The sequence below is a fragment of the Eleutherodactylus coqui genome, chromosome 10 (genome assembly GCF_035609145.1).
Source record: "Eleutherodactylus coqui strain aEleCoq1 chromosome 10, aEleCoq1.hap1, whole genome shotgun sequence".
Classification (NCBI taxonomy): Eukaryota; Metazoa; Chordata; class Amphibia; order Anura; family Eleutherodactylidae; genus Eleutherodactylus; species Eleutherodactylus coqui.
In genome coordinates, this window is record NC_089846.1 from 84,931,078 (window position 1) to 85,075,256 (window position 144,179).

The following is a 144,179-nucleotide window of genomic DNA, read 5'->3' on the forward strand; positions in this document are numbered from 1 at the left end:
AGGCCAAACAGCATCACTAGATATTTGAAGTGTCCATATCTTCTTCTGAAAGCTGTCTTCCATTCATATCCGTGGCGGATCCGTACCAGATTATATGCTCCTCTGAGGTCCAGTTTAGTAAAGCCCTTGCCTCCCTGAAGCCTCTCCAGTAGTTCTGAGATTAACGGGAGAGGATAGCGATTCTTAATAGTACTCTTGTTTAGTTCCCAGTAATCGATGCATGGTAAACGGGTAGAATCTAGAGATGAGCGAACGTACTCGTCCGAGCTTGATATTCGTGCGAATATTAGGGTGTTCGGGATGCTCGTTACTCGTAACGAGCACCACGCGGTGTTCCGGTTACTTTCAGTTTCCTCTCTGAGACGTTAGCGCGCTTTTCTGGCCAATTGAAAGACAGGGAAGGCATTACAACTTCCCCCTGTGACGTTCAAGCCCTATACCACCCCCCTGCTGTGAGTGGCTGGGGAGATCTGATGTCACCCGAGTATAAAAATCGGCCCCTCCCGCGGCTCGCCACACATGCGTTGTGACTTAGCTGAGGGAAAGTACTATCGTGCTGGAGCTGCTGTAGGGAGAGCGTTAGGAGTTAGTGTAGGCTTCAAGAACCCCAACGGCCCTTCTTAGGGCCACATCTACTAGTGTGCAGTACTGTGTTAGCACAGTATTTTTTTTTTTCCCAAAATTGGATCTGCAGAGCATTGCGCCCTGCAATAGGGACAGAAGTGGGGGTTAGGCAGGGAGAGTGTTAGGAGTTAGTGTAGGCTTCAAGAACCCCAACGGTCCTTTCTAGGGCCACATCTATCCGTGTGCAGTACTGTCCAGGCTGCTGTTAGCAGTGTTGCATATTTTTTTTTTTTCTCAAAACCGGCTGTGCAGAGCATTGCACCCGGCATTAATACTACAGGGATAGAATTGTGTAGGCAGGGCCAGAAGACATACATTATTCATTGAATACACGCAGTGTGGGTGTTCCTTGTAAAAAGCAGGGAAAAAATTCTATTTGGCCTGCCTGTGTCAGTCCTAAGGGCTCTGGGTACGTGTGTGCTGCGTGGAGAACGTAAAAAAATCAGACGCAACCAGCTACGGTTGAGTGCAGCCTTGCGCCAATTTCTTTCCTGCCTGGGAAATCAAATCACTGGTAATACAGCATGCTGAGGGGTAGGGGTAGGCCTAGAGGACGTGGACGCGGCCGAGGACGTGGAGGGCCAAGTGAGGGTGTGGGCACAGGCCGAGCCAGTGCGGTGGCCAGGGGTAGAGGCAGGGCCAGACCGAATAATCCACCAACTGTTTCCCAAAGCGCCCCCTCGCGCCATGCCACCCTGCACAGGTCAAGGTGCTCTACGGTGTGGCAGTTTTTCACAGAGACGCCTGACGACCGACGAACAGTGGTGTGCAACCTTTGTCGCGCCAAGATCAGCTGGGGAGGCACCACCAACAGCATGCGCAGGCATATGATGGCCAAGCACCCCACAAGGTGGGACGATGCCCGTTCACCGCCTCCGGTTTGCACCACTGCCTCTCCCCCTGTGCCCCAACCTGCCACTGAGATCCAACCCCCCTCTGAGGACACAGGCACTACCGTCTCCTGGCCTGCACCCACACCCTCACCTCCGCTGTCCTCGGCCCCATCCAGCAATGTCTCTCAGCGCAGCGTCCAGACGTCGCTAGTGCCACAGTTTGAGCGCAAGCGCAAGTACGACGCCACGCACCCGCACGCTCAAGCGTTAAACGTGCACATTGCAAAATTGATCAGCCTAGAGATGCTGCCGTATAGGCTTGTGGAAACGGAGGCTTTCAAAAGCATGATGGCGGCGGCTGCCCCGCGCTACTCGGTTCCCAGTCGCCACTACTTTTCCCGATGTGCCGTCCCAGCCCTGCACGACCACGTCTCCCGCAATATTGTACGCGCCCTCACCAACGCGGTTACTCCCAAGGTCCACTTAACAACGGACACGTGGACAAGCACAGGCGGGCAGGGCCACTATATCTCCCTGACGGCACATTGGGTGAATTTAGTGGAGGCTGGGACAGAGTCAGAGCCTGGGACCGCTCACGTCCTACCCACCCCCAGAATTGCGGGCCACAGCTCGGTGGTGGTATCTGCGGCGGTGTATGCTTCCTCCACTAAAGCACCTTCCTCCTCCTCCTCCTCCAACGCAACCTCTGTCTCGCAATCAAGATGTGTCAGCAGCACGTCGCCAGCAGTCGGTGTCATGCGGCGTGGCAGCACAGCGGTGGGCAAGCGTCAGCAGGCCGTGCTGAAACTACTCAGCTTAGGAGAGAAGAGGCACACGGCCCACGAACTGCTGCAGGGTCTGACAGAGCAGACCGACCACTGGCTTGCGCCGCTGAGCCTCCAACCGGGCATGGTCGTGTGTGACAACGGCCGTAAGCTGGTGGCGGCTCTGCAGCTCGGCAGCCTCACGCACGTGCCATGCCTGGCCCATGTGTTTAATTTGGTGGTTCAGCGCTTTCTGAAAAGCTACCCCCACTTGTCATACCTGCTCGGAAAGGTGCGCCAGCTCTGCGCACATTTCCGCAAATCCCACACGCACACTGCCACCCTGCGGACACTGCAACATAGGTTTCATCTGCCAGTGCACCGACTGCTGTGCGACGTGCCCACACAGTGGAACTCTACGCTCCACATGTTGGCCAGACTCTATGAGCAGCGTAGAGCTATAGTGGAATACCAACTCCAACTTGCGCGGCGCAGTGGGAGTCAGCCTCCTCAATTATTTACAGAAGAGTGGCCCTGGTTGGCAGCCATCTGCCAGGTCCTTGGAAAATTTGAGGAGTCTACCCAGGTGGTGAGCGGCGATGCTGCAATCATTAGCGTCACCATTCCTCTGCTATGCATCTTGAGAAGTTCCCTGCAAAGCATAAAGGCAGGCGCTTTGCGCTCGGAAACAGAGCCGGGGGAAGACAGTATGTCGCTGGATAGTCAGAGCACCCGCCTGTCTATATCTCAGCGCGTTGAGGAGGAGGAGGAGGAGGAGCATGAGGAGGATGAGGAGGAGGGGGAAGAGACAGCTTGGCCCACTGGTGAGGGTACACATGCTGCTGGGCTGTCATCCTTTCAGCGTGTATGGCCTGAGGAGGAGGAAGAGGAGGAGGATCCTGAAAGTGATCTTCCTAGTGAAGACAGCCATGTGTTGCGTACAGGTACCCTGGCACACATGGCTGACTTCATGTTAGGATGCCTTTCTCGTGACCCTCGCGTTACACGCATTCTGGCCACTACGGATTACTGGGTGTACACACTGCTCGATCCACGGTATAAGGAGAGCCTTTGCACTCTCATTCCCGAAGAGGAAAGGGGTTCGAGAATGATGCTATACCACAGGGCGCTGGTGGACAAACTGATGGTAAACTTCCCATCCGACAGCGCTAGTGGCCGAAGGCGCAGTTCCGAGGGCCAGGTAGCAGGGGAGGCGCAGAGATCAGGCAGCATGTACAGCGCAGGCAGGGGAACATTCTCCAAGGCCTTTGCCAGCTTTATGGCTCCCCAGCAAGACTGTGTCACCGCTCCCCAGTCAAGGCTGAGTCGGCGGGAGCACTGTAAAAGGATGGTGAGGGAGTACGTAGCCGATCGCACGACCGTCCTCCGTGATGCCTCTGCCCCCTACAACTACTGGGTGTCGAAGCTGGACACGTGGCCTGAACTCGCGCTGTATGCCCTGGAGGTGCTTGCTTGTCCTGCGGCTAGCGTCTTGTCAGAGAGTGTGTTTAGTGTGGCTGGGGGAATCATCACGGATAAGCGTACCCACCTGTCAAACGACAGTGCCGACAGGCTTACACTCATCAAGATGAACAAAGCCTGGATTTCCCCAGACTTCTCTTCTCCACCAGCGGACAGCAGCGATACGTAAGCAATACGTAGGCTGCACCCGCAGATGGAAGCTACGTTCTCTATCACCATCCAAAACGGGGACATTTCTGCTTCATCAATCTGTGTCCAATATTCCTCCTCCTGCTCCTCCTCCTGAAACCTCACGTAATCACGCTGAACGGGCAATTTTTCTTAGGGCCACAAGGCTCACTCATCTAATTTTTCTAAACAATTTTTATATGTTTCAATGCTCTTAAAAGCGTTGAAACTTTAACTTGAACCAATTTTTCGTTAAACTGGGCTGCCTCCAGGCCTAGTTACCACTTAAGCCACATTAACCAAAGCGATTAATGGGTTTCACCTGCCCTCTTGGTTGGCCATGGCCAATTTTTTTGATGTACATTAGTACTGTTGATTCAGCAATTTTTGTGGGCCCTCGCCTACAGTGTAATCAAATGAATTGTTAGCCCACCTGCATTACAGCTGACGTTACATCCGCTGTGTTGGGCAATACAATGGGATATTTTTGTGTACCGCTGGTGGGTTCCAGGGAGCCACCCATGCTGTAGGTGCACACGGAGTTTAACCTACATCTGTCCACTTGTAAAGAACCCCAGTCTGACTGGGGCATGCAGTGTGGGCCGAAGCCCACCTGTATTAAGCACAACATTACTACCTCAGCTGTGTTGGGCAATGCAATGGGATATTTCTATGTACCGCCGGTGGCTTCCTGGCACCCACCCATGCTGTGGGTCCACAGGGAATTATAAATGCATCTGTTTCCACTTGTAAAGAACCCCAGTCTGACTGGGGCATGCAGTGTGGGCCGAAGCCCACCTGCATTAAACATGACATTACTACCTCAGCTGTGATGGGCACTGCAATGGGATATTTTTATGTACCGCCGGTGGGTTCCAGGGAGCCACCCATGCTGTCGGTCCACAGGGACTTCACAATAGGGAGTTGTACCTGCCTGTGTCTATGAATTAAAAACCGCGGTCTGACTGGGGCATGCAGACACCTTGACAGAATGAATAGTGTGTGGCACATAGGTTCCCCATTGCTATGCCCACGTGTGCAGCTCCTGATGGCGGTGGCACAGGATTATACTTCTCATTGCTTCTGTACAGCATTGTGGGCTATCGCCCCGCCCCTTTTAAAGAGGGTCGCTGCCTAGCCGTGCCAACCCTCTGCAGTGTGTGCCTGCGGTTCCTCCTCATGGCAGACGCACTTCTAAATAGACATGAGTGTGGCGTGGCATGAGGGCAGCTGAAGGCTGCGCAGGGACACTTTGGTGTGCGCTGTGGGGGGGAGGGGGGGCGGTTGGGCAGCATGTAAGCCAGGAGAAGTGGCAGTGGAGTGTCATGCAGGCAGTGATTGTGCTTTGTTGGAGGTAGTGTGGTGCTTAGCTAAGGTATGCATTGCTAATGAGGGCTTTTCAGAAGTAAAAGTTTTTGGGAGGGGGGGGGCCACTCTTGCCGCTATTGTGGCTTAATAGTGGGACCTGTGAACTTGAGATGCAGCCCAACATGTAGCCCCTCGCCTGCCCTATCCGTTTCTGTGTCGTTCCCATCACTTTCTTGAATTGCCCAGATTTTCACACATGAAAACCTTAGCGAGCATCGGCGAAATACAAAAATGCTCGGGTCGCCCATTGACTTCAATGGGGTTCGTTACTCGAAACGAACCCTCGAGCATCGCGATAATTTCGTCCCGAGTAACGAGCACCCGAGCATTTTGGTGCTCGCTCATCTCTAGTAGAATCCTTTTTTTCAATGAAGAAAATGGATGCTCCTGCCAGGAAGGAAAGACCCCGGCTGGAGCCCTTTTTAAATTTTCATCCAAATGTTCCTGAAGGTCCTTTAACTCTGGTTCTGAGAGGTTGTAGATATGCCCACATGGAATAGAAGATCCAGGGAACAGCTCAATAGGACAGCCATATGGCTGGTGAGGTGGCAGCTGGTCAACTTTCTTCATGCTGCAAACGTCCCTTAACATCTGGTAGTGAACTGGTAATTTCTCAAAGTTCTGTTGACAATCCTCGAGGTCTTGCACAGGTTTAAAGGTGGATGGTGCCCTTTGCTAGTTCTTTACAGTATTCTGAAGGGAAAGCCATGGTCTTGTTTTCCAGTCATAGAATCATAGAATGGTAGAATTGGAAGGGACTTCCAGGGTCATCTGGTCCAACCCCCTGCTCAGTGCAGTATTCACTAAATCATCCCAGATAGATATTTGTCTAGCCTTTGTCTGAACACTTCCATTGAAGGAGAACTCAACACCTCCCATTGTAACCTATTCCACTCATTGATCTCCCCTCACTGTCAGAAAGTTTTTTTTCTAATATCTAATTTGTGTCTCCTCCGTTTCAGTTTCATCTCATTGCTTCTAGTCTTTCCTTGAGCAGATGAGAATAGGGCTGATCCCTCTGCACTGTGACAGCCCTTCAGATATTTGTAGACAGTTATTAAGTCTCCTCTCAGCCTTCTCTTCTGCAAGCTAAACATTCCCAGATCCTTTAACCGTTCATCATAGGACATGATTTGCAGACCTCTCACCATCTGGGTAACTCTTCTCTGAACTTGCTCCAGTTTGTCTATGACTTTTTTTTAAAGTGGGGTGCCCAGAACTGGACACAGTATTCCAGATGAGGTCTGACTAAGGAAGAGTAGAGGGGGATAATTACCTCACATGATCTAGACTCTGTGTCTCTTAATACATCCCAGAATTGTGTTTGCCTTTTTGACTGCTGCACCACATTGTTGACTCATGTTCAGTCTATGATCTATTAGTATACCCAAGTCTTTTTCACATGTGCTGCAGCTTAGCCCAATTCTTCCCACATATTGTATATGCATTTTTCTTTTTTTTCCCCAGATGTAGGATTTTGCATTTCTCCATCCACTGTTCAAGCTTTCCTAGATCTTTTTGAATACTTTCTCTCTCTTCCCTAGTGTTAGCTATCCCTCCTAGCTTTGTGTCCTCGGCAAATTTGATCAGTTTCCTATCAATTCCTTCATCCAGATCATTCATAAAACTGTTGAACAACACTGAGCCCAGGATAGAGCCTTGTAGTATCCCACTTGATGCATTCTTCCATTTGGATGTGCAGCCATTTATAACCTCTCTTTCAGTTCGATCATTCAGCCAGCTGTGAATCCACCAACAGTTGCCTTGTCAATCACATATTTGGTCATTTTTTCAATAAGTATGGTATGAGATACTTCAACAAAGGCTTTACTAAAGTCAAGATATACTATATCCACCGTATTTCCCTGATCAACCCAGTCATAGAAGAAAATTAGATTAGTCTGGCATGACTTGTTTGTTACAAACCCATGCTGGCTTTGGTTAATTACTCCATTTTTATCCAAGTTCTTGCATACAAGTTGTTTAATAATTTGCTCCTGAATCCAGCATCGCTGAACACTGCGTCTAATGATTACCTGTTAAAATCTCTATTGGAAGGACAAAATAGTGGAGCGAGTGAAGGGTTTTTACTCTGTCTTGAACTAACGGAGCAACGGTGTGTTTGGTCTCATGACAACTGGATTGGTCGTGGTCTTGACGTTGGCTAGAGTGAGAGTCCTTTGGAATTTGTTTGAACAGTTTAGGGCATAATGTCCTGAGATTCCACAATAAAAGCACAGATTTTTAGCTTGACGCCTTTATTTTTAGTGATGGAGAGAGGTTTGCGGACGATGTCAACCTGCATCGGTTCAGATGCAGCTTCAGTCCTTGGTTTGGAACTCAGCGAAGATTGACTGAAGAAGTAAAGGGTGTTGGTGCCCAAACCCCGCAGTCTCTCTTTTTGCTGCTCAGAAAGTCCCTGGTCAATCCGGATACATAGCTGAATGAAGTCTTCCAGGTTATCAGGGGTCTCCACTCTGACAAGTTCAACCTTTACCCACTCAGATAGTTCCCTGTGGCTAGATTCCATGTAGTATCATTCGCTCAGCAACGAAATATGCTCTGCAATGGAACGTTCCCTTGTGGTAGGTTATGTAACCTGCCTTTGGCCATGGCACAGCAGTTTGCATCAATAAAGATTTGGCCCATAGCAGTCATGAAGGCATTGAGACTATCAAGGAGATCACTGTTGCTCTCTATGTACAGTGAGGCCCTTGCGAGCGCCTCATCAGTGAGGAAGTTAATGATGAAAAACACTGTCTTCCTGTCGCTGTTAAACAAGGTGGGCTACAACTGGAAGTAAATCCGGCCTTGATTAAGGAAACCCAGGTATGGGCGATGATTTTCAGCAAATTTCACTGGCAGCAGCATGTGGACATCTGACACTGAATTGTGCATCTCCAAAAGTTGCCTCTGTAACCCCTCGATCTCTCGTTGCATACTAGCAGCCTTTTCCTGGTAGGAGGCACTTAATTCCTGGAGCTCCGTAATCTGTTTCCTCAGAGTAGCTACTAGGGAATCCATGTTTTAGGTATGAGTATTTTGTAATGTCTCACCAGCACTGGATAAGAACCACAGGTGTAGTAGCCAAGTGGGACTGGAGAGTAGTCAGGAGGAAGCCGGGAGTCATTATCGGGTAGTCACGTTTGCAGTAGATGAACAAGGTTAGAAGGTGATGCTTGATCAAAGCAAAGAGCACGATAATCTCGCATTGAGGAAGTGGCAAGGCCAGGCTTTTATAAGAAGTCCAATAAAAACAGAAGCGGGGTCAGGACAAGGAGGCAGGAACTGGGTTAACAGGAACATAGAAACAAGGCTAGGGTTTGTAGGGAAATTTGTGCAAAGGCTTGGATGGCTCAACAGCCACTGGTATGGGAACAGGAGATCCTGGGTTTGAGTCACGATACCTTCTGACCATGATACCTGCCTCCTCCTTTTGTAATGCGAAACAAAACCTTCTGTTGCTGATTCCTGACTCTTACCTGACTACTCTCCACCTGAGGCTCCAACCCAGTACATTGAACTGCTACACTCCCATCCTTTAACTTTCCTACCTGTCTTCTCTTATGTTCCTCCTTCCCTCCTGTGCTCAGAATAAATTAGATAGAATTAAAGCTCCATGAAGCACTTTCTCATGATTTTGTGATCCCCCCACATCCTTTCTCCCTTTCTCCTTTGCCTTCTCTCATTTTTTCCTCTAAATATGAACAAAAATGTTCTCACAGCTAGCAGAGATCTTGAAAACAGTGATGAATTGTAAGACAAAGTATAGTATAAATGTATTACCTATTATTAGGGATGAGTGAGTATACTCGCTAAGGCACTACTCGCTCGAGTAATGTGCCTTAGCCGAGTATCTCCCCGCTCGTCCCGAAAGATTCGGGTGCCGCCGCGGGGCGGGGAGCTGCGGGGGAGAGCAGGGAGGAACGGAGGGGAGATCTCTCTCTCCCTCTCTCCCGCCCGCTCTGCCCCGCTCCCCGCCGCAACTCACCTGTCAGCTGCGGCGGCCCCCGAATCTTTATGGACGAGCGGGGAGATACTCAGCTAAGGCACATTACTCGGACGAGTAGTGCCTTAGCGAGTATACTCGCTCATCTCTACTTATTATATATCGACTTTAGTGGTTATGCACTTTGGATAAAACCATTTTTGGTAAAAGGTTTCCAAGAAAATAATCTGCTGTTCCTCTGTTGATCAACTGTAATCTGTGCAGTAATCAGGCAGCAGGTGTTCAGTTCCTCTGCAGCACCCCCACAGGGAAAATGAAGTACTGCAATTATTGGGATGTGTGTGTAACACATGGATATGTTGTGTACTCTTGAACAAAAAGGATGCTTGTTGTCCCTTTGTAACACTGGTTAATAGATAGGGGTCCTGAATGGGAGAGCCCACCCACCTTTTCCCTAGAATTCTTTATTGGTTTATTTGGAAATTGGGTTTCTACTAGAGATGAGCGAGCACCAAAATGCTCGGGTGCTCGTTACTCGGGACGAACTTTTCGCGATGCTCGAGGGTTCGTTCCGAGTAACGAACCCCATTGAAGTCAATGGGCGACCCGAGCATTTTTGTATATCGCCGATGCTCGCTAAGGTTTTAATTTGTGAAAATCTGGGCAATTCAAGAAAGTGATGGGAACGACACAGAAACGGATAGGGCAGGCGAGGGGCTACAAGTTGGGCTGCATCTCAAGTTCCCAGGTCCCACTATTAAGCCACAATAGCGGCAAGAGTGCCCCCCCCCCCAACAACTTTGACTTCTGAAAAGCCCTCCTTAGCAATGCATACCTTAGCTAAGCACCACACTACCTCCAACAAAGCACAATCAATGCCTGCATGACACTCCGCTGCCACTTCTCCTGGGTTACATACTGCCCAACCCCCCCCTATGACCCAGTGTCCACAGCGCACACCAAACTGTCCCTGCCCAGCCTTCAGCTGCCCTCATGCCACGCCACCCTCATGTCTATTTATAAGTGCGTCTGCCAGAGGAAAAGCAGGCACACACTGCAGAGGGTTGGCACGGCTAGGCAGCGACCCTCTTTAAAAGGGGCGGGGCGATAGTCCACAATGCTGTACAGAAGCAATGAGAAATCCAATCCTGTGCCACCGCCATCTGGAGCTGCACACGTGGGCATAGCAATGGGGAACCTATGTGCCACACACTATTCATTCTGTCAAGGTGTATGCATGCCCCAGTCAGACCGCGTTTTTTTATAAATAGTCACAGGCAGGTACAACTCCGCAATGGGAATTCCGTGTGCACCCACAGCATGGGTGGCTCCCTGGAACCCACCGGCTGTACATAAAGGTATCCCATTGCAGTGCCCATCACAGCTGAGGTAACGTCCGATTAAATGCAGGTGGGCTTCGACCCACACTGCATGCCCCAACCTGACCGGGGTTTTTAATTCATAGACACAGGCAGGTACAACTCCCTATTGTGAAGTCCCTGTGGACCGACAGCATGGGTGGGTGCCAGGAAGCCACCGGCGGTACATAAATATATAACATTGCATTGCCCAACACAGCTGAGGTAATGTCGTGCTTAATGCAGGTGGGCTTCGTCCCACACTGCATGCCCCAGTCAGACTGGGGTTCTTTAGAAGTGGACACATGCAGTTACAACTCCCTGTGGACCCACGGCATTGGTGGCTCCCTGAAACCCACCGGCGGTACATAAATATATCCCATTGCAGTGCCCAACACAGCTGAGGTAATGTCGTGCTTAATGCAGGTGGGCTTCGGCCCACACTGCATGCCCCAGTCAGACTGGGGTTCTTTAGAAGTGGACACATGCAGTTACAACTCCCTGTGGACCGACAGCATGGGTGGGTGCCAGGAAGCCACCGGCGGTACATAAATATATCCCATTGCAGTGCCCAACACAGCTGAGGTAATGTTGTGCTTAATGCAGGTGGGCTTCGGCCCACACTGCATGCCCCCGTCAGACTGGGGTTCTTTAGAAGTGGACACATGCAGTTACAACTCCGTGTGGACCCACGGCATGGGTGGCTCCCTGGAACCCACCGGCGGTACATAAATTTATCCCATTGCAGTGCCCAACACAGCTGATGTAACGTCAGCTGTAATGCAGGTGGGCTAAAAATTCATTTGATTACACTGTAGGCGAGGGCCCCCAAAAATTGGTGTACCAACAGTACTAATGTACCTGAGAAAAATTGCCCATGCCCAACCAAGAGGGCAGGTGAAATCCATTAATCGCTTTGGTTATTTAATGTGGCTTAATTGGTAACTAGGCCTGGAGGCAGCCCAGTTAAAATAAAAATTGGTTGAGGTGAAAGTTTCAACGCTTTAAAGAGGATTGAAACGTATAAAAATTGTTTACACAAATTATATGACTGAGCCTTGTGGGCCTAAGAAAAATTGCCCGTTCGGCGTGATTATGTGAGGTTTCAAGAGGAGGAGCAGGAGGATGAATATAATACACAGATTGATGAAGCAAAAAGGTCCCCGTTTTTGATGGTGATAGAGAACGATGCTTCCATCCGCGGGTGCAGCCTACATATTACTTAGGTATCGCTTCTGTCCGCTGGTGAAGAAGAGAAGTCTGGGGAAATCCAGGCTTTGTTCATCTTGATGAGTGTAAGCCTGTCGGCACTGTCGGTTGACAGGTGGGTACGCTTATCCGTGATGATTCCCCCAGCCACACTAAACACACTATCTGACAAGACGCTAGCCGCAGGACAAGCAAGCACCTCCAGGGCATACAGGCCACGTGTCCAGCTTCGACACCCAGTAGTTGTAGGGGGAAGAGGCGTCACGGAGGACGGTCGTGCGATCGGCTACGTACTCCCTCACCATCCTTTTACAGTGCTCCCGCCAACTCAGCCTTGACTGGGGAGCGGTGACACAGTCTTGATGGGGAGCCATAAAGCTGGCAAAGGCCTTGGAGAATGTTCCCCTGCCTGCGCTGTACATGCTGCCTGATCTCTGCGCCTCCCCTGCTACCTGGCCCTCGGAACTGCGCCTTCTGCCACTAGCGCTGTCGGATGGGAAGTTTACCATCAGTTTGTCCACCAGCGCCCTGTGGTATAGCATCATTCTCGAACCCCTTTCCTCTTCGGGAATGAGAGTGGAAAGGTTCTCCTTATACCGTGGGTCGAGCAGTGTGTACACCCAGTAATCCGTAGTGGCCAGAATGCGTGTAACGCGAGGGTCACGAGAAAGGCATCCTAACATGAAGTCAGCCATGTGTGCCAGGGTACCTGTACGCAACACATGGCTGTCCTCACTAGGAAGATCACTTTCAGGATCCTCCTCCTCCTCCTCCTCCTCCTCCTCCTCCTCCTCCTCCTCCTCCTCCTCCTCCTCCTCTGGCCATACACGCTGAAAGGATGACAGGCAAGCAGCATGTGTACCCTCAGCAGTGGGCCAAGCTGTCTCTTCCCCCTCCTCCTCATGCTCCTCCCCCTCCTCCTCCTCCTCTGGCCATACACGCTGAAAGGATGACAGGCAAGCAGCATGTGTACCCTCAGCAGTGGGCCAAGCTGTCTCTTCCCCCTCCTCCTCATGCTCCTCCCCCTCCTCCTCCTCCTCAACGCGCTGAGATATAGACATGAGGGTGCTCTGACTATCCAGCGACATACTGTCTTCCCCCGCCTCCATTTCCGAGTGCAAAGCGTCTGCCTTTATGCTTTGCAGGGAACTTCTTAAGAGGCATAGCAGAGGAATAGTGACGCTAATGATTGCAGCATCCCCGCTCAGCATCTGGGTAGACTCCTCAAAGCTTCCAAGGACCTGGCAGATAGCTGCCAACCAGGCCCACTCTTCTGTAAAGAATTGAGGAGGCTGACTCCCACTACGCCGCCCATGTTGGAGTTGGTATTCCGCAATAGCTCTACGCTTCTCATAGAGTCTGGCCAACATGTGGAGCGTAGAGTTCCACTGTGTGGGCACGTCGCACAGCAATCGGTGCACTGGCAGATGAAACCGATGTTGCAGGGTCCGCAGGGTGGCAGCGTCCATCTTGGAGTTGCGGAAATGTGCGCTGACCCGGCGCACCTTTCCGAGCAGGTATGACAAGTGTGGGTAGCTTTTCAGAAAGCGCTGAACCACCAAATTAAACACATGGGCCAGGCATGGCACGTGCGTGAGGCTGCCGAGCTGCAGAGCCGCCACCAGGTTACGGCCGTTGTCACACGCGACCATGCTCGGTTGGAGGCTCAGCGGCGCAAGCCAGCGGTCGGTCTGCTCTGTCAGACCCTGCAGCAGTTCGTGGGCGGTGTGCCTCTTCTCTCCTAAGTTGAGTAGTTTCAGCACAGCCTGCTGACGCTTGCCCACCGCTGTGCTGCCATGCCGCGCGACACCGACTGCTGGCGACGTGCTGCTGCAGACACATCTTGATTGCGAGACAGAGGTTGCGTAGGAGGAGGAGGACGGTGGTTTAGTGGAGGAAGCATACACCGCCGCAGATACCACCACCGAGCTGGGGCACGGAATTCGGGGGGTGGGTAGGACGTGAGCGGTCAGGGAGATATAGTGGCCCTGCCCGCCTGTGCTTGTCCACGTGTCTGTTGTTAAGTGGACCTTGGCAGTAACCTTATTGGTGAGGGCGCGTACAATGTTGCGGGAGACGTGGTCGTGCAGGGCTGGGACGGCACATCGGGAAAAGTAGTGGCGACTGGGAACCGAGTAGCGCGGGGCCGCTGCCGCCATCATGCTTTTGAAAGCCTCCATTTCCACAAGCCTATACGGCAGCATCTCCAGGCTGATAAATTTGGCAATGTGCACGTTTAACGCTTGAGCGTGCAGGTGCGTGGCGGCGTACTTGCGCTCACGCTCAAACAGTGGCGCTAGCGACGTCTGGACGCTGCGCTGAGAGACATTGCTGGATGGGGCCGAGGACGGCGGAGGTGAGGGTGTGGGTGCAGGCCAGGAGACGGTAGTGCCTGTGTCCTTAGAGGGGGGTTGGATCTCAGTGGCAGGTTGGGGCACAGGGGGAGAGGCAGTGGTGCAAACCGGAGGCGGTGAACGGCCTTCGTCCCACCTTGTGGGGGGCTTGGCCATCATATGCCTGCGCATGCTGGTGGTGGTGGCTCCCCAGCTGATCTTGGCGCGACAAAGGTTGCACACCACTGTTCGTCGGTCGTCAGGCGTCTCTGTGAAAAACGGCCACACCGTTGAGCACCTTGACCTCTGCTGGTTGGCATGGCGCGAGGGGGCGCTTTGGGAAACAGTTGGTGGATTATTCGGTCTGGCCCTGCCTCTACCCCTGGCCACCGCACTGGCTCGACCTGTGCCCACACCCTGACTTGGGCCTCCACGTCCTCGCCCGCGTCCACGTCCTCTAGGCCTACCCCTACCCCTCAGCATGCTGTATGACCAGTAGTGCAGAAACAGAACGCTGTAATTAAATGTGCCGCTTATTGGCCTGTGGTTGGAGGCTGACTTCGCTTACGGAACGCCAGGAAATAATTTGTAGGACTACTACACCCAGCAGAGACCCAGAACACTGAGGACAGTCACAGGCAGCCCAAATAGATTTTTTTCCCCAAATGTTTTTGCAAAGGCCCACTGCCTATATTCAATCAATATGTCTTCTGTCCCTGCCTAACCACCACTTCTGGCCCTGGAGTATTTCAAAGAACTGCAGAGTGTTGCACTGTGGACTGCAATACAGCGGTGATTTAACAGCCCAGACAGAGCCAGGAAATAATTTTGCGCATGCCTGCTGTAACACTTAGCTGGCTGCGTATGAATTTGGAGGACTACTACACCCAGCAGAGACCCAGAACACTGAGGACAGTCACAGGCAGCCTAAATAGATTTTTTTCCCCAAATGTTTTTGCAAAGACCCACTGCCTATATTCAATCAATATGTCTTCTGTCCCTGCCTAACCACCACTTCTGGCCCTGGAGTATTACTGCAGGGCGCAATGCTCTGCACGGCCGATATACCAAAAAAAAAAAAAAGTGCAACACTGCAAAAAGCAGCCTCCACAGTACTGCACACGGTTAGATGTGGCCCTAAGAAGGACCATTGGGGTTCTTGAAGCCTAAAATACTCCTAACACTCTCCCTATAGCAGCTCCACCAAGACAGCACTTTCCCTCCTCTATGTCAGAACAAATCTGTGGCGAGCCGCGGGAGGGGCCGATTTATATACTCGGGTGACACCTGATCTCGCCAGCCACTCACTGCAGGGGGGTGGTATAGGGCTTGAACGTCGCAGGGGGAAGTTGTAATGCCTTCCCTGTCTTTCTATTGGCCAGAAAAGCGCGCTAATGTCTCAGAGATGAAAGTGAAAGTAACCCGAACATCGCGTGGTGCTCGTCACGAGTAACGAGCATCCCGAACACGCTAATACTCGAACGAGTATCAAGCTCGGACGAGTACGTTCGCTCATCTCTAGTTTCTACCTTTGGTGCCTTTTGTCATATAATTTACAAAAGATCGAAAGCCCTTTCACGTTATGGAGAGATACCCAAATAGTACTAAGCCAGTGGGCGTCCTTACTAAATGACCCCCATTGATGAATTGGTAGGTAAGGGGAAGGTTGTAGTAAGTTAGAGCACACTGTTGTAGCCCAAAGTAAAACTTGCACCTATGATGTAAGACTAGTGACTTCATGAGGTGTCTGATGAGATGTTGCAGATTTTTAGATTTTCTGGATGATTAGACATAAAATCATCTTCTAAGGTTGCTGTTAATACATCACACATCTTGTAGTTATCCCACAACCCCCACCCCAAATGGACCCTATGTCATATCAGTCTGCTTTTTTAATCAGAGTACCATCCCACTGCTTCCTACTTTCTTTCATAGCTCTTTGTGCGAATGTGTCAGTTTTCACTGTCGTTCTGGCATTTCATTCATGAATCAGGAAACCCAGGATCAACGGTGCTTTAGTATGAACTCTACAGTCCATTGAATTATAAAATCACACATTAAAAGAACGCAGTGGAATGACCTGAGGAGGAATTAGCACCACAAAGTCTGTGCTTCTCATCAGCAAGTGATGCAGCTGCAGAGCCTCCTGGAGGCGTCCTTATAGTAGCAGTGAATACTCATCTCTTCGCTGACCTCGATTCCTGAGAAGCTTTCATACATCCAGATGTTGTGTATTAAGAACTACCTGAAAAAGATCAACTTCTACAAATCTGCTGCAGGAAGAGGCAGCGATGTCTGGAATTCATATTAGAGCCGAGCGGTCCTCCAGGTTCACAAGACACTTGAGCTCAACAAGAGGCGCTGCAGGATTTATATGCATTGGAAATGTGTCAATGGGTGGAGAGGCAGAAGTCAGAGGGTGGCCCGGGATTTGGGAACACGACCTTTCACTTGACGCCCCTAAATCTCCGCCATCATATCAGACCACCGGAGAACGCATATATATAAAAGCCATACTGTGTGATTCATTCTCTAAAAAGTATCTCCCCCTGAAAAGTATGTGTGTGGAAGTATCTGCTTCACTCCAAAAACTATGTATGCCACTGATAGGTATGCGCCCCCAAATACTATGTGCACCTCCTTCCCTGAAAGTTTTGTGCCCTCCACTAATAATATGAGCACCTCCCTGAAAAGAGTGTTTCCTCCTGAAAAGTAGGAGTACCCCAACCCCAAAAAGGGTGCACACATTCCAAAACATATACAAACGTATTTGTGCGCCCCTCTAAAAATTCTGTGCACCCTCAAAGCCCATATGAACTCCACAGAGCGGGGTCTTCTGCTGAGGATCATGTCTGCTTGGATTTGAATGCTAATTAGCCATGGATTTAGCAGGATTGCTGCACACGTCGCTCTCTGCAGTGTAATACGAAGTAATTCTGCAGCAAATTTAACTCCAAATTTTGGGGTGTATTTGTTTGCAGCCAAAAGTTACGCCACATGGGAATCCACCCTTCGGGGGTCATTATTGATTTTTTTTCACAGCACGCCTATTCATACATTGTGCTGTTTATACACCTAGACACAAATCTACACCAGCCATGAGCCAGTTTCTGCTAAATTATACTTAAATCTCCAAATAAGCCACGCCCACTTTTTAGAAAAGTAAAGAGAGCTGGTTTAACCTTTTAGTGACGGCTAATACGCCTTTTTTTCTGACCTCACTAATGGGCTGTTAATTAGCAAATTCATCTTTTATGGTGGTCGCTTAGTTGACTACTGACAGTCCAGCTCCAGCTTTAACAGCCAGATGCAGAAAACCACTCAGATCCTGGCACTTTAACCCCTTACATGCCACTATCAATAGCAACTGCAGCATGTCAGCAGTTGATAGAGGGAGGGGCTCCTTCTGTCACCCGTTGGCACGTCACAGTATGATTGCAAGGCACCAATGGTATTAGTGTACCTTGATGCCACTAGGAAGCTAGGGGTTTGACAGGAATACACCCCTCTCACACACTTAGCTCCCTATTGGCTGCCTTCCTGAAGGTCTTTAAGCATCATCAGGATAGGGATCTAACTGTCCCATTCCCACTGTGATGGCCTGTGCGACTGTGAGCTGTGAGTATACTCACGGGTGTGCAGTGATGTGTGGTTGTCGGCAATCCGCTAACCCCTCTACTGGAAGTCACCCGTGCACGCATTTGTGCTGATCAGATAAGAAAGTTATTGTGTCCTGTTTATAGAATAGTGAACGCTGTAAAAACAAAACCCAAAAACAATGGCGGAATTTCTGGATGTTTTTTTTTTTCATCTTCCCCTGAAAAATCTACTAAAAGTTCTACAACACATTACTTGTCACCCGGAGTGCGGCCATTAAAAAGTACAACTTAACCTCGGGGTTACATTCAAGAAGACATTTTTCTTTCACCATATGGAGGGAGAATATTTATATGGACCAATAACGTCCTCATAGACATGTTTTTAATAATCAGGATTTGCTTTAGAAGCCGACCGCTTAATTCTCGACTAGCGGGACCTCCAGACGCCATGGAATGAATGCAGGATACAAAGAAGATGGCGGCTAGAAAGACTTTAATTCTGTTCTAATGGAGCAAATTTTTTCTGTTTTGTGCAATTTTTTTCTAGGCCTTTCATCCTGAAAGAAAGTGATGAGCGACCAAGAGCAGCAGGAAAATAAGGCACCTTTCACCCAGGACCGAATTAGTATGCGCGGACATTTCTGCGTCACAATGTTATCCCTATGGGGCTTGAAGCAGACTTTACACCGTCAGGGCGGATTCAGATGAGAATAGGCGCAATTGCGCTTGCCGGTACAGAGCTTAGTTGCGTCTGAACGGGGGTAATATCTTCCTCTTTGGCGGTTTTTCAAACTACGCGCCAGAAAGCAGGAGTTTGAAAAAAATCACAAAAAGATAAGTACCGTCCAGTCTTCCCCACACGTAGTATTCACTACCTTGCTCTGATTTAGGGTGGCATCACGCTGGCACAAGCACAGAAAAGCACGCCATAGCACGAGTGTGAAGGACGCACTAAAACAGAGCATGCCACTTTTGTTTTATTTGTGAGCTCAAAAGCGAAAGTGAGAATGAAACACGCCGGTGTGAGACCACCCTTAAATGGTGGGATCGTGCGGTACTTCTCGCATCCTGTTGCAGGCCTGTTTGTGCGTAAATACGCAGGAAAATAAAACACGCTCTTTTTTTTTTTGCGCTCTCAAAAAAGAACTGAAAATAAACCCATGGAAATCAAAAACTTACGCAAATAGGTTAGTCTGAAGTGGCCCTTCAGTACTCTAGGGGAGCATTCACATAGCTACATTATTACACACGCTCGGTGACTTCAGGTTTCGTGAGAGCCGCTGAGAACAGCGCAGTAACGGAATTCCTTAATGGAAACAAAAGAAACCATTCCCTCCTATTGTCGATTAGATGCCTCTCTGGTGTCCGTTTTACAAGGTTTCCGCTTATTTCCACTTTGTTTGGCGTACAGAATACTGCAGTCTACTACATCAGGCTCATTTCACTTCTGCGCTTCCATTAACATCTTCCTAGTTCGTTATAGGATGCACTTCTACATACATACATGTTCAGCGGCACACAAGAACATATATATATATAAAATCCAACGACACAGGGGGCAGTTCGGCGGCAGCAGTCCGCAAGGCAGTCTCCTCTCTCAGCAGCCAGCGGAACTCACTGACCCTGAGTTACATCCTGTATTGTACTTCAGAGCTGCACTCACTATTCTGCTGGTGGAGTCACTGTGTACATACATTATTATCCTGTACTGATCCTGAGTTATATCCTGTATTATACTATAGAGCTGCACTCACTATTCTGCTGGTGGAGTCACAGTGTACATACATTACTTATCCTGTACTGATCCTGAGTTACATCTTGTATTATTCTCCAGAGCTGCGCTCACTATTCTGCTGGTGGAGTCACTGTGTACATACATTACTTATCTTGTACTGATCCTGAGTTACATCCCGTATTATACTGCAGAGCTGCACTCACTATTCTGCTGGTGGAGTCACTGTGTACATACATTACTTATCCTGTACTGATCCTGAGTTACATCCTGTATTATACTCCAGAGCTGCACTCACTATTCTGCTGGTGGAGTTACTGTATACATACATTACTTATCCTGTACTGCTCCTCAGTTATATCCTGTATTATACTGCAGAGCTGCACTCACTGTTCTGCTGGTGGAGTCACTGTGTACACACATTATTTATTCTGTACTGATGCTGAGATACATCCCGTATTATACTCCGGAGCTGCACTCACTATTCTGCTACCTGAACTTGTGGCAGCCCAAGCAGAATTCTCTGTGAATGTTCTTGGTATTTTGGGTTCTATAGAGGATAATAAACACTAGTCATATCCTTACTACAGAAACACATGCATGACCTGGTCATGTGACTTTTGACCTGGCCGCGCAGCGTATGGACGATGGAAGTTATATTATTGTGACATTTAGAAGATACACTATTCTGCTCGGAGATGCGCCGGGCTATTGGGCTCCCCAGCGGCGCGGCCTTGTGTAAACGTTTAATTAAATTCGGCAAACACTTGAAATCATTTTACGTTTTGGCGTGCAAAATGCAACAGAAGACGCGTCCTGCCAGATGCAACAGATTGCTGAAAGTTCGCTGTCTCACCTTTGTGCCTACATTATCGCCTCCGTTCAAGCAGAACACAGCCAGCAAAAAATACAGAAGGTTTACGTGAAGTGCAGATTATAATTTACTTTTCTGGAATTCTTGAGTTTCCCTCGTGCTTTTATAATGAGGATTTAGTCATTTTAACCACTTAACAACTGCCCATACAGACAGAGGGGTCTCCCTGACAGAGGGAGCTCCCTTCCTTTGTTACCTTTGTACATGCCACAATATGTAAATGGTTAAAGAGGGGGGATTGGAGATTTCTCCGGTCCCCTCTGTTTGAGCAAAGATTATCTAAATACCTGCTCCCCCTGACACAGGAAACCCTGTAGCTGAGCTTCATAAGCTTTAAAATACACTGTTATACTGAAGTATAGCAGTGTTTTATAAGGATGATAAAAGATGGTGATATTTAAGTCCCCTAGTGGGCAAAAATAAAAGTGTAAAAAAAGTAAAAATAAAAACATCAAAACCCCTACTTTCCTCTTTTACCATGTAAAAAAATCCACACATCTGGTATTCCCATGTTTGTAATGATCCAGAGAAAAAAAACAATCCAAAAAATACAAAAAACATGGCGAAAATAGCTAATTCTGTCTATCTCACCTATTAAAAAACTGAATAGAAAGCGACCAAAATGTCATATTGATCAACAACTCATCACAAAGTACATACTCTTCTTTATCTACTCAGCCCCAATCAGACAAACCATCCGCAAATCCGGCCTCCAATACAACCTCTATGCTGGAAACACCCAGTTACACACCTCTTCCTGCAACATCTCTGCACCTTTCCTCCAAAATATCACTGACTGTCTGCTGTCTCTAAAGGCCTATTTACACTGGACGAATGTCAGGCAAACGATGCCCAACACTCGTCCCCGCAGAAATATTGCTCCCATGCTGTCAGTACTGAACAACCGCTGTGTAAGTGAATGGAGAGGGGCAGGGGGAAGTGAGGAGTGAAATCTCCTCCAGCCGTCCTGCTCCCCTGCTGGCCGCTCTGTGAGCGAGCCAGCCATACTAGCTCTCATGCAACAGCACAGGAGCGTGGACACACAGGGACGAGTGTCGGGCATCATTTGCCTGACATTCATCCAGTGTAAATCTGCCTTAATAGTATGTTCCTTTTTCTCAAACTTTACCTCTCAAAAACTAACCTCCTTGTCTTTCCGCCCTCCACCAGCCGACATCCCCCCAACATCTCTATATCAGTACTGGGCACCACCATAATCCCCAGACAGCATGCGCGCTGCCTTGGGGCTACACTGGATTCGGACATTCCCTTTACCCCCACATCCAATCACTGGCCCTAACATGTCAGCTGCACCTCAGAAATATCGCTAAAAACTGTCTGTTTCTCACCATGGACGCGCTAAAGACACTCGTTGTCACCATCATCCATTCCCAACTCAACAACTGTGACCCGCTATTAATGAAAGCCAAAGTCAATGAAAGCCATCCAACCTGCGGCCTTTCCGCAATGGACATAAGCAGAAGTTAGAAAAAAAAATCTGTACTGCCCATGCCCGCCCGCGAGCTATGTGGACCATCCGCAGTACAGAAGGAAAGGCAAAACTACAGGGTCGCATTTCGTTGCCAGCTCCGCATGCGGAATCTGACCAGTTTGTATGTAGGCGGTCTAAATGACATAATCTACGCCTGTTTCATTCATAAGGACAGTAGAATGCCTCATTCATAGAGATGAGCGAGCACCAAAATGCTTGGGTGCTCGTTACTCGAGTCGAACTTTCAGTGATGCTCGAGAGTTCGTTTCGAGTAACGAACCCCATTGAAGTCAATGGGCGACTCGAGCATTTTTGTATATCGCCGATGCTCGCTAAGGTTTTCATTTGTGAAAACCTGGGAAATTCAAGAAAGTGATGGGAACGACACAGAAACAGATAGGGCAGGCGAGGGGCTACATGTTGGGCTGCATCTCAAGTTCCCAGGTCCCACTATTAAGCCACAATAGTGGCAAGAGTGAGACCCCCCCCCCCCCCCACTGTCAGCATAAAGATCGTTCTCCTCTTCCACAGCTGTAACAGCTGTGGCAGAGAAGAACGATGTTAGCCCATTGAATTCAATGGAGCCGGCAATACAGCTGGCTCCATTGAAAGCAATGGGCTGCCGGCGATCGCGGGATAAATTGTCGGGAAGGGGTTAAATATATAAGCCGTTCCCTGCAATTCATCCAGAAATGTGTAAAAATAAAAAATATATATATACTCACCTGGTCCCGGCAGACAGAGTTCAGCGCGGCCAGCGGCAGTCCTCCTGAACTGCTCTGAACAGCTGTGAGTAGTATTCAGCAGCCGGGGATTTAAAATCCCCGCCTGCTGAATGAGCTGCCTCTAATTGGTCACAGCCTGACCAATCAGAGGCAGATTCCACTCACGCACCCATTCATGAATTTATGAATGGGTGTGTGACTGCTGCCTCTCATCTGATTGGTCCCGCTGAGCCAATCAGAGGCAGCAGTCACACACCCATTCATAAATTCATGAATGGGTGTGTGAGTGGAATCTGCCTCTGATTGGTCAGGCTGTGACCAATTAGAGGCAGCTCATTCAGCAGGCGGGGATTTTAAATCCCCGGCTGCTGAATACTACTCACAGCTGTTCAGAGCAGTTCAGGAGGACTGCCGCTGGCCGCGCTGAACTCCGTCTGCCGGGACCAGGTGAGTATATATATATATATATATATTTTTTTTTTTTACACATTTCTGGATGAATTGCAGGGAAGGGCTTATATATTTAACCCCTTCCCGACAATTCATCCCGCGATCGCCGGCAGCCCATTGCTTTTAATGGAGCCGGCTGTATTCCCAGCTCCATTGAATTCAATGGGCTAACATCGTTCTGCCGGGACAAGGTGAGTATATATATAATTTTTTTTTTTTTACACATTTCTGGATGAATTGCAGGGAAGGGCTTATATATTTAAGCCCTTCCCGACAATTCATCCCGCGCTCGCTGGCAGCCCATTGCTTTCAATGGAGCTGGCTGCATTGCCGGCTCCATTGAATTCAATGGTCAGTGCTCGTTTAATCGAGACGAGTACCGCGTGGTGCTCGTCTCGAGTAACGAGCATCTCGAGCACCCTAATACTCGAACGAGCATCAAGCTCGGACGAGTATGCTCGCTCATCTCTACTCATTCATTGTTTTCCTGAGCAGTAGGGGCCTTGAGATAAACACTGTTCTAAACGCAGAGGATCTATAGAGTCTCCTGTAATGAAACACACTTGTGTATGGGGGCTTGAAAATTTTTACCAAAAAGTGATTGACCCCTTTAACTCCAATTGTTGCACATAGAAGGGATGGGGTCCAAAAGGAACAGTCTAAATTGACCTAACATTATGGTGCTGGGTGTTGGGAAAGGATATGTTGTTTATCTCCCTCTCCACTTTCGATGGACCACTCTTCACCTCTTTCGTAATCCTTCTGAAGATGGTCGTAGTACAATAGCAAAGGATAAGAAGCAACCAGCATAAAGGATTTGTGCTGCTTACAGATGGAGCAAACTTTAACTTGACACTTAAAATGTTAAATAAATTGTGGCATAGAACGTTTACTTGCCCATTAAATAGCTTTCCAATGGCTTTTGTTGTGTAAAAATAACTTGTTGCAGCCAGTTACCAGCGTTGGGATAAATTTTGTTACAACTGTGCAAGACACAGTACATAAAAAATACAAATGTATCCATAAATTCAAAAATGGAACTTTGTGTGTTATTTTGAAACTGTCCGCACATCTCTATAGTGTGCTCGGTGTTTATCCACCCCTCAGCATACACTTGTGCTATAAAATCGTGACGTTTCCTGCCCTGAAGAAAATTACACCCCTAGTTAAAAAAAGGGGGAAAAAGTCTGGAATGGCAGATCATTAAGTCACTGAAATACAATTCCCCTCCTGGTACGGGACCAGCCAGCTCAGTCGGAATTTCACAATAGCAGCTACTGCGTTCCCATTTATCCCTGCCTCGTGCACTGTCTTAATAGGAAATATGAAGAAGGAGGATAATCTGGAGGAGAGCGGGCTGCAAAGTGTACGTTTATCCGAGGTTTAGCTATCTTGTTGTCACCTTATTTACAATTTATTGTTTGTTTATTTTTATATTTCAGAATGATTTCCTGATTTGATACAATAACTTCCTTTGTGTAATATTATTTTATGCACATCTGGATAAAAAGTAGTTTTTGTATTTTTAAATTTTTTTTTTTTAGGGAGAAATATTAAAACCGAAGAAGAGGAATTTCAAGAAATATGCAGTTCTGGCGATATCTGTGTGCTTACTCATGGTTCTATCACTTCTTATGCTGCTGTTTTTGGTGAAGGATTTGTGGAAACAGGTGCCAGAAAAGGTAGGAGATGATTTGTGGTGACTCAAAATAGGAATATGCTTTTTTTTAGGGGAACAGAAAATGTTTATTTATGATGATTATTATTATTTTATGATTTTTATTACCTTTGTATTGTTGGCTTAACATTACTATTCAAATGAAACATTTTAAAGGGGTTGTCCTACTTCTAGGTATTGATGACTTACCCTCAGGATAGGTCATCAATAGCAGATCAGTGGGAGTCCATCATCTGGAATTCCCAGTGGTCAGTAAGCCGTTTTGCTGCAGGTAGCAGATAGCTCCGCACAGTGAGCAGTGGCTGGGTTAGTACTGCAGGCAAAGGATGCCTACCCATCCTTAGTTTATTCACGCTGGCCGATGATTCCCATAGCATTGCTATGGAAAGCGCCGGTACCTGTCCACAAGTGGAGAATCATTGCGAGCATGCTGCGAATTGCCCCGATTCTCCGCGGTCAGCCTATCTATTAGATAGGGCTGACCGGCAGAGATTCGTGTGCGGCTCCTGCTCCTGGGCAGCGGCTTCTGTGTCAGACCTTCCCTGCGGGATACCGCATCGCCTGTGGACAGCCGGCCTTACGTTTTCACTGTGAAATTCGCAGCGTTTTTTTCTCCAGGTGTCTATGGGACTTGTTAAGGTTAAAATCGCAGTGCGGCAACATCGCAATTAAACGCAAAATCGCGATTTTAACATTAACAAGTCCCATAGACACCTGGAGAAAAAAAATGCTGCAAATTTCGGAGTGAAAAAGAACCGTAGTGGGTAGGCACCCTTAGTCCTACTCAAGTAAATGAGACTCAGCTGTATCAACCCGGCCACTGTGCTACATCAACCCTACTACATCATCTCCTGTGGTGTAAGGACTGACTAACTGACAGAGGGGTGTTTTCCCTGGCCAGTCAATCAGCCATAATGGAAGTGCATTTATTCAGGTCCACCTCTACATGGGTGGTGGTTATTGTCTTGCTGAGGTGTGTTTGGTGAAGCAGCAAACTTCTTTACCTGTAGCTATTAAGACTATGTTATATACATTGTTCTTCCCCTTTCCCCCATTTAGGGACAGACTTGACCCCCTAGGTCCCTGATATGGGGCCGTCCTTATTGCTTCTAGGCAGGTCCGCCACAGCAAAGTTAGTTAGGGATAACCTTCCTATTCCTATATTTCTGTTACCGCTATGTGCCTTATCTTGTTTTCTCATGTTTACTGGTACAATGTATGTCAGGATTAGTCCTTATTACATCTTGGCCTGATGTGTTGGTGTTATCCATGAGGGGCCCCATACTTGCGCCTAGAACAAATGTAACAACACCATTCTATGGCCAAAAAAGGAGTTCTGGAAAACCTCTTAAAAATTAATAATCCTGTACACTACAGTTGAAGCAATCATTAGCATGACTGGCGCATCGTGATACCTGGATTTACTGCATTGTAGTACATTGTAATTACCAGAACATGTTATGTTTGCTACATCTGTAGTTGGTAAAATCACCAACATGATAAATGTACTTCGGGTTATATTTATGTAGTATGGTGCTCATAGAAGTTTATGAGGCTTAGCAATGATGGATGTTTTTTTCTGTTAGACCATGTAAGAAAAAAGTGGCATGTTGGAACAGATGACATTACTGAGGCGCCATATGGCTGCACATGGGGTGCCAGCAGCTCTGTAGTGAGGAGCCACAGGGAGTCCGTGTGCCGCTCTACAGGTTCCCTGGATACCAAAGAGCTGTATGGTGGCAGCACGGAGATAATAATTAATGATCCAACGGATTCCATAATCGGTAATCACAATAGTTCCGTGCATGGTGCTAAATACAACTGATGGGCATCTGCACCACTGGTCAGCCGGACACATATCAGTCATACAGTAACATTTGTGTGGTATGAGTTTAGTTACTGCATGCTACTCGTTGTCCTCTTGTCTTCTTATGTGGCCGGTTCACCACCATTTGCCCCTTCTCAGATACCAGCATGCAGGGGTACAACTGCTGCACCCCCAGAGTGTGCATACAACACACAGATGAATGAGCGTGTTTTCTCATCTTGCATTCTCCTCCTGAAATATTTCAGCAATTAAATATTTAAAAATTCTCCAAATGTCTAATAAACTGAAGAGAAATTTAAGCCTAAAACGAATGTTCCAGTAAAAACGACTCCATAAAGTTTTATGGCGCCGCGTGCTCACTCCCCGAAATATCTGCTCGGTTCCTCTCAGCCCCAAAGTTCTGCAGGCGGTTCAGATTACCTCCAGCGTGATCAATGCATTTTCCAGACTTTTCCATGTGTCCAGCCAGGAGCTCGTGGAAAATAAAATGTGAAGCGCCTCGTAAGACTAATGAGCAGTATACCTGTACTCAGTGCTATAGCCAATGTATACCCAGTGATGTACCTAATGCTGTACTCAGTTCTATACCCAGTGATGTAACCAGTGCTGTACCTAGTGCTATACCCAATGATGTACCCAGTGCTATACCCAGTGACGTACCCAGTGCTGTACCCAGTGCTATACTCAATGCTGTACTCAGTTGTATACCTAATGTTGTATCCACTACTATACCTAGTGATGTACCCAATGCTGTACTCAGTTCTATACCCAGTGCTGTACCTAGTTCTGTACCCAATGCTATACCCAGTGACGTACCCAGTGCTATACCCAATGATGTACCCAGTAATGTACCCAGTGATGTACCCAATGCCATACTCAGTTCTATACCCAGTGCTGTACCCAGTGACGTAACCAGTGCTATACCCAGTGACATACCCAGTGACGTAGCCAGTAATGTACCCAGTGCTGTACCCAGTGATATACCAAGTGACATACCCAGTGACGTAGCCAGTAATGTACCCAGTGCTGTACCCAGTGATATACCCAGTGCTATAGCCAATGCTGTACCCAGTGCTATACCCAGTGATATACCCAGTGACGTAGCCAGTAATGTACCCAGTGCTGTACCCAGTGATATACCCAGTGCTATATCCAATGCTGTACCCAGTGCTATATCTAATGCTGTGCCCAGTGACATACCCAGTGCTCTACCCAATGCTGTACCCAGTGCTGTACCCAATGCTGTACCCAATGCTGTACCCAGTGACGTACCGAGTACTATACCCAATGCTGTACTCAGTGCTATACCCAATGCTGTACTCAGTGCTATACCCAGTACTATACCCAATGCTCTACCCAGTGATGTACTTATTTTTATACCCAATGTTGTAGCCAGTGCTGTACCCAATGCTGTACCAGTGATGTACCCAGTGACATACCCAATGCTGTACCCAATGCTGTACCCAGTGCTATACCCAATGCCGTACTCAGTGCTATACCCAATGAGGTACCCAGTGCTGTACTTAGTGCTATACCCAATGCTGTGCTCAGTTGTACACCCAATGTTGTACCCAGTGCTATACCCAGTGCTGTACCCAGTTGCATACCCAATGTTGTATCCAGTGCTATACCCAATGCTTTACCCAGTGCTGCATCCAGTTCTGTACTGAGTGCTATACTTAATGCTGTACTCATTTGTATACCCAATGTTGTACCCAGTGCTGTACTCAGTTGTATACCCAATGTTGTACCCAGTGCTGTACTCAGTTGTATACCCAATGTTGTACCCAGTGCTGTACTCAGTTGTATACCCAATGTTGTACCCAGTGCTGTACTCAGTTGTATACCCAATGTTGTACCCAGTGCTGTACTCAGTTGTATACCCAATGTTGTACCCAGTGCAGGGCTTGTAGGTTTAGTAATAGGAAATAGTTATTCTTAGAATCATCTTTTATATTAAATAGGAGGTCACATTTTGTTTTTTAAATCACCCATGCTGCAGCTAACCACTAGGGAGCGCTCAGGAGCTTACTGCTTCATTATGGACTTTAAAAGGGGTTTTCCAGGGAGAATACTATTGATAAGGTATCCTCAGCATAGATCATCAATAGTTGATCTGCTTGGGTCCGTCGCTCATCACCCCCACCGATCAGCTGTCAGCGCCACCATAATACAGAGGTCGGATCTTTATCAGCGTTTTCAAACACAGGTTACTGCATTCATCAGCGTTTTTCAATGCACGCCATCATTCTGATGGATGGTGAGGTCCATTAAAAAGCGTGAAAGCACGCCAAAATAGAGCAGTGCTTGATAATCACGGCATTAGAAGACGCCGCATTCTAGAGTATATCTGCTTAGTCACATTGAAATCAATGGGAGCGTTGTACGGCGATTAGCATGGTGTTCAGAACGCAGGGGGGTAATCGTGGTAAAAAGTACATGTGTGAGAACGGCCTTACAGTAGATCTGTCCTTTAATTAACCCCTGAATGGAAACCACTGGGCAACACTGAGGAGTTGCTTTAATAACAATTACACAATATTCTTAGGCCACTTTCAGATGAAATATGTCCGTAATGTGGATCTGAATCCGGAATGTGTTACAATACGCTCGCCATAATGTGATTTTTAGGAGTGCTTGGTCTTCTACATAGTTGCTAGGAGCATCTCCTCTTCCTTCCAGCCCTGCAGGATTTTTGATCGCTCCGTCAGCAGTAACAGAAAGTCCCAGTAATAACACTATGAAAGCAGAGGTGTAACTTGAAGCTCCTGGGCCCCAATGTAAAACCTGTAACAGGGCCTCCAACTATAATGCTTTATTAATAGTACTGGGCTCCCTATATGGAGAGGAGAGGCCTTATGGGCCCCCTAAGGCTTCTGGGACCGGGTGCAACCGCATCCCCTACATCTCCTTTAGTTACGCCCCTGTATGATAGGCATTTGCTACAAGAGATTGTATCTTCTAATATACTCTGCATATTCTTCAGATATGTAGGTTCTCCTCTCATCAAACCAAACATAGCAATGACCTTTCCAAAACGCACAGATAGCACATAGTGATGGCATCATACCATATTACAAACTCAGCTTTACTACATCTTCATCTAATAGCACTGACAATTTGGAGATTTGAGCTACCTAGATGAGGTGCGTTGATACTTCAGTTCCCTTCCATCACCTTCAGTGCAAGGTATGCATCCTCTATAGCTACCCCCCTCCCCCCCAAATAGGACCAAGTGTACCTGTCTGCACAGCTTGTGCCATCCAGGGTGTAGGCAGGGACACACTGGCACCGTGAAATGTGGTGTGTGCCAGGGAGAGCGAAGGGCCTGAGAACATTTGTGGGTTTGTCCTGGCTGCCAAGTATTTCTCAGCTCAGTCCCAGTCAGTCTCTTGATTCTGCATTCAATACAAATATTTGAGGGCTGAAGTTTCGGGGTCGGCAGAAGCTTCATTCTATAGAAACCAATGTGTCTAGACGGCTGGAAGGAGCTAATGGCCTCTGTTCGAGCTTGGGTGAAGAACTGACAATTCATGGTTTCAGGATAGGCAGAATTAAAGGGATCATGCAGGATTAGCAAGAAAGGTCTATAAAAAAAGTAAGGGTTTATCACAAACGATTTTTCTGTCCAATTTACGGACTGAAACAGTCGGTATGATATCGGATGGAAAAAAGCTAATTATTTGAAATGGATATATTCACACTTGCAATTTTTTAATTGGGCAAAAGTCCCCAGAAAAAAAATAAATAAATAACACATCCAATTTGGTGTAAATTTTGGACAAAAATGTCTGACAGTGCGAGTAACAGGAGGAGGTAAGTATAAAAATACCTCCCCGGGCTCCCATTAACCTGCGCTATGAGCACAATAACTTAGATATTATGGTGCTTGGAGTTGGTGATGGGTTCCCTTTAAATATCAGGTTGATGTTTGCTACAACTGTACCCTATGTAACCTTGAGCTCATGGAGTCCCCCGGTCTCGCGGTCTATGTATAAGAGCTTCTTCAGATGGGTGCATGCACAAATACCCTCGCCGCTGTTGAGCGTATTTACGCATGAACCTGTCAAAGGTTGTTTTGTTTTTTTAATGTTCAAACTTCACGCTATTGCGTGTGAAAAAAAACCTGAAAAATAGTTTTTATAAATGCGAGAAAACAGGGCAGGACCCATGTGTGAGAAAGATAGAGCAAGGCCTGTGTTTTCTCAACCGTAGTAATATGGGGCAAGAATTGCGCTAGTGAAATCAATGGGTTCAGCTCATCACGTTTTACGCAAAACGTTAAGAAAACAAGGCCATCTGAAGAAGCCCTCCCTGGGCTGCTGGTCGTTCTCCTGCACCGCCGCCATCTCCTCTTCCTCCTTTGTATCCAGGTTTTGAAACCTCTGAAGTGTTTTGTAAACAGTGACTGAGGAGTGCAGACCGATACATTGTATCTTGTGCATGCAGGGCTCGGCACAGGCTGTGTGCAGCCTACAGCTGGAATCTATTAGCTTCTTGGATGGTTTTCATTACGTTGGACATCCTGAGCAGCTCGTACCGGCGAAGAAATGTCGCGGTTGTGTCAGTGATGGAGCCGTCCTCACCGACCCCGCTGAGAGCTGCGCTGCGTTAGCTCTGCTTCATTAGGGTCTGGCAGGTGTACAGTGCAGGCTCACTGAAAGCAAAGCTGCATTACAGAATCTGAGGCACTGAGGAAAGGAAAAATTATTCACGGAAATTGCTGGAAATTAAAAAAAAGATTTGTCAAACATTTTAAGTGCACGCCGAGCTGTAAAAAAGCGCTGAATACATTATAAGCCATAGGCCTTATTCACAGGGCGTATTTGTCATCAGTATTTTGTGAGCCCAAACCAGGAGTGGAGAGAAAGTATAAGGGCTTATTCAGACGATCGTATATCGGCCGGGTCTTCACGGCCGGACGATATACGGTGTCTCTCTATGTACGGGGAGGAGGCTGGAAGTGCAGTGCTCTGAGCTCCCGCCCCCTCTCCGCCCCTCGCCACTATTTGCAATAGGAGGGGGAGGGGCTAAGTTTAGGCACTTAGCTCTGCCCCCGTCCCGCCCCCTCCCATTGCAAATAGTGGCGATGGGCGGAGAGGGGGCAGGAGCTCAGAGCACTGCTCCCGGATCTTTTAGCCTCCTCCCCCTGCAGAGAGAGATGCCGTATATCGTCCAGCCATGAAAACCCAGCCGATATACAGTTGTCTGAATAGGCTCTAAGGGAAAGATTTGCACGTCTTGCGTAATTTGGACCTGTTTCTGGTTTTGGCTCACAAAATACTGATGTGCAAATACGCCGCGTGAATAAGGCCTCAGGCCGGCTTCACACGGGCGAGAAAATCACGCGAGGGTTGTCTGTTGCGCAACGCACAAATCTTGCACAAATATGAACCCTATTCTTTTGAATAGGGTCATACACATGAGCGATTTTTTTGTGGTGCCATTGCGGCATGTTCTATCTTTCTGCATCCTCTCACATCGCACTGCCCATTGTTTTCAATGGAGGAGGTGGCAGCATTGCACCATGTGCTAGGTGCGCATGATGCGAGGTCTCCCATGGAAAACAATGAGAGAAGCTCTGCAAACTTCCGCTGCGGCTGACAGCTGGTTCCCTGCATCCCTGAAGAAATGCGAGGCTTTTTTCATATGAAAACACCTCGCATCCTCGGGGCTTTCCCATGGATGGCGAGGGCGATATTGGGTCGCGATATCGCCCTCGCCAGTGTGAAGAAGCCTTTTATGACTTGTCATCCACCCTTTCAGGCTCCTGTATAGCAAAACTGCTTACTCAGGGCTCTTATACACTTGCGTTTTTTCGCGTTGCGTTTTTGTTTAAGGCGAGTGTCAATGGGACTTTCTAATGATAAAAACGCATCATAAAGCACAAACCTGTGATGCGTGTTTAACATTAGAAAGTCCCATTGACAGTGGCGTTAAAAAAACGCAGCGTTCATGCAACGTTAAAAAAAACGCAAGTGTGTGGGAGCCCTTATGCAGAGATGAATCCCCCTCCCCAAATTGCTTCCTTGACATATTTGAAACTCAGAGGCCCCACAGAGCATCTCACCCAGCTTGACAAAACTTAGGAAATGCAAATCTAGCTAAGTCCTTAAAAATGGCTTCATAATTTGTTATTCAGAAGTCTGGAAAAGCTGTGTGCTCACCACCATGGCCATGTCGGTGGAACAGTCATGGGTTTTGGGGCTGTCCCACTTTCCCAGGAGGACATCCTGCGAGGGAGATCAGGAATGGACTAAAGCAGTGTTCCCCAACTCCAGTCCTCAGGGACCGCCAACAGATCATATTTTCAGGATTTCCTCAGTGTTGCACAGGTGATGTAATTGTTGTCAGTGCCTCAGACATTACCACAGGTGTTCTTACTATAGGATATCCTGAAAACATGACCTGTTGGTGGTCCCTGAGGACTGGAGTTGGGGACCCCTGGACTAAAGTAAAGAGCAACCGGCACTCCGCCTCCCTGCAGCTCCAGTCACACAGTCACTAGCGGGTTGTGTGATCAGCTGCCATCTAGCATGTGATCGCTCTGGCCAAACACAGCTGTGCCAATGCTGATTGGGCTACCTGGAAGTGAGTAAAGGACGAGAGCAACAGAGATTCGCTTAGGCAGGAAAAAAAATCCCAGACTTAACCCCTTAAGGACCAGGGTGTTTCTCTCCTAAAGCATCTCACACTTTCAAAGAATTATATCCATGTGCTGGTTCTAAGGTCCTATTTTTTTGCAGTTTTTTTCTTTTGTGACATATAGGGCTGTTTTTTAATATTTTTCTTCTGCTTTTTTACTTTTTATTTGTGGTAAAATGCTAAAAAAAATTTAATTCATGGTTTATTTTTTTACTTAGGGTATTTACAGAAAAATAAAGTACAGGAAAGTGTTTATCATTTTGTTTAGAATGTTTTGATGTACAATCTTTGTCAAAATAATCCCACCCATAGAAGGAGTTCTTTAGCAGCAAAACTCAGCATGCAGTTACACTGTAGTGGCCCAGAACAATAGGGGCCCTCCATAACTGTATGCATGCATTTGTCTATGTAATGTCAGCGTCTTCTGTGTTGCATGAATGATGTGTATTGCACTGAAAGAGTTAACTGTCTGGTATGAGAGCTGACTTTCTGGAAAATGTATCTGTTTGTTTGTCATGTGACCTTGTGATATATATGTGCTTGCAAGGTGCATGAGAGGGAGTTCTGAGTTCCATTCTGGGCTTGAAAGAGAGAGGAGTTCTGCAAAAGCACCATGCAGGCACCTTCAGCCTGTGTGGCCCAGAATGGAAGAGACCAAAAGGAGTCCACAGCCTGCCCTGGGCCTGCTGTACCCAGGAGACATGAAAGTACCCCTTCAATGCTAAGAGAATGAGGAGCCTCCATGCAGCGCACCCTTTTTCCAAATGTAAGTGTTGACCGGTAGAGAGTGTAAGAGAAGAGAGAGTGTTGCCGGGACCAGGGCCCAAAGATAACAGGACTGTGGTTTCTCCTGTTCACCCGTGAATCCTCCCTGTCACACCACTTTGAAGTTTGCACTGTGTTTTCCTACTGGCATGTATTATTAAGTTGTGCCAAGTAAACGAGCTTCACCGGCCGTTCCCGGTTTGGCTCAGAAAGTTAACTCCCTGTGTATGGACTCTTTATTACCAAAAACTAAAATCACCACAGTGGAAGGTATCAGCACCTCCTAACAGTCTGGTCAGACACTCCTCTCTACTGGTGGGCTGTCGAGGGTCCTGAGCACAGTTGCCTTGTGTGCCCTCACACATCCACTGGTCCCAACACCTTCTAACAGTCTGGTCTGAACGGCCCGGTGGGGAACAATTGATCAACACAACCGTTCAGCTTCTCACATCCCAATAATGCGTCCCCTCTGGTAATGGGGTGACATCTCTTCTCTGCATCGTAGAGGCATCTAGTGGTCAAAAAGCTCTACACAAGCGGAAGAAGAGGTCACTACACACGAGGAGCCTCTGAAAGCCTTTTATAGGCCATGGGGGGAACCACTTTTAGGACTTCCGGTGACAAGACCGTTCATCTAATCACCACAACTCTTATTACATATCTGCCTGAGATGGAACGGCAGGACGAGCTTTACAGTTAAATGAAAACGTTATCTAGGGGCCGGAGTATTTTTTACAATGAGTGTGCTTACAGAATTGCCCCTCTAACAGAAGATATCACACAGCTTCCTTGGAGTCTAGAGGGGTGAGTAGCAATGATTCTCAGCAGGGGTGTGTGTATGTGTATATGTGTGTATATATATATATATATATATATATATATATATATCTCTGAGGGCACTGGCGCCCAAGAGCCTTCTCCATATAGGGAGCCCAGTACTATGAATAAAGCATTATAGCTGGGGGCCCTGTTGCAGGTTTTGCATTGGGGCCCAGGAGCTGTAAGTTACACCTCTGGCTGAGGGTGATGATTTGGCGACAGTTTTTGTCATTTGGTTTCCATATTTTGGCATTGGGATTACAGTAGTCCTCATTCTCCTGGACTGTGTGTAGGTGTCGGACGAGGTGATTCACTGTGTTGGTTTTTTTGGTGTCGATAATTCATTTGGATACTTTTGTCTTGGATCAGTCAACTTGTTTATTTTGTGTTTTCTTTTCTTTTTTCATGTGATGAATACAGAAAGCGCCGGGCAATATTTTAATTTAGTTTTAGCTTTTTTTCTGATTTTCATCATCACTCTTATCTTATGTTATATGGTACCTGCATACATCCATTAGCTGATACCAATACAGCAGCTGGGCTTGTTACAATGTGATGTAGAGTAGGAGCTCCCTGCTACATGCACTGAAGAGACGAGTGCCCCATCCTACAAGGCCCCGCCCCCTCCAGTGATGTGGCTAGTATGTCATCAGCCCAGATTGTGTCCATTGGGAAGCATGCACTCTTCCTTTTGACCGGGGTCATGATAAAGAAGTTGGGGCCCATCAGACTAATTTGGAAAAGACTGGTGTCGGCTTTTTCCCTGTGGGGGAATACGGGAAAGGCCCTGTTAGGGGAGAGGGGGTTGTGGAGGAGCATGCTCCATTTGTTATTCCCTTGATTTCTTATTTAGTGGTCATTTAAGATTACTGTTTTTGTTCCTTTTGCATGTAAATGTATACAATTTTGTGATCAAGAGATTACTTGTCTGGAAAGGTCCTGAAGGTTCTGGAGCACTACATAAAGTAATTTTATGCAGAGTGCACCAAAATAAAATTAGTAGACCTCATCTGGAATACTGTGTCCAGTTCTGGGCGCCCCACTTTAAAAAAGACATAGACAAACTGGAGCAAATTCAGAGAAGAGTTACCAAGATGGTGAGTGGTCTGCAAATCATGTCCTATGAAAAACGGTTAAAGGATCTGGGAATGTTTAGCTTGTCGAAGAGAAGGGCGAGAGGAGGCTTAATAGCTGTCTACAAATATCTGAAGGGCTGTCACAGTGCAGAGAGATCAGCCGTATTCTCATCTGCACAAGGAAAGACTAGAAGCAATGGGATGAAACTGAAAGGGAGGAGACACAGATTAGATATTAAACAGTGAGGGTGATCAATGAGTGGAACAGGTTGCCACGGGAGGTAGGGAGTTCTCTTTCAATAGAAGTCTTCAGAGGCTGAACAGACATCTTTCTGGGATGATTTCGTGAATCCTGCACTGAGCAGAGGGTTGGACCCAATGACCCTGGAGGTCGCTTTCAACTCTAACTCTATGATTCTAGGATTCCATGAGAAGGGAGGAATGGCTGCCGGTGTGGATTCTGTACCAGGACCCCTGGCATGGCATTGCATGCTGAAGAGAGAGGCAGGAATGGCTGCCAGCTGGGTTCTGTACCATATCCTCTGGCACGACTTACATGCTGAAGCCAGTATCCGACCTAAAACTTCAGTGAAAGAGTGTCTATCTATCTGGAAATCCCCATGAAGGTGAGAAGGTATTGTGGAGAAGACAAACATCTACCGCAAACGCATGCTCAACGACTGCCAAAAACGAGAGACAGTAGAGGGTTGGCCACGGACTCTAGTTGTTGTAAGTCTCATGTATCATGTCTGTTTGCTTGACTTACAAGGAATGGTTGTTGTTGACTGACCTGTCGATCACTGATACGTAATCCTTTGGAAATCGGAGATCGATATTATTGTATCTTGTCACCACCAGGAAGCAGGGGGTTTGACAAGGCTTGGATGCAGGAATGCCGCTGTCGCACCCCTAGCTCCCGATTGGCTGTATAGCAGAAGGTCCTAGCAGCGTCTGTATGGATTTTTGGCTGCCCTGCAGGGTTCAGGTAATTTTTCCTGTTAGGCTTACATTATTAGATGTATATACATACTTCCATTGAAGCCTGTATAGCTAATAATGTAAGCCTACCAGGAAAAGTAACCCTAACCCTGGAGGGCAGCCCAAAATCAATAAAGACGCTGCTGTGACAGGGGAGCGTTGATGCAGCAGAGCTCAGCTACTCCCCTTCACAGAAGCCTCCCAGTGGTGCATTCCCTTCTCAGCCCCCACCTGTGTATGGCAGCCGCAGCACCCGGGAAAACTGACAGTGGGGCTGCTAAAGAGATCGCTGGTGGGAGAGGACAGCCACCGGGAGCGGGGCCACTACAGGGGAGACGAGGAGATTGACAGCAGGGACCGGAAGTGGGAGAGGACAGTAGGCAGCAGTGCGCCCAGTAAAGAGGAGAGTGACAGCGGGAGCAGAGGTGGGAGAGGACAGCTGCCGGGAGCAGGGTTAGTAAAGAGGAAATGGGACCCTGGTGTCTGCTACTGCTCCCCTGCCTCCTCTACCTGCTGCACCTGTCAGCACCAGTGCTGATTCCCGGTCCAAATTCTCTTCCCTGACACCCAGCCGAGAACTTTCTCAGTGACTGCCAGGACCTGCGAGGCTAAGGAACAGGAGGCAGCCACTGGCCAATCAGGAACAGAGGGCATCACCACCCTGTCAATCTTGTCTCCACCACTATTTCCTGGTGGTGACAAGATACAATAATACCTTGGAGATCCCCAAAAATCCTCACATGTGGTGCTACAAAGTCGCATGGCTTTGTAGCGCCACATGCGACCTTGTAGCACTACAGAATCGTGCTATCACCACAAGAAGACGCAGCGATATCGCATGGACTAGCCATGCGATATCGCTGCGACTTTCTCGCGGTGATGACGTGTTGCCCGTGTAAAGGAGGACTTAGTTTTGAAATCAAATAACAGTAGAATATTTATTTATTTGTTTCTTTATTTTTCTTTTGTGTTCTTTCTTTGCCCTTAGCTCCTTCCAACAACCTTCTTTCTATTTTATCGAATGTTCATCTCATACATGAAAACCAATTTATTCATGCAGGTGAGCAATTTTTAGCCGTGTAAAAACATTGCGACGGAATTAATAGGACATCGGCGACCGAAAATGGCGACTGATTTTATGTGCAACCAGAAGTGATAGGTCTTGCTCTATCTTTTGCCAAGATACTCAGAAGGCTCCCATAGACTTCTGTGGGAGCTATAAAAAAAAGGGGGGGGGGGAGTTTAGCTGCATCCAACATGGGGAAAAGACAGCTGGCTTTATTCACCTATTATAAGTCATCCCGAGGATTTTTGCGCTGCAGCGTATATTTTTGCCAATACACTGCAGCCGCCCATGGGAATGGATGATAAAATGCGTCTGAAGCTTGGCAGTGTTGCCACTGTTGGCACTATTCTTTATTCACATGATTTTTGGCTACTATGTGGCCAGCGTGAAAACACAACACTTGTGTGAAAAAGGCCTCATATTTGTAAGAACCTCCCCCCATTTGTGTTTTGGTCATAATCTTTTGTAAAGTATGTCCCCCACTGTCACTAAGGAAGGGGTGTTTAGCTCCACAACGTCTTATTTCTGCTGCATAATAGTAAACCACAGATGTTGCGCTAATACTTCCTTGTGTTCGTGCTTCTCTAAAGAGTTGTGCCTTACACCCAATTTTTAACTGCTAACTGGCTTAATTAGACAAACTGATATCTCTGAAGGAGGACTTGGGTTACACTGGAATGCTTAAAGGGGTTGTCCCGCGCCGAAACAGGTTTTTTTTTTTTTTCAATAGGCCCCCCGTTCGGCGCGAGACAAACACAAGGGATGGGTTAAAAAAAAAAAACTGTTTAGTACTTACCCGAATCCCCGCTCTGCGGCGACTTCTTTCTTACCTTAGCAAGATGACCACCGGGATCTTCACCCACGATGCACCGTGGGTCTTCTCCGATGGTGCACCGTGGGCTCTGTGCGGTCCATTGCCGATTCCAGCCTCCTGATTGGCTGGAATCGGCACACGTGACGGGGCGGAGCTAGGAGGACCAGCTCTCCGGCACGAGCGGGCCCATTCACCAGGGAGAAGACCGGACTGCGCAAGCGCGTTTAATCGGGCGCCTAGACGCTGAAATTAGACGGCACCATGGCGACGGGGACGCCAGCAACGGAACAGGTAAGTGAATAACTTCTGTATGGCTCATAATTAATGCACAATGTACATTACAAAGTGCATTAATATGGCCATACAGAAGTGCTGAACCCCACTTTCTTTCGCGGGACAACCCCTTTAAGAGTTTTCAAAAAAATTTTCAGCAGTGTGTTTTATGTATCTTTCCAACTGTACCAGCTTTGTAACTGACTATGTAACCTTGTGAATGAAGATATAGAAGGTGTTCATAGAGCAGATCTGTAACCTCCGCAGGCCCAGCTCCAACATTTGCAAACCTTCCCATCTCCTAAAGTGGATCTATTGACTTTGCATTTCTCACCAGTTAAGAACATTAAATGTGATTCTTACGTTATTCCTAAATTTACTTTCCCCTCTGAAGCTTTCTGGTAATTATGCAGTAATTCTTGCTAAAGGTGCACAGTTTTACCATTGAAACGCTCTTCTGGCTCCTTGTCTTTGTCCCGTAATTGCAGCTCACCTCCACCGTGCTGATTGTAAAGATATAATGGCTTTTCCGCCAAGTCTATATCAGCTATCTGCATGGACCACGAGGTCAGCGACAAGGTCAGCTATAATACAATGTCTGCTGCGCGGGAACAGCCTTCAAAGGAGATCTGATATGAATGGAAGCGGCTCAGAAATGCAAAGTGATTACCGGATAATTTCAGTAAGAGCTCGAGAAGAGGAATTAAATCACACACAAGTCGTCTCTGAGCCGCCATGACGGGTAATTTCTAGACGGTCGCCAATCAGTAGGAAGAAGTCATTTTAACATCCGAGTGGTCTTCAGGACAGATGCGGGCTCAGTCGTCTATAGTGCCATATCTGGCCATTACAGAGAATATTTGGATTCAGGACATTGAAATGTCTATTTTGCTTTTCAACAACTTTTTCCCCGTGGGTAACGTACAGTGAAATCAATTAACAAAGGGACTTTAAGTATTTTTTTTTACACTTTTGATGTTTTTTAGTATGTTAGTTTTAGCTTTCTCTTTTTATTCTAGCTTTCTCTTTTTATTCTATCTACAGTTGCAAGAACAAGTAAGTGAACTTTTTGGAATTACCTGGATTTCTGCATTGGTTACTAATAAAATGGTTGGATTGTTATCTAAGGAACAATTATAGACCAACACAGTCAGGGATGGAATTCTGCTGTAGGATGCAGCTAAATCACAACAATGAGGGGGTTCAAAGAAGGGCAACTAAATTAATAAATGGAATGAGAGGACTGGAATACCCAGAGAGGCTATCACAATAAGGATTATTCACCCTGGAAAAAGGACGGCTAAGGGGTGATCAAATAACTATGTATAAGTACATGAGGGGACAATACAAGGATCTCTCCCATGATCTGTTTATACCCAGGACTGCGTCGGTAACAAGAAAGCATCCACTACGTCTAGAAGAAAGCGGGTTTCATCACCAACACAGAAAGGGGTTCTTTACTGTAAGAGCAGTGAGATTGTGGCACTCTCTGCTTGAGGATGTGGTGATGGCAAAATCCATAGAGGAGTTTAAGAGGGACTAGATGACTTTCTAGAGCGCTACGATATTACAGGATATAGACATTAGGTGACCAGGGGGGTTGTTGATCCGGGTCTTACGGTCAGGTAGGAACTATCAAAGGTTGATCTAGGAATTATTCTGACTGCCATTAGGGAGTCGGGAAGGATTTTTTCCCCCAAATGGGCTAATTGGCTTCTGCCTCTTAGGGTTTTTTTCTTTCTCTGGATCAACAAGGGGGTTGAAACAGGCTGAACTAGATGGATATTGTCTTCATTCAGCCTAACATACTGTTACTATGTGACCTATCTTTGGTGCACAATGCGCAGGAGTTTCTATAAACTCCTATGGGAGCAGGATATCATGGGGGGCGGAAGTGGGAGGTTAAACATTCTGATTGTTTAGTTTAAACTTCTAAACAACAGGAATGTGAGATGAAGGGAGATAAGGGGGAGGGAGTGTGCCAGAAGCACATTTTAAATGTCCCGCTTTAAGCTTCTGTTAGTCACCACCTTCATCGCCCCGGGGCTTCCCCTCTTCCGAGCAGGGACTAGTAAGAGTTTTTAATGGGATATTTAAAACTTGCTGTGCAGCTGTGCCCGAACTCTGAACAGCAGCAGAGAATGAACAATTCCCCAAATCAGGAAGAGAAGGAATTTCCCTGCAGGGGAGAATGAGGGAATCCCAGTAGCAGGGAGAGAGAGGGGGTAGGGCTAAAAGGCTTCCCCCGGAGTGGGGGAGAGAGGGCATGGTTAGATGGAACCACCTTCTAGCCCCGTCCTGTTTCTCCTTGCTATAAGGGAATGCATGGGAGATCCCTTCTAGCCTTGCCCCTCTCTAGCCCCACGCTCTCTCCTTGCTATGGGGGAATCCCTCAGGGATCCCCTCTAGCACCACTGTCTCGCTCCCTGCTGTGGGGGAATCCCTCGCAGATCCCCTCTAGCCCTGCTCTCTCTCTCTCTTTCCTTGCAATGTGGGAATCCCTTGGGGATCCCCCCTAGCCCCACTCTCTCTCTCCTCCAGGAGCAGCAGTGCTTTTTTTAGGCAACATGCTGCTCCCGATCATTTGAATGCACAATTTTCATGCTAATTAAGCTCGGGACTTCTGCACAGAAAAATTGCCCATTCACACGATTTGTTGCACTGCTAGCCGCAAAACTTCTGCGTGATTTGCATGCTCCTTTCACATCTGTGCTGGGGATTCCACTCTCCTGCTCCATTAAGGGAGCAGGAAAGGGAAATTGTCTGCAGCTGAGTGGCTCTGTCTGTGGATGGAACAGAACAGCGCTGGGTGGAGCCCATTGATTATAATGGATTCCGCCCACTTTCCAGCCAGCTGCCCAGCTTTTGGACAAATAAAAATGTGCAAGCAGCAGTTTTTTTCCTGTATTTTCTGCGGGATCTGCAATGTTCCAATGTAGATGTGAAACCGGCCAAATCCCACTAAGGCTGGCGACACACGGATGTATTTTGGCTGTATTTATGCATCCGCAATACAGCTGACTGTCCTGGTCTTACCACCAGTCTCCTAATCTAAAGTCCGAGCACAATAGTAATCCATGATGTTCAGAGTTTGGGTCCAGAGACCTGCGGTCAGGCCGGGACGCTTGTCCATATTACGGACACATAAATGTAGCCAGTAAACACTCGTGTAAAATACAGTGGATGCAACCTGCGACAAATCTGCACCAAAACCCGCATTATTTAGGTGTGAATTCGGCACTTGCTGTATATTTGTGGGGATTTTCCACTGTGGAAAGCCTGCAGCAAAGGCAGCTTGTGTGACGGCACCCTACCATTAGCTGCATGCAGCAAAATCCCCTCTGCTACATCTACATGCTGTCATCCATTAGTCTATCCTCATTTCCCTCGCACGGCCATATCTGTCTAAGGAAAGTTTCACCCTGACAATTAATTACAAGCACTCAGGGAATTAATATTTCCAGGCCAGGACTGCTGTGCAGAGATAGACGATGTGGCATCGTCCCCGTCACTCCGGAGCGCTGGCATTATGTACTTAACAAAGGCGCGCGTGGTTAGCGGGGCGTCTCGGAGCGCAGAGCCTGATAAGGAGATTGTTAGACAAGAACATGCATCTGATTTCTCTCCTTCAGCCATCACCCGAGGCTCCCAACAAGCTGTTTTTATTTGTCAAATTAATTCATAATCTCGTTCTAATTAAGGCATATTGCAAAATCAAAACCTGTTTAGAGACTGTAATTACATTAGGAGGCGCGAGCCGGGCCGGGGGAGATGTGCAAACTCCCAAATCATCCCGGGTACACGCTGCCTATGCTGCAGAGGATGGATGAGGGGGGTATTAGCAATCAAGGAGGACAGATGTGCGACTACTTGATGACTGTCAATCATCCGGTTAGGAAGGGAAGACACCTGCTGTACGGCGCTTACCGCCATGACAGCTTTAGGACTCCTGCACACGGGTGTATATGCGCGTGTAAAATATATCCACACAATATGCAGGGAACCCATTAAGTTCAATGAATTTTGTGTGTATTTCAGTTGCACAAAAAAAACAAAACGCAGCATGATCTATTTTTCTGCACAATTGCGCACCAAAGATCCCCATAGAAGTCAATAGGTGGTGCAAGAAGATGCATAATACACTGACAAAACAGGGAAAACAGGACAAAAACTGAGAGCCAGGATGAGATTTCATCGCCACTCAATTAGAGAGGAAAAATGGAATTACCTGAGGTAAAACATTTTTGTGGTCACAGACATGGCACAGAGCAGATAAGAGTTATCATACTGAAGGGCGACTTCAAGTCACAGCGTCACAGAAGAATTTGGCAGTATAAATTTATGGCCATATTTGATACCCTCAAGAATTGAAGGAACCTCTGCCTGTGATTCCTGCATAAGTGGAAAATATGAAAGGTCTGAAGGAGGTCAAGACAGGTGTCCTCTTCCCAACCATTGTCTGTTTTTTTGTTTTTCTCATAAAATTTCAAATATTGATTGTACGAATATTGCCATCCAATAGGTGGTGGTGCAGAGCTAGTATTACCATCTTTCCATGTGCAGTTCAAATAAAGATAAGATACCTCATAAAACTGTCACATTCCTCAGCTCAGTGGACTGATTAAGCATCTATGTCTTTGCTTAGATTGGTGTTAGTTCAGATTTCTTGTGTGAACATTTATTTAGGTCAACACTGGTGTCCCCCTCCCCTCTGCATTTTTATGTTATAATTGCTGATTTTGGGAGGCAGTACAGCTGAGGGGTTGTTACAATTTTATCTAGGGTGTGAGTTCCAGAATTTGCACTCCAGACTGATACATTGTAACTAGCAGGATAGGAGAGATTGTGCTGCTGATGCTTTTACCTTGCAGATACTTGTCTTGACTGGACATGATTGTAGCAAACCCTCAGCTCTGAGAAGTATTAGGTCTGTACAAGGAGTTAGTCCGCGTGTTCATTTCTGCATCACAATGTTATCCCTATGGAGCCTGAATTCTGCACCTGTTTAATTCTGCGCATCTTTAATTCCCTCAGTAAAAAAGCTTTCTGCTGCAGAAATACAGACGTCTTACGGAATTGTTGTTGCAGATTTATAACCTACAGGAGATGGAATTCCACAACTAAAGTCTGCGTAACATGCATTTCACAGTTAAAATGCAACAAGATCCTCACTAAATGACAAAATCCACTTTTGCACTGCGTCCTGCAGACAATTCCGTCCTGTGCGAAAGGTCCCTAAACACGCTCCATTCACTGACAGCAAGCTAGTATCTTGAAAATAAGGCAGAATTGACTCATAAAGTTCATTAGAAAGCTGCATCACATGACACCATTGACCACCGTGGTCTGGGGTCCACTACGGAGTCCTGTCATCTACATTGGGGAGCCGGGCGGGCTGGACTATTCGATTGCCTACCCCGCCCCCAGCCAGCACCTCTCCATTCCCAGCAGTTGGGGAGCAGATGACCCCACGGCTACATTACTCATTGGTTTGTGGTTTCCTTGGGAGAATCTAGCAGGAACATTTTGGGGTTTCATCTTGCAGTCAGTTATTTCTTGCTGATAAATGCTGCGGTAAGTCGGCGAGCAGTCTGCAGACGCTTCGTATATTTAGTAAGCGGCGCCCGCGGCTCCCAGTTTTTTTAATTTAATTTCTCCCATAAATCATTTTGTCGGATCAGATTGTAAAATATGGAGGAGGCAGAACACAGAACGTCCGCAGCTCGCAGGCTACCAGCATAGCAATCACCCAACATAGCGGCCCCTGCGTCACAACATCAGGAAGGAAATGGGAAGACTCTATTAACCCTTTTGGTGCCCCCCCCCCCCCCCACCCCAAGTTCTGGTATCAGTAGGGTAGGAGCCTCACCGCTCTGTTCTGTTCTGCCTGTCACCTCTCCTATGTCAGCGCAGCCCTCCTGAAATAGGAACCTTCTCCCACATCAGCATACTCATCCTGAAATACTCTGAATTAGGGCTTAGTCAGACGGGCGTTTTTTGCCGCGATTTGCGGATCGCATGACGGATGCGCATCCGCAAATCGCGTGACCGGTGCGCGCAAGTCGCCCGCAAATCGCCCGAAAATCTGCTCCTAGCCGCGTTTCATTAGAAACGGGCCGGAGCTGTCCAGCGCATTGCATTCAATGGAGACGGCAATACAGCCGTCTCCATTGAAAGCAATGCGCTGCGGGCGAGCCCGGGATGAATTGTCGGTAAGGGCTTAAATATATAAGCCCTTACCTGCAATTCATCCTAAAATGTGTTAAAATAAAAAAAAATTGCATTCTCACCTTCTGCCGGCAGCTCCGAGCGGCCGTCCTGCAGTGGGTGTGAAGGGGGTGTGAGTCAGACCTGCCCCCTGATTGGCTCAGCGCTGAGCCAATCAGAGGCATGCCTCACTCACACCCATTCATGAATTCATGAATGGATGTGAGTCAGACCTGCCCCTGATTGGCTCAGCGCTGAGAGGCAGCAGTCACTCACCCATTCATGAATTCATGAATGGGTGTGTGAGTGAAACCGGCCTCTGATTGGTAAGGCTGTGACCAATCAGAGGCAGATCATTCAGCAGGCGGGGATTTTAAAGCCCCGCCGTCTGAATAGTGCCGAGAAGCAGTTCAGGAGAACTGACAGCGGCCGCGGCTGGACTCCGGCTGCAGCGGAAAGGTGAGTATACATTTTTTTTTTTATTTGAACACATTTTAGCATGAATTGCAGTGAAGGGTTTATATATTTAACCCCTTCCCGACAATTCACCCCGCGCACGCCGCCAGCCCATTGCTTTCAATGGAGCGGCTGTATTGCCGCTCCATTGAATTCAATGGGCAAACATCGTTCTTCTCTGCCACAGCTGTTACAGCTGTTCTCAATGGGGTCGGCGCTGCTGCCGCCGGCCCCATTGAGCGCATATACAGAAGCGAACAGAAATCGCAGATCACAGATAGGTGCGATCTGCGATTTTTTTTTTGTTCTATAATTTTTCGGACAAGCGCATAAAAAGCGCTCATGTGTCCGATACCATTGCGAAGCAATGGTTTTAAAAAATCGCTGGACGCATGCGCAAATCGCGGCAAAAAACGCCCGTCTGACTGAGCCCTCACTCTGTAACTCACAGCCTGGGACCTCCCATAGATCAGTGCACCACTTCTAAAATACTCTGTGCTGCTGTTAGAGCCTGGTCCCTCTTCTATCAGCACAGCCCACCTGAAACACTCTGTGCTGCGGGGGACATCTCCTCCTCAACTATGTACCATCCAGCCTCCTACAGGTCATCAGACTCCTCAGAAATACTCTGTGCTGCTGGAGGAACCCCTTCCTTCTACTGTGTAAGGGTCATTCACACGAGGGACCTAATCGTCCAAAAATTCTGTGCACAAAAAAAAATCACAGCTAACTGCGCAAAAAAATCGCATGAATGGACGATTTCCTCAATCGAGTCCTGAGCCTCATTAGTGTGAAAATTGCCCTGTCACACGATCTGGAGCTGTGTGTAGCAGAAAAAATGTGCTGCTGTTCGGAATTCCCTCGGTCAGTAGAAACCCTCCTAATGACTTCTAATGTCATAAATAAAGGCACCTGTCTTCTTTTCCGAGCGTTGAATGCAGCTAAACTCCCTCCCCCTCCTATTTTTTATAGCTTCTATAGGAGTCTATGGACACTCCTGCGTTGTGTGCAGTAAAGATAGGTCAGGTCCTATATATCGCTGATGTCCTACTTTTTTAGGTGCGATTTTTTTTTTTTTTTTTTTTTTTTTTTTTTTTTTTAATTTTTTTTTGCGCCTTAAATTCCTTCATCTGAATGTTTCCATAGGAATCCATTGGTTCTAACAGTTGCAATGTTTTTGTGAGGCTAACTTAGCTGCACAAATTCCCTCGTGTGAACGAGCCCTAACTTATAGCTTGTCACCCTCCAGGTCAGCATACTAGTCCTGAAATCCTCTGTGCTGCTGAAGGAATCGTCTCCCTCCTATACTGTGACTAGTGTTAGGAAATTATAGTACTAGTGTTACTGGTGGCGCAATACGCCACACAGCTCTGCTACGTGCATGCCACACACACACACAGCTGTGGTACATGCCATGCGCCTGACAGACACAGCTTTGCTAGATATAACAAAAGCAAATCAGGTTGAGAAGCATCAAGTGGTAAAATTTAGAGATGAGCGAACGTACTCGTCCGAGCTTGATACTCGTTCGAGTATTAGCGTGTTCGAGATGCTCGTTACTCGTAACGAGTACCACGCGATGTTCGGGTTACTTTCACTTTCCTCTCTGAGATGTTAGCGCGCTTTTCTGGCCAATTGAAAGACAGGGAAGGCATTACAACTTCCCCCTGCGACGTTCAAGCCCTATACCACCCCCCTGCAGTGAGTGGCTGGGGAGATCAGGTGTCACCCGAGTATAAAAATCAGCCCCTCCCGCGGCTCGCCTCAGATGCGTTGTGAGATAGCTGAGGGACAGTGGTATCATGTTGGAGCTGCTGTAGGGAGAGTGTTAGGAGTTAGTGTAGGCTTCAAGAACCCCAACGGTCCTTCTTAAGGCCACATCTAACCGTGTGCAGTAGTGTGGAGGCTGCTTTTAGCAGTGTTGCACTTTTTTTTTTTTGGTATATCGGCCGTGCAGAGCATTGCGCCCTGCAGTAATAGTCCAGGGACAGAAGTGTGGAGGCAGGGAGAGTGTTAGGAGTTAGTGTAGGCTTCAAGAACCCCAACGGTCCTTCTTAGGGCCACATCTAACCGTGTGCAGTACTGTGGAGGCTGCTTTTAGCAGTGTTGCACTTTTTTTTTTTTTGGTATATCGGCCGTGCAGAGCATTGCGCCCTGCAGTAATACTCCAGGGATAGAATTGTGTAGGCAGGGCCAGAAGACATATATTATAGATTGAATATACGCAGTGGTCCTTTTGAAAAAAATATTTGGAAAAAATCTATTTGGCCTGCCTGTCACTGTGCTCAGTGTTCTGGGTCCGTGTCTGCTGGGGGTAGTATTTCTCCAAATAAATACGCAGCCAGCTAAGTGTTACAGCAGGCTTGCGCCTAATTATTTCCTGGCGTTCCGTAAGCGAACTCAGCCTCCAACCACAGGCCAATAAGCGGCACATTTAATTACAGTGTTGTGTTTCTGCATTCCTGGTAATACAGCATGCTGAGGGGTAGGGGTAGGCCTAGAGGACATGGGCGCGGCCGAGGACGCGGAGGCCCTAGTCCGGGTGTGGGCACAGGCCGAGCTCCTGATCCAGGTGTATCGCAGCCGACGGCTGCGGGATTAGGAGAGAGGCACGTTTCTGGCGTCCCCACATTCATAGCACATTTAATGGGTCCACGCGGTAGACCTTTATTAGAAAATGAGCAGTGTGAGCAGGTCCTGTCGTGGATGGCAGAAAGTGCTTCCAGCAACCTATCGTCCACCCAGAGTTCTGCGCCGTTCACTGCTGCAACTCAGAATCCTCTGGCTGCTGGTCCTCCTTCCTCCCAGCCTCCTCACTCCATGAAAATGAGACATTCTGAGGAGCGGGCAGACTCCCAGGAACTGTTCTCGGGCCCCTGCTCAGATTGGGCAGCAGTGGTTCCTCTCCCACCAGAGGAGTTTATCGTGACTGATGCCCAACCATTGGAAAGTTCCCGGGGTCCGGGGGATGAGGCTGGGGTCTTCCGGTAACTGTCTCAAGACCTTTCAGTGGGTGAGGAGGCCGATGACGATGAGACACAATTGTCTATCAGTGAGGTAGTAGAAAGGGCATTAAGTCCGAGGGAGGAGCGCACCGAGGATTCTGAGGAAGAGCAGCAGGACAATGAGGTGACTGACCCCACCTGGTTTGCTACGCCTACTGAGGACAGGTCTTCAGAGGGGGAGGCAAGGGCAGCAGCAGGGCAGGTTGCAAGAGGCAGTGCGGTGGCCAGGAGTAGAGGCAGGGCCAGACCGAATAATCCACCAACTGTTTCCCAAAGCGCCCCCTCGCGCCATGCCACCCTGCAGAGGCCGAGGTGCTCAAAGGTCTGGCAGTTTTTCACTGAGAGTGCAGACGACCGACGAACAGTGGTGTGCAACCTTTGTCGCACCAAGATCAGCCGGGGAGCCACCACCACCAGCATGCGCAGACATATGATGGCCAAGCACCCCACAAGGTGGGACGAAGGCCGTTCACCGACTCCGGTTTGCACCGCTGCCTCTCCCCCTATGCCCCAACCTGCCACTGAGATCCAACCCCCTCTGAGGACACAGGCACTACCGTCTCCTGGCCTGCACCCACACCCTCACCTCCGCTGTCCTCGGCCCCATCCAGCAATGTCTGTCAGCGCAGCGTCCAGCCGTCGCTAGCGCAAGTGTTTGAGCGCAAGCGCAAGTACGCCGCCACGCACCCGCACGCTCAAGCGTTAAACGTGCACGTAGCCAAATTTATCAGCCTGGAGATGCTGCCGTATAGGGTTGTGGAAACGGAGTCCTTCAAAAGTATGATGGCGGCGGCGGCCCCGCGCTACTCAGTTCCCAGTCGCCACTACTTTTCCCGATGTGCCGTCCCAGCCCTGCACGACCACATCTCCCGCAACATTGTACGCGCCCTCACCAACGCGGTTACTGCCAAGGTCCACTTAACAACGGACACGTGGACAAGCACAGGCGGGCAGGGCCACTATATCTCCCTGACGGCACATTGGGTGAATTTAGTGGAGGCTGGGACAGAGTCAGAGCCTGGGACCGCTCACGTCCTACCCACCCCCAGAATTGCGGGCCACAGCTCGGTGGTGGTATCTGCGGCAGTGTATGCTTCCTCCACTAAACCACCCTCCTCCTCCTCCTCCAACGCAACCTCTGTCTCGCAATCAAGATGTGTCAGCAGCATCACGTCGGCAGCAGTCGGTGTCGCGCGGCGTGGCAGCACAGCGGTGGGCAAGCGTCAGCAGGCCGTGCTGAAACTACTCAGCTTAGGAGATAGGAGGCACATGGCCCACGAACTGCTGCAGGGTCTGACAGAGCAGACCGACAGCTGGCTTGCGCCGCTGAGCCTCCAACCGGGCATGGTCGTGTGTGACAACGGCCGTAACCTGGTGGCGGCTTTGCAGCTCGGCAGCCTCATGCACGTGCCATGCCTGGCCCACGTCTTTAATTTGGTGGTTCAGCGCTTTCTGAAAAGCTACCCACGCTTGTCAGACCTGCTCGTAAAGGTGCGCCGGCTCTGCGCACATTTCCGCAAGTCCCACACGGACGCTGCCACCCTGCGCACCCTGCAACATCGGTTTAATCTGCCAGTGCACCGACTGCTGTGCGACGTGCCCACACGGTGGAACTCTACGCTCCACATGTTGGCCAGGCTCTATGAGCAGCGCAGAGCTATAGTGGAATACCAACTCCAACATGGGCGGCGCAGTGGGAGTCAGCCTCCTCAATTATTTTCAGAAGAGTGGGCCTGGTTGGCAGACATCTGCCAGGTCCTTCGAAACTTTGAGGAGTCTACCCAGGTGGTGAGCGGCGATGCTGCAATCATTAGCGTCACCATTCCTCTTTTATGCCTCTTGAGAAGTTCCCTGCAAAGCATAAAGGCAGACGCTTTGCACTCGGAAACAGAGGCGGGGGAAGACAGTATGTCGCTGGATAGTCAGAGCACCCTCCTGTCTATATCTCAGCGCGGTGAGGAGGAGGAGGAGGAGGAGGAGGAAGATGAGGAGGAGGGGGAAGACACAGCTTGGCCCACTGGTGAGGGTACACATGCTGCTGGCCTGTCATCCTTTCAGCGTGTATGGCCTGAGGAGGAGGAGGAGGAGGAGGAGGATCCTGAAAGTGATCTTCCTAGTGAGGACAGCCATTTGTTGCGTACAGGTACCCTGGCACACATGGCTGACTTCATGTTAGGATGCCTTTCTCGTGACCCTCGCGTTACACGCATTCTGGCCACTACGGATTACTGGGTGTACACACTGCTCGACCCACGGTATAAGGAGAACCTTTCCACTCTCATACCCGAAGAGGAAAGGGGTTCGAGAGTGTTGCTATACCACAGGACCCTGGCGGACAAACTGATGGTAAAATTCCCATACGACAGCGCTAGTGGCCGAAGGCGCAGTTCCGAGGGCCAGGTAGCAGGGGAGGCGCGGAGATCAGGCAGCATGTACAGCACAGGCAGGCCAACACTCTTTAAGGCCCTTGACAGCTTTATGGCTCCCCAGCAAGACTGTGTCACCGCTCCCCAGTCACGGCTGAGTCGGCGGGAGCACTGTAAAAGGATGGTGAGGGAGTACGTAGCCGATTGCACGACCGTCCTCCGTGACGCCTCTGCCCCCTACAACTACTGGGTGTCGAAGCTGGACACGTGGCCTGAACTCGCGCTGTATGCCCTGGAGGTGATTGCTTGTCCTGCGGCTAGCGTCTTGTCAGAGAGGGTGTTTAGTGCGGCTGGGGAATCATCACAGATAAGCGTACCCGCCTGTCAACCGACAGTGCCGACAGGCTAACACTCATCAAGATGAACAAAGCCTGGATTTCCCCAGACTTCTCTTCTCCACCAGCAGACAGCAGCGATACCTAAGCAATAGGTAGGCTGCACCCGCGGATGGAAGCATCGTTCTGTATCCCCATCAAAAACGGGGACGTTTTCGCTTCATCAATCTGTGTATAATATTCCTCCTCCTCCTCCTGCTCCTCCTCCTGAAACCTCACATAATCACGCCGAACGGGCAATTTTTCTTAGGCCCACAAGGCTCAGTCATATAATTTTTCTAAACAATTTTTATACGTTTCAATGCTCATTAAAGCGTTGATACTTTCACCTCCATCAATTTTTATTTTAACTGTGCTGCCTCCTGGCCTAGTTACCAATTAAGCCACATTAACCAAAGCGATTAATGGTTTTCACCTGCCCTCTTGGTTGGCCATGGCCAATTTTTCTGATGTACATTAGTACTGTTGATACAGCAATTTTTGTGGGCCCTCGCCTACAGTGTAATCAAATGAATTTTTAGCCCACCTGCATTACAGCTGACGTTACATCCGCTGTGTTGGGCAATGCAATGGGATATTTTTATGTACCGCCGGTGGGTTCCAGGGAGCCACCCATGCTGTGGGTCCACAGGGAGTTGTAACTACATGTGTCCACTTCTAAAGAACCCCAGTCTGACTGGGGCATGCAGTGTGGGCCGAAGCCCACCTGCATTAAACATGACATTACTACCTCAGCTGTGTTGGGCAATGCAATGGGATATATTTATGTACCGCCGGTGGCTTCCTGGCACCCACCCATGCTGTGGGTCCACAGGGAGTTGTAAATGCATCTGTTTCCACTTCTAAAGAACCCCAGTCTGACTGGGGCATGCAGTGTGGGCCGAAGCCCACCTGCATTAAACATGACATTACTACCTCAGCTGTGATGGGCAATGCAATGGGATATTTTTATGTACCGCCGGTGGGTTCCAGGGAGCCACCCATGCTGTGGGTGCACACGGAATTCCCATTGCGGAGTTGTACCTGCCTGTGACTATATATAAAAAAACGCGGTCTGACTGGGGCATGCAGACACCTTGACAGAATGAATAGTGTGTGGCACATAGGTTCCCCATTGCTATGCCCACGTGTGCAGCTCCAGATGGAGGTGGCACAGGATTGGATTTCTCATTGCTTCTGTACAGCATTGTGGGCTATCGCCCCGCCCCTTTTAAAGAGGGTCGCTGCCTAGCCGTGCCAACCCTCTGCAGTGTGTGCCTGCTTTTCCTGTGGCAGACGCACTTATAAATAGACATGAGGGTGGCATGGCATGAGGGCAGCTGAAGGCTGGGCAGGGACAGTTTGGTGTGCGCTGTGGACACTGGGTCGTGGGGGGGGGGGATTTGGCAGCATGTAACCCAGGAGAAGTGGCAGCGGAGTGTCATGCAGGCAGTGATTGTGCTTTATTGGAGTTAGTGTGGTGCTTAGCTAAGGTATGCATTGCTAATGAGGGCTTTTCAGATGTTAAAGTTGTTGGGGGGGGCACTTTTGCTGCTATTGTGGCTTAATAGTGGGACCTGGGAACTTGAGATGCAGCCCAACATGTAGCCCCTCGCCTGCCCTATCCGTTTCTGTGTCGTTCCCATCACTTTCTTGAATTGCCCCGATTTTCACAAATGAAAACCTTAGCGAGCATCGGCGATATACAAAAATGCTCGAGTCGCCCATTGACTTCAATGGGGTTCGTTACTCAAAACGAACCCTCGAGCATCGCGAAAAATTCGTCTCGAGTAACGAGCACCCGAGCATTTTGGTGCTCGCTCATCTCTAGTAAAATTCCAACGCATCAATTAAGATGCTTCTTTATTCATCCATAACGATAAAAGGTGAACAAGCCACGTATTGACCCTGTCACAGAAAATTGATAGACATGAATTACTATGCAAGTGGGTGACCGGGCAATGGGGGTCTTTCCATTTGTAATACCACAGCGTGCTTCCATAATAATATGGTGTTGTCTCCCAATCATCCCTGATTTGGGGCATTGTCCCACCTTCTAGAGAGGCAGGAGACGCGTCCAGTAGGGCAACCGGTCACAGAGTAAAATGATAGACTATACTCTTTTGGCTCCTCCCACCACCCGATTCCCTGGTTACTTCACGGTCACATCTTTGTAATTTGTCATTCAAGAGTTTGGAAAAGCTGTGTGCAGACCACCATAACTATGTCACCCAACTGTCCCAAATTCAGTGGAACAGTCCCAGATTTTGGGGGATGTCCCAGGAAGCCGGAGAAATACCCCTTAACCAGAAATAGAGAAAAATAAAAAACAGCCTACACTTACCCCTATTGTTCGCCCCACAACTCTGATCCCACATTCATTTACAGGTAGTATGACCAGGTACCATCAAGCATGTGACTGCTGCGGCCAATACCTGGCGTCAACTGAACCAATGCCAAGGCTAGGGGCTGACTGCAGTGAGTACATGATCATGCTACCTGGAAGGGAGTGGGAGAGCACAGCAGCACGGGGAGCAAAAGGCTTGAATTCAGTCATTATTACCATGCGGGACATGCAGGGGCATTATTAAGGTGGGAAATATTACTCAGTAGGTGCATGCTTAGGCACTATTACTGTGAGAAGTCACTGAGGGGCACTATTACTGTAAGGGGACACAAAGGGTGTGGCTTAGCATAAAAGGGATGTGTACAAATGTAAAAAATCAAGTTGAGAGGTATATCAGTACAGCATACCCATCGTAGTGCCATACAGTGAGCCCATAGTGCTACATGATGCCCAAATAACACTGATGTTAAAGTTTTCAACACTCCTGAGCAATATAAATCAGATGTGACATCACACATATCAGAGGGACAAATAGAGTCCCTGCAGGAGGAAGACTCCACTGAACAGCGCCACATAAGCTTCCTGAATCATGTCTATGTGAATATAATATGGGAGTTTACTGCAGTCAATGGAGAAGTAGATAATGGACATGGGGTCCACCTCCTAGGAATGGTTCATGCCACTACCCCCACCCATCCTGCTACATGCCCTCATGACATATACTGGTGGAAATTAAACGTGCTTCCCCTAGATGGAATTGTAGGAATTTCATGAAACCTGGTAGATCTGTACAGAGTCACCCAGGGTAAATGACAGCAAATGGGAAGGAATCAGACCATTTATTTCTGTTGGGTGCAGGTGTCAGTAAGAAGTGTGCCCACCATGAGCCCTGGTACAGGTATCAGTAAGAAGTGAGCCAACTATGAGTCCCCGTATAGGTGTCAGTAAGAAGTGAGCCAACCATGAGCTCCCATATAGGTGTCAGTAAGAAGTGAGCCAACCATGAGCTCCCATATAGGTGTCAGTAAGAAGTGTGCCCACCATGAGCCCTGGTACAGGTGTCAGTAAGAAGTGAGCCAACCATGAGCTCCTGTATAGGTGACAGTAAGATGTGTGCCCACCATGGGCCCTGGTACAGGTGTGAGTAAGAAGTGAGCCAACCATGAACCCCATATAGGTGTCAGTAAGAAGTGTGCCCACCATGAACACCTACCTATACAATCTTGGATCCTTGCAGGCATTGAATCAATAAGTGTTTTGATATCTTGTTGGGGTCTCTCCAATGCCAGCATAACTTGTACAGTCAGTTGTTGGACAGTTTCTGGTGAGTGGCCATGTGATGTAATGTACCTACCCACGTCATTTCAGACATTGCTCTAATGGTTATAAATCTGGGGACCGCGTGAGCAAATCCATGCTTGAGACACCTTGCAGGGCGTGTCTTGTGATGGCTGCAGTATGTAGATGTACATTATCCTGTTGGAAGATACCATTCTGGATGGTGGCCATGAAGGGTATGACAACAGGGTGTACCACATTGTGCCTTCAACAACCACCATTGCGCTCCACTGAGTAACCGCTCTCTGTGCTGACGTTGCACTATAGCCGGTCCGGCGGGAGATTTCACAATATGACACCCCCATTTCATGCCAATTATCCAACCTCTGGCAAAGTCAGATATTTGGATATGTGGAGTTCATACTCTCAGATTTGGCGCCCCTGGTTACCAACTATGTGTGGACAGTAAAGGATGTTCTTACATAACACACTTTACATCTTATAAACTAAGACAATGTAGCATTTTGCATAGTAAAGGGCCCAATAATTAGCATATTAATATATGGACCTCATCCTAATACTAATTATTACATACTGTTCATACGGAGAGACGTTCACCAAGTATCATATACTTTCTGCAGTTCTGTCTGGGTGTCAAACTTTCACTTTCAAGCAGTGTGGTCATCCCTCTCCCGAGAAGAGAATAAGTATGTGACCCCCCTGACTGGCCTCCTTCTCCTTTGATTGACTTGTGGAGAACGCTGCACAGCTTCCCATCACCATTGGTGGCCCCAGTCAGACCTGGGCCCCATGTTTATGGGCCTCTCCCTCTAACGAGGTCCTATTCCCTCAGCCTATTACCAGGCAGGACATGGTCCACACTCGGCAGGATATCTCGTGCTTCTAATGACCTCGCGAAGCAGCAGAAAACATTTGATTTGTAATATAAAAGTCCTCGGCGGTTTTTATTACCGCAGTCGAAATTGCATTTGAAAATGGCTCCATAAAACAATATTGTCTCCCATTATTATTCCTGTGTTTCTCCCCTTTGTCTCCCCGCAGGTCTACGATGTTGAATACAAATTCTTCAACGACGGACAGAAGACAACAGTCTTGATGGAGATTGATCCACGGAACAAAATTGAAACTTTTCGGATGGAGAACGGTACAGACAACGCGGTGGAGATCCACGACTTTAAACACGTGCGTCCGGCTCATTTTCTTACCATAGATTTTCTCTACCTATAAAGACTTAAATAATTACCTGAGCTGCTTAGAAAAATGTGCCGGCGATGCAAATGGTCTTAAAGTTGACTTTTGCAGACACTTTAACGACATAAGTTACGATTAGATTTCTCATCCCGTTTTCTTGTTTTATTGATGAAGAACAAATTCCGCGTTGATACGGCGCAAAATCTCCAAGCAGCAAATATTTCACCTAACGAGACATAAAGATCTGCCGAAAAATGAGGCGGCGTATAATAATCGCTGTATAATATGTGGCCGTTACCTTATTGATACATTGTGTCGTTTGGTTTGGAAGGGTTCGATAGTAAACGCTTTACAGCAGCTGCGAAGAATTGTAGCAGGGAGTTAACCAGTTGTGCCGCGGGCATTGGCGTACCCAACCTAAAGGGGGACCGCGCCAGGGATAATAGGGGGCCCGGGCAGGAAAGTGACTATAAGGACTTATTAACATGGGCGTGTTTGTGCGCACAATACACAGAAGATAGAATCCATTGTTCTTTTTTGCACCTGCATTTTTTGTGACCTGCTCTATTTTTGTTCGCATTTGTGAACCAAAGATCCCCATGAGAGTCTATAAGGGTGCACAAATGCGCAGATGTGTACATGCAGGTCTGCACAAACACCGACACTTAATCTGGCTTAAAAGCCATTTAAATCAGGGTGGGGTGATTCCACCACCCAAGTCAACGAGAGGCGCCCGCACAAATGCCTGCACACAAAGAAGACTCCTTCACTGTGCAAATGCATTACGCAGGAGCGAGCGCTTTTGTGCAATGCAAGAGAAAGAATCTACACTGAAAAATACAGCGCAGATGCCGCTGTGTGAATATACGAGGATGGCTTCACCCGGCCGAAAACCTCGCACGAGATTTGTGCGTCGCGAGAAAACAATGGGTGACACTCCGAGATCCTCTGCTAAGCTGTCAGCCTCACCAGAGGATTGCTACTTCCCCAAAGTTATGCAAAGTTGTTTTAACTCAAAAGTGCCTCTCATCCTCTGGGAAATTGTATGTTGGCGAGCGCGATATCTAGCAGAGTTTCATTCCTGATATCGCACTCACCTTGTGACATTTGCCTAAGACCCCGTTCACATGGCAATATCCACTACAGAATTTTCTGTAGGAATTGCAGCAAAAAAGCATCTATCTGCCTCAGTTTGTGGCATAGATCTGCGCACGGATGTAGCCTATCAATCAGCGAGATCTGCACGGGAAATTCCTATGCAGAAACACGTGTTTCCACGTAAAATCACAAAGCAGGAACGCACAGAATTTCGGAGACAGATTTTGCCCATTGACAAGGATAAATCCACATGTGGTCCGCACCTAAAACTGGGGCAGAAAGCTGTAGATTTTTTGCATGACGCTAAATATTGTATTTGTGACGAGGCGCATTGTCTTCATGTAAGTATGGCCGACCATTCCTGGAGTATTACCACATCTTCAGCAGCACACTATTGTCAAGAATGTCAGGGTCACCTCCATGTTCATGGTTCTCGTCACTACAACCAATGGACTGAGACCATGCAACGTAAAACATCCCTAGACAATAACGGAACCTCCGCTGTACTTAACTGTTGGCACAACACGCTCTGGCAGAAGGCGTTCCTCTGACTCTTCCACCCCCAGGTACACCCATCTGATGTGAAGATGGAATAGCGTGATTCATCACACCATAGAAAATTCTTCCATTGCTCAACTGTCCAATAACAAAGCTTCTTGCACAACTGTAGACGGGCATATCGCCAGACATTTGTAGGATGAATGGAGGGAAATACCACTTAAAGTGTATCACACGTTAGTATAAAGTATGCCACAGAGTATTCGGTGTCATTGGGGCCAAAGGAGGCTCCGTTGAATATTAACATATGAAAAAAATACCACTTTTGATAGCCGTACAACGGGACAAAACGAAATCATCTATCTCTATGGGATTTCCGTGGTTTTGTTTTCGCTGGCTCTTTACTCAGCCGTGATTCGTTTGGCCGGAAGAATTATAGGACCTGCCTTATCTTCCTTGCATGTAGTGAATACCAGGCAGGGCAGCCACTGACTTCTGGCCTCTTTCTTCCAACTCCTGCACTCCAGCGTGGGCTTTGTACTAAGAAACCTCCCTCATTCAGGCACAGCTATGCTCCGTCCTGCGAGTGTAGTTGTGCCTACAGCTATGTGAATAAGCCCTTAGGCTCGGTTTCCACAGTGTATTTATTTCACATTTTTTTTCAGATTTTTCTTGCAGTTTTGTTGCATTAAAACTACGAGCTTCATATGTAAAAACTGCTATAGAGCTGTAAAGAAAATGAAAACGTCATGTGAGGAAACTGCTAAGTCAGTCCCCTATAGGCCATGTACACACGGTGGTTCCAGGATCCTACACGCAATCTATGTGGAATCCATGCCGATTCTGCATAAAATCTGAATTCCGCATCCAGACGTGTCCTATTAACTTGTATAAGAATCTACATTGTGAGGAAAAAGAAGCAACGCCATTCTTTGATGCGGATTCCACTCTGAAACTGCATCGGGTATTGCACTACCTCATTGAATGGGAAAGGGGAGCGATGGCTGCTCAAAATTTTACGCCGCAGCAGAAACCTGCACTGAAAACATTTCTGCTGTGGATTTCCACTAAAGTCCCCGTTGGAAGATTCAGACGCGGATGTACATGTGAGGCCATAATCTCTTACCATCGCTAATCACTAGCAAGAAGTGAATTTAAAGGGGTTGTCCACGATTTTAAAAAGACATTTCTGCTTACTTCCAAACACAGCGCCACCCTTGTCAGTAGGGATGTTAGTAGTATTGCAGCTCAGCTCCATTGAAGTGAATGGGAGCTGAGCTGCAATACCAGACACAACCCACGGACAAAGGTGGTGCTGTGCCTGATAGAAAGCAGCCATATTTTTCTAACCCCAGGCAATCCCTTTGAGGAGGTTTTCTGTGGTTGTGATATTCATTCTCTATCGTCAGAATTGTTCATCACAATCAGATGAGTGGGGATCTGCTGGTCAGGAATGCTGCGGCCTCCTCTCAGGTCTGTAATGTGACGTTCATCAGTCACATGGTCTGCAAACAGCTTAGCAGCTCAGGCCAATTCATATGAATGGGACTAAGCTGCAATCTAGTGATTAGTGGAATAACTGGTTTGTGTCGGTATCGGGCAATTCCACAAAAATCATTGTGAATCGGGACGGTTGATTCCAAATCCCATTAATGTCAAGGGGAGTAAAAATTAGGTTCACCAATTTGTCTTCCAAGAGGTCCCCAATTCAACCAAAAGACCACCAAATTACATGGGAATAATATCAATACATCTGGGGAACACTGTGCTCCTCACAAAAATTGGTCAAAATAGTGTACAGTGGTGTGGGGGTAATATGTGCCAAGATAGTGCAACACCCCATAGGGACACCACGGACACTTGACAAGCATGGGGAGCTGGGAGGGATAAGTAATGGCTTGTCATGGCGGCCCTTATCAGGGTCCTTTTCCCAGAGGGAGGACACGTAGCCAAAGCCAGAGTGTAACTGCAGGCTACCTTCGACACCCCTAGAATAGGGAATGCCAATAAACAGGATGAGGGGGGGTAGTAGTTGTTGTTGTGGGTGACACCACCATTCCCACACACCGATATATCACACGGCAGAGAATAAAACAATGACACTGGTGTATAGTACCTCGGGTCCCCAGGAACGGTTAGGGCCGGTATAACTTCACTTGAATGAAAACAGTGGTACAAGGCAGTTTAGACTTTTAACTTTACAGTGCAAGTAAAATGGTGGCAGAAGAATATAACTAGTGTACTCTATTCTTCTGCATGCTCCCTGTGCAGAAGATACGTGCGTGCATATGCTGGAATACACTAGTGTGAGAGCGGAATTAGGCCTGCAAATAATTCCTACTGGCCAGACTGGTGACATTGAATGACATCTGAGGCCGCTGACTCCACTTGTGCTATATTAACAAAAAAGCACCACCAGCTAAATAAGCCACATTCCCTGAGAGCCACAATATGTGAGGGCAGAAGGACAGAGTATGGCTTATATCTTTGTGAGCTGCCCCTGTTTGCAAATTAGTAGTTGCCAGACTGGTGACTTTGAACGACATCTGAGGCTGCTGACACGCACTGTGTGTATTTGCTGTTTTCCTGTCTGGTTTTCTGTTTGTTTTATATTATATTATATTCAACTGAAGAAGCCACAATCCCTGGGAGGCACAATATGTGAGAACAGAAGGCCACAGGGTAGGGCTTATATCTTTGTGAGCTGTCCCTGTTTGGTGCAGCATAATTGAATTCCCTAAACCCCACTGCTGGCTGCGTAAGGTCTGCAAATAATTAGCAGTGGTCGGACTGTCGATCTTGAACGTCTGAGGCTGCACTCTGTCTTCTGCAGCAGACATGAGAAATTCGATTTTCCTGAGATTTTCACCAAAAATCCGCTCAGACTAAACTAGTTAGATTTTTCTAAAAACCGGATGATTTTATCTCCTGGCCAAACAAGATGAGCAACACTACTGCAATACCAAGACACCACCATGATGAAATGTACCGCACTGTGCCTGGTATGCAATAAAGGGATGAAAGCGTTCACCCAAATGTCATGGCCACTTCAAGCAGTAGATCGTTGAGAGACTCAATTAGCAGACCCCCACCTGTCCGATGCTGATGTCCTATCCTAAGGTTAGATGATGAGTATCAAAGTCACAGACAACTCTTTTAAGAAGCCCAAATCTGCAGCACGACCATCAACAATCTGACTTAGGACATAAGCATGACATAACTGTTTGGCTGGTTAACCTCTCTAATATGCTGTAATAACCTGAACACTGTAAATGATGAGGAGAGTAGTCCTGGCCTCCCGCTATCTTCAGACTCATTCCAGGTCAGACCATATTTGTGCTCTCATTCAGCGGCTCATTACACTCTTCATTTTGTTTAATACCCACATATTATAGCCGGCTCTGACCCCCAGTGCCAGCCTCTGCGCCATCTGCTCTCAGCAACTATAGCCTTAAACCTGCACCTTAACTGCAGGCGGAGATCTTCATCTCCAATTACACCAAGATTCTTAGATGTGTAAACCAGATAATAAAGTCATTACATTTTATGGGAGCACAAGAGCAAAACCACCTAGAACACAAAGAACACACAGCAAACATAAAGGAAATTATACCACTGGCTCACATATCCAGCCTTGTTTGTAGAGAGCAGTATTATAGTAGTTATATTCTTGTACATAGGGAGCAGTATTATAGTAGTTATATTCTTGTACATAGGAGCAGTATTATAGTAGTTATATTCTTGTACATGGGGGGCAGTATTATAGTAGTTATATTCTTGTACATAGGGAGCAGTATTATAGTAGTTATATTCTTGTACATAGGAGCAGTATTATAGTAGTTATATTCTTGTACATAGGGGCAGTATTATAGTAGTTATATTCTTGTACACAGGAGGCAGTATTATAGTAGTTATATTCTTGTACATAGGAGCAGTATTATAGTAGTTATATTCTTGTACATAGGGGACAGTATTATAGTAGTTATATTCTTGTACATAGGGGGCCGTATTATAGTAGTTATATCCTTGTACATAGGGGAAAGTATTAAAGTAGTTATATTCTTGTACATAGAGAGCAGTATTATAGTAGTTATGGTCTTGTACATAGGGGCAGTAGTATAGTAGTTATATTCTTGTACATAGGGGGCAGTATTATAGTAGTTATATTCTTGTACATAGGAGCAGTATTATAGTAGTTATATTCTTGTACATAGGGGCAGTATTATAGTAGTTATATTCTTGTACATAGAAGCAGTATTATAGTAGTTATATTCTTGTACATAGGGGACAGTATTATAGTAGTTATATTCTTGTACATAGGGGGCCGTATTATAGTAGTTATATCCTTGTACATAGGGGAAAGTATTAAAGTAGTTATATTCTTGTACATAGAGAGCAGTATTATAGTAGTTATGGTCTTGTACATAGGGGCAGTAGTATAGTAGTTATATTCTTGTACATAGGGGGCAGTATTATAGTAGTTATATTCTTGTACATAGGAGGCAGTATTATAGTAGTTATATTATTGTACATAGGGGCAGTATTATAGTAGTTATATTCTTGTACATAGGAGGCAGTATTATAGTAGTTATATACTTGTACATAGGCGGCAGTATTATAGTAGTTATATTCTTGTACATAGGGAGCAGTATTATAGTAGTTATATTCTTGTACATAGGAGCAGTATTATAGTAGTTATATTCTTGTACATAGGAGGCAGTATTATAGTAGTTATATACTTGTACATAGGCGGCAGTATTATAGTAGTTATAGTTTTTTACACAGTTTCACTATTACATTTAATTCTAGAGTTAGTTATTTGTTAATTAATTCTCCAGACTACTTAAGCTAATTGGTAATTACTCTGTTACAGTTTGATTTTCTAAACTACTGTCTTAGAACAAGTGTGGATGTCGTGATTTCTGATTTAACTCTCTGTGACAGATCACACTCACTCCAATATTTTGTACTTTTATGGAGTGGTGAGTGATAGAACAGGATACTTTGCCGAGCAGTCACATTACATCAGCCTCATGCCTGAATGCCTTTTTTTCTATTTTTAGGGATTTACTGGCATCTACTTTGCAGGGCTTGAAAAATGCTTCATCAAGACACAGCGTAAAGAAATCCCGACAGTTGAAGAGACAGAGTTGGAATTAGAGGTACGAGAGCTCGATTTGTGGGTTTTTTCTGTAATATAGACTGCATTGTTATGGATATAGGTGTAAGCATTATTGTGAGGGCTCTATAACAAATCTGGTAATTTGTCCCTAGGCCACTTTCTATGAACACATTTTTTCATAGTGACTGGCCAGTGGCCAAACCAGTAGACAGGAGGACATTGCGATGCTCATTTAGTTAATAAAGAAGTCAGTTCTTACTTCCCAACTCACTTATTGAAGATGAGTTGCCAGTTCCTCACTTCCTCTTCCTTTAACCTTATGCTATAGATGTTGTGTTGGACACTGTTTTTCGGGTCTCCCAGCAGGTCACATTTCTAGCCTTTGCTTAGTATTACACTGGTAATATACGTAATTATTGTTGATGCACTAGGAATTGTTCCATGTGTTCTCTTTGTGATATACAGGAACCTCAAATCATAATCTGTTTAGGACATCTAAGCTGAGAAACGTTTGTAGGATATTGGTAGCTCAAGTCGATGTCCTTTGGCCTCAGTGAAGAGGGCCTCCATCTATTATGTGCCACATGTAATACTAGACCTTTATTAAGTGGTAGAGGGGCCTTTTCGTCTTCTCAAGCACTATAGCCAAGGTGATGCCTCTGCACTACTAGAGTGATGCCCCTGGGGTATCTTCATGAATCATCTACTGTTATAGATCATACATGCTAAGCAATGGTGAGTTGTGCATTCAGACATGTTAGTTGGAGCACATGGGTTGGATCCAGCTGACTGCAGGGTCTGTTCCTCAGAATGACTGAACCATTCCTGGCATCCTCCTGCAAATAAGAAAGATGGAACAACACCTCTGCAGTGCCACCAATTGAAAGGCAACATTCCTGCAAGTCACTGTCAGACTCTTTATATATGTCTTTATGACAATGGCGGGGAAGTGAAAACCAGAATCCATACACAGACAGCTGTTTCAGGCCCTTATTTGCCCCTTATCAGTGTGCAGTAGGTTTCTGGCTTGGCTAGTGAGAAGCCTGTGACGTGGGTCGGCAAGGGTAACATCTCTCCTTAAGGAGAGCACCTAGAAGGTGAGTGAGGAGACTGAAAAGGCCATGCATCCTCCTCTGACCCCTTTTGGTGATGAGTTGTTTTCGTCCACAGGATCACCTTTCACTGGATGTTTTCCTTGATCATACCATTCTCACTATATTCTCCAGACCGCTACATGAGAACCCCTTCTACGGTTGGCTAGTCTAGCACCGATGACCAAACCTTGTTGGAAGTCACTCAGATTGCTGCATTTTCCCATCTAATCTGGATTCACACTGAAATTGATCTGCATAAAACTTGTCATGTGATTTTATGCTCCGGGGTCATGGGGAGAATTTCCATACAGGAAAGCACCAATCATGAGAGCCGGGGGTTCTAATAAAGTGTCCATTTTCTCATTGCTTATACAGTATACTGCCAACATATTCTGCAGTACCATTCACATAAGCTCCTGTTTACAATGGGTCCGATAATCAGATTTCCCTACAGCACACATACAATCATTCCAATTTTAAGAAAACCTACAATAATTTTCCTTTCTGCATGTATTTGGAGTGTGGGAGGAATGGGAGAACCTGGTACGGCCCACAAGAGCACAAGGAGAAGGTGTTATCAGTGCCCCCCCCCCCCCCCCCCAATGAATAGCAGAAAATACATTCAAGGTTTTAGAAATTCTACAAATAGCATAAATAAATAAATTTGGCAAATTTCTCCAAACTAACCATAAACAGAGGAAAAGACTGAAAACCATCCGTCATTGTGTTCCGTGTCAGCATGGGGATCCTCTCACATGTGGGGACAATTACATTTCCTTCGGTTGAATTTACAAGAAACTTTCCATTTCCTGATTATATTTTTTTGTGAAACAAGAAATTGTTTAATTTCTGTAAAACTTCACAGATGAAACAATCACAAACTATAAACTGCGGCCTGGAAATATTCGTATCGTCATCACCATTAACAATGTAGCATTGGAAGGACAGTTATGGGAAAAGGAAAGGTGATCCTTGCATCAATGCCCTTATCACAGCCACAGTCCAGACAGCTTTTCTTTAGCCTCAGTTGTTTCTTGAGACGTCTTTGGATCCATCGCACAACTTTTTATCATTTAAGTAAGCACAGAAAATAAAGAACATCCTTCTTAAAAAGTCGTGTAACTTAGGGCTAATGCACCGACTATATTTTTGTTCCATCTGCTGTCCAAGTCTACAACTAACTAGACTGAGAGCACGTGGACTCTTATCCGTCAGTGTGCCAATTCACATCAGTTTTTCTACATGGACTCATGGATATGTAAAGATTACGCTATTCTGATCCGATTTACAGAGCGGACTCATCCATTCAATTCACTGGAGAGGCAAAAAAATAATGAATGCCATCCACGTACTTTCCATATTTCACAGATCCTTTGCTAAGAAATGCAGCTAAAATGAATTGGTACTTTTTGGGAGGGATATGAAAAATGGAAGTGGAAGGAAGGGAGGGAGGGAAGAAGGAAGGAAGTAAGAGAGTGGAAGGAAGTGAGAGAGGGGGAGGGAGGGAAGAAAGGAGGAATGAAGGCAGGGAAAGAGAAGTATGGAAGGTATATAGAGAGAGAGTGGGAAGAGGAAAAGAGGATGAAGGAAAGGAGGTAGAGAGAGATGAGGAAGGAGAGGATGAAGGAATGGGGAGAGAGGCAGGAAGGAAGAGAGGAAGAAGGAAATGAGAGAGGTGGAGGAAGGAACGAAGAGAGAGAGAGATGGAAAAAAAGTTCATAGGGAAGAAAGGAATGGAAAGAGAAGGAAGGGAGGAAGGAAGGAAGGCAGACTGAGAGAAAAAAGGGAGGGAAGAAGGAAGAGAAGAAGGAAGGGAGGAAGGAAGGAGAAAAGAGTGAAAGGGAATGAGAGAAGAAGAAAGGAAAGGAAGACGGAATAAAAGAAGGTAGAGGGAAGGCGGTAGAGAGGGAAGAAGTATTGTATTTTACAGAAAGTCTTTTGAATAATTCTTCTACTTGATTTCCATTTTTCCCCTCATTTTAGGAAGGTGAAATCACCACCACGATCTATGAGCAGTCCATGTTCTGGGTCGCGTCTGAGAATCCTATAGAGGACAAAGATTTCCTGAAGAGTTCCCGAATACTGGAGCTGTGCCACAATAAGTCCCTCCACTGGATCTTCCCTGCTTTTCCATCAGGTAACACAAGGTGTCTTTTTAAAGGTCTACATCAGCATACAGATCTTCTGTGCAGCTGCTACTTACTATATCTGTTTCTGGGAAAGCTGGGTGATTACCAACATGGCCAGCATTACAGCACTTAAGGGTTTGTCACTGACATGTGTGAATCTCCACTACATCAGAACTTGTATGCCCCCATTCACTACTTCTGCTTTGCTAGTCACACTTCATTTTTTAACATCCGTGTTAGGTGGGTCTGACAACCTGCATGGAACTGTAATGGTGATCTATTAGTTGTCACTCAACTATCCTAAAAACAGATATAATATGATAGAAGTTTTAACACTAAAGGCTCTCTTTCACAAGCGGTTTTTACCACATATTCTACGCACGAGTTTTGTGTAATACGTGATAACGAACTTTACAATACTTTCAAATGTACATCTAATACACAGCGTGCGAAATGCGCAAAAAGATCAAGGCATGCAATATCTTGGCTTGTATTACACGCGTATACACGCCAAGATAGTGTATTGAGAGTGTCGGCATGTAAGCAATATATTACATACCACTACATGGAGATACGCCCGTGGCGCACAGGGAAAGAACTCCTGTGGGACCTAGACCCAAAAAACTCAAAGACTTAGATTGTAGCAAATCCAGCTGCTGTGTGATCAGGACAAGACCAGGACAGGCTTTAGTCTAAGCAGGAATGAAAATGTCTTTATTCACTGACAAGTAGCAGATATATTCAAAAAAAGGAGAAATTAATACATAGAGAGCGAAATTCACAAAGTGTTTTACGCCAGATTCTAGTGTAAAAGAGTCACATAACAGTACACAAGATTTGGAAGAGTAAAAACTTTGCAACTTATTTGTCTGCTGCACAGCTTATGTTGCTCTCCCACAACAGGGCGTGGCTTGAGAGGAGGGGGTGTGGCTGCCTCAGACGGACACATTTATGTATCATTTATACCAGAATTTGGCATAAGTTATACCATAAATAAATGCGAGATCAGCCCTGGCATACATTGTTGTGTTGGGACATGGAGGAGCCGAGATGCAACATGCGTGTATATATATATATATATATATATATATATATATATATTTATTTATTTATATACAGCGGCGTGCACCTCTTCATATATTAGGCACGTCGTGCTAGCCTGGATAATAAGTAGGACTGCTCTCACACATGCTTTTAGAAAACGCCACTCAAAATTGCGGCATTTTACAACGATTTCAAGCTGCGTTTTTGAAGTACTGTACAGTGTTTGAAAGCGCTTTTTAACGTTGACCATCATTGTGATGGGTGATGAGGTGCGTTAAAAAGCGCTAAAACGCACGAAAATAGTACCATGCTAAAAAATCACGGCATTAGAAAGGCCGCGTTCGAGTGCAGGTCTGCAGAACCCCATTGAAATCAATGGCGCCGTTCTAGCGTGGTTAGAGTGGCGTTCAGGATGCTGCGCTAATCGCAGTAAGAAGCGGTGAGTGTGAGAGCCAGCTAAGTAATTCTGGTCTCAACAAACTTCCCTCTAAAGTTTATTATGAAGTTGCAGAACTTTTCAGTATAAAACAATTTACATTTATTTACATAAAAACAATTGTCAATCAAAATTGGCGTCATCCGCAGAAAAAGAGAAGCATTCAGTGGACTACGGGAGACGACTTATTTTTTAATTCACCCCTAAGTCTTAATTTTTTTTACGTGAATGCTGATTACATCCAATATACAGACAGTATGTAAAAACTAGAAATGCTCATTAAAGCTACAGCATCACCTAATAATTCCGTGCATGAAGACGTTATCTGCGCAAAATTACTAATTACACTTAATTATTAAAATCATCAAAGCCGTCTGAATTCTGCTGATGTAGACTTTGTAATTAGGTCTCATTTATGAAGAATTCAACCTATTGTTTACTAAAACCGTTGACTAATTTTATGATGATCACACAGAAGACAGGGACATGTAATTACTTCTATATGATGAGAGATAGCATGCAGCTCAGGACACGTCAGGGCGACCAGCACACCGCCTCCACAGCAGTAGGAGCCTGGAGTAGTCTCTGTTTCTGCGAAAGTTGGGTGCTGGCCTTAAGTTAGATGGCCTTAGGTTTTTCATAGGAAAAAATAATACAGACAATCTCCTTGTATTCTGCTTGTGTAGAAAAGAAGCAAGATAGCAGCCTACACACACCAGAACAGCTGCACTAATAAATACCGAACTGTACCAGAACCAAGCTCATTATATAAATACAATACCAGAACCAACTTTACTACATAGATATAATACCAGAACCAAACCCGTAACATAAATACAGTATAAGAACCACGCTCAGTACATAAATACAGCACAAACCAACCCCAGTACATAGATACAATACCAAAAGTAAGATTAGTACATAAATACAACAAAAAACAACCTCAGATACCAGAACTAAGCACAACGCAGAAACGAGCACCAGAGCCAAACTCAGCACATGGCTGCAATACCAGAACTAAGCTTAATACATAGATAGATTACCAGAAGCAAGCTCAGTACATAGATTCAATACCAGAACCAAGCTAATAACATGAAAACAGTACCAGAACCAAGCTCTTAATATAACTACAGTACCAGAACCAATTTCATTACATAAATACAATACCAGAACCAAGATATGTGCATAAATACAGCACAAACCAACCTAAGTACATAGATACAATACCAGAACTAAGCTCAATACATAAATATAGCACTAGAGCCAAACTCAGTACATGAATAAAATACCAGAACCAAGCTTAGTACACAGATACAATACCAGAACCAAGCTCATGACCTATAGTCTGAGATCCAAGCTCATAATAAATACAGTAGCAGAACTAAGGGCTGACATTGGCACCTTGGACCATCATAGGAGAGCCAGGAGGATGATTCATGTAGCTCCACAAGACGTTGCTGCACAGAGAAAGAAGATTATCTGGGCAAGTGGACCTAAGGGGAGAGATCACCCCCAGTCTACATCCACCTAGTAGAAGGCTGTATGACCCTTTGCAATCTCCAACTACTTAATTCTCACAATGCGTTGGAAGTGTTAGACTACCAATGCACTGTACCTATGAGCTACTCATGTGATCAGCAAAGGCCAATCAGTGAGCAGCGCACAGTGTGCATTAAGCGGTTAGAAAATTGCTGCAGCTGTCTTGGATGGCCAAAAACAGGGCTGAAAAAGGTGGATCAGAGGGGCGGCAGAGAAGAAAAACTGTAGATAAAACATCCCCCACCCCCCAGTCCCAGGACAGAATTTTCTCCCGAAACCAATGCGTTGCTTTACTATTCCCAGGTGACAGCCCTGTGGCGGCTGTAGTAGTAACTATACCGGCGCTCACCCAAGAGACAGCTGCACAGAAATTTTAGGATTCAGGGATTTCTATTTTTGTTGATTCTCGTTACTCAAAAAATTGCTCTTTTGTGTTTTTATGTCTTTTTTTAAACTTTTTTCCAGCTCCTGAATTTCAAGATTTTGATGATGACGAGGACGATGCGTTAGTAGCAGAGCAAAAATTTGTTTTGCCTAAAGGTCAAAGAGGCGAAAAACGGAGTGGCAAACGTCAGTCCAGATCTCTGACGGAAGAGGATCTACCTGTCAACGACTATGTAAGTGCAATAACCACTACGCCATAATACAGTATATATAATGATGAGCAGGGGAGGGCGCAGCGATCTGAGGGAAGGAGTCAGCTACTTATTCCATCACTTATATAACCCACTATACCACTATAGTAGCTGTTATAGTCTAGCGTCCTGGCAGCTGCTATGTTTATGTTTGATGCCAAGTGATGCGGCAGTAAAACAAACTGACAGAAGATGGTTGTTCTGCATAAAAAAACAACTTCTGCACAGTATAAACATGTGTTCACTCTATAGGAAGGCACATCATACTTGAACGTTGCAAACTCAGTGTCCAACAGACGTTACAGGCTCAACTATAACAGTGTCTGTCATTCCTCATGATCACATGGGGTACCATGTACAGTCTGTTAGCTAGCCTGTGTAATAGGGCCAGTGGGGAATGATTGCTGCGCTACAGGCCCACTAGACCAGGTTGAATCAGGCACCCCATGTTGGGGATTACTTGGCTTGCTAGTGTAGAGGAGCCAGTGGCAGGCAGCACCGCACCCTGAGGCTCGCTGAACTGTTTCAGAGTGATAGTGGTTCGGGCTTTACTGCTGTGGCACTGGGGAAAGATAAGAGAACTTCAACAGTTGGCAAACAGCTCAGGTTCGGGCTCAGGCCACACTATGTCCGTTAGTGCCCGGGTCAGTAATAGGGCTCAGCTGCTCAGCTTGCATTGGAAGGTCTGGGAGAAAGTATAATAAGAAGACCGAGACACTATGTTGGCAACTTGCAACTTTTCAACTGGAAGTGGGGCCGATCCTGAAGCTGCGGTCGCTAATGTTGCATGACTGACAGCGGTCTCCTTGTGCAGCAGCCGCAGGGAGAATGGGGAGAGTGACAGCGTTGCCAGCGAGGCAGTACAGCAGGGCCCTGAACAGCGCTGTTTGGAGGCAGCTGACCTCGGCACTCCTGTGCTGTCAGTCTGCCTGCCGCTGTGCTGTAGTGTCACAGTGAAAGCTGGCCGACAGCTGTCACTCCCCCCGGCGCTGTGCGTTGTCCTGTCGGCGCTCCTGCGCTGTCAATATGACCATCGCTGTGTGCTGTAGTGCTGCCAGTCAGTGTCTCTGACGATGCTGCCGGTGGCTCACTTCTCCGTTGCTGTGTACTTCTGCAACCTCCGTTTGCCGTACTGCTCTGTGGCCGGATCAATTGCAGCTGTGTTCCGGGTGTCAGGCCGCACAAAGTCTCAGCCCGCCACGCAGCCTTGCTATAGGGATGGAAAAAAATCAATAGACTACAGTAGACAGACCGTCAGTTAATCAGAAGCTAGGGGCATGACAGGGGGTGTCAACTGCAGCTAAGGCTAGTCAGCCTGTAGCTTCCGGTGGAGACAAGCTACAACAGTACCACTGATAGCTAGTGTAACCCTGTGGTTCCAGCGGGAAGCCTGCCGAGACAGGGGAAGACCACAGGGAAACCAAGATGGATGTTAAATATTAGAAAAAACTTTCTGACAGTGAGGGTGATCAATGAGTGGAACAGGTTGCCACGGGAGGTGGTGAGTTCTCCTTCAATGGAAGTCTTCAGAGGCAGACAGAAATCTGTCTGGGATGATTTAGTGATCCTGCACTGAGCAGGGGGTTGAACCCAATGACCCCGGAGGACCCTTTCAATCCTACCATTCTATTATTCTATGTCACGGGTGGCTCTGCGATCTCTCCCACCAGCGATAGATAGATAGATATGAGATAGATAGATATTAGATAGATATGAGAGATAGATAGACAGATGTTGTTATAATGATAATTGATTTTCATCAGTATAACAATATTTAGCATAAACCCACAACTTGCGGCAGTCTGCTATGTTACGTTATGGCTCCCGCTGTGATACTAAGGACGCCATGAATAAAATGTAAATCTCACATATGTTACGACGCAGTTATGGCTCCGGCTCTACCGCTACTCTGAACTGAGAACCCCTACGAGCCGCGTACAGCTGCGAACAGCAGACGTTTTTGTGAACATCAATGTAAATAATGAATGCCGTCTCCCCTAATAGTCTTATGGAGGAGATCTGACACGCCTTTAGAGTCGGAACATCTAGGGAAAAAATGCTAACAGGACTGATTTGCAACCTGGATAATTAGGGGAACAGTAGCGGTCCGTAAATGGATGAAAAAGGGAGAGCGTGAATAATGAATTGATTTATCCAGACTGTTCGCTGTAAAAGATACATGACAAAGGGAAGAGCCTTTAATGTTGCAATAAGTAACTGTCAGCGCTCACACTTTGATGAGCCCTTTATGTCTTTACTTGATAAAACACAAGATGTTAAAAAGGGAAAGTTATAGATAAAAAAGAGAAATGATAATAAAGTGCTGCGCTCGTCTTTCATTCGCCACTCGGTGCCATACATCAAGCAACAACGGCTCGCGACAGATGGGTCATCAATATTCATCATATATGTGACACATTGAGATACCACTGCTTCTTATATCATATCTATGTCTTGGTGCCAGTTTACTGATTGTCGTCTTGGCAGATGTTTTGAAAGGTAGAATATATGGAGAAACGTCATCTGGCTTCTGAGAGAGACGCCCCCGATTGACTTTGAGTCCAAATCACAGTATTAAAATACGAAATAGCAGCTTAGATCGCCCAATGACTTCTTCATAAACGTCCTAATATCCATGGCCGGCCTTAGCTACATGCAACTTGTGTGGTCGCTCAGGTCATTGACAACAGCTTGTAGGGGAAATACCACGGGGATGTAGGCTGGGGGCGATCTACCACCTTAGGTCTGCCTGGCCAGATGATCTTCCTCTTCCTTGCAGCAGCATCTTGTGGAGCTATATGAATCATCCTCCTCCTGGCTCTGTCTCCTCCTCTCTGATGTTCCAAGGTGCAGCGATTAGTGATGAGCGAACGTACTCGTCCGAGCTTGATGCTCGGGCGAATATTAGGGTGTTCGGGATGCTCGTTACTCTTAACGAGCACCACGCGGTGTTCGGGTTACTTTCACTTTCCTCTGTGAGACGTTAGCGCGCTTTTCTGGCCAATTGAAAGACAGGGAAGGCATTACAACTTCCCCCTGTGACGTTCAAGCCCTATACCACCCCCCTGCTGTGAGTGGCTGGGGAGATCAGATGTCACCCGAGTATAAAAGTCGGCCCCTCCCGCGGCTCGCCTCAGATGCCTTGTGAGTTAGCTGAGGGAAAGTGCTGCTGCTGGTGCTGCTGTAGGGAGAGTGTTAGGAGTGAGTGTAGGCTTCAAGAACCCCAACGGTCCTTCTCAGGGCCACATCTATCCGTGTGCAGTACTGTGGAGGGTGCTGTTAGCAGTGTTGCGCAATTTTTTTTTTTTTCAAAATCGGCTGTCTGCAGAGCATTGCGCCCTGCAGTAATAGTCCAGGGACAGAAGTGGTGGTTAGGCAGGGAGAGTGTTAGGAGTGAGTGTAGGCTTCAAGAACCCCAACGGTCCTTCTTAGGACCACATTTAACCGTGTGCAGTACTGTGCAGGCTGCTGTTAGCAGTGTTGCATCTTTTTTTTTTTTTCAAAATCGGCTGTGCAGAGCATTGCGCCCTGCAGTAATACTACAGGGAAAGAATTGTGTAGGTAGGGCCAGAAGACATATATTATTGATTGAATATAGTCAGTGGGCCTTTTCTTTAAAAAAAAAAAGGGAAAAATTCTATGTGGCCTGCCTCTGTCAGTCCTCAGCGTTCTGGGTACGTGTGTGGTGGGTGGAGATAGTAAAAAAAATCATACGCAGCCAGCTACGTTTAACAGCAGTCTTGCACCAATTTATTTCCTTCCTGCCTGGGGAAAATCACCGCTCTGCTGCACTTCATATAACTGCATTTCTGTGGAACAGATTTCTTATCTGATTGAATATAGTCAGTGGGCCTTTTCTTTAAAAAAAAGGGAAAAATTCTATGTGGCCTGCCTCTGTCAGTCCTCAGCGTTCTGTGTACGTGTGTGGTTGGTGGAGATAGTAAAAAAAATCATACGCAGCCAGCTACGTTTAACAGCAGTCTTGCACCAATTTATTTCCTTCCTGCCTGGGGAAAATCACCGCTCTGCTGCACTTCATATAACTGCATTTCTGTGGAACATATTTCTTATCTGATTGAATATAGTCAGTGGGCCTTTTCTTTAAAAAAAAAGGGAAAAATTCTATTTGTCCTGCAGGCTTGTGCCAATTTATTTCCTGCCTGGGAAATCACTGGTAATACAGCATGCTGAGGGTTAGGGGTAGGCCTAGAGGACGTGGACGTGGCCGAGGACGCGTAGGCCCAAGTGAGGGTGTGGGCACAGGCCGAGCTCCTGATCCAGGTGTATCGAAGCCGACTGCTGCGCGATTAGGAGAGAGGCACGTTTCTGGCGTCCCCACATTCATCGCCCAATTAATGGGTCCACGCGGTAGACCTTTATTAGAAAATGAGCAGTGTGAGCAGGTCCTGTCGTGGATGGCAGAAAGTGCTTCGAGCAAGCTATCATCCACCCACAGTTCTGCGCCGTCCAGTGCTGCAAATCCGAATCCTCTGGCTGCTGCTCCTCCTTCCTCCCAGCCTCCTCACTCCATGAAAATGACACATGCTCAGGAGCGGGAAGACTCCCAGGAACTGTTCTCTGGCCCCTGCTCAGATTGGGCAGCAGTGGTTCCTCTCCCACCAGAGGAGTTTATCGTCACTGATGCCCAACCATTGGAAAGTTCCCGGGGTCCGGGGGATGAGGCTGGGGACTTCCGGCAACTGTCTCAAGACCTTTCAGTGGGTGAGGAGGACGATGACGATGAGACACAGTTGTCTATCGGTGAGGTAGTAGTAAGGGCAGTAAGTCCGAGGGAGGAGCGCACAGAGGATTCGGAGAAAGAGCAGCAGGACAATGAGGTGACTGACCCCACCTGGTTTGCTACGCCTACTGAGGACAGGTCTTCAGAGGGGGAGGCAAGGGCAGCAGCAGGGCAGGTTGCAAGAGGCAATGCGGTGTCCAGGGGTAGAGGCAGGGCCAGACCGAATAATCCACCAACTGTTTCCCAAAGCGCACCCTCGCGCCATGCCACCCTGCAGAGGCCAAGGTGCTCTAAGGTCTGGCAGTTTTTCACAGAGACGCCTGACGACCGACGAACAGTGGTGTGCAACCTTTGTCGCACCAAGATCAGCCGGGGAGCCACCACCACCAGCCTCACCACCACCAGCATGCGCAGACATATGATGGCCAAGCACCCCACAAGGTGGGACGAAGGCCGTTCACCGCCTCCGGTTTGCACCGCTGCCTCTCCCCCTGTGCCCCAACCTGCCACTCAGATCCAACCCCGCTCTGAGGACACAGGCACTACCGTCTCCTGGCTTGCACCCACACCCTCACCTCCGCTGTCCTCGGCCCAATCCAGCAATATCTCGCACCGCACCGTCCAGCCGTCGCTAGCGCAAGTGTTTGAGCGCAAGCGCAAGTACGCCGCCACGCACCCGCACGCTCAAGCGTTAACCGTCCACATAGCCAAATTTATCAGCCTTGAGATGCTGCCGTATAGGGTTGTGGAAACGGAGTCCTTCAAAAGTATGATGGCGGCGGCGGCCCCACGCTACTCAGTTCCCAGTCGCCACTACTTTTCCCGATGTGCCGTCCCAGCCCTGCACGACCACATCTCCCGCAACATTGTACGCGCCCTCACCAACGCGGTTACTGCCAAGGTCCACTTAACAACGGACACGTGGACAAGCACAGGCGGGCAGGGCCACTATATCTCCCTGACGGCACATTGGGTGAATTTAGTGGAGGCTGGGACAGAGTCAGAGCCTGGGACCGCTCACGTCCTATCCACCCCCAGAATTGCGGGCCCCAGCTCGGTGGTGGTATCTGCGGCGGTGTATGCTTCCTCCACTAAACCACCCTCCTCCTCCTCCTCCAACGCAACCTCTGTCTCGCAATCAAGATGTGTCAGCAGCAGCAGCGCGTCGCCAGCAGTCGGTGTCGCGCGTCGTGGCAGCACAGCGGTGGGCAAGCGTCAGCAGGCCGTGCTGAAACTACTCAGCTTAGGAGATAAGAGGCACACGGCCCACGAACTGCTGCAGGGTCTGACAGAGCAGACCGACCGCTGGCTTGCGCCGCTGAGCCTCCAACCGGGCATGGTCGTGTGTGACAACGGCCGTAACCTGGTGGCGGCTCTGCAGCTCGGCAGCCTCACGCACGTGCCATGCCTGGCCCACATCTTTAATTTGGTGGTTCAGCGCTTTCTGAAAAGCTACCTACGCTTGTCAGACCTGCTCGTAAAGGTGCGCCGGCTCTGCGCACATTTCCGCAAGTCCCACACAGACGCTGCCACCCTGCGGACCCTGCAACATCGGTTTAATCTGCCAGTGCACCGACTGCTGTGGGACGTGCCCACACGGTGGAACTCTACGCTCCACATGTTGGCCAGGCTCTATGAGCAGCGTAGAGCTATAGTGGAATACCAACTCCAACATGGGCGGCGCAGTGGGAGTCAGCCTCCTCAATTATTTTCATAAGAGTGGGCCTGGTTGGCAGACATCTGCCAGGTCCTTCGAAACTTTGAGCAGTCTACCCAGGTGGTGAGCGGCGATGCTGCAATCATTAGCGTCACCATTCCTCTGCTATGCATCTTGAGAAGTTCCCTGCAAAGCATAAAGGCAGACGCTTTGCGCTCGGAAACAGAGCCGTGGGAAGACAGTATGTCGCTGGATAGTCAGAGCACCCTCCTGTCTATATCTCAGCGCGTTCAGGAGGAGGATGAGGAGGAGGGGGAAGAGACAGCTTGGCCCACTGCTGACGGTACCCATGCTGCTTGCCTGTCATCCTTTCAGCGTGTATGGCCTGAGGAGGAGGAGGAGGAGGAGGAGGATCCTGAAAGTGATCTTCCTAGTGAAGACAGCCATGTGTTGCGTACAGGTACCCTGGCACACATGGCTGACTTCATGTTAGGATGCCTTTCTCGTGACCCTCGCGTTGCACGCATTCTGGCCACTACGGATTACTGGGTGTACACAATGCTCGACCCACGGTATAAGGAGAACCTTTCCACTCTCATTCCCGAAGAGGAAAGGGGTTAGAGAGTGTTGCTGTACCACAGGACCCTGGCGGACAAGCTGATGGTAAAATTCCCATCCGACAGCGCTAGTGGCAGAAGGCGCACTTCCGAGGGCCAGGTAGCAGGGGAGGTGCGGAGATCGAGCAGCATGTACAGCACAGGCAATACAACAGTCTTTAAAGGGGTTCTGACATGAATAATTTTTTTATGCTTTAGCAGCCATTGTCCCCTGGTGTGCCTAATGGACCCAGGGAACCCAGGGTTTAATGGCTGCTAAAGCATAAAAATATAACACTTACCTTGTCTTCTGTTGTTGTTGACATCGGGGGGTCAGCTCCCGGCAGGCAGTCTTCTTCCTCCAGCAGCCGCGCCGCTCCGGGATCGCGCGCATGCGCAGTAGAGAGGTGCCCTCTGACAGGAGTCAGGACGGGCTGCGTCTCCACTGCGCATGCGCAGCACTCCGGAGTTCAGCCGGACGGACGGGCCGCCCACAGCAAGCACTGCTTGTGACGTGCTTGCTGTGAGCGGTCCGTCCGTTGACCTCGGAAGTGCCTGACGGACGGAGCAGAGCCAGGAAGCGGTCTTTTTGACCGCTCCTGCTCTGCTTTAAAGGCACAGAAGATGATGCCGGCTGGAGGGGACATGCCTGGCGATCGGGCCAGGCCAGGCAAGGTGAGTACAATTTTTTTTTCTTCATGTCAGAACCCCTTTAAGGCCCTGGACAGCTTTATGGCTCCCCAGCAAGACTGTGTCACCGCTCCCCAGTCAAGGCTGAGTCGGCGGGAGCACTGTAAAAGGATGGTGAGGGAGTACGTAGCCGATCGCACGACCGTCCTCCCTGACGCCTCTGCCACCTACAACTACTGGGTGTCGAAGCTGGACACGTGGCCTGAACTCGCGCTGTATGCCCTGGAGGTGCTTGCTTGTCCTGCGGCTAGCGTCTTGTCAGAGAGGGTGTTTAGTGCGGCTGGGGGAATCATCACAGATAAGCGTACCCGCCTGTCAACCGACAGTGCCGACAGGCTTACACTCATCAAGATGAACAAAGCCTGGATTTCCCCAGACTTCTCTTCTCCACCAGCGGACAGCAGCGATACCTAAGCAATACGTAGGCTGCACCCGCGGATGGAAGCATCGTTCTCTCTCACCATCCAAAACGGGGACATTTCTGCTTCATCAATCTGTGTATAATATTCCTCCTCCTCCTCCTCCTCCTCCTCCTCCTGAAACCTGACATAATCACGCCGAACGGGCAATTTTTCTTAGGGCCACAAGGCTCACTCATATAATTTTTCTTTAAAATTTTTATACGTTTCAAAGCTCTTAAAAGCGTTGAAACTTTAACTTGAACCAATTTTTCGTTAAACTGGGCTGCCTCCAGGCCTAGTTACCACTTAAGCCACATTAACCAAAGCGATTAATGGGTTTCACCTGCCCTCTTGGTTGGCCAGGGCCAATTTTTCTGATGTACATTAGTACTGTTGATACAGCAATTTGTGGGCCCTCGCCTACAGTGTAATCAAATTAATTTTTAGCCCACCTGCATTACAGCTGACGTTACATCCGCTGTGTTGGGCAATTCAATGGGATATATTTATGTGTACCGCCGGTGGCTTCCTGGCACCCACCCATGCTGTGGGTCCACAGAGAATTATAAATGCATCTGTTTCCACTTCTAAAAAACCCAGTCAGACTGGGGCATGCAGTGTGGGCCGAAGCCCACCTGCATTAAGCACGACATTACTACCTCAGCTGTGTTGGGCAATGCAATGGGATATTTTTATGTACCGCCGGTGGGTTCCAGGGAGCCACCCATGCTGTAGGTGCACAGGGACTTCACAATAGGGAGTTGTACCTGCCTGTGTCTATGAATTAAAAACCGCGGTCTGACTGGGGCATGCAGAGACACCTTGACAGAATGAATAGTGTGTGGCACATAGGTTCCCCATTGCTATGCCCACGTGTGCAGCTCCTGATGGCGGTGGCACAGGATTATATTTCTCATTGCTTCTGTACAGCATTGTGGGCTATAGCCCCGCCCCTTTTAAAGAGGGTCGCTGCCTAGCCGTGCCAACCCTCTGCAGTGTGTGCCTGCGGACCCTCGTCATGGCAGACGCACTTATAAATAGACATGAGGGTGGTGTGGCATGAGGGCAGCTGAAGGCTGAGCAGGGACACTTTTGTGTGCGCTGTGGACACTGGGTCGTGCGGGGGGGTTGGGCAGCATGTAACCCAGGAGAAGTGGCAGCGGAGTGTCATGCAGGCAGTGATTGTGCTTTGTTGGAGGTAGTGTGGTGCTTAGCTAAGGTATCCATTGCTAATGAGGGCTTTTCAGAAGTAAAAGTTGTTGGGAGGGGGGGGGGCCACTCTTGCCGGTATTGTGGCTTAATAGTGGGACCTGTGAACTTGAGATGCAGCCCAACATGTAGCCCCTCGCCTGCCCTATCCGTTGCTGTGTTGTTCCCATCACTTTCTTGAATTGCCCAGATTTTCACACATGAAAACCTTAGCGAGCATCGGCGAAATACAAAAATGCTCGGGTCGCCCATTGACTTCAATGGGGTTTGTTATTCGAAACGAACCCTCGAGCATCGCGATAATTTCGTCCCGAGTAACGAGCACCCGAGCATTTTGGTGCTCGCTAATCTCTAGCAGCGATCAATGCATCAACACCTTTACAAAACAATTGCTTAGCTCTATTGTAGTTATGTTACATGTTTGGTTCTGGTGCTGTATTTATACTATGAACTTTGTACTGGCACCATATTTATGTTATTAGCTTGGTTCTGGTGCTGTATTTGTGTTATGTTGGTTCTGATACAGTAGTTATTCACTGAGCTGTTCAGATGTGGGTACACTGCAATCTTGCTGCTTTTGTACAAGCAGGTAGAATGCCTTTCAGTGCAAATATATACAGTATATAAGCATTATACCATCTTCCATTTGCATACCAAGTTTCCCACAGCAGCATTGCATAGTCTATAAGCCTCCTTATGCCTTCTCGGTGCTCTCCACAAGGAAAAACAGTATTTCTTCTGACCCACATCACCGACCTCTAACCCAGCCTCTGTTTGAGGACTTCCATTGAAGGAGAACTCCTCACCTCCCGTAATAACCCTTTCCCCCCTTTTAACCCCCTTCACTGTCTAATATCTAAATTGTGTCTCCTCCCTCTCAGTTTCATCCCATTGCTTCTAGTCTTTCCTTGTGCAGATGAGAATAGGGCTGATCCCTCTGCACTGTGACAGCCCTTCAGATATTTGTAGACAGCTATTAAGTCTCCTTTCAGCCTTCTTTTCTGCAAGCTAAACATTCCCAGATCCTTAAACCGTTCTTCATAGGACATGATTTGCAGACCTCTCACCATCTTGGTAATTCTTCTCTGAACTTGCTCCAGTTTGTCTATGCCTTTTTTAAATTGTGGTGCCCAGAACTGGACACAGTATTCCAGATGAGGTTTAAGGAAGAGTAGAGGGCATAATTACCTCACATGATCTAGACTCTATGCTTCTTTTATTACATCCCAGAATTGTGTTTGCCTTTGGCTGCTGCATCACATTGTTGACTCATGTTCAGTCTATGATCTATTAGTATACCCAAGTCTTTTTCACATTTGCTGCTGCTAAGCCCAATTCCTCCCTTTCTGTATGTGCTTTTTTTGATTTTACTTGCCGCAATGTAGGAATTTGCATTTCTCCTTGTTAAATACCATTCTGTTAGTCCCACTGTTCAAGATTGTCCAGATCTTTTTGAATTCTCTTCTCCAGTTTTAACCATCCCTCCTAGCTTTGTGTCTTCGGCAAACTTGATCAGTTTCCCCTCAATTTCCTCCTCCAGATCATTTATAAAAATGTTGAAGAACACTGGGCCTAGGACAGAGCCTTGTGGTACCCCACTTGACACATTCTTCCACTTGAATGTGCAGACATGTATGACCACTCATTGAGTACGATCACTCAGCTAGTTGTGAATCTACCTAACAGTTGTCATTTCAGTCTCATATGTGGTCATTTTTTCCATAAGGATGGTATGATGGTATGAGATACTTTGTCAAATGCTTTACTAAAGTCAAGATAGACTATATCAACTGCATTTTCCTGATCAACTCAGTTAGTGATTCTGTAGTAGAAGATCTTTCTCTGTATAGAAGTCAGGCTCACAGGTCTGTAGTTTCTTGGGTTCACCTTCTTCCCTTTTTCTGAAGATAGGGTCAGCATTTGCCCTATTCCAATCTTCTTGGACTTCTCTTGTTCTTCAGTATCATAGGATGTAATTCTTCTGAACCTAGAGACTTGAATTCATGTAAGTTGTTTAAGTGTTCCCTCACTATCTCTCTGCTTACAGATAGCCTGCATTCTTTTATTCCTCCAATATCACAGGGAAGATCAGCTGATGTAACATCTACTTTCTGAGAGCAAACAGATACAAAATAGGAATTCAAAAGTTCGGCCTTCTCAACATTTTCATCTTGTAAGCATCCAATAGCATTTTTGACTTTTCTTTTGCTTTTGACATACCTCAAAATCTTTTTGTATTGCTTTTGTCCTCTCTTACAACCGTCAATTCATTATTAGCTTTAGCTTTTCTGACACTTGCCCTACAGTTTCTGCAGACCGCATTATATTTTTCTTTAGCTATTCCCCCCCTATTTCCATTTGATAAACATATTTTTCTTCCTTTTTAGCATGTTTGTAAGTTCTGTGTTCATTCTTCCTGGTCTCTTTAAATGCTTCCCATTCTTGCTTCTTTTAGCGATTGTTAACGATTGTGCTTTGAGAATCTAAGTTTGCAATATTTCCCAACCTTCTTGGACATTTCTGTCCTTAAGAACATCCAGCCATTGGATTCTTTTTACCCTATTTCTGAGTTCATTAAAATCTGCCTTTCCAAAATCCAACTTTGAGATCCAATCTTCTCAGGTCTCCCTCCCCTTGTTATCCATCTGGATCTCATTGGCCGCGGAGGGGTAAGTATACTTCACATTATTATTTTAATACAGGGGGTTCTATTGAAGTGTGGGTCTCTGGTAACAACCCCTTCTTAATATTTGCCTTTGTTTTCCAATTGTTGGCTAGTATGTCAAGAACGATAGGTCCTTAAAAACGAAAACCCAGTCTAAAACCTTCCGAAACTCTTGGTTCACCTATGTTTCAAATTTCGTGCAGATTGGTGGAGTCAATTGGCCGTATATAAACAACAGTCAACAGAAATACATTTTTATATATAAAATATACAAAGAAGTCAAAAATGTGTCCATAGCTGTGCAGGCGCAAATGAGCAGATTAGAACTTGATGAACGATGAAATACTACAATCCCCATTGAGTGTTACATTGGTAATTCTATAGATTGAGTATTTATTTAAATAATTATTTAACAAGATACATAGGCATTATTCAACCCACCTGCAACTTATTTCTATGTGGCCACCAGTAACATACAGAGCATCCGCACATTTCCATGAGAAAGTCTGGAAAATGTGAGACAGTTGGAAACCATTATTAAGAAGCGGGAGCCCCGCAGAGAGGCCATTGTATGAGAGCAATGCTTGTCCTCAGTTCTGTTATTCTCCGACATCAGTGGACACTTATACACATATACAGATGTGTCCTCTATTAACACAGCATATCCTGAGATGGAAGAAAACATATGTCTGTTAGATGCCACCCGTCAGCCATTCTTAGCCCAGAACCTCCCAAGTTAAATAGTAAAACAACTGAATGACATTTAAATGATATTTTTTACTGGACTGCACAAGAATGTATCATTTTTGTATCATGAGAAATTGGAGTCTTTAACACCTTTCCTCCGCAGTATGTAAACTGATACCCTGGCTGGGAAGCAGTTCCAACCCCAGAACATGAGCTTATGTACTATGGATGGCACAGACTTAGAAACTGAGCACGTGCCATCCATAGCGGGAGCTGGCTGTCACTGACAAGCTGGCCACCCAACAGAACAGCAGGAATCGATGAGAACACCGAACACCTCTGTTAACCCACTACATGCAGCGATCAATATAGATTGTGGCATGTAAAAGGTTCGCAGTGGGAGGGTATTTGCTCTCTTAAGTAATTGGCCTTCCGCTATGTAATCAAGGAGCCAATGGGTTGCCATGGCAACTGGACACCAGCGCTTGGGTCTACCATTTCCTGTGATTGCTATTATTAGCAATAGTAGCTTACAGTACAGAAGTAATGCAATCTATTATAGCAATCATAAGTTCAGGTCCCCTACATAGTAAATGTAAAAAAAAATATTGAAATAGTTAAAAAAAACACATACTGTAAAGAAATAGTAATAGCAACATTTTAGTGCACTTTCCTCTCTTTGTAGAAAATAAAAAACACATTTGGTATTGTTTCAGTCGTAATGACCTATACAATAAATTGAAAACACACTTATCCTGCACGACAAACGCTGCGAAAGAATTGAGGCAAAATACTTTTTTGTTTATTTCGTCTTCAAAAAAACCCACAAAAGTAAGCCAAAAAGCCATATGTACCCGAAAATGGTATTATAGTGTCACACAAAGGATAAGCCCTTAAAGAGCTCAGTTGATGGACAAATAAAAAAGTTATGGAACTTTGAATGTAGCGATGCAAAAAAAAATAAAATAAAAAATATATATATATTTATATAGTCCAAAAAAGGGGATGCTATTGTGCAAAAGTAGAGAAACTCAAAACTATATACATAATTTTGGTATCATTGTACTCGTACCAACCCACAGAAAAAAAACTATCATGTTATTTATGCTACATGACTAATGCAAATAAAAAAGAACAAAAAACAATGGCAAAATTTATGTGTTTTTCTTCCTGTCCTACAAAAAATTAAGAAAAGTTTTACAATACATTATATGTACCCAAAACTAGGTACCAATAAAAACTACAGTTCATCACACAAAAAACAAGCCCTAATACGGCTATGTTGATGGAAAATAAAAAAAAGTTATGGACTTTGAAAAGTGGAGATGAAAATCCCTAAAACATTGTTGCTTCCTTAAGCCCAAAATATGCTGTTTCACTAAGAGGTTAATGAAAGGGTAGACAGAACAACATAACTTACCAGCCTGGTCCATATCACATGACTCACGTCTTCAGATTGTTCCAGGTTCTGATTTGTTCTTTGAACTAAAAATAACAAAAAAAGTTTAAGAAATCAGCAAAGTTTTTAAAGTAAAATTATCTGAACATTTTGTGCCTCATTAATCTTATAGAAAGTCGTGTGATGATAACAAAGCCCACATTTGCTTTCGTCTTCTGTCTAAACTCCTACAGGTTAGTTTTCTCACATCTACTGCGAAGACGGCACAAAGCCGCTTGAGCCTTTATGCATGTGGTACGGGAGGACTTTGATGAAGCTCTGATTTCACATCTCAGCCCTAGAAAGCAGCCAAACACGACACAGCAGATGAAACGCGCCTCATTTGTTCATTTCAGTTTGACATATATAGTGTTAATCTAATTAAAACACCGTTAGTACACAACAAAGCCACCGCCTTCGCTGCCGCTGTCATATTATTTCAGAAAGGGAAATAATACAATGTATCAGTGCCAAGAATACACAGCAGTGAGTAGAAACCTCGAGATCAGTGTGTGCAGAATGCCCTGCAGAAGCAGCTTCCGCATGTGGTGGAAAATGCGCTACGGGCAAATCCGCAAAAAATCTGCATGTATTCCATGTGGGTTTACTGTGGGATTTTACTGCTCAGCGTCAGGAGTTGATGGGATTACATGTGGATCCCATGTGTAAGTGTAACGGCCAATCGTCTTGTTACTGATTTTACTGTTCTTATGTAGGCCTACATAACATGAGGACGGCGGGCCACAAGCGACCCGGCAGAGGAGTTTTGGTGGCCTGCGACATGACTACGATGTCAAGAAGCTAGTCGCCAGCCTCTTAACATCATAGTCATGCCACCGTCCGCGGCAAAGTCATGTCGCACTAGCTGTTAACAGTAAACTTTACCTGGTAAAGGACCTTCAGTGAATGAAAGTCATGTTTCTGGTCGTGCTCTGCAGCAAAGGAGAGGATGGCGGGCGTCAGCTGCATGAGTTAAACGTTGCATTGAACACTCAGTTGACACCCACTGTCGCCTCCCTCGCTGCACTGTGCAGCCACTCACATGACAGTCACTCAATTCAGGGAAGGTCCTTTAAGCCCCGGGAGCCGCAGTGCAGCAGCGGAAGAATCTTGTTAAAAGGGCATCTGACCATATTGCAAATATATATGTGCATTTTGGCCCCTACTTACTGCCAAGTTCTTATGTATAGCATGTGATCCAAGCATTCTTGTGCCTATAAGTGGGGCGGGAGCATTGTGACTCCGAGTGGGAACAGGAAGTTGAGAGAGAGTCAGCTATGTTGCACAAGAAGGCGCTATGGAGACTTCCTGGAGTAGCTTGTGTCGCAAGGCTAAAGCCCTACCGGCATTTTGGGCTTCTAAATTGGCTGCAAAGCATCTTATACGGTTCTCGCAAGCTTGGTATCCAATCAGAGATTGAGTTTGCCGCGCTCCTCTCCGGCACCTGTCTCCTCCAAGAAAATTAATGGCAAAAACTGTCATTACTTTGTCAGCCCAGAAGCGGGCAAAAAGACTGAAGTGAGTCCTGATGTACGGCCAATGGGGATGCCGATAGACATTATCTCACCCTAAGGGCACTAAATAAACCCGATAAATGGACCAAACTTATTAAATAAATATTCCTCCAGTCGGATCCAGTTTTTTTGTTCTGCTTTTGTTTTGTTTTTCAAACAGTTGTGAGATCAGTACGGCCTCTTCTAATACGTACAGAAGGTGCCTGCGGGTTCCAACCCTGTAACGATTTATACAATTTGCTGGGAGGCCACAGCTTGAAGAGGTGTAGCCTGATCCAGCCACAAAGGCCTGTTGTTGCCACCACCCACCCATGTTTACCGGAACACACTAACACTGAAAGACCTGGGTCTAGTATTAGCGGCTTCTACTTCGACCTTTACCACCCCTCCAGAGCTTGGAAACTCCTCTCTGCCCAACCCCGACTCTCTGCTTTCAACTGGCGTAGATGTTGGCAGGATTCAGACAGCTCTGAAGAACGCTTGGGAGGAATAGGACAGGGAGGCCAAAATCACAAAAGAATATAACCAGAAACGAGAAGAGATGGAGCAACGGCTTTGGCATTTATTGCAATTGGATCGCCCTAAAGTATCATGATGGTTATTTATTTTGTGTTGTAGAGATATCCAAGATGCACACCAAGGGGACAAGGTTTGTGCGTCAATCCTCTGTTTGGCAGAGTGAGAAGGCCTCCTTTCCACCAAGACAGTTTTCTGGTGAACGGCTCATCTACACCCATATCGGGAACCTGTGGCATTTGGGCTACTGTGGTTGGTCACCCTAATGACAAAACAGCTGAACTTCTCTGGATTGATAATCTGAACCGGGACCAACCCCATGAAATACCAGGGTTGGAGACTCAGAACTCTAGACGTTCTTCTGAATATGCCGCTGAACCAGCGAGACCAAACGAAGAACAGGCACCAGTTTCTGTGGAGCAACAGGGCAGGGGCAGGGTTTCCAAAGTTTCCCATCCTAAAGTGGCCTTCGGAGGAAACGGCTCTGTAACATGTTAAGTTATATAACTGCAATGTTTGTTATGTTGAAAAATGTTAACAGTAATGTAATGTTGGATAAGCCTGGGTATCTAGCCCAAGGACAGGCAATGAAAACACAATGAAACTGCAGGATGTCACAATTTCAGCGATATCCGCCTCCTCGGGAAATTGCTTCTGACTCCCAGCTGACACAAGCAAGTGCAATGAAAACATGTTATAACATCTATTGCATTGAGCCATGGGCTGCACAGACTGGAGGAGACCTGCAGAGTGATCCACTCCATCTGCCATGCAAATGAGGCTAGAAGAGTATTCATTTTTTTATTTTTAGGGCACTATTTCTTTGTCAGGAGGCACTAAGGGGGCATCTCACTGTGAGGGTTGGATAAGTAGGTATCATACTTTGTGGGAACACTAGAGTGGCATCAATAGGGGAAATTATTCTGTTGGGTGGGGGGGAGGTGACTCTAAGCAGGCATCCTTACTGTACAGAGTGTGAAAGAGGGAATCCTAACTATGTGGGCGACACTAAAGGGGCATGTTTACTGCGTGGGGGACAATAAGTAGGTCATCATTCTTACCTTACTGTAGTTAGGGCACTAAGGGGACAACTCTACCATGGGGGACACTAAAGAAGTGGCTTTTCCTACTGTGGTGGGGGCACAAAGGTGGCATCATCCTATGACAGTGGTAATAGAGTGGCATCAAAATGGGGAAAGGGCATTAAGAAGGCATCATACTGTGGTGAACACACTAAAATGGATATCTTTAAAGTGTGTGGGCATTAAAGGTGCATCACTATTGTGAGAGTAGCACTAAGAGAGAATCCTTACTATGTAAGGGGCACAAAGGGGCATCATTATTGTAAGTGAACAATTTAGGGGATGTTATTACTAAGAATCATCATGCTGGGGGGACACTATTACTGTGTTCTACACAAAGAGGGCACCATCAAAGTGTGTGGGCCACAAAGGGCCACTATTAATGTGTGGGGAACTAACACCATTACACTGCAGGAGCACAGAGGGTCTCGGTGGAGTTAGAAATGTGGTTGGACATTAAAAAAAATGTGCGGCTCTGTTTGCTGAACTGTCATTACTTGAATGCTGTGAGGTGTTCAATCCCAGAGACCGCAACTTGGACATCTTCATGGTGGGGTTTACCTCTTTCACAGTGCAGCGCCTTTTTTTTTCTTCCATTTTTGGTTTTTCCTCCCCACTTTCAAAAAATTATGTTTCCATTGCGGCAGCTGTCTGCGGGCTTGTCTCTTGCAGAAGGAGATTTATTTTTCATTGCTACGCTTTAATGTACCATATAATGTACTGAAAACCGTAAGACTATTTCTAAGAGGGATGATATGGAAAAAAGCTGTAATTCCGCCATCTTTGCGGGGGTCTTGTTTTTACGGCGGTAACACTGACATAACTTTATTTTATGGGTCAGAACAATTACGATGATATCAAATTGACAGCGTTTTTATTTTTTTTCGGTGCTACCTTTAAAAAATAAAAGTCTTTGAAGAAAATAAAATTATATTCTGCCGCCGTAACTTTTATTTTCCATCAATATATTTGTGTGAGGGCTTATTCATGTCCTGAATAGAGATGAGCGAGCACCAAAATGCTCGGGTGCTCGTTACTCGGGACGAGATTTTCGCGATGCTCGAGGGTTCGTTTCGTATAACGAACCCCATTGAAGTCAATGGGCGACCCGAGCATTTTTGTATTTCGCCGATGCTCGTTAAGGTTTCCATGTGTGAAAATCTGGGCAATTCAAGAAAGTGATGGGAACGACACAGCAACGGATAGGGCAGGCGAGGGGCTACATGTTGGGCTGCATCTCAAGTTCACAGGTCCCACTATTAAGCCACAATACCGGCAAGAGTGGGCCCCCCTCCCAACAATTTTTACTTCTGAAAAGCCCTCATTAGCATGGCATACCTTAGCTAAGCACCACACTACTTACAACAAAGCACAATCACTGCCTGCATGACACTCTGCTGCCACTTCTCCTGGGTTACATGCTGCCCAACCCCCCTCCCCCCTGCACGACGCAGTGTCCACAGCGCACACCAAATTGTCCCTGCGCAGCCTTCAGCTGCCCTCATGCCACACCACCCTCATGTCTATCTATAAGTGCGTCTGCCACAGGAAAAGCAGGCACACACTGCAGAGGGTTGGCACGGCTAGGCAGCGACCCTCTTTAAAAGGGGTGGGGAGATAGCCCACAATGCTGTACAGAAGCAATGAGAAATATAATCCTGTGCCACCGCCATCAGGAGCTGCACACGTGGGCATAGCAATGGGGAACCTATGTGCCACACACTATTCATTCTGTCAAGGTGTCTGCATGCCCCAGTCAGACCGCGTTTTTTTATAAATAGTCACAGGCAGGTACAACTGGGAATCCCCAACTCCGCAATGGGAATTCCGTGTGCACCCACAGCATGGGTGGCTCCCTGGAACCCACCGGCTGTACATAAACGTATCCCATTGCAGTGCCCATCACAGCTGAGGTAACATCCAATTAAATGCAGGTGGACTTCGGCTCACACTGCATGCCCCAACCTGACCGGGATTTTTAATTCATAGACACAGGCAGGTACAACTCCCTATTGTGAAGTCCCTGTGGACCGACAGCATGGGTGGGTGCCAGGAAGCCACCGGTGGTACATAAAAATATCCCATTGCATTGCCCAACACAGCTGAGGTAGTAATGTCGTGCTTAATGCAGGTGGGCTTCGGCCCACACTGCATGCCCCAGTCAGACTGGGGTTCTTTACAAGTGGACACATGTAGGTTAAACTCCGTGTGCACCTACAGCATGGGTGGCTCCCTGGAACCCACCGGCGGTACATAAAAATATCCCATTGCATTGCTCAACACAGCTGAGGTAGTAATGTCGTGCTTAATGCAGGTGGGCTTCGGCCCACACTGCATGCCCCAGTCAGACTGGGGTTCTTTACAAGTGGAAACAGATGCATTTATAATTCCCTGTGGACCCACAGCATGGGTGGGTGCCAGGAACCCACCAGGGGTACATAAAAATATCCCATTGCATTGCCCAACACAGCTGAGGTAGTAATGTCGTGCTTAATGCAGGTGGGCTTCGGCCCACACTGCATGCCCCAGTCAGACTGGGGTTCTTTACAAGTGGAAACAGATGCATTTATAATTCCCTGTGGACCCACAGCATGGGTGGGTGCCAGGAAGCCACCGGCGGTACATAAAAATATCCCATTGCATTGCCCAACACAGCTGAGGTAGTAATGTCGTGCTTAATGCAGGTGGGCTTCGGCCCACACTGCATGCCCCAGTCAGACTGGTAATATGTACCTTAACAGTAACCGCGTTGGTGGTAATGTGGTGGTGACTGCGGACCTAGTAGCGCGGTTTTATTTTGTTGGTTTTCGGAATGTGCCCAGGATTAAGTGGGCTGTGGGGGGAATGTTTTTGAGGCACTACGTGTCCTCTCCACGTGTCCGTGGTTATATGCACCTTAACAGTAACAGCGTTGGTGGGAAATGGCCTCGCCGCCATCATGTCTTTGGGAAGCCTCTGTTTCCACACCCCAGAGACATACCATTAGCAGCGGTATAGGCAGAGCCCATAATTAGTAACATTTCAGCCGTAGCATTAGGACAGGCCCCACTAACATATCACTAGCAGCATTATAGGGGGAGCACAGTATTAGTTCCATTTCAGTAATAGTAGCACTCAAGACAGGCCCCAGTAACAATTCCGAAGCAGCAGTATAGTGGGAGCGCAGTCTTCGTTCCATTTCAGTAATAGTAGCACTCAAGACAGGCCCCAGTAACAATTCCGAAGCAGCAGTATAGTGGGAGCGCAGTCTTCGTTCCATTTCAGTAATAGTAGCACTCAAGACAGGCCCCAGTAACAATTCCGAAGCAGCAGTATAGTGGGAGCGCAGTCTTCGTTCCATTTCAGTAGCTGCAGTATAGACAAGGCCCAAGTTACATTTATGTAGCTAAAGTGTAGGCCAACCCCACACACCTTTCTGTACCATGAGTGCAGGCAAAAAACATAGAAATTGCTATGATTACACTGTAGGTGAGTGCCCAAAAAAATTGGTGTACCAACAGTACTAATGTACCTCAGTAAAAATTGGCCATGCCCAACCAAGATGGCAGGTGAAACCCATTAATCGCTTTGGTTAATGTGGCTTAAGTGGTAACTAGGCCTGGAGGCAGCCCAGTTTAACGAAAAATTGGTTCAAGTTAAAGTTTCAACGCTTTTAAGAGCATTGAAACGTATAAAAATTGTTTAGAAAAATTATATGAGTGAGCCTTGTGGCCCTAAGAAAAATTGCCCGTTCAGCGTGATTACATGAGGTTTCAGGAGGAGGAGCAGGAGGAGGAGGAGGAATATTAGACACAGATTGATGAAGCAGAAATGTCCCCGTTTTGGATGGTGAGAGAGAACGATGCTTCCATCCGCGGGTGCAGCCTACGTATTGCTTAGGTACCGCTGCTGTCCGCTGGTGGAGAAGAGAAGTCTGGGGAAATCCTCTCTCCTAATCGCGCAGCAGTCGGCTGCGATACACCTGGATCAGGAGTTCGGCCTGTGCCCACACCCTCACTTGTCCCTCCGCGTCCTCGGCCGCGTCCACGTCCTCTAGGCCCACCCCTACCCCTCAGCATGCTGTATTACCAGTGATTTGATTTCCCAGGCAGGAAATAAATTGGCGCAAGCCTGCAGGCCAAATATACTTTTTTCCCTCTTTTTTAAAAGGAAAGGCCCACTGCGTCTATTCAATGAATAATAAGTTTAATAACTGTGTTGTGCCCCTGCAAATGTGTCACAGAACTTTAGTGTTGCAGAGTTATTAACTACAGCTGAGCAAGGAATTTCACAGGCAGGAAAGAAAGTGGTGCAAGCCTGCTGTAAAACGTAGCTGGTTGCGTCTGATTTTTTTACGTTCTCCACGCAGCACACACGTACCCAGAGCCCTGAGGACTGTCAGAGGCAGGCCAAATATACTTTTTTCCCTTTTTTTTAAAAGGAAAGGCCCACTGCATCTATTCAATGAATAATAAGTTTAATAACTGTGTTGTGCCCCTGCAAATGTGTCACAGAACTTTAGTGTTGCAGAGTTATTAACTACAGCTGAGCAAGGAATTTCACAGGCAGGAAAGAAAGTGGCGCAAGCCTGCTGTAAAACGTAGCTGGTTGCGTCTGATTTTTTTACGTTCTCCACGCAGCACACACGTACCCAGAGCCCTGAGGACTGTCAGAGGCAGGCCAAATATACTTTTTTCCCTTTTTTTTAAAAGGAAAGGCCCACTGCGTCTATTCAATGAATAATATATGTCTTCTGGCCCTGCCTAATCAATTCTGTCCCAGTAATATTAATGCAGGGTGCAATGCTCTGCACAGCCGATTTTGAGAAGAAAAAAAAAATGCAACACAGCTAACAGCAGCCTGCACAGTACTCCACACGGTTAAATGTGGCCCTAGAAAGGACCGTTGGGGTTCTTGAAGCCTACACTCACTCCTAACACTCTCCCTGCCTAACCACCACTTCTGTCCCTAATACAGGGTGCAATGCTCTGCACAGCCGATTTTGAAAAAAAAAAAAATATATATACACTGCTAACAGCAGCCTGCACACGGGTAGATATGGCCCTAAGAAGGACCGTTGGGGTTCTTGAGGCCTACACTCACTACAAACACTCTCCCTACAGCAACTCCAACACAACTGGACTTTCCCTCAGCTAACTCACAAGGCATGTGTGGCGAGCCGCGGGAGGGGCCGATTTTTATACTCGGGTGACATCTGATCTCCCCAGCCACTCACAGCAGGGGGGTGGTATAGGGCTGGAACAACACAGGAGGAAGTTGTAATGCCTTCCCTGTCTTTCAATTGGCCAGAAAAGCGCGCTAACGTCTCAGAGATGAAAGTGAAAGTAACCCGAACATCGCGTGGTGCTCGTTACGAGTAACGAGCATCCCGAACACGCTAATATTCGCCTGAGCATCAAGCTCGGACGAGTACGTTCGCTCATCTCTAGTCCTGAACTTTCTATTGGTACCATTTTGGAGTTCATATGAATTTTTTGATCGCTTTTATTGCATTTTTTTTCTTGGAAGCATAGTGACAAATAAAACACAATTCTGGCGTTGAATTTTTTTCTTTTTTTTTACGATGTTCACGATGCAGAATAATGTGTTCCTTTGATAGATCAGACCTTTTATGGACGTGGCGGTACTTAATACACATCTTTTTTTTTCTGTTTCGTTTTTTTATTATGCGAAAAGGGTTTTTTGTTAGGAAAAAACTTTTATTACCTTTTATATTTTTTTAATAATAAAACTTTTGTTTAGTCATTTTTACTTCCCACAAGGGACTTAAACTTGTACTATAATGTAATACCATAGTACTGCATTATACCGCGGTCTGACAGGCAGTCTATCAAGACATTCCTCAGGCATGTCTTGATATGCAAGCAGTCATGGCAACCCCAGGGGTCTTCAGAAGATTCTAGGCTGCCTTCGCAACTTAACGGCATCTTGGAATCATGGGGGGGCCGTTCGACTTCCGGGATTACCGATCAGGTCAATTAAATATACTATCAGAATTTACATCAACATTTAAAGGATTAAGAGCCGTGTTTAGCATTCACGCTGATCATGGCTGTTGGAGATCGGTGTCAGCTGTGAAAGATAACCAGAACCCATAATGTACAGAATACGGTCAATTTCCGATCTCGCTCCATACAAACCTTGTGCACCCAGGATGTAACACCCAGGGGTGTGATGGGGTTAACGGGGAAAGAGGATGTCCCACTTCTTACTATTGATGACCTATGCTTAGGATGATTCATCATTAGCAGATCAACAGAAGTCCGAAACTTATGACCCTCTTGCCATCAGCGGTGTGTCGGTCACTGTGTTTATTCAGCTGTCTTTGTGCAGGAAGCAGAGAGTGCTGTACATTGTGCAGTGGCCATGGCTGGTATTACAGGCTGAGTCCCATAGAAGTGAATGTGCAGAAAATCTGCAGCATTTATACCCTCATGAAAATATAGTTCATGGCATAGAGTGCTTAATTGGGTACAGTCACTTTATTATCATAATCACATGGGTCCAGATGTCCTCACTGCTCACAAAAGTGTTCATATGGCTTTGACTATTGCTCTATTGAGGTTACCAATGGAGAAGAAACATCCTGCCAAAGTGATCTATAAGCGATTGCAGATAAGCGGCGCCTCGGTAGAGATGCTCATATCTGTATAATTTTCAGGTTCTGCCTTCATATTATTTACAGACCCATCAGTGCAGGATGTCCGCCACCATATATAATAATGAGATTGATAGCAGCAATCTAGGATCCTGCGTGCTACACGAGACGTGACATAATAGCGTGTTGCTCGGTGCGGTCACCAAGCCCCTGCATGGGCACACAGATCATTTTGGTTTGGAATAATGAGGTTTGCTCCATTTTCATCCTGATTGCTGATTTTAATCTTATATCCATGGACCGGGTAGGTTGGCCTGAAATTAACTTCTTTACTAAGAGCATCATTGCAATTTTCCGATAATTGATTTAATGCGGCAACTATTAAATTAGCCGCTGAGAGTCCATTTACTCCCTCATTCTGGTCTGCAGAAGAAGCCCGTCTGTGAGAGAGAGAGGCCTTTCTTTAAAGGGGTAGAATCTGTAAAATGAGGACCCCTTGTAGTTCAGCAGTTCTTTTCAAAACCTCTGCTTGCTGACAGTGACTGGGAACATTCTTGCTTGTATCTCATGGATAAAAATCTTTATAAACCTGATAGTTCTCACAGCTGAGGATTTGTTACAATTGTATCTAGTAGGTGCGTGGAATGATCCCCAGGCTGAGCGATGATAGCTGCTATATAAGTGCGGAGGAACGGTCATCGCTCGTACGGCTGCCGTGGGTGTTACAGGATTAGGATTGTTGTTCACCGTGTAATACATGGGCAAAAATAGAGCGCAAAATATGCTGCACAAATATGCTTGTGTGAACAAGTTTAATGTGTGGGATCCCGTCAAGCAGCACAATGAAAAGTCCACGGTGGTTCACATAATACAACTGAGCTGCAGTAGTGGGCACAGCCACCCGTACAGATGCCCCATGTACAGCCCCTCAAGTCTCCTGACTTTTAACTATTAAAATAGACAAAACATGGCAATTATTTCTACATGTTTGCTAATGCCCCTTTTACAATAAGCCATGACCTATGAGCCTCTCACAGTAATAATACCCCTCAGTAACCACCCCCACAGTAATAATGCCCATCAATGATCCTCTTATAGTAATAGTGCTCATCAGTGATCCTCTTATAGTAATAGCGCCCATCAGTGATCCTCTTATAGTAATAGCGCCCATCAGTGATCCTCTTATAGTAATAGCGCCCATCAGTGATCCTCTTATAGTAATAGCGCCCATCAGTGATCCTCTTATAGTAATAGTGCTCATCAGTGATCCTCTTATAGTAATAGCGCCCATCAGTGATCCTCTTATAGTAATAGTGTCCCTTAGTGATCCTCTTATAGTAATAGTGTCCCTCAGTGATCCTCTTATAGTAATAGTGCCCATCAGTAATCATGTCATAGTAATAGTGTCCATCAGTGATCCTCTTATAGTAATAGTGTCCATCAGTAATCGTCTCATAGTAATAGTGTCCCTCAGTGATCCTATTATAGTAATAGTGTCCCTCAGTGATCCTCTTATAGTAATAGTGCCCCTCAGTGATCCTCTTATAGTAATAGTCCATCAGTGATCCTCTTATAGTAATAGGGCCCATCAGTGATCCTCTTATAGTAATAAGGCCCATCAGTGATCCTCTTATAGTAATAGGGCCCATCAGTGATCCTTTTATAGTAATAGTGTACCTCAGTGATCCTCTTATAGTAATAGTGTCCATCAGTGATCCTCTTATAGTAATAGGGCCCATCAGTGATCCTCTTATAGTAATAAGGCCCATCAGTGATCCTCTTATAGTAATAGGGCCCATCAGTGATCCTTTTATAGTAATAGTGTCCCTCAGTGATCCTCTTATAGTAATAGTGTCCATCAGTGATCCACTTATAGTAATAGTGCCCCTCAGTGATCCTCTTATAGTAAGTGTCCATCAGTGACCCTCTTATAGTAATAGTGTCCATCAGTGATCGTCTCAAAGTAATTAATGTGAAACTCACATGTGTGAATATGGCCTAATAGTGCCCCTTAGTATTCTTCTCATAATAGCAGTGCCTCTCAGTGTCGTCCTCATACTAATAGTACCCTTTAGTATCCCTCTAACCGTAATAGTGCCCCTCAGTGATTCTCTCCCTTGAATGAAAGTGTCTCTTAGTATCCTTCTTAGAGTAATTTTGCCCTTTAGTACCCCTCTCACAGTAACAGTTCCCTTCATTGGCACCCTCACAGTAATAATGCCCTTAGTGATCCCCTCACAGTAATAGTGCCCCTTTTTTATCCCAAACACTCTCACAGTAATAATGCCTCTCAGTGACCCACTTACAGCAATAGGGCCCCTTAGTATCCCTATCACAGTAATAATGCTCCATAGTATTTCTCACAGCAGTAGTGCCCCTCATTGACCCCCTCCAGTAATAGTGACTACATTAAAGTAATAGTGCCCCTCAATGCTCCACTCCCAGCCTCCAGTGATTCACTCACAGAAACAGTGCCCTTCAGTGACCCACTCATAATATTAGTACCCTTGAGTGACCCTCTCACAGTAATAGTGCCCCTGTTTGACCATCCCACAATGTTAGTGCCCTTCAGTGACTCCCTCAAATTAACAGTCCCCCTCAATGACCCACTCACAGCCCCCAGTGACTCCTTCAGAGTAAAAATTCCCCCTAAGTAACCCACTCACAGCAATAGTGTCCCTGAGTGGCCCTCTCATAGTAGTAGGGCTTCTCAATGACCCTCTCACGATAAACGTGCCCTTTAGTGACCCCCTCACAGTAATAGTGCAGTGGTAAGGGTCAAACCTTTGGGTGAGGGAGACAGCGGGGAACAAAATGGTTGGTTACGATGGCTCTACCATCTCCTATCATCATATCCCAAAATGCAGCCTGTCCCAGCAGCATGCAAGGGTAAAAGCTAGGAGTTGCGCCAACAGAGAAATTATAGCTTAACTGTTCACGTGACGCCAGTGCCACTTTCCAGTAATGAGTTGAGAGAACCAAATAGTTCACAGTCAAAGTGTAGTTTTAAAACCGGAGGTACACGGTTTATACTGGATATTTCCAACTTTGATTTTCCAAGTAAATTACTGCAACAGTCTCAAAGTACAATACTACTGTCACTTTCTCCTTTCCCCATCTACCGACACACTTGCGTTTGAGAAAACACTCCTTTCCTGAGATACCGGCACCATCAGTCTCAGTTATCTGAATGAAGGAGAGAGTGCTTCTGACATGGAGAGACAAGCACGAGTAGTCCTTTCTTACTTTTCACACCCTTTCCCTGCTGACCTAGCGACATTCATCGGCCAATTACTCATGCCAGACTTGTCCTCCGACTTGCAGTAGCAGTGTGAGTACTGTCCCTCTACTCTGTAGTTAAGCAGGGGAATGTGTAGCATTGTTCACTGACTCCTACTCCAAGAACTGATGCCCACTTCAGGTCCCCTGAGGGAATACATCCCAAAGCTAAATGAGACGAGTCCAGGCCTAACTCAGACGGAAGCATCAGAGATTCAGCCTCCTGCTCACATGTCCTCCTCCACCGACTACATCTCTTCTTCTCGCTAACTAACTCTGAATCTAGCCTCTCTACCAATCACATCACACAGAGCAGGTTAGGGAGACAATCTCGTGGATCCCACCAAAATTGGAGACACTAACACAAGACATTAACCCCAAAAGGTCACCTCCAATGACACAAAAACCAATGACCACGTAAATACAAACACACACGAATGCACAAGGGCAAATTCATATGGAATGCACAAGCACAGAAATAGAGGAACCCTAATTATGCGCCACTACAATAGTGCCCTACAGGGATCCCCTCACACTGATTGTGACTATCTCATAGTAGTAGTGCCCCTCAATGACCCACTCACAGCCCTCAGTGGCTCCCTCATAGCAATTGTTCCTATTATGGAAATAGTGTCCCTTTATATCTCGCTCACACTAATAGTGTCCTTGTTTCAAAAAATGCCCCAGTATGCTCCATCAGTAATAACATCTCCACTCAACAATGCCCTTTTATGCAGTTAAAAAATCACCTATTTTGCTGCCCCCGCCATTTGTACCATGCTGCAGTGGTCCCCTGCTCACTTCCAAGTCCAGTAATCACATCATCAACTGCGGCCAATTCTCTGCCTCCACATTGGTGTGGCTGAGGCCATTGATTAGCTGCAGCAATCACATGCTAAACGGCACATGACTGCACTACATGGAAGTGAGTGCGGGACTGGAGAGGTGGGAGGAGCGGAAGGGGTGAGTATAGGTTGTTTTAGATTTTACTCCTTTTCCGACCGCCCCTGTGGGACATCTCTGCTGCTTGCAATATCCAGGACCATCCCACTGAACCCAGGACAGATGGGAGAAAGGTATTTGTGTAACCAATGATCACACATGATATGCTTGGACATGTATCACAGCAGACAGTATCACAAGATAGGCCTAGATACAATGACTAAGTAGATGATATCACACATACATCCACACAGCTCAAAATATGGCTTCTGAGTTGTGTTGAGGCAAACGTCTGACTGTAAGCGGAATAAGCTCCCGCAGTCAATGATACGATGTGGGGCGCGTTGTGTTGTGGAGGAGACTTTCCAGTAGGTTTTCTACAAACCTCATTAAACATTGAAGGAGACACATGTCATCCGCAGATTCTTATTTATGGCGAGATAACCATTTGCTGTTCGTTTACTGCAAAGTTTGTTTGAAAGCCGCAACACAAAGACTGACATTCCAGCGTGATCCATACGCCGTGCGCCTGTCCCGCTGTTGAGTCTTCTGTTCTCGACGCTCCCTCTCTGTGTTTCTAATGAGGCATTAATGGGCTGCCAATTACAAATGCAAATGAGAGATTTTACTGAGACGATTCTAACTGTACCTGAAGGCATAACATGCCACATTACCATGTTCCAACATAAATCATTTTTATTTAAATAATTGTCTTTCTGCCGTTCACGGCGATCAGAGATCTCAGAGATTTCACGCAAAAAAACAAATTCCAATAAAAATTAAAGCTTCGGTTGAGAATGATTATTCCCAGATAATTCATTACGGGGCTCAGATACATTACATATATTATGTTGGTTATGATGATTGGACCGAGCCTCCTACAAGCACAGATGGTATTTACTATATGGCAGGGGAAGGTTAATGATCGCAGGACTTGCTAGAATTAAGAGAATTCCCACAATGGCGCTGACCCACATTATGGTCCTATCCACACAGTAAATAAGCCAATCGTTATTACTACAGCATTCTTTGTGGACTCATTCGCTGGGAATTAATTACACGCTATTTGATAGGAAAAAGTTGCTATTGTAAATAAAAAAGCACAAAAGCTGCCAGAAATAGAAATTTAAAGGGCAGCTGCATTTTAAGGATAATTTACATTAATGTATAGAGACTAAATAACATTTTGGTAATAACATCAAGTAGAGGAATTACTTCCTTTAACATTTAACTTAAACATATAACTTTATATGAAATCTATATAATTATATGTATTGTCCCCTGTGTACAAGAATGTACGTACATTATACTGCCCCCTATGTACAAGAATGTAACTACTATAATACTGCCCCCATGTATAAGAATATATCTACTATAATACTGTCTCCTATGTACAAGAATATTACTACTATAATACTGCCTCCTGTGTACAAGAAAATAACTACTATAATACTGCTCCTATGTGCAAGATTATAACTACTACAATACTGCCCCCTATGTACAAGAATATACCTACTATAATACTGCTCCTATGTACAAGAATATAACTATTATAATACTGTCCCCTATGTACAAAAATATACCTACCATAATACTGCCTTCTATGTACAAGAATATAACTACTATAATACTGCCTCCTATGTACAAGAATATAACTACTATAATACTGCTCCTATGTACAAGAATATAACTATTTTAATACTACCTCCTATGTAAAGGAATATAGCTACTATAATAGTGTCCACTATGTACAAGAATATAACTACTATAATACTGTTCCCTATGTACAAGAATATAACTGCTATAATACTGCTCCTATGAACAAGAATATTACGGCTATAATACTGCCCCCTATGTACAAGAATATAACTACTATAATACTGTCCACTATGTACAAGAATATAACTACTATAATACTGTTCCCTATGTACAAGAATATAACTACTATAATACTGCCTCCTATGTACAAGAATATCACTACTATAATACTGCCTCCTATGAACAAGAATATAACTACTATATTACTGCCTCCTATGTAGAAGACTATAACTGCTGTAATACTGCTCCCTATGTACAAGACTAAAATACCATAATACTGCCTCCTATGTAAAGGAATATAACTACTATAATACTGCACCCTATGTACAAGACTATAACTACTATAATACTGTCCACTATGTACAAGAATATAACTACTATAATACTGCCCCCTATGTACAAGAATATAACTATTTTAATACTACCTCCTATGTACAGGAATATAGCTACTATAATACTGCCCCCTATGTACAAGAATATAACTACTATAATACTGCCTCCTATGTACAAGAATATAAATACTATAATACTGCTCCTATGTACAAGAATATAACTACTATAATACTGCTCCTATGTACAAGAATATAACTACTATAATACTGCCCCATATGTACAAGAATATAACTACTATAATACTGCTCCTATGTACAAGAATATAACTACTACAATACTGTTCCCTATGTACAAGAATATAACTACTATAATACTGCCCCCTATGTACAAAAATATAACTATTTTAATACTACCTCCTATGTACAGGAATATAACTACTATAATATTGCCCCGATATGTACAAGAATATAAATACTATAATACTGTCCACTATGTACAAGAATATAACTGCTACAATACTGTTCCCTATGTACAAGAATATAACTACTATAATACTGCCCCCTATGTACAAGAATATAACTATCTTAATACTACCTCCTATGTACAGGAATATAGCTACTATAATACTGCCCCCTATGTACAAGAATATAACTACTATAATAGTGTCCACTATGTACAAGAATATAACTACTATAATACTGTCCACTATGTGCAAGAATATAACTACTATAATACTGTTCCCTATGTACAAGAATATAACTACTATAATACTGCCTCCTATGAACAAGAATATAACTGCTATAATACTGTTCCCTATGTACAAGAATATAACTACTATAATACTGCCTCCTATAAACAAGAATATGACTACTATAATACTGCCTCCTATGTACAAGACTATAACTGCTGTAATACTGCATCCTATGTAAAGGAATATAAGTACTATAATACTCATGCTATGTAAAAGAATATAACTACTATAATACTTCTCCCTATGTACAAGACTATAACTACCATAATACTGCTTCTATGTACAAGAATATAACAACTATAATACTGCCTCCTATGTACAAGAATATAACTACTATAATACTGCTCCCTTATGTACAAGAATATAACTACTATAATACTGCTCCCTATGTATAAGAATATAACTAGTATAATACTGCTCCCTATGTACAAGACTATAACTACTATAATACTGCCCCCTATGTACAAGAATATAACTACTATAATACTGCCTCCTATGTACAAGAATATAACAATCTATAATACTGCTCCCTTATGTACAAGAATATAACTACTATAATACTGCTCCCTATGTATAAGAATATAACTAGTATAATACTGCTCCCTATGTACAAGAATATAACTACTATAATACTGCCCCCTATGTACAAGAATATAACTACTATAATACTGCTCCCTATGTACAAGAATATAACTACTATAATACTGCGCTGTATGTACAAGAATATAACTACTATAATACTGCCCTCCTATGTACAAGAATATAACTACTATAATACTGCCCCCTATGTACAAGAATATAACTACTATAATACTGCCCCCTATGTACAAGAATATAACTACTATAATACTGCTCCCTATATACAAGAATATAACTACTATAATACTGCTCCCTATATACAAGAATATAACTACTATAATACTGCCCCTATGTACAAGAATATAACTACTATAATACTGCCCCTATGTACAAGAATATAGCTACCATAATACTGCCCTCCTATGTACAAGAATATAACTAGTATAAAGCTGCTCTGATGTATAAGTATCTAAGCTGGATTGGTTTTACAATGACCTTTGTTGCCCAAATTAAAATTTTGTAGTAGAGTTGTGGCTGCCCCCACCTGGTTGTGCATGCCACTCATTTACCTTCTGTCCATCCTATTGGACCATAAAAATGGTGTGGACTGTGCCTTGAAGGGAACTTTAGAAATGTATCCTCTTAGATCCTCATACAATCCACCATGATGGAGAGCAGCATATGCAATGAAAATGGATGCCCACCAGAATGTATCCTAATGGGGGTAAAAGAATATTAGAGTGTGTACTTATGTGCTCGATTAGGAGGATAAAAGGTTAGAAAGTGGGTACTTACTCAAAAGGGGGGTTTCCCCTTTAGTGTATGCTGCAGGGTGTATCTTCACCTTTGGTGTCCCAGGATAGCTTCTCAATAACTGAATGTAGACTCCTTACATGAATTCTCGTCCTCACCAGGATGTATTTAATCTTCTTTTTTGTATTCCAAGTGCCTGAGTAAACAGGTACTAGTGGGGCTGTTGAGGCACGTCTTTTCTCCCTGTCTCCCTGCCACATACAGGACCCCTAGCACATCCAAAAACCACTGGAATTGTGTCACCCGCAGGCATCCTGTTGGTATGCAGATGGGAGATCTTACAGTGCCTCAACAGCCCCACTAGCACCTGTTTACTTTTGCACTTGTAATACAAAAAAGAAGATTAAATACATCCTGGTGAGGACGTGAATTCATGTAAGGAGTCTACATTCAGTGATTGAGAAGCCATCCTGGCACACCAAGGGTGGAGGTATGCCCCGCAGTATACACTAAAGGGGAACCTTCCCCTTTTAGTGAGTACCCATTTTCTAACCTTTTACCCTCCTACTTGAGCACATAAGTACACACTCTAATATTGGAGCATATGAATGGTATCCTACCCTCCCTGGTTTTATTTGTAGGCTTAGTCCCAAGAGAGGAGCATTCTGAGAGGTAGGAACCCAACTTTCCCAGGATGAGATCAAACCACCTGGTATTAGAGTTAGGGCCCATCTGAGAGCTTGGTCACCTGGACGTTGTTAGATGGGCCAATGTAATTTGATCAAATTATATACCCAGAACCTTGCATCATTAAACGTGGTTAGTGTGTATGGTGTAATTTGGTATATTTCTGATAACAAATGTATTTAGAGTGCTGTTGCCACTTTTTTTGGTTGCAGGTTCTGCTATGGCATCCGTTGTTCTGATGAGAAGAACGTCTCTGCATGTTTTTTACCCATGTAATATGAAGGATTCTGTAGCAGAGGCTCCTGAATAGCTCTTAATAGTGTGGAGGAACTGAGTTCTGTTCTCATGTGCCACTTATGCCCCTTCCGTGTTTTTCTGTTTAGTGCCCTGTTTTGCCCAACTACCACTCATTGCCCTTTTAAAAGTAATAAATAGCAGTTAGGCAGACGGGGTTGGCTCTTTGGAGTGTACACAGTGTAACTCTTTCTTTACACAGGATGTTGCTGAATGAACCGTCTTCATTAGAAGTTTCTCTTTTTCTCTTGTCCTGTAGAGAGAAGTTGGTCTGGACTTTCATCCGATGTGGGATAATAGAGGCTATTGCTGCACTCACTGCCGCCGTGGACAACGATACTGCCAGCGAGTGTGTGAGCCGCTGCTGGGGTATTACCCCTATCCTTACTGTTACGGCTCAGGGCGGGTGATCTGCAGGATAATTATGCCCTGTAACTGGTGGGTTGCCCGAATGCTGGGCCGGGTATAAAATACATGAGCCTTATATTATCTGTATACATTGATGTGAGGTAAGAACAGTCACCCGGGGGTCTTGTATTGTCACTGAGCTATAACTCCCATCAGCCGTACCGTTCATCAGAGTTTATACCCTCTAGATACTAATGAGGTCAAGAGAAAGATAATGTGTTATGTCATTGGATCGGATATTGATGTGTATCTTGTAGTATAAACTGCAGCTGCTACTGGATATCAGCTCTAACGCATATGGTGCCATTCCAAAGACAAAACTGTGCTTAGCTAACTAGAACAAAAAATGTGTGAATGGCGTCAGATGAGATTGGTAAGATTTCATCTGATGGATATACTCATATTTCTCCTAATGTCCAAGTAAAAGTGATGGAATTCTTAAAGGCACCCGCCGGTCCCAGGGACAAAACATATCCACTGACTGAATGTGGGGAGTTATATAACCTGGTTCCATCCTTTTTCTCCATTCTCCGGTCTATCCATCTGTTTTTGAGGCCCTTCTTCAATGTTCCAAGTTGACCGCAGCACTTCCGTCACTACTTGTTGCATCGGTAGTCAGACACTATATGCTGCTTTTGGATTGACTAATGCTGTTCAATTGAGCATTGCTGACCAATCAGAGCAGTGTATAGTACTTTAGACTACCAATGAACCATCAGTTTGTTTTGGGTAGGATAAGAATCACTGCCGCCATCTTGCAAAGATGAAGACAAGACCCAGGAACAGGAAGATAAGCAGCAACAGAATGGGGAGAAAGGAGGGCACCAAGTATTATGACACACATCCTTTTGGACAAATCTAGTCCTCAGGACTGGAGGGTCACTTTAAAGGCTATTATTTTTTCCACTTAAATGCATGTATATTCAGCTTATGATCATTTTGCAACAGGGTTTAATTAAAAATGTTGCACAGTCTTCTGCAGCTTCTACATATCACTGTATATAGAAACTGCAGTCTAAGTCTCAGTAGAAGATCTGTCAATTAGGCTGGACTGACAGCTTAGTTTTCAGCCCTTATCTCTTCTTTCCTGCACTTTTTATCAGCTAATATATGACTGTAGCAAAGATAAGTTTTGATAAGAAGATGCAGAAGAGGACAGAGCAGAAGAAAACTAAAGATACACAAAACTGGAAACAGCTAATTTGAGCGAATTGTCCCATGTACACAGAGTTGCCAACACTGGGCGAAAAATTGCTCACTTCTTGGAGTCGCTTGGTTTTTCACAGAACTAAAAACCAAACAACTCTCAGGCCATGTACATAAGAGCCACTGAGTCTTTGAACTGCCTGTTTACTGTGAATGGAGGCAGGTGGAACGATCCCCGGCCCGCTCTGCTCAATTCATAGAATGGATATTACTGTTGTGTAAAGCACACAAGTGATAGCCGGGCAATAGTCCGTGGGACAGTTGTTGGGCAGAGCCGGATTAAGGGTCTGCTGGCCTTAAAGGTGGCTTCACACAAGCATGTTTTTGTGCGTGCATACGCTCGCACAAAACACGAGTCTATTAGAACCAATGCATTCCCTATGGTGTGTTCACATGTCCGTGCTTTACAGGCGTGCGTCTGCAAAGATAGGACATGCGTGCACCATAGTGAAGGCACGCATTGTCTTCAATGGAGCCGTGGCTGCTGCCGGCGGCCCATTGAAGGCAATGGTCTGCCGTCACCCTGTAATTATTTTTTCAGCGAAGGGCTTTACATATAAACAAGGCAAAGTAATGTAAAAAAAAAAAAAAACACTCACCATCCTTCAGCTGCCAGGGCTTAGCCGTGTCCTCTCTGCGCTGTGCTCGGCTCTGCAATGCAGTTCTTTGAGCAGGCAGGGATTTAAAATTATTCATTCAGCGAGAGCTCCCTGTGATTGGCTGAGCGCCTTAGCCAATCACAAGCAACTCTTTCAGCAGGTGGAGATTTTAAATCCCCGGCTGCTCAAAGAACTGCATTGCAGATCCGGGGACAGTGCGGAGAGGACACAACTGAGCCCCGGCAGCTGAAGGAAGGTATGTTTTTTTTTTGTTTTTTTTACACTACTTTGCCTTGTTTTTCAGGAAAGGGCTTATATTTAAAGCCCTTCCCTGAAAAACAATTATGGGGTGCCGGCAGCTGGATCCCCTACCGCAGCTGTTCCCGCGGGGATTTAGAATTCCTTTGCCGCATCTGTCACAGATGTGACAGGTGCAGCAGGGAATTCTTTATTCCCCATGGGGATGATGAAAATATCTGCCACATGCAGCAGATGTGTTCTTCATCCCCACGGAGGACACGGCAGCGACGGACAGGTAAGTATATATATATATATATATATATATATATATATATATATATATATATATATATATATATAATAATTTTTTTTTTTTTTTTACACTAAAATGGTTGTTTTTCAGGGAAGAGCTTATATTTAAAGCTCGTCCCTGAAAAACAATTACGGGGTGACGGCAGAATATTGTCATCAATGGAGCCGCTGGCAGCAGCCGCAGCTCCATTGAAGGCAGTAGGCGCGGACCTGCATTCACGCGTGTTTGTGCACGTACGTGGGTGCGCACCTATATACGGCACATGCACATGCTCGTGTGATAGGTCGCCTGAAAATACCGAGGAAAGTTAAATTCAACAACAGAAAATTTATTACAAACAAATTTAGAACAAACTATTTTTTGACAGTCCTGTAATTACTATTAGATTACAGTAGCTACATTACAATGTTGTGCGCTTTTGTGACTGCAAATTCGTCAGTTAGGTTTTTGAAGTCAATTTTGTGAAGCAAATCACTTTCAATACAGAGACGTGCCGGAATGCCACTTCCAGTTGGTGTTATTTCATCGGGTCTCTGCTCTTAATATCAGCATATAAACTGACGAAATCCTACTGGGAAATTAGAAGACAATTCCTTTGAATACTCACCAACAAGTCTGGAAATACCAACATCGATATCTTCATCAGACAAGAGTCATACTCAGTCCAAACAGCAAACCTCCGCAGCCATGGAATATGCCTCAATACGTTGTTGTAGAGCGCTCTTTAGTTGATTGACAATGACATAAAAGGTGTTGACTTTGAACTTTTGTTGGTCCAACATCTCTTCCACAGCATCTATGCCATCTCCATCACTGACATGCTTCTTACTCTTGGGTAGTCGCCAACTTTCAGATTTGTATGTGCTGCTACCACAGCGATCACGTACCTGCTGCTCATAATAGCCAAACTTCTCTCCATTTTTTTTTTACTTTATTTTTTTGTGGCCTGGATATTTGGCTGGCCTTAAGGAATGTGGCTTATTTGCCTAATGGTTAATCCAGCACCACTGACAGGTACCTATGCATCTGACAGACATCCTATGTAAATTTACCTTAAGCCATCAGTCTAACCTCAATTACGGATTTCCTACGTCGATATAGAGTTAGACTGCAGTCTCTATATGCAGAGATATGTAGAAGCTACAGAAGACAAACATCAGCCCAAAATATATGTATTTAATTGAAAAAAACTAGCTCTCACCAAAGAAAATGTCCATAGCCATCCAAAGGACTCAATTGGGACTTTAAGAGAAAGACAACTATATCTGTATGTCACTCAAAAGGGGTTTTCTGAGATAAAGTGTAACCACTGAATAATGAAAGGTTTTGTAACTTTTTAGTATAGTAAAATTTGTATACGGATAGCAAAAATAACACACAGAGGATGGAATCTGACACCGATGCATTAGTGTAGGAAAATAGTCATGGAGGTAAGAGACACAAGTTGCTACAATGTAGAAGCTGGACTGATACAGTAAACACATGAAAAGCAGCGCCACCTAAAGCTATGTACACAGAGCGTTTCAACGTTGTATATAGCATATATGCGAAACCGATTCATAGAGTATAATGGACCAGTATAGGCCAAAGGGGAGGTTTATCCAGCTATTGGGACCCCCACTGATGCAAACAAATCGCTCCTGGCAGGTCTGCAACTTTTGATGAAGGTTACACATGCGCGCCTCTACGCCATTCACTACATGGGAACAACTAGAGATAGCAGAGTTCAAGTTATCCCCGGTATATTCCTGAGATGTCACGATGCAGATACACCTTCAGGGCTTAAAGCAGGGGCATAACTATAGATGATGCAGGGGATGCGGTTGCACCCTGGCCCAGGAGCCTTGGGGGGCTTATAAGGCTTCTCTTTTGCATATAGGGAGCCAAGTACTATGACTAAAGTATTATAGTTGGGGCCCCATTACAGATTTTACATTGGGGCCCAGAAGCTTCAAGTTATGCCTCTGGCTCAAAGACATGGGCGTGTCTTAGTCCCGTTGATACTAAGTATGAGAAAAGATAGGACTTTCCCTAGCTTTCTCGCATGTATGAAAACTACATGCTAGAAAGATAGGGCAAGACCTATCTTCACACTTTTTTTTTTCAATCTCGTGCGCATTAGCGTGAAATTGAATAGTCCGAAAAAACAAAACAAAAAACGATGTGCTAACACGCTCAAAATGCGCCCGTGCATGCGATGCCCTCAAGCGCAGGGATTTCTGCTGTGGCTTAATTGCAATCCATGTCACAATTTCCAACACAGACTCAACGACACAGATCATGTGTTATGTGCGATAGGGACAGAAATCGCAAGTGAACAGGATCCATTCATTTCACAATTCAATTCACAGGAGCGATTTTTCTCTCGTACCGATAGTCAGGGCTCATTCAGATGACCGTAGGCGCAACTACGCTTACCGGTACTGAACGAGGGGAATCTCCTCCCCTTTGCCAGCTTTTCAAACTCAGCGCCAGAGTGCAGGAGTTTGAAAATAACTGCAGGAAGATAAGTGCTGCCCGCTATTCCCGCATGTAGTAATCACTAAGTGCAGGAAAGATAGTGCAGGTCCTATCTTTTCTCGGACGAGAATCCTGATAGTAAAACCGAAAGCGTTGAAATCCATTGGTATCAGTGGTTTCATTTCGTCCCTTTGTACTGCTGTGATTATCACGGCTGCATAAGGGGGGAAAAAAACAGTTCGTCTGAATCCGCCTTCAAAGATGGAAAAAAAATCGCATCATGTTCTATTGTTGGGTGATTCTTGCCCATTAATTGCTACGGCAGTGAAATAAATCCTGCATTACACTTGCATACCATGCGAATAGCATGTAAGTAAGATTCATTCAGATTTTATTCAGCATTTTAACAATTAGAACCATGTGATTTTTTTTTCACATGCATAAAAAACACATTAATACTAAAAATCAGAATAAACTCACCTGCTCCGGACGATCCAGATCTTCCTTCCTTCGCAGCCGGATGTGCCCGGATCTTCATGTGCTCGGCACATCCCCCGGGCCGAAGAAAGAGGATCCGGCCGCGGGTGTCCAATGCATCCCGTGCGGGAGAAACGCTGCAGATTATAAGCCCGTAGACATGAGGCCTTAAGGCGATGTAGATTAAATTTATCTCATCTACAATCCGTGTGCATACAGCTTAAGGGCTCATCCACACAGGTCTACGCAGGTTTCAGTCTGTGAATATGCAGCATACTCACGGATCAAAACGCTACATGATACGTGTGGATGTGGCCCTGGTGGCGTTTTTTTGTGTGCATAATCACTGCATGTTTATGCGTGCAAGAAAAAAATGGAAGCAGGGCTGATTGATTATATGCAGTGATTACATATGCATCATGCGTGTTTATTGTATACTTGCGCATTACCATTGACTTCAATGGGCTATTTTGATGCGTAATTTGTACTAAAATAGGACATCTTGCATATTGAAAAATATGCTCTTCTGAATACCCCAATGCAAATCAGTTAGCACTGTGTATTACACGCATAGAAATATGCAGAGCAAATACGCCTGTGTCAATGAGCCCTGCGGGGTTGTGGTGCTGGTTGGACTCATATTGGTGCTGCACAAATAAGTGCAAGTCAGGATTATAGAAGGCAGTGAAAGTGGCGCTGATCCAGTTATGGATTTTCCAGCACGGAACTCATGTCAAGAATTGATATGTGCACGCTATGGCGCAGATTCCCATGGAACTCCGTGGGATAGTAAGAAGATGCGGCTCTCGAGGAGGAATCTACATAGGAATCCATATCGAGAAAGAGTGAATGGAGCTTTAGTGGGTCGATGGGAGTCGGTGACAACACAAGACATCCGGCTGATTATTCTTGTATATGTCATTTCTTTAAGTTGTCACATAATTTTCTCGTATGGCGTATTGCCGGTAATCACTCGATAAATTTGCGATTTTTCTGTCATGATTTGTACCTGGGAGACATCACGCTGTTATGTTTCTATCATCAATAAATCACTATCCCTCGTGGTGTTTTTCTAGAAACGTCTGAGTGTCAGGAATCCTTGACGCCCCGCGGTCTGTAAATCACACGAGTCTTCATTGACTTTAAATACGGATTTACGGTCCTTCCTTTCACTTCTGTGTCAAAATTACGAAAAAATAAGTAAATCTGAGCTCGTGGAATACATAAAATACTGCGCACTGATTTACTGGTGCCGACGATTGAGAAGGCTGAGCGCCTAGTCTGAGCTTCCATAAACTCCACGGCAATCGGGATCAGCGCTGGAGACTTTTATTTGTTTTTTCTTTAAGTTTTGTTGGAGGTGGGGGTCATCTGCAAGAAAAGAATGAAGGTGAGTTCTCTAAAAATGTCGATTCATACAAGTACATTAGTTTACAATGTAACTCCACCAACAGAATAGTGAGTGCAGCTTCTGGAGTTGGGTGTGTGCTGGTTAAGCTCTGCAACTTCCAGGGTGTGGCCAGAGAAGGAGGTTCTGCTGAGTTTGGATCCCAGAGAAGGTGCACTTTTCTGGGCTTTGTTGGACATGGAGTACCGCACCTCCTCCCCCCGGGGCCACTTGGGGGGAGGGAGGGAAGTGATGGCAATGGCGGCATCAGAGTCTTCCGAAAAAACTTTGCCACGGGTGCCAGAAAAGCCAGCAGTCCGCAAGAAGACAGGAGCTGCTGGAGGTAAGAAGAGACTGGGTCCGGGCCGTGGCTGCAGCAGCGTGGCTCCGTTTGTCAGCACGGCAGCTTCTGATAGCACCGGGAGTGAGATGGTTACGCGCAGCCAGACCCGCAGGAGAGCAGGTGAGCCGCAGATACCGGTAAGCACGGGAATGTGGAGTGACAAAAAGAAGGAGGAATCCGTGATTGAGCTGGCCTCCCGGCTGGCTAAAAACATCACCGACTACAACTTTGCAGGGAAAATGTTGGTGGTACAAAAAGGGAAGCTCCGTGACGCCAAAATGTTACTGGAGCAAAAAGCTTCTAAAGACAAACAGGCAGAAGCCAGGTCAGTGATAAAAAAGTGCAAAGACTGCATAAAGATGTGGGAAGCGGTGAGGGCAAAGATCCTGGAGGAGAGCGGGCCCTTTAAAGAAAAAATTCTGAACGACGACCGCTTTGCTAAGATGGCGGCAAGGTGCAGTGACCATGAGTCAAGTGATGGTGAAGCCTCAGATGAAGAGTTTGAGGATGTGCAGGAGACCCTGGAGCAGCCTGTGTGCTCTCAAGACTTGGCACCAACGCCCAGAGGCACTACAAGTCCCAGAGGCAAGCTACCTGAAGAGATTGCGCTGCCTTCCACCTCAGGGGAATCTGAGGTGGAGGAAAGAACAGGGAGATTGCAGCTACAGAAGACCCCGCAGCCGGAAGCCTCTGTACATATGGAGGGCTTCATGTTTGGCGACGAGTTGCCAGAGCAGGACACAAAGATAAAGAGAAAGAAAAAGAAACCGGAGAAGCTGCAGGAAAAGCTTGTGTTCGTTCCTGGGAGCTCTGGTCTGGCTGCAAAGTCGGATCAGAGTTCTGACCCCAAAAACCCCCCTGGCTCGGGCTCTGTGGTGGGCCTGGAGCGGGAAGTTGGGGAGAAAAGGGCCCAGCTGGTCAGACCCCCTGTCCCTGTGCTAGTTGGTAACAAGGGCAAGGAGATCAGTAAGAAAGGTGCAGTAAAGGCCAGTACAGATGCAGGTCGCGGTACCGGAAAGGAGGGTGGCAGCGGTGCCACTAATGCAGCAAGTGCTGCCTGTGATGCGGAGGGGGCTGTGGACCTAAAATCTGGGGTCTCCCATAATTTGGGAGCAAGTCAGGCCGGATCCCGCGCCTCCAGTGATGCGGAGGCAAAAAAGAAAAAAAGAAAAAGTAAAAACACAAGCAAAAATCCGGAGGTTTTACCATCTACCTCTGGAGAGGCCAGGACCCATGGACCACATGATCCAACGAAAAAAGTGGTAGATCCGGGGATGAATGTGCGAGAGCGTGCGGCAGATGTAAGGGACAAGGCCGAGGGTACACGTTCCTCTGCAGTTGCTGGGCCTCCGGGCACCTCGGGTACCCCTGGCGGCCAGGAATCTGGAGGCCCAGGGGATAAGGTAGTTAGGCCAGAGGGGTCATGGGGTCCAGTCGCCCCTCCGGCGGCGACAACACCTGGTAGGAGTTATGCCAGTGTCGCCGCTGGAGGGGAGGGGTCCTCCTTGTCTCCAGGCTCTAGGGAGGGCGTTTTGCAACAGCGTCTCCTGGAGGCTTTACGGAAGGGGGAGAGTACAATCACAGTTGGAGGGAGAGAGGTGGATCTATCTCTCTGGAAAGAGAGACATGGCTTGGGTGCCTTCCGAGAGCAAAGGGGGGAGACCGTATGGTCCCTACCGACACCCGGGCAGGACGCAGGTCGTAGGAATGTGGTCCGTCTTCGTTGGAGAGGCAATGATGCATGCCCCCCGAGGGCAAGGGTAGTGGAGCTTCTGCTGAAGATGGGCTTCAGGGCGGTTGACATCTTCGCCCTGATCCATCCCTACGGCACGTCTGAGTTTGACATCAGTTTCGTTCGCCCAGAGGGCCTAGAAATCTTCTGGGGGAATTACGAGCTGGTGAAAAACGAGCCCGGTTGGCGAGACTTTGCCATCCAGGTGGTGTCTCGCCAGAACGGTATCAAGAAGGTGACCGTTTTGACTCGTAATGAGTCACTTTCTTGCTTTGACATCATGACGTGGCTCAGTAGGTACGGAGAGGTGACGGAGATGCCCCAAAAGAACAGGGATGAGCACGGCATATGGTCTGGGGCCTGGACGTTCATGGTCAAGCTGAAGCGTTCAGGTAACTCAGTGGCACACATACCATCTGCAGCCTTCCTCGGCAGGGATCGTATCTTGGCCTTTTACCAGGGGCAGCCGAAGCTCTGCCACAGGTGCGGCGACCCCTCACACTTGAGCGCCGCTTGTAAGACCTTGAAGTGCGCTCTGTGTGGGGGTCTTGGTCATCTAGCCGCCTCCTGTGCAGAGATTAGGTGTAACCTGTGTGGTGACCTCGGTCACCCATTTAGTCGCTGTCCGCGCTCCTTTGCCAATGCGGTCTCAGCACCTACGGATGGGGGTCATGATGTGGCCTCCGGGGGTGAGGGGACCAGCAGAGGTGGAGGAGCTCAGGAGCCAGGGAAGAACCGGCAAAAGACGCCTGCAGAGCAGAGGCGTCAGGAGAAACGCAGACGGAGCAGGGAGCTGACAGGAGCACCCACAGCAGGTGGGTCGATGGTGGCCCCTGTTCCAGAAGCAAATCTCGCGGCTGAGGCTTTGAGGGACAGCGATTTAGATGAGGAGGACAGGAGGATCCAGAGGGAGGAGACCAACTCTGCAGATTCCTCCCACTGTGAAAGTGTGGATGGGGAAGGCAAGAGATGGCTAGAGAAACGGCGTAAGCTAGGTGCCACGAGGAGGAAACGAAGGGGGGATTCAAGATCTTCTCCCACCCCGGGCCAAGTACTGGAAGGAAAAGCCTGCTCACCTCCAGTTGGACTCTCCAATAGGTTCCGAGCCCTCCGAGACATCTCTTCCTCCTCTTCTGAGGGGGAGGCAGAGGGCAAGGTTCCTAGGGCAAAGAAAGGGTCAACAGGGGGCGCTGAGTCTCCACCTCGTGAAGGCATAGTTCCTTCCGGGGTGGAGGCTACTCTGGAGCCTGGAAACAAGGACGACGGGGTCGGGGGATCCCTTGCTATGGACACATCTGTGTCCAAAAAAAGAGGCAAGGGGATTTCCTCTGACCCCGAGGAAGCGGGTGTGAGGAAGAAAGCCGTCTAATTTAATCACTCATGATGGCGGCACCCACTCCGCTGACTCTGGCATCAATTAACGTTGCCAGCATTAAGTCTGATACGGCTAGATTTGCGGCCTTTGATTTTCTCGGCCGCGTTGAAGCCGACATTTTATTTTTGCAGGAGACCAGGCTGTCCGATTTGGCAGCCATACATAAGGCAAAAAGGGAGTGGAGGTCAGGCCCTTCCTACTGGTCTCTTGCGGCCGAGCCGTATAGTGGAGTGGCGGTCCTTTTTACCGCAGCGGTTGAATGCCGACGAGTTATTGAATTAGAAATGGGAAGGTGCCTGATCTTAGATGTCCTCATGAAGGGACAAGAATTAAGACTTGTCAACATCTACGGTCCCCAGTCAAAAAAGGACAGGAAGAGTCTCTTTATGAGGATCAAGCCCTACCTTTTTACCAGCCGCCAAGTTGTCTTTGGAGGTGACTTTAATGCAGTCACGAGAGCCCGCGATAGGGGAGGCTCTGGAGACAGGCGGTTGACTTTTGACAGCGTCGCACTTAATAGCATAGCTAGCGAAGCTCGTCTGGTGGATGTCCACATCCGGCACACCCCAGGCCACGAGGGGTTCACCTATTATAGAGGTCAGAGCAGGTCTAGAATAGACAGGTTTTATTTGAAGGAGGAAGCCATCTCTTCACCAGTGTCCGTTGTTGAGGTGGAATTCTCCGATCACTGTCTAATATTGTTTTCTCTGAATGTTGCAGAGACCCCCCGGATGGGCAGAGGTTTTTGGAGACTGAATTCATCACTCCTGGAGGAAGCAGAGATAAGACAGTCCTTTGAGGATTTTCTGCAGAGCCAGGTACCATTACTGGATCTCTGTAGCAGTAAGTCAGAGTGGTGGGAGATGTTCAAGAGGAGGGCGGCAAGGTTCTTCCGAGAGCTCTCCAACCTCAGATGCCTGGACAGGTACCGCCTGTACAACGGCCTGAGGAGGAAACTCGAACATCTCGTTTCGACTGGAGGTAGCCGCGAGGAGATCTCCAGAGTGAAATCTTTGCTCAAGAAGTGCCAGTACGATAGACACGCATCCTTGGTTTTTGAGAGGGATTTCGGGAAGTACCGCTCGCCCGACCCTTACAGAAACTGTAGGATGTCAGTGAATAGTAAAGTGGTCACTGGACTGATCGATAGTACAGGATCCCTGAATCGATCCAGATCAGGGATTCTGGAGGTCGTCAGATCCTACTACTCGCAACTCTTGGGAAAGAGGGATCTAGATTCGGAAGTGATGTCGGCTTTCCTGGCTGAAACTGTCCCTGAGCCGGGGGTAGACACCTCTCTTGATGTTTTGACAGGAGAGATCAGAATAGAGGAAGTTAAACTGGCGATTGATGGGCTCCGGCTCAAAAAATCGCCAGGACCGGATGGACTAACATCCGAGTATTATAAGACCTTCAAGGACCTCTTGAGTCCCCTCTTGACGGAGGTATTAAATGAGTGTCTTTCCTCGGGCACTCTGCCAAAGTCAATGAGGAGGTCAGCTTTGATCCTTCTGGCAAAGGGTAAAGACTCGAGCCGTATTGAGAACTGGCGTCCCATAGCACTTCTCAATACGGACAGGAAGGTTCTGGCAAAAGTGCTGTTTAATCGGTTGGTCAAGTTTGCACCCCAGCTCCTCTCGGGGGCCCAGCATTGCTCTGTTCCAGGCCGTAGCACCTTTAGCGCTGTTCTTGGTGTCCGGGAGGCAGTGGAGCAGGGTAAGGCTGGTCACTGGGAGGGGTACTTGCTGTCCTTGGATCAGGCCAAAGCGTTTGATCGGGTTAATCACGAGTACCTCTGGTCAGTCCTTCTGAGATATGGCCTGCCAGTGGGGTTTGTTGATTGGCTGCGAACATTGTATGCAGGGGCTGAGACTTTCCCGCTGGTGAACGGTTGGCTTGGCCGCCCTTTTGAGGTGGGTTCCGGTGTCCGTCAGGGCTGTCCTCTAAGTCCCCTGTTGTATGTGTTTGCGATAGATCCCTTTCTTAGGAGGGTTGATCGTGGACCTATAGCAGGGGTCGGGATGGACCGGGCGGTGCCGGAGGCTACCCTGAGGGCAGTGGCATACGCCGATGATGTCACGCTCTTCGTATCCTCAAGGGAGGAGGCGGAGTTTGTGGTGTCGGAGGTGGATGCCTACTCAGAGGCATCCGGGTCCAGAGTCAACTGGGATAAGTGCGAAAGTCTCTGGTTAGGAAGGGGGGATCCTGTGTTTGATCTCCCGGACACTCTTCCGGTGCCCCAGACTTCAGCAAAAGTTCTTGGCATCAAATTTGGCCAGGGGGATTACCCCATGCAAAATTGGGTAGACAGGCTGGATGGTGCCACTCAGAAGGTAAACCAGTGGAAGGGTTGGTCTTTGACCCTTCGGGAAAGAGTTAGCCTGATCAAAACATACCTGCTCCCTTTATTCATCTACCTGGGCAGCGTATGCATTTTGCCAGAACCTCTCTGGACCCGGGTCTACAACTTGTTCTTCCTAATGTTGTGGGGGAATAGGTTGAACCTGATCAGGAGAGATGTTACATACCGCACGAGGAGACTAGGGGGGTTATCTATGGTCAACCCCGTGGTGTTTCTTGTAGACACCTTTTTTAAGATTAACATAGGCAACCTCTGGCAAGAAAGGGCTCCTCTGTGGGTCTACTCCTGCCGGGGATGGTTCCGGCCCTTCTTCCAGGAATGGGAGACAGGAGGGCGAGTGAAGGACCTTCGCACGCAGCATGGATATCTCCCGGCTTACGCTACCTTGGTTCTGAAGGTGATACGCCGGTGGGGTCTGGGGATGTGGGAGATCAGGACTCTGACGAGGAGGCTCCTCGACGAAAGAGTCCTGTTGACTCATTTCCAGAAGCCCCTGGCGCTCAAGGACTGCCCAAGTCGGGACCTGGAGGGAGGGTTACGTTTACTGAATTCAACCCGGGTCCCCTTGAAGTTTTGGGACTTGGCTTGGCGCTGCTTTCACGGGAGACTGTATGTAAGGGGTAACTTGAAGAGCAGGCCTCTGATTGACAGGGGTTGCCCCCGTCAGGAGTGCAGCGACGTGCTGGAAAGCATGGAGCATTTCCTGCTTCAGTGCCCCTTTAATACAGAGGTATACCAACGGGTAGGGGTCTCCATAGGCTGGCATCAGCTGGCACACCTCTCCTATGCGGAGTGGGCTTATGGAGCCTTCAGAGGCCTTGGTGGCAGGGACCGCTGCACTTTATTTCTAGTTAGCCTAGTGGTTAGGTTCCACATCTGGAGTGCACGGTGCCTGATTTCGACGGAACTGAAAGTCCTCCCCGTGGATACAGTATGTAGGAACATCCTGGGTGACCTGGTGAAGGTGCGTTCTTTGGAGTATGAGAGGCTGGGCACATCTAAAGCTTCTCTCCTATGGAGAGGGCTTGTATTTCGTTAGGGACAGTCTTTTCTTAATCTTCTAGGGGCAGAGTAGGGAGAGAATAGGGACAGGATAGGGAAAGAGGAGGGATAGGGCAGGGACAGTTTTCCATGAAGGGTCAGACTGAGGGGCAGACTAAGGACAGTCTAGGGCAAATTAGGGAGAGAATAGGGACACCTTTTTAAATTCAAGGGATAGAACATTGTGATATCTGTGCCCGGCTTATCACCTCCAATCCCGGTGGGGGGCTGTGAGTGCACCATGAAGCTTTTTGTTTTGGTATGGGCAAAATGGAATGAAGTAGGGCTGCAGGAGAGCCGACCTTAGGCTTTCGGGTTATGTATATAGTATATATTATGTATGTTGGTTGGAGTGTATTATGCTTTTGTATATATTGTATATTGTATATATTCACGTTCTGGGTGGTAGGTAGGTTGGGTGGGGAGTTGGGGGGAGAGGGATTCACGCCTCGAGCCGTAGCCTGGCACGTCCCGAACATTGAACTCTGGGCACGGACTGGTGGAGCGGGCATGGCCCCCAGGCTGCGGCAGGCACAGTGTGCTATTTCTAAAAAAAAAAAAAAACCCTGGTGTGGCTTGGCACATCCTGAACTAAGAACTCTGGGCATGGACTGGTGGAGCAGGCTTGGCCCCCAAGCTGCACTGGGGACCCAAAAAAAAAAAAAAAAAAAAAAAAAAAAAAACAAAAAAAAAAAAACCAAGCATATTTTTAGTTAGTTATTTATGCCAGTTGGCTCGGTCTTTCTGTTTGAATTTGCTTATTTCTGTTGTTATTTCAGTTATTTATGCTGTTTATGTTATTGCTTACATTTGTTCTGTGTGGGTGCAGTGCGGCACGGCTGGACCTGGAGTTATAGTTTACAGGGTTTATGTAGTTATAGTTTCCTTAGTTTTATATTTTAGGTATATACTTGTATACTGTGTTATATGTTGAGTGTGTATGTGTGTGGGTGTGTACGTCGGGGAGGAAACCCGGATATGGACATTTTACTTTGTTTATGGATCACGGACTGTGGGGGAAGGGCCTTATATTGCTTTATATGGTTATTCTGATTGTTACAGTTTGTCTTTGTTGTGTTTTTTTACTTTTATAATAAAAGATATACAGGATGTAAGTCAGGATCAGTACAGGATAAGTAATGTATGCACACAGTGACTCCACCAGCAGAATAGTGAGTGCAGCTCTGGAATATAATACAGGATGTAGCTCAGGAGCAGTACAGGATAAGTAATGTATGTACTCAGTGACTCCAGCAGCAGAATAGTGAGTGCAGCTCTGGAGTATAATACAAGATGTAACTCGGGATCAGTACAGGATAAGTAATGTATACACACAGTGACTCCACCTGCAGAATAGTGAGTGCAGCACTGGAGTATAATACAGGATGTCACTCAGGATCAGTACAGGATAAGTAATGTATGTACACAGTGACTCCACCAGCAGAATAGTGAGTGCAGCTCTGGAGTATAATACAGGATGTAACTCGGGATCAGTACAGGATAAGTAATGTATGCACAAAGTGACTCCACCAGCAGAATAGTGAGTGCAGCTCTGGAGTACAATACAGGATGTAACTCAGGATCAGTACAGGATAAGTAATGTATGTACTCAGTGTCTCCACCAACAGAATAGTGAGAGCAACTCTGGTGTATAATACAGGATGTAACTCAGGAGCAGTACAGGATAAAGGCCCATTTAGACACAATGATTATCGCTCGAAAGATGTCGCTCAAGCGACTTTTGAACGATCATCGTTGTGTCATTTACAGTGCAAGATGATCGCTCAGGATGAGCGATCGCCTTGCACTGCTAGCGGAGGATGCAGAAGACAAGCGGGGTGTCCCCGCTTGTCTTCTGCATCCAGCTGCTCCCCCGCTCTGAGCGCCCGGCTGTTATACAGACGAGCGCTCAGAGCGAAGGATGCAGAAGACAGATGTTTTCTGCTCAGAGTGCCTGGCTGTTATACAACCGAGCGCTTTGTACTGAGTATGGAGAGCAGAGCTGGAGGGCTCTGTTCTTCATACTCAGCCTGTTATCAGGGAGCGAGATACAGCTGAAACAATAATATCAGCTGTATCCCGCTGTGAATCCCTAATAAGGCTCATGGCCGTCTTTCAGCACGCTGAAAGACAACGATGAGCGACTGCTTAACGAAAACTGCACGATGTCAGTGCAGTCACACACAATGATTATCGCTTAACAGACGGCTTTTGAGCGATAATCATTGTGTCTAAATGGGCCTTAAGTAATGTGTGTACACAGTGACTCCACCAGCAGAATAGTGAGTGCAGCTCTGCAGTATAATACAGGATGTAACTCAGGATCAGTACAGGATAAGTGATTTATGTACACAGTGACTCCACCGGCAGAATAGCGAGTGCAGCTGTGGAGTATAATACAGTATATAACTAAGAATCAGTACAGGATAAGTAATGTATGTACACAGTGACTCCACCAGCAGAATAGTGAGTGCAGCTCTGGAGTATAATACAGGATGTAACTCAGGAGCAGCACAGGATAAGTAATGTATGTACACAGTGACTCCACCAGCAGAATAGTGAGTGCAGCTCTAGAGTATAATACAGGATGTAACTCAGGATCAGTACAGGATAAGTAATGTATGTACACAGTGACTCCACCAGCAGAATAGTGAGTGCAGCTCTAGAGTATAATAAAGGATGTAACTCAGGATCAGTACAGGATAAGTAATGTATGTACACAGTGACTCCACCAGCAGAATAGTGAGTGCAGCTCTGGAGTATAATAAAGGATGTAACTCAAGATCAGTACAGGGTAAGTAATGTATGCACACAGTGACCCCACTAGCATAATAGTGAGTGCAGCTCTGGAGTATAATACAGGATGTAATCCGGGATTAGTATAGCAATGTAGATTTGCCCTAAATATAAATTGTAAAGTAACGTTCCTTTAGTGGTAGTACTGCAGAAGGGAGCTGTAACAATACCCCATTTTTGCAACTGTTAAGACAACTCAGTTTTATAATCTTTCTACTTTCTGCAGAATACATGGCTGCAGTCATATGGGATAAATGGACAGATGTAGTAAGTCCTAGAGTCACAGCCCCTATGATTTTTTTTATTGGCAGTATTAATGGTTTCCATCCAGTGCTAGGCCAACACTTTATATTAAAATTCTTCACTCACAGGGACTTCTATTTCAGCATTACCTTTAGAGGGACATGCATCTTCATGATAGTGCTCAGTAGAATAAAAGGGACATCACAACTGAAGCCCTAATGTTGAAACATGTGGATACCGCTATGTCTGTGTTTAAATTGCACCTTATATTGAAGAATCTCACAAAATAAACACGAAAACCTTACAAGTAACAAATTATCACTGCATCCACAATTAGCTTCTACCTCACCCCCCAAAAAAGGAAAGTCATTCATGAAACCTTTCAACAAAAATCAAAGTTGTTGTGTTTTCTGAGACACTGAGTGGCCAGATAATTAGAGGCTATGGTGCCACAGAGGAGCTTCTATTAGTGTTGGGGGCTACAGAGGAGCTTTTATTACTGTTTGGGGCGAGCAAGGAGCTTCTATTACTGTTGGGGGATACAAAAGAGCTTCCATTACTGTTAGGTGCTAAAGAGGAGCCTCTGTCACTGTTAGGGCCTAAAAAGGTGTTTCTATTACTGTTAGGGGCTACAAAGGTGCTTCTATTACTATTGGGGGCTACAGAGGAGTTTCAATTACTGTTGAAGGCTACAAAGGAGCTATTATCAGTGTTGTAGACTACAGAGGAGGTTCTATTACTGTTGGGGGCTTCAAAGGAGCATATATTGTTGGGGGTTACAGAGGAGCTTCTATCATTGTTGGGGGCTACAACTGAGCTTATATCACTTTTGGGGGCAACATAGGAGCTTATGTCATGCTTAGGTGCTACAGAGGAGCCTCTCTTACTGTCCGGGTCTACAGTGGAGTTTCTATTACTGTTGGGGGCTACAGAGGAGCCTCTATCATTGTTTGGGGCTACAAAGGAGCTTATATCACTATTGGGGTGTAAAAAGGAGCTTATATTACTGTTTGGGGCTATGAGGTATCTTCTATTACTGTTGGGTGCTCCAAAAGAGTTTCTATCACAGTTATGCATTACAGAGAAGCATTTTATCACTATTGGGGGCTATAACGGAGCTTTTAAAAATGTTTAATGGCCAAAAAGGAGCTTCTGTTACTGTTTTTGGGCTACAGAGGAGCTTTTATTACTGTTGGGGGATACAAAGCAGCTTCTATTACTGTTTGGGGCTAAACATGGGCTTCTATTACAGTAGCGGGCTGCAGAGGAGCTTCTATTACTGTTTGGGGCTACAGAAAAGCTACTTTCACTGTTAGAGCAGCTTCTGCTACTGTTTGGGTACACATAGGAGATTTCTATCACTGTTGGAGGCTACAGAGGAGCTACTTTCACTGTTAGAGCAGCTTCTGCTACTGTTTGGGGGCACATAGGAGCTTCTATCACTGTTGGAGGCTACAGAAGAACCTCTAATCACTGTTTGGGGCTACAGAGGAGTTTCTTTTACTGTTGAGGGCTACAAAGGAGCTTCTATTACTGTTGGGTGTTACTGAGGAGTTTATGTTACTGTTTTGAGGATACAGATAATCTTATATTACTGTTGGGGGCTAAAAAGGAGCTTATATTATGGTTGTGGGCTATAGAGGAGCTTCTATCACTGTTGAAGGTAAAGAGAAGCTTCTATTACTATTTGTGGCTATAGAGGATCTACTATTACTGCTTTATGCTACAGAGGAGCTTATATTACTGTTGGGGGCTATGGAGAAGCTTATATTACTGTTGGGGGCTACATAGGAGCCTTTATTACTGTTGGGGGCTACAAATGAGCTTCTATTACTTTTGGGGCTACAGAGGAGCTTCTATCATTCTCGGAGGCTACAAGGGAGCTTCTATCACTATTGGGGGTTACACATGAGCTTTTATTACTGTTTGGGACTACAGAGGAGCTTATTTTACTGTTGGGGGCTATGAAGGAGCTTCTATTGCTTTTGGGGGTTACAGATGAGTTTCTTTTGCTCTTGGGGGCTATGAAGGAGTTTATATTGCTGTTGGGGGTTACAGGGGAGCTTCTATTACTGTTTTGGGGCTACAGAGCTTTTATTACTGTTGGGGAAAACAAAGCAGTTTCTATTACTGTTGGGGTGTACAGAGGAGCTTATATTACTGTTGGGGGCTATGGAGGAGCTTCTTTCACTGTTGGGGTAAAGAGGAGCTTCTCTCACCGTTGGAGGCAAAAAGGAGCTTATATTTCTGTTGTGGGCTACAGAGGAGCTTCTATCACTGTTGACGACTACAAAGGAAATTATATTACTGTTGGGGCTACAGAAGAACTTATATTACTGTTCAGAGGCTACAGAGGAGCTGATATCACTGTAAGGGGCTATAGAGGAGCTTCTATTAATGTTTGGGGGCTACAAAGGATCTTCTATTCCTTTTGAGGGCTCCACAGATGCTTCTATCACTGTTGTGGGCTACAGAAGAGCTTCTATCATTCTTTGGGGTAAAGAAGAGCATCTATTACTGTTTGGGGCTACAGAGGAGTTACTATCACTGTTACATGATACAAAGGAGCTTCTAGCACTGTTGCAGGCTACAAAGGAGCTTCTATTACTGTTGGGGGCTACAGAGGAGTGTCTATCACTGTTGAGGACTACAAAGGTGATTATATTACTGTTTGGGGGCTACAGAGGAGCTTATATTACTGTTTGGGGGCTACAAAGGAGCTTCTAGTACTGTTGGGGGCTCCACAGGAGATTTATTACTGTTGTGGGCTACAGATGAGCTTCTATTATTGTTGGGGACTATAGAGGAGCTTTTAAAACTGTTTGGGGCTACAGAGGAGATACTATTACTGTTTTGGGGCTTCAGAGGAGTTTTTATTACTTTTGAGGGATACAAAGCAGCTTCTATTACTGTTTGGGGCTAAACAGGGACTTCTATTACTGTTTTGGGGCCACAGAGGAGCTTCTATCACTTTTGGGGGGTTACCAAGGAGCTACTATTATTGCTGGGGCTACAGAGGGGCTTCTATTAATGTTTGGGGGCTAAGCAGGAGCTTTAGTTACTGTTGGGGGCTACATAGGACCTTATATTATTGTTGGGGTAAAGTGGAGCTTCTATTACTGTATAATGGTACAAAGGACCTTCTATTAGTGTTTGGGGCTACAGAGGAGCTACTATCACTGTTAGGTGCTACAGAGGAGCTTCTATCACTGTGGGGGGCTACAAAGGGGATTATTTTACAGTTGGGACTACAGAAGAGCTTATATTACTGTTTGGGGCTAAAGAGGAGCTGCTATAACTGTCAGGGGCTACACAGGAGTTTCTATGAAGGTCCATTTAGACACAATGATTATGGTTTAAAAAGATTTTGGTCAAGCCACTTTTGAGCAATAATCGTTGCGCGCCTTTATGCGCAAGGGGATCGCTCAAATGTTAAGCGATCACTTTGCGCTCGGAGCAGGATATGCAAAAGACAAGCGGGGCTGCTTGTCTACTGCATCCAGCTGCTCTCTGCTCGGAGCGCCCGGCTGTTATACATCCGATCGCTCCAAGCGGGGTATGCAGAACACAGCTGGACCGCTGTGTTTTGCATACCCCGGCTGTTCACAGAGCGCTCAGCTGGTATACAGCTGTGCACTCTGTGTGGAGTATGAAGAGCACCACTGGAGCGCTGTGTTCTTCATACCGTGCCAGTGTTCAGGGAGCGGGATACAACTGAAACAATAGTATCAGCTGTATCCCGCTGTGAATTCCTGATAAGGCTGATCATTGTCTTTCAGCATGCTGAAAGACAACGATCAGCGACTGCTTAATGAAAACTGCACAATGCCAGTGCAGTTAAACACAACGGTTATTGCTCGAAAAGATGGCTTTTGAGCAAATTTCGAGTGATAATCGTTGTGTCTAAATGGGTCTTTACTAATTGGGACTTCACAGATGCTTCTATCACTGTTGTGGGTAAAGAGGAGCTTCTATTACTGTTTGGGTCTACAGAGGAGCTTTTATTACTGTTGGGGGATGCAAAGCAGCTTCTATTACTGTTTGGGGCTAAACAGGAACTTCTATTACCTTTGGGGGCTACAGAGGAGCTTCTCTCACTGTTGGGGGTAAAGAGGAGCTTCTATTACTGTTTAGGGCTACAGAAGATCTTCTATTAGTGTTTGGGGATGCATAAGAGCTACGATCACTGTTAGGTGCTACAGAGGAGCTTCTATTAGTGTTGGGGGCTAGAGAGGAGCTTATATGACTGGTGGGGGCTACAAAGGTGCCTCTATGATGGCTGGGGGCTACAGAGGAGCTTCTATTACTGTTAAAGGCTACAAAGGAGCTTCTATTACCTTTTTGGGCTACAGATGAGCTTCTTTTAATATTTGGGGGCTATAGAGATGCCTGTATTACTGCCGAGTAGCTTCTGTTACAGTGGGGGTTACATAGGGACATCTATTACAGTAGGGGCTACATAGGGGCTTATATTACTGCCCAGGGCTACAAATGAGCTTCTATGACTGTGCGGGTTATACAGGGGTTCTATACAGTGGGGGCTACGCAGGGATATCTATTACAGTAGGGACTAAAGAGGGGTTCTTTTACAATGGGGTTACACAGGGACTATTATTACTATTTGTGGCTTCACAGGGGCAGCTATTACTGTTAGGGACTAGAGAGATGCTTATACTACAGTGGGGGTTACACAGGGGTTCTATTACAGTATGGACTACATCAGGGCTTCTAATACTGTTGAAGGCTACACATGGGCTTCTTTCATAGTCGGGGCTGCACAGGAGCTTCTATTATTGTGGAGGGCTACAGAGGAGCTTCTATTACATTGGTGACTACACCCCAGCTTCTGTTATTGTGCAGGATTCAGAGGGGCTTCTATCACAGTGGCAGCTTTACAGAGGTTCTATTACAGTAGGGGCTACACAAGACTTTCTATTACTGTTAGCGCAGAAAATGGCTTCCATTACTGTGCGGCTGCACAGAGGTTTCCATTACTGTGAGGGCAGAGCGAGGCACCTTTTACTGTGGGGACACGGAGGGTCTTATATTCTTCTGGGGGGGGGGGGGGCAGAGGGACTTCTATCACTGTTGGGGACAAAATCAGGCATTGTTTCGCGGTGGGCACAGTGGGGAAATGGAAATATTACTATATAAAGGCACTTACTACTGTGTAAAGGGTACTGAAGGGAGCATTAGGGTATATTCACACATGGCAGATTTTGGTGTGGATTTTAAAACCTTATTTAAAAGAGGCAAATCTGCTACAAATCTGGTGTCATTTGGTAACAATTTCCACAAATCTTCTGCTGCAGAATACATTTTCATAATTTTTTGAGGCACCAAAAATTTCAGAAGGGGTGCTTAAGACACCTCTATACAGGGCCCACCGAAGTATTAAAAAAGCCCTGGCCATTAAAGTTGTCAGTCTCACCCAAGTTCGACAGAATAAATAAACAAGTAAAAACAGCCAAATCTGCTCTACCATAACTGGGTTTCATTTGTTCCTGGAAAGTTGGTTGACGGCTACTATAGATCCAACCTGACCGTCCGAGAAACAAGATACAACTACTATGATCATCCTAAGGGGCCAGAGCTCTTTAAAGAAGTGGAAATCCCACTGTCTTCAGTAGACATTGACATCTCCCTCTTTCCTCCTTATGCAACTTCTCATTAAAATCAACGGTTTCTCCTAGGTAGACATGTGAATTTTATTAACTGGCAGAATGTGGCATCTTCTTCCCTTCCTCAAGTCATTAGCTTCTTTCCAGTGACATAACAGCCTCTGGTCTCCACGTGCCTGGACACGCTCAGTCGAGGCACCGCACCTCCAGGCCTTAATAATGAAAAGCGGCGCCTCCAATAAAAGAGCACCTCTTTATTGGAGTTTAGAGATGACTCATATGCACAGTGTCATCTCTCTCTCTCATCTAATGGTGTTTACCACATAAAAATTAATGGCATCTGTAAGCATTTGCATGTTGAGTAGTGGTCCATGATAATGGCGAAGGAAATGAAATGTTTTCTTGTCAGCGGCGCCTAATAAACAGCGGCACTTTATTTCAATTAGCTGCTCGGGAATATAAAGACCTTCATGTGGAAGATGGAAATTTCATCCTCAGACGATTGACTTGTGTTATAGATTTTCCTCAGGCTGTGAAAGCCCCACTTGTTCTTGCGAGACTTCGAACATCATCATGGTTTGTCTCCTTCAGAACAAAGGTGCAGTAGAAGAACTACCGTTCTAAACACAACACAGAAGAAACATAGATTATTCCTACATAAAGAACACTATAATCTCTGCAGACATAAGCAAAAGTGAAAGAACAGGATAAAGATAAGTGGAAAAGAATAAATTTAATAATACAAATAATTTTTTAAAAGTACTATACTACTGCTCCCTATAAACAAGACTACGACCATAAGCACTAAAATACTTCCACTTATGCAAGACACATCATCATACTGCGCCCTACGTACAATAATAAACGTACTATAAAACTACCCCTATGTACAAGAATATAACTATTATAATACTGCATACTATTTACTAAACTATAGCTACAATAATACTTCCCCTTAAAAACAATACTATTAGTAGAATAATGTTACATCCTATGTAAAAGACTACAGCTACTATTATACTGCCGCCTATGCGCAAGAATGAAACTACTATAATACTGCCTCCTATGTACAAGCATATAACTACTATAATACTGACCTCCATGTACAAGAATATAACTACTATAATACTGCCCCCTATGTACAAGAATATAACTACCATAATACTGCCCCCTATGTACAAGAATATAACTACTATAATACTGCCTCCTATGTACAAGAATATAACTACTATAATACTGCTCCCTATGTTCAAGAATATAACTACTATAATACTGCTCCTATGTACAAGAATATAACTACTATAATGCTACCCCCTATGTACAAGACTATAACTACTATAATACTGCCCCCTATGTACAAGAATATAACTACTATAATACTGCCTCCTATGTACAAGAATATAACTACTATAATACTGCCTCCTATGTACAAGTATATAACTATTATAATACTGCCTTCTACGTACTAAACTATAGCTACTATAATACTGCCCCCCATATACAAGAATATAACTACTATAATACTGCCCCCTGTGTAGAAGAATATAATTACTATAATACTTCCCTCCCATATACAAGAATATAACTACTATAATAATGTTCCCTATGAACAAGAAAATAACTAAAAAATACTGCCCCTATGTACTAGAATATAACTACATGTACTATAATACTGCTCCCTATGTACAAGAATATAACTACTATAATACTGCCACCTATGTAAAAGGATTTTACTACTATAATACTTCCCCATGTACAAGAGTATAATTACTAAATACTGCCTCCGATTGATAAGAAGAATATAACTAATAAAATACTGCCACTTATGTATAAGAATATAACCACTATAATACTGCTCCTTATGTACAAGAATATAACTATTATAATAATGCTCCTATGTACAAGAATATAACTGCTATAATACTGCCCCTTATGTACAAGAATATAACTATTATAATAAAACTCCTATGTACAAGAATATAACTGCTATAATACTGCTCCTATGTACGAGAATAATAATTCCCCTTAAAAACAATACTATTAGTAGAATATTGCCTCCCATATAAAAAGACTACAGTTACCATTATACTGCCCCCTATGTATAAGAATATAACTATTATAATACTGCCCCCTATGTACAGAATATAACTACTATAATACTGCCCCCTATGTATAAAAATATAACTACTATAATACTGCCTCCTATGTACAAGAATATAACCCCTATAATACTGCCTACTATGTAGAAGAATATAACTACTATAATGCAGCTCCCTATCTACAAGAATATAACTACTGCAATACTGCCTCACATGTACAAGAATATAACTACTGTGATACCGCCTGCGATGTACAAGAATATAACTACTATAATACTGCTGCCATATACAAGAATATAACCAGTATAATACTGCCTCCTATGAACAACAATATAACTATTATAATGCTGCTCTCTATGTACAAGAATATAACTACTATAATACTGCCTCATATGTACTAGTATACAACTACTATCATACTGCACTCTACCGTGTTTCCGAGAAAATAGGTCCTACCCCGATAGTAGGAACTGTTGGGTTTGCAGAGAAGCCTTGAAATATAAGGCCTCCCCCGAATATAGGACCTATCTCGGGTTCCCCCCCCACGAAAAAAATCAATAATCACATGGTCCGTGGCGTCCCGATGGTGTCGGCAGCATCCCGGCGGTGTCCTCCTCTGTCTCACAGCTGTCTTCTGCTGGCGACAGGGCTTTGAATACCCCGCCTTCAGCAAAGCAAGCGCTGTGATTGGCTAATCGAACGCCGGCAGCCAATCGCAGCTGATGCCCGATGAGCCAATCACAGCCATTCAGTGAATGACATCACTGAATGGCTGCGATTGGCTCATTGAACGCCCGCTGTGATTGGCTGCCAGCGCTCGATTAGCAAATCACAGCGCTCGCTTTGCTGGAGGCGGGGTATTCAAAGCCTCGTCGCCAGCAGAAGGCATCTGTAAGAAGAGGAGGCCGCCGCTGGACACCATCAGGAGGCATCAGGACGCCGCTGACCAGGTAAGTAAAAGCCCCCCCCCCTGAAAATAAGACACTGTGCCGTATTTTCGAGGAAATACGGTATGTACAAAAATATAACTACTGTAATACGACCCCCTGTGTACAAGAATAGAACTACTATAATATTGCCCCTATGTACAAGAATATAAATACTATAATACTGCCCCTATGTACAAGAATATAACTACGATAATACGGCTCCCTATGTACAAGAATAGAACTACTATAATACTGCTCCAATGTACAAGAATATAAGTACTATAATACTGCAACCTATTTACAAGAATATATCTACTTTAATACTGCTCACTATGTACAAGAATATAACTACTATAATACTACTCCTATGTTCAAGAATATAACAACTATAATACTGCTCCTATGTACAAGAATATAACTACTATAATACTGCCCCCTATGTACAAGAATATAACTACTATCTACTATAATACTGGCCCCTATGTACAAGAATATAACTACTATAATACTACTCCTATGTTCAAGAATATAACAACTATATTACTGCTCCTATGTACAAGAATATAACTACTATAATACTGCCCCCTATGTACAAGAATATAACTACTATCTACTATAATACTGGCCCCTATGTACAAGAATACAACTACTATAATAGTACTCCTATGTTCAAGAATATAACAACTATAATACTGCTCCTATGTACAAAAATATAACTACTATAATACCGCCCGCTATGTACAAGAATATAATACTATAATACGGCCACTTATGTACAAGATTTTAACTACTATAATATTGCCCCCTATGTACAAGTATATAACTACTATCATACTGCCCTCCATGTACAAGAATAAAACTACTATAATACTGCCTCCTATGTACAAGAATATAACTACTATAACATTGCCTCCTACGTACAAGAATATAACTACTATAATACTGCCCCTATGTACTAGAATATAACTACTATAATACTGTTCCCTATGTACAAGAATATAACTACTATAATACCGCCCCCTATGTACAAGAATATAACTACTATAATACTGCTCCTATGTACAAGAATATAATACTATAATACGGCCACTTATGTACAAGATTTTAACTACTATAATACTGCCTCCTATGTACAAGCATATAACTACTATAATACTGCCCTCCATGTACAAGAATATAACTACTATAATACTGCCCCCTATATAGAAGAATATAACTATTATAATAATACTGCTCCCTATGTACAAGAATATAACTACTATAATATTGCCTCCTATGTACAAGAATATAGCTACTATAATACTGCCCCTATGTACAAGAATATAGCTACTATAATACTGCCCCTATGTACAAGAATATAACTACTATAATACTGCTCCTATGTACAAGAATATAATACTATAATACGGCCACTTATGTACAAGATTTTAACTACTATAATACTGCCTCCTATGTACAAGCATATAACTACTATAATACTGCCCTCCATGTACAAGAATATAACTACTATAATACTGCCCCCTATATAGAAGAATATAACTATTATAATAATACTGCTCCCTATGTACAAGAATATAACTACTATAATCCTGCCCCTATGTACAAGAATATAACTACTATAATACTGCCCCTATATACAAGGATATAACTACTATAATACTGTCCCCCATGAACAAGAATATAACTACTATAATACTGCTCTCTATGTACAAGAATATAACTAATATAATACTGCCTCCTATGTACAAGAATATAACTACTATAATACTGCCCCCATGTACAAGAATATAACTACTATAATACTGCTCTCTATGTACAAGAATATAACTACTATAATTCTGCCTCTTTTGTACAAGAATATAACTACTATAATACTGCCCCCTATATACAAGGATATAACTACTATAATACTGTCCCCCATGTACAAGAATATAACTACTATAATACTGCCTACTATCTACAAGAATATAACTACTATAATACTGTCCCCATGTATAAGAATATAATTGCTATAATACGGCCCCCAATGTACAAGAATATAACTACTATAATACTGCCCCCTATGTACAAGAATATAACTACTATAATACTGCTCTCTATGTACAAGAATATAACTACTATAATACTGCCTCCTATCTACAAGAATATAACTACTATAATACTGTCCCCATGTATAAGAATATAATTGCTACAATACGGCCCCCAATGTACAAGAATATAACTACTATAATACTGCCCCCTATGTACAAGAATATAACTACTATAATACTGCTCCTATGTACAAGAAAATAACTACTCTAATACTGTCCCCTATGTACAAGAATATAACTACTATAATACTGCCTCCTATGTACAAGCATATAACTACTATAATACTGCCCTCCATGTACAAGAATATAACTACTATAATACTGCCTCCTATATACAGGAATATAACTACTATAATACTGCCCCTATGTACAAGAATATAACTACTATAATACTGCTCCTATGTACAAGAATGTAGCTACTATAATACTGCCTCCTATATACAGGAATATAACTACTATAATACTGTCCCCTATGTGCAAGAATATAACTACTATAATACTGTCCCCTATGTGCAAGAATATAACTACTATAATACTGCTCCTATGTACAAGAATATAACTACTATAATACTGCCCCCTATGTACAAGAATATAACTACTATAATACTGCTCCCATGTATAAGAATATAATTGCTATAATATGCCATTCTATGTAGAATGTTGTACTCACTGTTCTATTAGACTTTACAAGTATGTATTTTGTTTTCTCTGCATGTAAGGAAGCACATTTCTGTAAGTGCACTGTCTACGAGGGTCAGCCTTGGGAAGCTGCTAATTCTGCACCTTGCAGTTTCTGCACCCCCTGCAAGTCAATGGAAGACGTCTTATGAATCAGCCCCCGTACAGCTATTTATGGAGAGCGATTGGCTGATTCGTGCTTTGGATAATCTGCATCATGTCAGAGTGGTGAAGTCACTGTTTATAGAGAAGCAGAGATTCTGATAAGGAGTAAAAATAGTAATAATCTGGTTAAATAACGGTTTAGTGGCGAGTCGGTAATTACCTCTCCTGGATCTATCCGTTACCGTGACGCCTTTGTGAATATTTAAACATTAATGGAGCTTGAAGAAGACATAAGGTTTTTATTAAAATCCTAAATCAGTCACAGTGGGAGCTTATGCTTAACAACAGATGGGAAAAATAGAAGAGATTCTTAAGATTCTCACCTCTTGTTTTACCATTGGAGATACGTCACCGGATAATTGGCGCATAAATCACGATTGCTGCAGTCAGGTCGTCGTCACAGACAAAATGGATGGGACTTTTTGGGCTATAAAAAGTATTTACACCCGTCTGGAGAAAAGTATGAGAATGTGTGATGACATTACAGCTAAACTGCCCGTTAATTTGTGATGGACATAAACCCAGCTGGATGGATTTACAAGCGCTTATAACTTAAAGGGGCCGAACACCTAAAAGTGAACACATAAAATAGCATGAAAACATCTGTGCGTCCGTCCGACAACAAACAGAAGCCTCCAGGGTGATATTTTGGAATCACATGACTTTGATTTTTCATTATTTGCATTATGGATATAAATGTATGATTATGAGAACATTTCCGGCTCGCAGTTCAGTTTCCCATTAAGGGGTTGTGGATTAGAGAAATATGGCTGCTGTGGTCTATTAGTTTAGAGGGTTTGGTCTGGGGTATTTATTTGTTTAGGGGGTCTGTATGTAGGGAATTTTGTTTGGGTTTTGTTTTTTTTTTGGAATCAGTAGTATTTTATAATGGCACCACTCTGGGGTAGTCGGGACAGATGTTTTTGGGTTTTGTTACACAGCTAAAACCATTCAATACAAATAATATGGTAACTTTCTTATCTGATCAGCACGATCACTGCGAGACAAAGTTTATAGAGATTTTTCACTTTTTAGTACTTCAGCACACTATAAACAAATTTTTAAAGAAAAACTATAGAATTTGTGTCACTGAATTCTTAGGGCTTATTCCAATGTGCATGTATCAGCCCCCTTTTCACGCCCGGCCGATATACGCTGTCTCTATCTGCAGGGGGAGGAGGCGGGCCAGGAGCAGTGCACTGAGCTCCCGCCCCCTCTCCGCCCCTCTCCACTGTTTGCAATAGGAGGAGAGGGGAAGAGCTAATTTGCACCCCCTCCCATTGCAAATAGTGGTGAGGGCGGAGAGGGGGCAGGAGCTCAGTGCACTAGCTCCCGGCCCGGCCCCCCTGCAGAAAGGGACACCGCATATCGGCCGGGCGTGAAAACCTGTCCGATCTTGGGATGTCTGAGTAAGCCCTAAGACCCAAAACATTTTTATTTTTCTGGCAATGGAGCTCTGAGTTTTTTTTTGTTTTTTTTCGGGCAGAGTTGTAGTTTTTATTGGTACTATTTTGAAGTACGTGACCTTTTTTTGTTTTTTATTGTCTATTTTATGAGGTGAACAAAAGAAAAATAGAAATTCAATATTACTTTTTAAAATTATTTTTATGGTGTTCACTATGCAAGATAAGTTACAAAATGTTGGCATTGTTTTGGTCATTACGAATGTGTTAGTTTTGTAAAAAAAAATAATTGTATTGTATCCATTAAAAATGTTTTTTTTTTGGGGGGGGGGGGGGAAATATGTATATTTTTAAACTGGATTTTTTTTTTCTCTTTAAATTAAACTTTATTGAAGTTTTTTTGAGTGTATTTTTAGTCCCTGAAGCGGACATGGAGGCCTTTGTCAGGCTTCCATCTGCCATGAAAATCCATTGTCACCTGTGGGTGGCTAATGGGTGATAGAAAGAGCCCCCTTACCCTTTCATCTGCTTACATGCTGCAGTTGCGATTGATTGTAGCATGTAAAGGATCTGCTGAGCATTCTCCTCTTCTGGCAGTTAAAGCAGTACCCTGGCTGTCAGTAGCCAGCCAAACCATCTCCCTAGAAAGATGTATGTGCAGGTTTAAAGCCTATTGGTGACTGTCATAAAAAGACGTATTGGTGGTCACTAAGGGGTTAATATTATATAGGGGGTTGTTTTCCATAGAGGGTCTGGTCTAGAGTCTGTATTAGTTTAGGGGGTCTGTGCTGATGCCTGTACTTGCTTAGGATATGTGGTCTGGGTCTGTGGTCTGTGGTCTGGGTCTGTATTTGTTTAAGGGCCTGCTCTTGGGTTTGTATTGATTTAGGGCAGTTATGACCGGTGTCTACAATATTTTGGGGTCTGAGGACTATTTCATTTGGAGGTCTATATGTATTAGTTTAGGTGGTCTGGTTCACAGTCTGCATCTGTTTTCATTTAGGGGTGTGATGAGGGGGTCATAGGCCTGACTTGTGAGTTCAGTGCTTTAGGTTGGGGGTGGGTCCCATGTAAATTGGTGGGTATATGGTGAAAAAAAATTGTGCACTTCTTGGAATCTCTCTTAATGCCAAGTTTGTTGGCACTAAAAGTGCCCTTGCACATTAGTTAAACCCTGGTTAAAGTCCTTGATTTTGATGAGACCTGACAGCCATATAATGTGTCCCGACTTTACCCTGATGGCAGATGGCATGCGCCTCCATGCACATTAAATAGGAGGCGATCGAAGATTGAACAATGCCTGTTTACAATAAACAAGAAGTCTCTTGGTAGTCGTTCTCTTTCATTGAGCTGAAATGCAACGTTCACCGACTACTGAGTGACTTCTTGCTCAGAGCCCTGTTTACATGGCGTGATGTGCCTGCATGCATATGTGGGCCAATGTAGTAATTATTGGCAGTACAAGTCCACTGAGGCCAGTGATTGGCGGCAGCAGTCAGGTGGGTACATGGCACATCATCACTGCAGTCATGCACACAAATCTCAGCAGAACTGACATTACAGTGGCAGTTTTAGTTCTGGCCACTAAGGTACTTGAATATCACTGTTTACATGGTATAATACACTGCCATACTTCAGTATTGCAGTATATTATATGGTCCTATGAGGCTCAGTCATCGTAGATGGGAGCCCAGAGGCTGTCGTCAAGCCTTCGGGTGTCATAGGTACTCATTAGGATCCCAAGATCATATCACAAGGGTCTGATGGGTGACAGAGGAATCTTCCTTTCCCATCAGCATTTCACATGTTGCATTGTAAAGAATTAAATGGCTGGGCTGAATGGCTTCTCTGGACTCCACTATTATAGCTGGTGCCTGGCAGTCATTTGACAGCTGAGCCCCCACTCTTCCTGTGTCCAGAAGCGTATGGGAGGTCATTAAGGGGTTAAGATGTCTCCAACCATTCACACACACACACACAACATGTCCGACTTCTCCAACAGCGGAACAAGCAGATCCATGAAAACTGTGGCAGAAGAACCTTTTTACACAGCAGTCCTGAATAGTTTTCTCCCATCGTCTCTTCGGCCGTTCTAGACTCTCCAACTGGAATTGTAAAAGTTAAATATGAAGGCCAGTAATCATCTCTGGATATCTCATTATGTAGGATGTAATTAGAGAAGGTCCTACTGCTGTTCTATCTGATTGGATCCAGCGGTGCATGTGGAACAAGACTCGGAGGAAGCGTAAACTGTGGAGCAATCACATCAGAAGAGGGAGGACAATATTGGCAGCGTCCCTGATGGATGTGGTGGGAGGAAATGTGGCCAGAAGGAGGATTGGAGATGATCTATCGTGTTTATGGAAATGATAAGAATGGTCTATTTACCCACATGGACATGCTGGAGAAGCGGGTGACAAGCAATATGTCCTCTCATGGGTAATGTCAGACGGCTCTTCAAAGACGAAATGTTCTAGTTGTGTATTAATCAATTCCCACATCGCTGTTTTACAAGGTAGGCTAGAAATCTAGAAATGCTGAGTGACAACCAATATGCTCAAAGGGACAGCTCCATCAAAGGTCATCTCAAATAGTGATGCGAGAACATTTGAAAAGTTTATGTTACAGTATACTGCCCTTGATATGCCAGCCGGGTTGCCCTGATCTCACCCGCAACCTCTGTCCCTGCCTTCACTCCTGGCTAACACCAGGCGGGCAACTGGGCGGTGGTCCCTACTCTCGCTAGGGACCGAGAAGGGACGCTGGCGTACCTGATGGAAAGGGCAGAATAACGACAGAAAAGGCAGATGTAATAATAAACCAACATGAAAATACTAAGCAGACCTGAGGCAGACGGAATAACCTGGCAGAAATAGCAAACAAGCTGACAAGAGCAGGAGACCGACAGAGGCAGGCTAGCTAGCTCACTGAGGGAAACCAAGAACTGGCAGTGATTGTAAGTCACTGCCAGACTTATAAACAAAAGCCTCCGCCCAGGGGCGGAGAGAGGGAGAAGCCAACTCCAACAGTCAATATAAAAAGGAAGCTAGTGCATGGCAGCTGCACTCACTGGTGCGCGCACGCCGCGAGCCACCAGCACACTGCTGGCCAGGCACCCGCGCCCCCGGCAGCTGGACAACAAGCCGGGAGGACGCGCCCAAAACGCGGGACCCAGCACCCCGCCGCCCCGGGAGGAGCCACAACCGCCGAATGATAACAGTTTGACTCGGTCCAAATTCGTTTGAACTGAACCAAATGTGAACTTCGACATTATTCCCCTTCCTTCTTTTTACATGAAGAAGGTTCGGCCGAGATGAACCGCCCAAGGTTCAAGTTTGTACCAAATGGAATTTGTAGTAAAATTCGACCCAAAATAGAGTTTCACTTTTTTGGTTTGCTCACCATTTATTCTAAATGTCAAATTTACCCATCCATGCTACAACAATACGCCTCCTGCTCGCACTTCACTGAATATCCATGATACAATGCCTCTGCAGCGCCACCCAATAGAAGGTGACATTAGAATGTCTGACCTTCTAACAGGCCTTGCAACATGGCTGAGGATATAGCCAAACTGCAGTCTTCCTCTTAAAAGGATATTCTCATCTTGGCAAGTTATTCCCTATCCAAAGGAAAGGGGATAACTAACTAGCCAATTAGTTTGGATCTGACACCTTGGATATGCAAATCAGAATTAAGCCCCTTAATGATCCAGAGAAATTGCACCCGAAGCACCCATAAAGTCGGACAATACTGCCTGCGCAAGTGAGCTATTCACTTCAATGACAACTGCAGGAACTAGCCAGGTTCTGCCATTTGGCAATCTCTGATACTCCCATTCCCTTTAACTCTTTTCAATCCAATTTGTATCCTGGTTTTCCTAGGGGGCTTACTCTTTTTCTGCCGTTATAAAACAGCGCTATATGCTGGCTAAAGCCAGTACTGCATGAGGTGACACGTTGGATAGGCTCCGACTGCAGAGAGGCTGGCAATATACAGTAAGAGAACCCTGACAGATGTCTTCCAACATCTGAGCTGTACAGCCCTAAATCATGTCTTTAGACGTCAGACAGTGGATTGGAAAGGGTTAATGGAACTCCAGGTAAATGTTGAGCATTTGAACTGGGCTATCTCCAGAATTCTCATCTAAGGTAATGGTGCGGTGGCCACCACCATTAAAGGGGGTTTCTGGGCAAATTATATTGATGGTCTCTTAGTATTTTCTGGTATTTTTGCCAATGAAACTGAGCTTGGACATAGAAGTATAATGGGAGGCAGTGCTTTCAATGGGAGTAAAGCCACCTCAGAGATCTCCAGGGATCCCAATAGCCAGGTCCAAGGCAAATAAGTATTGATGACTTATCCTGGGGATATGTAATCAATAGAATGTGCCTAGAAAACCCCACAGTTTAGCAAGTTGTCCCTTATCCTGTAGACAGAGGATAACTTGCCATGATGGGAATATCCCTTTATTGAAAAGACATTTATCTAAGGCTAACTTCACATGGGCGAGCACGGTGTAAGGCCATGAATTATGGCCCCATATCATGCTCCCCACTATCTGAATTCCCTGTGCACGTGAGGCGTTTTTATGTCAAAACAGCCTTATATCACTGTGGGGATGTGGCGATCTTGTCAGCCATAGCAGGGATCATGGAGTTTTCAATGGGAGACCTCACATCGTGTGCACCTAGCATGAGGTGCGATGCTGCCGTTGGCCCCATTAAAAAACAATAGTAGATGCGATGCGAGAGCACGCACAAAAATAGAACATGCATCACATCGCCATGCAGGAAAACATTTCTCATGTGTATGACCCCATGTAAAAGAATGTTCATATTTGTGATTCCGGCAATGCACAAATCTCGCACGATGTTCTCACCCGTGTGAAGGCAGCTCTATGGAGACGACTGTGGTTTGGTTTATATCATAGTTTTTGAAGCATTCAGTCTCGGAGAGAGGATGTGATGTTTGAGACAGCGGACAGACACTTGCTGGTCTTTAGCAGTTCCTTGCAGACATGATGCAAAGACAATAGTTGGATAGATTAATAAATGAAGCTGTTTAGTCAAAAGACAACATCAAAGACTAAGGCCTCATGTCCACGGGGAAAAGAACAATTAAAATCCGCAGCGGATCACTCACATGCGGATCCGCGTCCCATAGGGATGCATTGACCACCCGCGGGTAGATAAATACCCGCGGATGGTCAATAAAAGTGAATTTAAAATTTCTGGAGCATGAAAAAAAATGGACATGCTCCATTTAGGTGCGGGTCTCCTGCAGGCTTCTATTGAAGCCTATGGAAGCCGTCTGGATCCGCAGGAGACCCGCGCCTGAATTAAACTCACCTGCTCCGGGCGACGCAGATCTTCCTTTCTTCGCGGCAGGATCTTCTTTCTTCAGCCTGGCGGATGTGCCTGGCGTATGCGCGCGGCACGCAGCCGGCGTGCCGAGCACATCCGCCGGGCCGAAGAAAGAGGATCCGTCCGCGAAGAAGGGAAGACACGCACGGCCCACAGCAGGTGAGTTTATTCTTATTTTCAGCCCTCATGTCCGCGGGGTCAATTTCTTAGTCTGTGTGATGCTGTTACATGGACCTCCCACAGAAGCAGTCTAGAAGGGGACACAGTCTCTCTTGTCAAAGTTACTGCTGATGATCACACAGCTCCTGTCACACAGGTATAATACAGGAGATTACGGCTCATCCTTCTACTTGGATTTGGTCAAGCCTTATAGGATTTGCTACATACTCTGGAGCCGCATATCGCTTATACGTATGCCACGAGGTCATGGTTCCAGTTGTACAGCGATAATAATGTACCCTGTCTATGGGATGCGTGAGAGTGCATTATCATGTGGTAGAAAAGTAGTCAAAACACCTCATGCCGGAAGGAAACTGTGATAACTGCAGATTATAAACTAATTTTTTCTTTCTGTGGTACAACACTGACCTGGGTTGATGGTCATGGAATGTGGTACAATGTGATATCCCTCTCCTGGGGTCTTGGTAGACTTTGAATTGCTGGTGGATGATCCGCAAACACTGGACAGATATCAGGACTGCTGTGTCGCTAAGTTGGTAGGTCTTGGATAATTACCCCAGGATAATTTACAGGCAGAAGATATCTTCTCTCCTGACCGACACTCAGAAAACTGTTCTCCCTTTTCTCTTTCTCTACTGCATCTCCGTGTGGAATGCCTGCCTTCTGTGGGAGCCATTCACAATCAATGATCACTCCTTTTACAGATTGAAACTGTGTCCACCACCATAACAAAGATGGCCGTCTTTTAAAGGGACATGTATAGTTAAATATAATAAGTAAAATAAATAAAAAAAATATAGAGAATACATAACTCAGGTCGCCGCCTTACATCTGCATAGGAACCCACTACTAAAGGGCTTGTCCTGTTGTAAACTATTGATAGCCTATCCTCAGATTAGGCCAATAACCTCTTACAGTTACATCCTGAGGGTTCAAGGTTTGTATGGATCGGAAGCCAGTCCTGCTCCATAGAATGTGGGTGCCGGCTGTCTTTGACAGCTGACAGCCGCCTGCAATAGCTGTGATCAGAGTGAACACTGATCGCGGCTGTTAACCCTTTAAATGCTCCAGTCAGTATACCAGGGTCCCAAATGGCCCCCCTGTGATGAGATTGCAAGTTGCCGGTTGGTTACCATGCAGCCTGGGGCCTTCTGATGGCCCCCCGGGCTATCATGGCAGATTGCCTATCAAGCCATTTCTGGGACATCACTTAAAGGGGTTGTCCCGCGAAAGCAAGTGGGTCTATACACTTCTGTATGGCCATATTAATGCACTTTGTAATATACATTGTGCATTAATTATGAGCCATACAGAAGTTATTCACTTACCTGCTCCGTTGCTAGCGTCCTCGTTTCCATGGAGCCGTCTAATTTTCAGCGTCTAATCGCCGGATTAGACGCGCTTGCGCAGTCCCGGTCTTCTTCTTTTCTCAATGGGGCCGCTCGTGCCGGAGATCAGCTCCGTGTAGCTCCGCCCCGTCACGTGCCGATTCCAGCCAATCAGGAGGCTGGAATCGGCAATGGACCGCACAGAAGCCCTGCGGTCCACCGAGGGAGAAGATCCCGGCGGCCATCTTCAACCGGTAAGTAAGAAGTCACCGGAGCGCGGGGATTAAGGTAAGCGCTGTGCGGTTTTTTTTTAAGTCCCTGCATCGGGTTTGTCTCGCGCCGAACGGGGGGGCTGTTGAAAAAAAACAAAACCCGTTTCGGCGCGGGACAACCCCTTTAATATATTGCTTGTCAGAATGCGGTATAATGTGATACGATGGTATTGTGATGGATTATACTCTATTACTGATTATACTAAGTTCAAGCTTTCTTTAAGGACTAAAGGAAAAAAAATAGAAAAATGAGTTTAAAAAAGTTTTACTAATTATTAGGAAAAAAACATTTCTATATTGATAATAAGAAAAACAAATATATATATATATATATTTATATATATTTTTCTTTTTATTTGGTATCGCTGCATCTATAAAAGTAATGCATTATTTATCCCGTACATCGTCAGAAAAAAAAATAACCAACGCTAAGATTTTCGCTTTTAGTCACTCCACCTCCAAAAAAAATGTAATAAAAAACAATAAAGAAAGTCATATGCGCTCCAAAATGGTTTCAATAAAAACTACAGGTGGTGAGACCCCCACTGATCAGCAAATTATCTCCTATCTTGCAAATATCCTGTTGACAGGGGATAGCCAGCAATTGTGGTACAACCGCTTTAAATCCCCTGACACTCCAGTGGTCTCTGCCGATCTTAGCTTACTTTGCTGCAGCGATGATGTGCATACAACTATGTGCCTGCTGCGTCCAATTGGCTTTAGCAGTCTCGGACTTTATTTACACAAGCGTTTTTACACATTTTCCCACCCGGCCGAAAAGCGCGACCATCCGAGGCATTGGATTCCAATGCATTCGTTCACATGGGTGAATCTGCGGCACGTAAAAAGTTGCAGCGTAAAAAATAGAACATACGCGACAGCAATTGGTGGACACTTTTACGCACAGCCGAAAAAGATAGTTCTGGATCTATCTTTTGACCGATATATGCTGGCAGCTCCCATAGACTCCTACGGGAACTGGGGGAAAAAGGGAAGCGGAGGCAATTTAGCAGCGTCCAACGCAGGGAAATGCTTACAGGTATCTCTATATAGGCATTTGAAGTCATTCTGAGGATTTTTGCCGAGCGAGGGATTTCAGGGCTGCGGCATATTTTTTTGCTAATACATCGCGGCCGGCCATGTCAATGGATGAGAAAACGCTAATTAAGCTCGGGACTTAATCACGGAAAATCGTCCATTTATGCAAATTAATGTGGCGTACAAAGATAAAACGCATACCCTTGTATGAAGCAGCCCTCATGCTGTATATATGGGCATCACCAATGAGGCCAGTGATTGGCTCCTTTAGTTACGTGGAAAGATGACATGTTATCGCTGCAGCAAAGTGACTACAACTGGCTAGGATTACAGAAGCAGTGGCAGGTTTCCTGCAGTTAAATGGTTTTTTTTTAACTCTTTAACAACCAATTTAAAGGTTAATTTTTTAAATCAGAAGATTATTGCTGAGATGAGAATAGCAGCCGGAGGTGGTAAGGATTAATTCAGGCTGGCTGTGCTACACTGTGTCCATAGCTCTCAAGTTATGGGAAAATTGTAGCTGTGCTTATATTCTTATGAGCAACTCAACAAGCAGTGCTGCAGTGCAAAGCATGGAGGGAGACCAAACATACCTGAGCATATGATAAAAAAAGAAGATGGATTTTAGACTATGCAGCTAAGCCACAGTCACTGGCCACAGCTGTATCCAATGGAGCAACATATATACAGCAAGTAATACCCAAGGGCTTAAATACAAACATTCATTTCTCTACTGGAATTCTGCTGTTGCGTGTTGCTGCTGTACACGTCTTCTGTGTAGGAGTGTTTATACTGAACACATGGCAAACTAATTTGGCACCTAGAAATTCATTAGTTCCCATAGCAATAAAAAGGAAATATGGAAGCTGATTCTAGCAAAGTTTGATGAAATTTCAGGGTAAGCAGAATTATAAATAACATAAAAATAACAATTCATATAAATATAATCATGAGAACATAAACTTGCAATATCGGCTTTAAAGGGGAAGTGACAGTCGGCACGCGGGAGATTTTTTCTTCTTTATTTAGTTTCCAGAAAGCCATATGGGTGTAAGTCAATCTATACAGAGACCGGCATTCATTTGCATACATAACTGATAGACGGGGGTCATTCTTCTTCCATAGAAGAGACGTAAAAAGAGTAACGCCCCGTGCAGGAGTGCCCCAAGACATTATGCTGCCAGAGGTGAACTAACCACCGCGCAAAGAAAAACAAAAAACACTCATTTTATGGGCATTGAAAGCACTAATAGACAAAACACCCAACACATATTTGAGACTTGTCTGAAGTGACAGAGTAATAGTGGCCCCAGTAGTAATAATGACCCCCATAATGGCCCCAATAGTAATAGTGACCCCGTTAGTGGTGACAATAATAGTGAACCCATTAGTGGCGACAATAGTAATAGTGAACCCTTTAATGGCCCCAATAGTAATAGTGACCCCTTTAGTGGCCCCAATAGTAATAGTGACCCCTTTAGTGGCCCCTATTTTTAATTGTGATCCTGTGAATAGTACCCCAGTGAAAATAGTGACCCTGTTAGTGGTGCCAATAGTAATACTGACTCCTTTAGTGGCCCCAGCAGTAATACTGACCGTGTTGGTGGCCTCAGTAGTAATAGTGACCTCATTAGTGAACCCAGTAGTAATAGCGTGAAACACAGACAGAAAACTTGGAAAGGTGGGCAGAGCTTCGGAAGTGGAAGAGACATGAAGATTTCAAGACAAAAGTTGCTGCCACCCTAGTGCCACTGCAGCGCCGGCAGGTCATACTGGTGTCAAGTGCATGAAGAAGATCAAAAAACTACAATCTTGGAACGAACCATAAAAGGGACAGTTGACTTGAAAATGGTGGATAGTGAAGAAGTTTAGTAAATGCCAGCATGTGACGCTTTTTGAGGCAAAACAGCTGTATACAGTGTACATTAAAACAAGTGAATAGTCAGAGGACAAGACACAAAAGGAATAAAATAAAGAAAATGAAATTAGGAACCGGATTGGTTAAAACGCAACATTAGAAATCACATCTCAGGAATAAAGAAGATTCCTGCTTAATTGAATCGTCAATTATTAAAAATACAAGTGAGTTTAAATTGCATTTCACATTTCATTCAAAGCGGTAAATAGAGATTCTAAAAACTTTTACACCCAGACAAGATGCCTAAAGTCGTCCCCTGCGTGTGATAGACAATAAACGCTTGACAGACTAATAGTGTTTTTATAAAAAAAATAAAGATGAGGTGAAACTCATCTAAATCGTAATAGAAACATGTATCAATTAGAAGCATTATATATCCGAGTCATTTGCATAATAAAAGCTCGTAACTTATGTTTATTGCTGAAGAAATAACTAAATGAGATGTCAGATGGAGAGGAATACGGGAAGTCGGGGACATGGTGCTACCTGTACCAGCGCCAATACAGGGAGTCGGGGACATGGTGCTACCTGTGCCAGCACCAATACAGGGAGTCGGGGACATGGTGCTACCTGTGCCAGCGCCAATACAGGGAGTCGGGGACATGGTGCTACCTGTGCCAGCGCCAATACAAGGAGTCGGGGGACATGATACTACCTGTGCCAGCGCCAATACAGGGAGTCGGGGACATGGTGCTACCTGTGCCAGCGCCAATACAGGGAGTCGGGGACATGGTGCTACCTGTGCCAGCGCCAATACAGGGAGTCGGGGACATGGTGCTACCTGTACCAGCGCCAATACAGGGAGTCGGGGACATGGTGCTACCTGTGCCAGCGCCAATACAAGGAGTCGGGGGACATGATACTACCTGTGCCAGCGCCAATACAGGGAGTCGGGGACATGGTGCTACCTGTGCCAGCGCCAATACAAGGAGTCGGGGACATGGTGCTACCTGTACCAGCGCCAATACAGGGAGTCGGGAACATGGTGCTACTTGTGCCAGCACCAATACAGGGAGTCGGGGACATGGTGCTACCTGTGCCAGCGCCAATACAGGGAGTCGTGGACATGGTGCTACCTGTACCAGCGGCAATACAGGGAGTCGGGGACATGGTGCTACCTGTGCCAGCGCTAATACAG

General features: G+C 45.7%; 1 protein-coding gene across 1 annotated transcript; it reads left to right on the forward strand.

Moving 5' to 3' along the window:
* Positions 1-24,204: 24,204 nt before the first annotated feature.
* On the forward strand, positions 24,205-105,366 carry TNMD (tenomodulin). Its single transcript, XM_066581433.1, has 7 exons — positions 24,205-24,326; positions 24,505-24,642; positions 55,998-56,138; positions 62,807-62,905; positions 65,943-66,096; positions 69,573-69,724; positions 103,232-105,366. The coding sequence occupies exons 1-7, from the start codon at positions 24,285-24,287 to the stop codon at positions 103,439-103,441; spliced, it is 936 nt and encodes a 311-aa protein (XP_066437530.1). The 5' UTR covers positions 24,205-24,284; the 3' UTR covers positions 103,442-105,366.
* Positions 105,367-144,179: the final 38,813 nt, after the last annotated feature.

Coding starts and splice junctions, on each gene's coding strand:
- TNMD (XM_066581433.1), top strand. CDS start 24,285: ATGAAGAAGGAGGATAATCTGGAGGAGAGCGGGCTGCAAAGT. Junction 24,327..24,504: donor AGGAGAGCGGGCTGCAAAGT/GTACGTTTATCC, acceptor TTTTTTTTTTAG/GGAGAAATATTAAAACCGAA. Junction 66,097..69,572: donor CTTCCCTGCTTTTCCATCAG/GTAACACAAGGT, acceptor ACTTTTTTCCAG/CTCCTGAATTTCAAGATTTT.